Source organism: Anopheles stephensi, chromosome 2 (assembly GCF_013141755.1).
Source record: "Anopheles stephensi strain Indian chromosome 2, UCI_ANSTEP_V1.0, whole genome shotgun sequence".
NCBI lineage: Eukaryota > Metazoa > Arthropoda > Insecta > Diptera > Culicidae > Anopheles > Anopheles stephensi.
This window is the reverse complement of record NC_050202.1, coordinates 5,725,635-5,867,540: the sequence shown is the minus strand read 5'-3', so window position 1 is coordinate 5,867,540 and position 141,906 is coordinate 5,725,635. Positions and strand designations below refer to the sequence as shown.

The 141,906-nt window shown below is 45.7% G+C and overlaps 12 protein-coding genes across 38 annotated transcripts in view; 7 read left to right on the top strand and 5 right to left on the bottom strand.

Moving 5' to 3' along the window:
* Window positions 1–1,019, top strand: part of LOC118508239 — a 1,546-nt gene extending 527 nt beyond the window's left edge. The window contains exons 1-2 of the mRNA XM_036047852.1: window positions 1–155; window positions 232–1,019. The exon at window positions 1–155 is cut by the window's left edge and continues 527 nt beyond it. Coding sequence (XP_035903745.1) covers window positions 150–155; window positions 232–696 — 471 coding nt within the window. The 5' untranslated portion in view covers window positions 1–149 and the 3' untranslated portion in view covers window positions 697–1,019. The remainder of the gene's footprint in view (window positions 156–231) is intronic.
* Window positions 1,020–8,777: 7,758 nt separating this feature from the next.
* LOC118508238 (protein Teyrha-meyrha) lies at window positions 8,778–33,896 on the top strand. Of its 6 annotated transcripts, none has more exons than XR_004905770.1 (9): window positions 8,778–9,465; window positions 10,725–10,955; window positions 11,055–11,259; window positions 31,285–31,511; window positions 31,645–31,836; window positions 31,947–32,794; window positions 32,862–33,064; window positions 33,156–33,230; window positions 33,315–33,370. XR_004905770.1 is itself a non-coding variant. In XM_036047849.1 (9 exons), the coding sequence occupies exons 1-9, from the start codon at window positions 9,346–9,348 to the stop codon at window positions 33,384–33,386; spliced, it is 2,163 nt and encodes a 720-aa protein (XP_035903742.1). In that variant the 5' UTR covers window positions 8,780–9,345; the 3' UTR covers window positions 33,387–33,896. The 6 variants fall into 6 exon arrangements, 4 of the variants coding, with proteins under 4 accessions (XP_035903742.1, XP_035903741.1, XP_035903743.1 ...); XM_036047849.1 differs by having other exon boundaries at window positions 8,780–9,465; window positions 11,070–11,259; window positions 32,862–33,069; window positions 33,315–33,896; XR_004905771.1 differs by having other exon boundaries at window positions 8,781–9,465; window positions 31,983–32,794; window positions 33,315–33,896.
* Window positions 33,897–50,707: 16,811 nt separating this feature from the next.
* On the top strand, window positions 50,708–54,372 carry LOC118508234 (reticulon-4-interacting protein 1, mitochondrial-like). 4 transcript variants are annotated; one of them, XM_036047839.1, is made up of 8 exons: window positions 50,708–50,811; window positions 50,941–51,166; window positions 51,620–51,700; window positions 51,781–51,934; window positions 52,003–52,716; window positions 52,842–52,850; window positions 53,467–53,861; window positions 53,931–54,372. In XM_036047839.1, exons 2-8 carry the CDS (start codon window positions 51,119–51,121, stop codon window positions 54,015–54,017), a joined length of 1,488 nt encoding a protein of 495 aa, XP_035903732.1. In that variant the 5' UTR covers window positions 50,708–50,811; window positions 50,941–51,118; the 3' UTR covers window positions 54,018–54,372. The 4 variants fall into 4 exon arrangements, with proteins under 4 accessions (XP_035903732.1, XP_035903734.1, XP_035903733.1 ...); XM_036047841.1 differs by lacking the exon at window positions 51,620–51,700; XM_036047840.1 differs by lacking the exon at window positions 52,842–52,850.
* Window positions 54,373–54,381: 9 nt separating this feature from the next.
* LOC118508237 (eukaryotic translation initiation factor 2 subunit 1) lies at window positions 54,382–56,152 on the bottom strand. The gene is made up of 4 exons (XM_036047845.1): window positions 56,051–56,152; window positions 55,273–55,757; window positions 54,969–55,201; window positions 54,382–54,880 (listed from the first exon to the last, which is right to left on the bottom strand). Exons 2-4 carry the CDS (start codon window positions 55,734–55,736, stop codon window positions 54,552–54,554), a joined length of 1,026 nt encoding a protein of 341 aa, XP_035903738.1. The 5' UTR covers window positions 55,737–55,757; window positions 56,051–56,152; the 3' UTR covers window positions 54,382–54,551.
* Window positions 56,153–56,220: 68 nt separating this feature from the next.
* Window positions 56,221–58,006, bottom strand: LOC118508236 (putative serine/threonine-protein kinase haspin homolog). Of its 2 annotated transcripts, none has more exons than XM_036047843.1 (2): window positions 57,918–58,006; window positions 56,221–57,798 (listed from the first exon to the last, which is right to left on the bottom strand). In XM_036047843.1, exon 2 carries the CDS (start codon window positions 57,783–57,785, stop codon window positions 56,301–56,303), a length of 1,485 nt encoding a protein of 494 aa, XP_035903736.1. In that variant the 5' UTR covers window positions 57,786–57,798; window positions 57,918–58,006; the 3' UTR covers window positions 56,221–56,300. The 2 variants fall into 2 exon arrangements, with proteins under 2 accessions (XP_035903736.1, XP_035903737.1); XM_036047844.1 differs by having other exon boundaries at window positions 56,221–57,795; window positions 57,918–57,966.
* Window positions 58,007–58,341: 335 nt separating this feature from the next.
* LOC118508224 (histone-lysine N-methyltransferase 2D-like) lies at window positions 58,342–91,464 on the top strand. Of its 18 annotated transcripts, none has more exons than XM_036047826.1 (19): window positions 58,342–58,499; window positions 59,232–59,743; window positions 60,718–61,345; window positions 61,427–62,092; window positions 62,178–62,421; window positions 62,597–65,764; window positions 65,861–65,992; window positions 66,062–66,624; window positions 66,937–67,220; window positions 67,312–67,514; window positions 69,093–69,524; window positions 72,705–72,846; window positions 72,921–75,193; window positions 75,261–75,349; window positions 75,422–75,821; window positions 78,999–79,109; window positions 79,183–88,725; window positions 88,884–89,603; window positions 89,694–91,464. In XM_036047826.1, exons 2-19 carry the CDS (start codon window positions 59,632–59,634, stop codon window positions 89,967–89,969), a joined length of 19,986 nt encoding a protein of 6,661 aa, XP_035903719.1. In that variant the 5' UTR covers window positions 58,342–58,499; window positions 59,232–59,631; the 3' UTR covers window positions 89,970–91,464. The 18 variants fall into 18 exon arrangements, with proteins under 18 accessions (XP_035903719.1, XP_035903717.1, XP_035903721.1 ...); XM_036047824.1 differs by having other exon boundaries at window positions 66,047–66,624; XM_036047828.1 differs by having other exon boundaries at window positions 65,861–66,624; window positions 72,921–74,331; window positions 74,494–75,193.
* Window positions 91,121–93,224, bottom strand: LOC118508231 (histone H1-like). The gene has a single exon (XM_036047836.1). The coding sequence runs from the start codon at window positions 93,146–93,148 to the stop codon at window positions 92,402–92,404; it is 747 nt and encodes a 248-aa protein (XP_035903729.1). The 5' UTR covers window positions 93,149–93,224; the 3' UTR covers window positions 91,121–92,401.
* A 3,393-nt stretch (window positions 93,225–96,617) lies between these two features.
* LOC118508232 (histone H1-like) lies at window positions 96,618–97,518 on the bottom strand. Its single transcript, XM_036047837.1, has one exon. It carries the CDS (start codon window positions 97,449–97,451, stop codon window positions 96,705–96,707), a length of 747 nt encoding a protein of 248 aa, XP_035903730.1. The 5' UTR covers window positions 97,452–97,518; the 3' UTR covers window positions 96,618–96,704.
* A 5,814-nt stretch (window positions 97,519–103,332) lies between these two features.
* LOC118508230 (histone H1-like) lies at window positions 103,333–105,792 on the top strand. The gene has a single exon (XM_036047835.1). The coding sequence runs from the start codon at window positions 103,425–103,427 to the stop codon at window positions 104,169–104,171; it is 747 nt and encodes a 248-aa protein (XP_035903728.1). The 5' UTR covers window positions 103,333–103,424; the 3' UTR covers window positions 104,172–105,792.
* Window positions 105,793–107,526: 1,734 nt separating this feature from the next.
* LOC118508228 (histone H1-like) lies at window positions 107,527–109,845 on the top strand. Its single transcript, XM_036047834.1, has one exon. The coding sequence runs from the start codon at window positions 107,615–107,617 to the stop codon at window positions 108,359–108,361; it is 747 nt and encodes a 248-aa protein (XP_035903727.1). The 5' UTR covers window positions 107,527–107,614; the 3' UTR covers window positions 108,362–109,845.
* A 1,650-nt stretch (window positions 109,846–111,495) lies between these two features.
* On the top strand, window positions 111,496–112,414 carry LOC118508233 (histone H1B-like). Its single transcript, XM_036047838.1, has one exon. It carries the CDS (start codon window positions 111,585–111,587, stop codon window positions 112,329–112,331), a length of 747 nt encoding a protein of 248 aa, XP_035903731.1. The 5' UTR covers window positions 111,496–111,584; the 3' UTR covers window positions 112,332–112,414.
* Window positions 112,415–115,115: 2,701 nt separating this feature from the next.
* On the bottom strand, window positions 115,116–117,365 carry LOC118508227 (histone H1-like). Its single transcript, XM_036047833.1, has one exon. The coding sequence runs from the start codon at window positions 117,301–117,303 to the stop codon at window positions 116,557–116,559; it is 747 nt and encodes a 248-aa protein (XP_035903726.1). The 5' UTR covers window positions 117,304–117,365; the 3' UTR covers window positions 115,116–116,556.
* Between the last annotated feature and the right edge of the window lie 24,541 nt (window positions 117,366–141,906).

Below are 141,906 nucleotides of genomic sequence, written 5' to 3'. Positions count from 1 at the left end.
CGGTTGGATTGGGGCGTTCGAAATCAATTTCACTACAGTCACATAATTACGCTCCCACCAACATCGTGGCGGGAACGTTTTTGCCCTCTTATAAATACTCGCCACACTTGACTGTGTCGATCGTGTATACTTCCTCAGCCGAGCAAACAATGAAGGTAAGGCACAATGTTGTTTGGCGGAGCAACCGAAAGCATCCAACCAGGCGAGCAAATAAAACTGTATCAATTTCAGCTTGTTCTGGTCGTGTTATCTGCCGTGATGGTGATTAGCGCGGGCCTATCGCTTAAACCGAGCCCCCGGAGAGATATCGTACTGCCCCGCCATATGGAGCTACCCGATCCGGACAGCGATAAGGACACGCGAGTGTTTCGCAGTGGGGAAAAGCGTCTCGAGAAAAATACACCACCATCACCAGCACCACCGGTGGAAAGTAAGCCGGCCAAGTTACGCGTTAGCAACACCAAGCGGAAGAAGGTTAAGAAGCAGGTATCGACGGCGAAGGAAGACGAAAGAACGCGCGTCACGTCGAAAAGTGTGAGTGAGCGAAAATTGCACACGAAAATCGTGCACGTACCGGAACCGTTTGTTGTGCACGTTGAGAAGCCTTATCCGGTGTACATCGAGAAGCCTGTTATAGTGGAAAAACATGTGCCGATGCATCTTTACATTACCAAGAAGGAGACAAAGCATCGCTAGCGTATCGAACATGTGGCAGATGATAGCGTAAAACTTGCTCCAGTTATCACAATCGTAGAAGATAGCATCGTGGTAGGATCAGACAATAGTGTCTCCAGAAGATATCCCAATGGAGCCCCATAATGTCATGAACCGAGAATTGGTCCAGAGAGATGTCATGAATGTGCGTACCTGACAGCAAGAACATTCTACGATCTAAACTTTACGACTGCGATAATCGGAGGAGCATTCAGCAAATATCAGCTTCAAAAACTCCACATTTAGGGTAGTCATAGGATAACATATTTATTGTAAAGTATGTGAAATGTTTTAATAAAACTTAAAGTGGCAATATTCAGATAGAGCCTCAAAATTTCAATTCTTCATGTCAAAATCTAAAACCCATACTTCAAAATCTCAGGTCCAATCTTCAACTGCTCAAACCTACCCAGAAAGACTCTCTGCTATAAAGCACCAACAAAGCTGTGTAAATAAGCGATCCGCAACAACCGAGAGGTGTTAACAATTCGTAACATTAAACAGCTTCCCTTTCTGCGGATCAACAGCTCCTCTACCGCAGGTGCCTTCTTCATAACGATGTATCAAAAGCAAACAACTACTCTGAGGCGCAGCTCCCCACACCCGGAACGCCACTGTGTGAGAAATTAACAGATTCGGAGCAAACTCCAAACCGATTCGCCGTTGAGCCGTTCCCGGTTGAACCCACCGTACAAACAAGCTCACTGTCACTGTGCCTATGCAAACGACCGACCTCCCTCCCACGGGTGGTATCGGTGCGTACCGTCTTCGTTGTGTGCCGAAGAAGAAGCCTGATGCCACCGCGATGCGACGCTTGACCAGCGTGAAATATTTACCCACGGAATACGATAAATATTTATTAGAAAAGACACGTCGCCAAATATTCAAATCTGGGCTGTTTGCAGATTGTTTTCCCGCTAACGAACAAACGAATTTCCCTGCGATTATATCGCACCGGGGCAGGAAGACTGAAGCGCGACCATCCTTGATAAGGTTCGGTTCGGTCCTGTACAAAGCCAAGTCAAGTGTTAAATGCAATCCGTCAACAAGTTGACCGAGTTGAAGCGAGTGCGCGAGCACCGAACGCCCGATAATTGGCCACATTTAAAAGTCAAATCAGACACAGATTTTGCCCTTTCGAGATCGGGTGTTGTGCTGGAATACGCGTGCATTGCGTGACCACCCATGGTGGTGCACAAGAACACAAGACCACTTTGTTGCTGCGGATGTTGAGCATGGTTTTGTCACAAAAGGGAGATAATGGCACAATGTAGTTAGCAAATTGTGTACAAAGTACTATAATTGCAATATCAATGGTTTGAAGGTGGCTCAGTTGTTTTAGAAGAATAATATTAACCTATAGTGTATAAGTAGTATTTTCGATTTACCGATAGCTGGTCTCTCCCAGAGTTCACTCTTAATTTAGAGTAATTTGTAGTCGAATTTAAGCTGCCTTTCTTGTTGAAATATAAATTTAATTTCATTGTCAGCTTCATTTTGTATAATCTTTTAATAGATTATTCTATTTGCACATTCGCAGTTCATGATCTCGGCCTTTTTTGTTAATTTTAGATAACTACAAAACTCAACTGTGTAAACTCTACCTTTAAAAATCATATTTCATTACAGAAGTTCATTTAGGTTCATCATATTAAGGATACACTTAAGCAAAGTTACATGTGTTCACTTATCTTATTTTTATAGCATCATTATAGCCCATACCTTTGTAGAAGTAGCTCTTGCCAACCCGATAGTGCTATAAATTCATGATAACTCCAGAACAGCTGTATTGAGCTGAACTTTATTTTTCGACACACATTTTAAGCTAATTCAAATAAAACTATAACAATCACCTACAGTGTTTACGGTACTACTCGATTCGTTGAATGGTACCAGAATAGAAAGCCTACCTTGCCTGATTACTACTACCCCACAATAGCTAGAATCACAATGGCGTCCAAAGTTGCTTGCCTGCCTGGCTATGCTACGGCACCACTCCCAAAAGCAGAAAGACGCTGACAAATACTAAATTATTTGCTTGTTTTCCAACGAAACACTCAACTGCCCGAGCTAACGTACCCGTACGAGCGTACTCTCCGGAACGTACTTCACAACGGGAAAGGCAGTGATCAACGCCCCTGTTATCTCGCACCCGGGGAACCGGGAAGCTTAGAGAGATTCCAACCGAATGGCATGTGAATAGTGTGCAGGAAACATCGGTGGCCATAAATTTCCAAACATTTGCTCCTCGGCCCATTTCCAAACCGCGGCGAACGAAGGCCATCGATAACACCTAAAACTAAAATTGGACTGCCGTGCCGTAGCAGTGTTTTTTTTTTTCTAGTGGCACGGATTTCCACGCGCTTATGTACACCGTGTCTGAGGGCAAACAGCCGAGGCAACAGATGCCATTTTTGGGGCAACGTTGCCGTGATCGGAATTCTACCGACTCGTACATAACTGTTCCGATGAAACATATTGAGGGAAACATAAAAGGAACTCGAACTAGTAGCGATACCGTAGCGCAGACACACGGCACAAGGCGGGTCCGTATAGCTGACAATGGGGGTAGTGACTGTACTCCTAGTTCCAGTGTTCCGGTAGTAACACCAAACAGACTGAACAAGCTAAAGTCAGTGACGTCCGATCGTTAGTTCGAATGGACCAAATAAACCTAGGGAAAATGCGAACTACAGCAGGACAGAGGATAAAGAAAGACCTGGGCCGTATTTTATATGCATTAAACAATATTCGTACGAGAGAGATATTGTGAGTTTTTATTTTAAAAGCTAACAAATATAAGCTTCCTATAATCTTGTTGATCGATTTCAATAAAATTACATTCTCCCATACCGCCGACCAAGAATTTAAACATCCCAAAGCGAGCATTCGTTGGTTGCCTTTGTTGAAAAATAGAAATAGCAAAGAATCGCTATTCTCTCCCAGGGCTCCCCCCCACAATCCACCCGGTAACATTGTACCAGCAAAATAAAACCAACCTAATATGTCTCAAACTCAAACGGCACGAATGGCAAATGGCTATAGGATACGAGCGAGCATCACAGTACATAGCGTGCCGCTGTAACCGAACGGGCGCGCTCCCGAACAGACCAAAGCTTGATTTTCCACTTTTGGTCTGAAAAGGGAGTGGTTAACAAGGTTTCCACAGCGTTTTTCCACGACCACCGCCGGACGACAGGGAGTCGCTCGTACCGGGAGGTAGGGAAAGAAGCGAATAAAAAAACACTCACAGAAGGCAAAGAAAACCCCCCATTCCATAAAAGGTAACGATCTCGGGGCGTTCGTCTCGGTCATGGTAAAATCACTCGAGCATTCGAGCAGCGCTACTGGTATTATTAGCTGAACTCCGCCGGCTGCTCAACTCCGGTATTCCTACCGGAGGTGTTTTGTTTTTCTGTTTTGCTCGTTCTCGTGCAGCCAAGCTGCATGTACATAAATGGCCAGCAGAAGTAAGGAATACAACAACAAAAAGGACACCCGTCAGCTCCTGCTACCTTCCTCTCCAAGTCCCCCTTCGTCATGGGGAATTGCACTGAAATGGCGTCGATGGCACACACTTCGATGGCTTCGACAAGACCGAAAGCGAATGCCAACGGTCGAATAAAGATCAACCGGAGAGTCACCAGCAGTGTAGGGCCCACATTTAATTAGACAGTGTTCCGCCATTTCGAGCCAACTGTCTTAAAAAGGGCAATCAAGCGCGAGACGAAGTGGCGATTGATAGTGTAGCTCTCTTGCTTTTTTGCTTCGACAACATTGTGGTGTCAGACAGTTGGAGTGCTTGTTTTTTAATTAATGTACAATTTTCTTTGTTGGGACTGTTTTTTAAATATTTATTTTACTACACAAAATCAATCAATACTCAAATTAAACGTAAAATACTAAAGCACATGATTGACTAAGCTTTAAACGAATAGTTCTAACAAGAGCAGTATACTTAGCTATAAAATGAATTATAGCAAATCATTTATCGGAAAGAGTTACTAGGACACGTGCATAAACAGCCTAAAGTTGCTATAATGAATTATAGTAAAGTTCATTTTAACCTATTTCCTAGAACGGTCAGTTAGTAAACTACACGGATTTTATTCAATTTAGACTATTCATATAATCACATAAGTTTTGTAATAAGCAAATGGATTATGAAGATAAAGAATATGAAATTGGAGAACCTTCAAGCTTGTATCATAAACACAACTGCAAAGACATGAAATTTAAGTTGTAGTAATCCTATAATTGATACTAAAGTAAAATAAAAATAAAACAATAATAGTGAATGATTTATATTATAGCAATTTTAGTCAAATGAAACAGTTTATAAAATCAGATTTATCGTAAAAGTTTAGGTCGCTTGTATTCCAAATTCGTACCGTACACTACAAGCAGATCATTTACCTATAAACAGTTCTCTACCCTTCTTGTCTATTTACGATCATTAACTACGCAAACATTAAAACAGTCCCGCACTGCAGAATGTTACTCATGTCCCGCGCACTGCCAGCACTGCTCTAAACACATTCGTTTACAAATTAATCATCCTAATCTCTTTACGGTGCCACACATAATAAAATGACCATATCACGAGCGACTTAGCAGCCCGTGCTGGCCATGGCTAACCTCTCCTCGGTACCGGCTCAACGTCACTCAACTTCACGTGCGAGTGTATGTGGATCCTTCTCGTGTACATCTGCATCTAAACAAAATGCTCTTTACCAACTTTACTAATCCTCAAGAAGCAGCAGCCGGGCCCGGCCCCGAAAGAGAAAACTTCTAATTACAACAATTAACCAACAAACTGCCGACAGTGCCAGCCGCACCGTTTGCGAAGAAAACTCGATCCCTGTCTTTGATTTGCAAAGACGGAAATCTTATCTTTTCGGTAAATACTTTCGTCGGTGTCTTCCCCGTCGGCACATCAACAAGACGCCTCCAAATCGGACACAGGGACATAGCCTATCCAACACCGCAAAGCAGGCAGCGTCCGAGAAGCGGACGGCATGTGTGAGCAATAAATCACATTTACGCTTATCCTTCCCGTAGTTTATAGTACACTCACAGCTCAGCTCATTGTCTTCACCCGCCTACCGGGACACCACCGCGTATAAGCGTGTCGTCCAAAAAGTTACGAAAACTGTTCGAATCCTTGAATCCTAGCTAGCGAGAGTATCTGATTGCTGGCACGGTTAGGGGGTTAATTTTAAAAACCGATCTGAGCACTGCTCACCCTCACGACTAGCACACGTTCCGTTTAATCACTTTCATCATGAAGTGACCACAATTTATTGGCCCGACCGGTTAGGCGAAATGCCAATTATTTCTTGCCAGAGTCTTTCATCGGTGCGGAGTAGTAGAGTAGTAGGAGTGATTTTCCGATGTCATCGAAAAGACTTGCGGCAGTATAAAACACGATGGCCCTAGCTATAATTATAGCTCACTGAGGGGTTACTAAGGGTAAGATGATCAAGCCGTGGTTGGAGCTGTTTTATAAAACAAATATGTTGTGGTGATCGGTGAACTAATGATTGTGTGCATAAATTCTTCAACTACGGTAAGGTAATTAATAAAGCCATAAATAGTTAAGGCGAAGGCAACCTATCAAAGCTAGGTGACGGGAGCGATTCTTCAAGCTGCTGATTTACCGATGAAGAGTTTAAAGTGAATGTTGTCTTCACTGAACTAGATAAAAGATTTTTGCAGTTCTTAAGTAACTGATTAAGAGTTTTTTTTAAGGTTACTACTTAAGTTCTAAGTTCTAAGAAAAACATTTTTAAAGTGTCCTATTGGATATGACAGCAGCTGTATGTAAAATAAGAGCTCAATATTGTTGGAGTCTTATCAGAGTACAGCATAAGATTTATGTCATCTAAACGACTTCATTTGAATTGCCTAGTACCCGTTTGCACACTAGGCACCACATTACCCAGAGGTCCCCGGACATCCGCATCATCATCACCCAAAGATTCTTCCAACCAGCCGACTTTTTCCCTGTGCGCAACGAAAAACCTTTTCAAACGCCAACGCGCTTTCCCCAAAAAAAAGAAAGACCAATTTACTCGTGCCTGCTATAAACCTTTATCGCCCCCCACGGAAAGAAAGCACACTGACACCGACGAATCAGTAACTTCAGCCTCGGAAAGCATTTGGAGCTCCCCAGCAACAGCAAAAAAGCCGAGCGAACGTTCTTCAAATGTCTCCAAAATGAAGCCGGAAAATTGCCACCCACTTCGGAAAGGGTGGGGGACGGAACCCATCCCCCGAGCCGAGCGAAATTGTTGTTAGGCAAAACCAAATTGGAAACTTTATGTAACTCTTATCGTACGGTCCCAGGGTTAGACTGTACCACCACCGGTGTCCTATCGTTATCGCGCACCGAACGGAACGAAACGAATTTTCCGGACTGCGATCAAAGAAAAGCACCACACAAGGTTGGTGATGAAGAAACACACAGCTGCAAGGGAAACAGGGGGGAAAATTTGACTTCTCCAATGAACCTTCCACAGTTTCTCGGTAGGACCTCCACCGACCGTCCACAGAGTTGGGTGTATCTATCGAGTGGAGTGTTTCGCCCGTCCGGTGTGCCAGTATTGCTAAAGTGTTTTCGTCCCTCCCACATTTTCCCTCCACGGTTCCCTCGCCGGGAAAACACAACTAGAATAGAAAATAATTCACATACTACCGGTTTTGTGTTCAGCTCGGTAAGTTCAGTTTGTCAGTATGTACTCTCTCGGTACGGTTCACACACGGGCAACAAACAGCAACAGCAGAGGAAGAAGAAAAAAACCAACCCCGAACGGCACACTCCAAAGCGGGCAGCTGTTATGTACCTAGAAGTAGATAGGATAGGAAAACGAAAGCGCTACCAAATTTGACCATACCCCCAAAAAACGGAGTGAGAACACTATAGACAGCAACAGCAGCAGCAGCTGGGGAAAACCTCGGGAAAACGGGGCTTAAGGGTCAAAAAATGGCAGGCAGGTACATGGGCTAGCAGTTGGTTTTTGTTATATTTTTCTTGAAAGTCAGTGAAGTTAGTTCATATTTAGTAAGGGACTGGTTTGCTTCTTTTTAAATACATAACAAGCTAAGCAAGTAAATTAACCGAAAAAAGGGATTTTTTTACTCTACTCTACTCAAGAAGCTTTTTGAAAATTGTTTAAAGCAAATTATGTCATTATTAAAACATTAAAATGCTTCCCTAAAACCTTATATGCTTTTAAAAAATACAACTTAAACCCCGTTTTAAATAAAAAAAGCTTTAAAAAAGACCCCTTGTAAAGCAGCAATTTAAACATGAAAAGCGAGTCATCTTGAACTTTACAAAGCCACGCCCCCTTTGTACCGTGCGGGAGACAGTTGGGAAAGCTTTGCGCAACACTTTATCTCACACTTAGCAAAAACTGCTGGTCGTGACGTACGGATATAAACTGTAGAGTTAGAAAAATTCAAATTAATGTCGTATTTACAGGTAGAAAGGTGCATATGCTTTGATATTGTGAGGATTTTTTTTTTTGTTTAAATTACCTCCTCTTTGTAATTTACTAACGAAAGCTGCTATCATTTTAAATACTTAAATCTCTTTGTCCACAATTCAGTAGGATACTTGTTTTAAATCTTAAAGCTAAGCATTACTTTTATCCAATTTAAGTATCTCCAGCTTGTCTCATAGCAGTTAGCAATATTCATTTCATTTCCCCCAAGTCAGAGCTTGATTTGCAGCCTTTTTTTTTCTTCACTTCAGCAAACCAAGTGCCGAACCGGCCAGATGTGGCACCGAAATTGGTACCTGAAATTATGTCCAACTTTTATCTAGTCAAGTCGTTCTCGTTTCGGAATAAACTTGCAATGTTTTGGTTTGCGTCCTAGGTTCATGAGACAGCTACATTATTTTGCATGCGGCAGCAAAGGACCACTGACAGGGTTCATCTCGCCCAATCAGCTGCAGCCGACGAGTGCCGCATGCGCTACGTAAAAATGGTTCCAACCCAAACCGGACCACGGGGCCAATGCGCACGTCCCACTGCCCACCAGGCAACAGCATCTACGCGTGGCAAAGGCGCAGCTTCAGTTCACTTCAAGTATCTGCGGCGACAGGACGTGATCTTTCGCTTCGCTCCGTCCGTGCGTGACCTACGTGTAGCCGAGTGGCGAGTGTCGACAGCGAGTTTCGCGCGTGTGTCATCACCCAACAGCATCCGAATCCGAGTGCGTGAGCCTGTGTTCGGGAGAGTTTATTGTGAAGAAAACCGTAGTTTAACAGTGAAAACGTAGCTGTGCTGAACGTGTCAAAAGGCTGACGAAACTAGTTTGCCGAAACATAAAGGCCTGGCTGTCTGTGCATCCTCCGTTGGCATTGGAAAAGTGACCCAGAAACATCCGAAATTCAAAATCCCAACTAGTGCTAGTGGTTAGTGTGAGCTTGACAGCGAATCTGCTCAATAGTTTTTGATTTACCAACAAAAAAAAACCTGTGCCAATCCGTGTCTGAGTGTGTGCCGCGTGCCGTGTGTGTTTTGATAGGTGTATTGTATTGACACTGGCCGTCACACCGTGTAATTGGTAATAAATGTCTCGCGCCAGTTGCGCCTTTACAGCGAACCGCACCGTAATTGTATGATGGATAATCCGAGCTATGGATCCGCACACATGTCTTCGCCAGCGCTGGTCGTTTTCTCGCAAGCAACGAATGGATTAAGTGACGCCCTGCGCATTCAACGCCCTTTTCACTCGCAAGTATGTGCTGTTTGTGATTTGTTTTGTTTTTAAAGTGGCTAATAGTTTTTAATTAGTAAGTGGTTAATTCAACCAAGTGGCTAACAGCATTTAAATTCTCAAACTCCAAATGCAAGAGGATTATAGATATTCTTTAAATAGATTGCTTTCTACATTTTTTAACTTTAAAAAACGTGTTAAAGTAAAATTTTAAATTATTTTTGATAGGGAATATACAAGGAAAAAAATAATATGCTTTAAATTTCCCGACTAACACCATGCACGTAAAACTAATAAAAAGTAAACGAGATTGGTTACAATACAATAGACAGAAAATACATTTAAAATTAATTGGTTAGACCATGGTAAATCGCATCTCAGTGACGTAACCTGTAATAACTTTATTATTTTAAATACACATTTCTTCCTATAATACAACTTATCATTTGATAAACAAGAAATCTATATTGAATAAATTCAGTTAAATTTTATTTATGTTGGACAGCCTAGCCGTATTGTTAGTTAACATGAATTATAAATAATATATTTTTCTTGTGATATTAGATTAAACCATATAAATTCTAGCAAAAAATCAAATTATTTCTTGAATAATTAGCAAAAGGTCTTGATAGCTTTGTAACAGCTGGTAGTTAACGTTCTTGTTTAATTTTAAATATTTTTAAACCATTCCAGTCAGAGACGGAAAAATTATATTAATTACTTAACTTTACTAGTAATAAATTAATATTCTCGAATGTTGTATTCAAATAAACAAATTCAAAAGTTTGAAAACAATTGCACAGTTTATAAAGTAAAACTGTACTGCCATGTAAATAAACTGCCATGCACAGTGAGCAATTCATGAATTTGTGAGCAGGAGAAACGTATTCGAAAATACACTTGTATATTTATTTGATTAAAATTAATAATAACTTAAGCATATATTGCACAGTGTCTATTCATTAGTGTTTTCGTCAAAACTATCTGAAATAATTTTTTTAGTGATTTCTCGATCTCTGATAAATTTAAGATTTAAATTCTTTTAGTATTCATTTTATAGCATATTTATCATGACATGCTATAAAACATAGCTAAGCTACTAATTCATCCCACTTTGACAGTTTTATTCAAATCAAACGTCTTTTTTCAATTGTCCCTCACTCAAGCTTAACGTACAAGCTTCCAAACATAATTATTCATAAGCAATTCGTGCTGAATTTATGAAACCAACCAGTCGTAAACTACCAAACCCCACCGTACATATATATTTTTTTCCACAGCTGCCCGACGCCAAGGACCTGCACCATCTCTCACTGATGAGCGGCTACGGTGCACACCTCCTGCACGGCTTCCAGCCCCACTTTCTCCATCCGCTCAATCCGGCCGTTTCGACCGCGAGCGGCACCAGCCCGTTCAGTGGCGGCGGTGCATTCGTCAAACCGTTCCCGTCCAACCTGCCCCTCCCGTCGGCCTTTGCGCCACCGAAATGTTTGGGGTTCGGCATCGATCAAGTAAGTCCGCCAGCCGTCGGTTTTTTTTTTCGGGCACGATCACGTGTTCGCTTTGCACCAGGAACAGCCAGGAACAGTTCCCCCTCCTAATGATCTCAGAACATTTTCTCCAAGGGACTGCTGTTCGGTTCGTCCGGGTCGGGTTCCGAATCCTTCCGGACGGACTCGTCCAGCCCAGCCTGCACATCGCTGTCGCCGCCCGCCAAGGACGAATCGCTCGAGGGCCAAACGAGCGAGGATGGGGATCGCGAGCGGGACCGTATCTGCAGCCCGGAGCGAAGCCCCGAAACACCCGGCTTTAGGCGTAAGTACAAGCTAGCGAACATTCAACATCTCACCAGGAAATCGAGTGAAAGGACGAACAGCTTTTAACTCCTCTGCGGTGTTCCGTGAAGTTGTGAAAATTAATTTTTATTATCATCACCGAAGCGTGCCACCTTTCAACCGAAATTGGTTAGCACATTTTCCCGGAGGCCTCGGAATCCTACCACACACACACACACGCCGAAGCACTCGCATAAACATGTCGTAAGTGTAACTCGATCGGTTTTACTGCTTCCTTTTCGTGTGCGTGTGTGTGTGTGTGTGTGTGTGCGTGTGTGCTTCCTAATTCCTTTCGACCGCCAAAGGACCGCCATCGGTGGTTCGGCTCGAGATGATTTTTCCACTCAAATTACGAGCCGCACTTAGGCGTCCTTAAGCAATCCCTTGCCCTGTGGATTGTTTATGGGACGGTCTTAACATCGTGGAGGGTTTTGGAAGAGTTTAACCTTTCTTTGAACGTTGTAAACACTCAACGCATCTCTTCAAAGTGATGAGTTGGGGCTACTCATCGAATCAAGCGAGAGAGAAGAGTTGCAAATGTAAATATTTAGAGCTTGAGCTCCGGAAGCGTTTGTAGCGGATGTAAAAGATCTTCCTGACAGTTCAGTTTTTTGTGGATTGTTGTTCAATTAGAACATGCGATTAGCGATGAACAAAATTATATGTTATACGAATGACTTAGTACTGTCCTCTACTTTCCTAGCTTCCTCCTCACTGTAAATAATATTAGTAAACATTTAACAACAACATAATTCCACGTAAAACAATTTAATCATTTAATGGTTACAAATGCACCGATTAGCCTACCATGTCAAAGGTATCACCGCTCATAACAGCTCCCCTAATTGGCCCTGATTTCCTAACCCCCCAGCCGTACGACCCACGACCCGTTCGGTGTGACCCCTTGTTTTTCCCCCTTTTCTTAAGCTAAACCACTTAACCTCCACGTTCTGGGTGTGTTTGTTTGGATTCGCTTTGGAAAAACAATACCTCATAATAACCTTTTCATCGCTACAACGACACGATACGCATCGGTTACGCTGCCGGAAGGAGAACGAGAATTTTCCGAAGAATTTTCCACCTCTCCCACCCAAACCCCCTTTCTGGTCGCTCGGAGCTAATCGGATTGTTTAACGTGATCTTTCCATTTCGCTTTCGTTACATCGTTCGAAAGCGTGTTCATAATTAAGCGTCGCGAAAGACACACTCGAAACAAAACTACACCACTAAACCACGGTTCGACAACAGGCTTTTCCTTGTTGTCCGCGGTTGCCGTCGTCTGACGAGAGCCACTTATTTTTAGCCAATGGATCAAACCCTTAAGTGTGGTCCGCGTGGAAGAAGCAATGAGAGCGAGCGAATGGAACTTGCTTTGAGGTTATGGTAATCAAAACACACACACACGCATGGAATGCACCGTGTCGTGCACTTGAAAGGTGGCCACAACAGCACAACTTCAACCGTCTTGTAAACATTTCACTAAGCAGAAGAAAAAAAAACGGGAAAATTCCTTCGTTGCTTCGTTCCTTCGGGCGTCGCACAATATGGTACCATTTGTCTTAAACGGAACAATTAAATAATCGGCCAGTGATCTATTTGGGTGTAGTTTTATGGGTTTTCGGCTTCACGCTTGCCGCGCGGGAGGGATTGAATTATGGTGCACGTTGTTCCGCCGCGCGCCCAACTGTCAAACTGAGTTGGCCTCTTCCATGGAGTGATCGGACGGCTTACCACACTCACTCGCACGGCTCATTATGGGAAAAGCGTGCAAACATCGCCACGAAATGAGAAGCAAAAGAGCTCAAAAGGGGTAGTCAAGGGTGATCATAAATTTTCCAAACGAATTCCGTCCGAGTTCGGCCCTTTTTTCCGGGTTTTGCGGCGGTGAGGGAAAATCTTAAAAATCCATTAGGTGAGTTATGTTAATCCAAACAGCCATTTTTTTTTCGTTGCGGTTTAGTTGGCGGTGGTGAAGATCTAAGTGAAGAGACCATTTGTTACGAACCGAACAATCACCGTAAACGTGATGGCGCACACCGGTGAGGTAGAACATTTGTTGGCCACTTAGTCTGTGATGGTGTAGTTTTTCCGAGGAAAACACTCCTCTCCTATTGTTTATGTTGTTATTCGTTCAAATATTTCTGCAGATTTAGAACGCTTGGCTGAAACATAAATCTGTTTCAAATTAATCATTTTTTAATAAAACGGTTGGAACTGGAAGCTTTTGAAGAACGCTGAATTTGAGCGGAATAGTCCAAATAGCGCAAAATTACTCAGTCAGAAACTAGACGATCTTCAAGCTACTGGACACTGTTCAACTTTGCCAGCTGAGAAAGTACAAACAGGAGAAGTACATATAATCGAGATGAGGCTTCCCTTCTGGTCAAGAATAATTGATATTTCTGGACCCAGCAACACGCCCAAGCTGACTAAAATATTAAACTGGAGCTTGCTTTCTTTGAGAGAAACAAATTATCTCGAGCAAATTTGCCACCAAAACCTTTTGTTTCGGCTGCATTGGAGCGAATAGGTTCTAAAACCACACAGATAAGCATTCTTCGGAATATTGTGTCAAATATAGAAGATTTTGACCTGATTCCTTACCTGTATAGTCCAGAAGACGCGAGCTGATCTGTCGACTATCTCTAATACTATATATTTTAGCACCCATATTCGTTAAAAAAAACAATTATTTCCCTAAAATGGGCTAATGGAAATATTTATCAGATACCTCGTTTAAAAGTTGTCCTCAGTCTCTGAAAACAGTCAGAACGCAAAAATACACCCCGCATACATTCAGGGGTTAGCTTCCACAAAATACACTTTGCATACATTCAGGCGTTATTCTCATATAAAATCTGTTACACTCAAGAAAAACTATACTTTTTTAACATGTTTGCTTGTAGCTCTTTGTGTTTGTATTTTTGATCATTGATTATAATATAATGATTATAATTCTGCTTATAGCCTAAATCTGTTTTAGTTTTCTGCTTGGTCATTTTTTTCCTTCGATGCACATGACATTTTCAAGTTTGCGTATAAATATTTTAAATCAATAAAGCGTAATTAATTATTTTTGTAATTTTAATGCTTCAGTTTACTTCTCTTCTAAAAACAATAAAAAAGAATTAAAATTCGTACCAATAAGTGGTGTAGTTCACCACCACATCGATCTCATGCTACTCTTTCTCACTCATCCCAACTCGGCAACTTGGCCACTTCCACACATCGGCAATAAATTGCTAAACTCAACACAAACAGCTTACTGCCACTGCTTTGCCACAGCACGCGACGCAACTCCCTTGTCGGCCGACGACGACCGTGGCGATTCCTTTGCCAACCACATCCGACGGGATTGCAAATATCAATCGAATTTACGTTCCATCATTCCGTCTGCGTCGTCTTCGGCGCTCACTTCACTGCGTCACAAACGGGAAAGGAATTCTACAAATTGGTGTGAAAATCAGTGTCATCATCGCACATCGCACGGGCGCGATGTGTTTGGGGTGAAAATTTGACAAAATTACAAATTCATCCCACTGTGTCTGTGACTGCCAGAAGTTACCGTAACGAGATTACATCAGCAACAGAGTTGCGTTCTCACCCTTCGCCGAGTTCTTACTACCAGCCGGCAGTGTCGAGTCGAGTGCTTGAAATTAGATCGAAGTGCACGGGAGTACATTTCCTACCGGCAACCGCGCAACGATTTCCTGCAATCAAACACATTTTACTTCGCTCGTCACGTTTCAATAAACCGTACGCTCGTTGCTCCCGAAGGACAACACTCTGGTGACGAGGCGCACTGGGGGCCTGGGGTTTTGCCGAGCACACCAGACAGACACACAGACCTGGCTGGTCGTGGTCGGGGATTCGATCACTTACTCCACCGTTATCTCACCGGGTGATTATGATACGATTATGATAGCAATAAAATACAGCATCGCACAGCATCGTCAGCGTCGGCACCACGAGCACCGAGACATATTATCATAAACCGGTAATTTGCCTAGAGACCCTCTGGCTGGCTGCTGGGACCTTCGTGCGCGTGGAAGAATCTTGCTCTACTGTTCCATTCCAGAATGGTGGTCGGTCAGTGCGTCCCTGGCACGACAACCAGCATAATTGGTACTTGTTTTAATGGTAACAAATTAATTGCTGATTAAATTAGAATTGACGCGTTCCTGGATGCATCTCCACGGTTTGTGTGCAATTTAGGAAATGCACATCGTTAGTTCTGGTATGTTAGCTTTCCTAAATACGGTTCTAGAACGCCTGCCTGCAAATGAGACGTGAAAACTCACGCACCCGAGGCAAATTATTTTTCCTATCCATTAAATGAGTACCATTCATTTGCTTTACGATTTTATTTTCCCAACTTTGCAACTATTTCATGTTCAATATTTTGATATGAGTATGAAAACACCGATACGTCAACCATGGGCCTGGCATACGAAAAGCCAATTAAAATAAGCATCTTTTTCCTGCGTCCAACAATAAACACTAACCCCGGTTGCGGCTTGAAACAAAAGATCACAGGAAAAACGCGACAGTAACCCAGCACTGATCAATGCTCCAAAAACAAAACAACAACAGAAAAAAGGCCCTCATGAATTCCTTTCCCGAGCTCTAAACACAACCGCTTACCGGGGAAAATCGGGTAAACATAAACAGTTCGCTACCCTGGATCATAGGAAAACTCGCGTTAACGCCATATGGTTGCAGCTGGAAAATTGTTTCACCGTCTCGAAATGACAAAGGAAAACCTCCTTCGCCCTCTCTCTCCTCTCTCTCTCTCTCTCTTCGTTCCATGTTCGCACCGCACGGCAATGATCGCATCTTTGTCTTTGTCTTTGTCGAAGCATCTTAGTCTATGAATTTCTGTTATGATAAACTTACTTGTACTCGCAACGCGCGCAATTGGGATGCTAAGCATTAAATATGGAAGTCCGGTACTGGATGGTTCGGCTTCGTGTACTTCCAAACCAAATGGTTTCCAAATGGAGCCGAGCGAGTGGCCGAGGTTCATAAACCCTATTTTCGTTTTTCGCTAAGCAAGTTCATTTCCCATCATGAATTTTGACACCGATAAAGCGATCGGCACGGTTTTGATAAAATCAAATTAATTGCTGATTAATCGATGGTATTTAGCGAGGTGCTGTAAAGCGTGGTTGAAAACCAATGCTGTTTAAATGTTTAAAACAGTTTTAAAATATTGTAGAACTTATATTAAGGTAAAAAAGAAGCCTTTAAAAATATTTAAAACATTAAAAATTCAGTTTCATACCTAAATTTTGTCCCTAAGCCATTAAGCTTTGTTAGTTATTGAATAATGTTTGATTGTAAAGCTATCAGCTTGTAAGCCTGTAAGTGCCTTTTTTTAGATAAGAATTGTGATAAATATTTGCATTGCAGAAAAGAGACACAAGAAAGAAAAACAAAAAATTACTCATAAAAACCATTTTAGAAACTGATTTTTATTTAATTTAGTAAAGCAATGAACGAATTGCAACGACAAATGGATTTAATCCCATAACCTCCCAGAAACACGTTTTGTTCCTTTTGTATCAGTTCAGGCGCGAACCAATCGTTTCCACCTGGTAGCCATGATCGTTAACGCATGATTTCTCTATGAACGCGCTTGTTCTTGAGTTCAAATCTCAACTCTTCAACGACTCTTTTCATTCGCTGAATTCGATTATCACTATTCAATTCATAGGTATCGCAAGTAGCAGATAACTGCAGCCGTCAGATATAGCAGGTCAAAGCAGGCTCTACAACACAAACACTACTTCACCCAACAACAAACCGCTCTTATCTCTCACACAACCTCCTTTCGGGGAGACACATGTATTTGAATTACTCTTCGTGTTCTAGATGTGTTCTATCTAGCACCTTTTTAGACATCTGTGCAATTCATTCATCTCCTGCCTGCCACATTAGGTTTCTGCATCGAATGCATCAATCCAAACATCATCATCATCATAATCGTGTGCTATAAGAGCAGAATATCCTTTCCACGCCGAGAGAACCCCCGGGGTTCACTTTACCATACAAGCCAAAAACCTCGAAACCTCAGCGAAAGCGAGAACCGTTAAAGAGTCCTTCAACCATAATTCACTTCAACAAGCGGAGGGCCCTCTCGGGCATGTGCGCGCGGCTTACATGTGATGCCCAAAAGTGGCCTCGTAAAATCAAAGTCAATTTCGACTGTTAACAATTTCTGTCCAACCAAACAAAATGTATGCAACAGCAGAACAGAGAAGAACTACAACCCCCGGGGATGTGATGTGTGGTGCCGTGCGGGAAACTCTTGAAAGTCATCGTTATTTATTGAAAGCTGTAACCTCAAACGGTTCGCATGCCGTGCCGTGGGATAATGAGTGGCCCGGGTTGACTGGCTGGCTGGCAGCACGCACCACAGAGAAGAAGAAGTAGAAGAAAAAAACTCGTCCCAAAAGGACGAAACAATTCACGAGTGACATGATGCTCAATTCATTTGTTTGATCCCGGTGCTACCGTTTGTGTCCGTTTTGTGCGGCTGGACGCGTCGTGTGCTCCCTCTTCAAACGGGGATGAAACGAACCGCTCGGCCGTGCGTGTGTGTGTTGAATGCTCTTTTCCCGGTGGAAGGTGGGACACCACCTTTGCTCATCGCACCCAGTCCCTTTTCCAGTCCCTTTCGGCTCACCCGGTAAAATCCCGGCGTTACGATTCAAATGTATCGAGTGAGTTTTAACAATGTCCTAATTGACAAATTACAAGGGGTTGACACCGTTTGTTCGATCGACCATTTTGGAACCGACCCTGGCAGTTTGGGAAAACCCTTGTTTTTTCTTTCATATTTCCCCGCTTTACAAAACGCACTGCACGCACTGGGCGCACTTCACTTTTATGCGGTTTTCCAATTTCAATTAGCAGCATAACATCGGCATCATAAATAATAAAAATGCGCTTTTTGATGCCGGTAATGGCCGGGTGCCGTCCGCCGAAGAAGACCCTTGTGTCTGCGATTTTCCTCCATGAGTTCCGAGTTGCTTTACAGCTGAACGAATTGTTACACTTACACCGCATTGCATTTCCACCAGTGGAGCACAAACCCGGGGGAAAACAAACGGGACGAGTTTTATTTGATCTTCTGGCTTGCTATCCATCCAACCACCGTTCTACGGTGCCATTGTTCTGCGAGAGAATATTCAAATACCCTTTCCGGAAGATGATTTTTGATTAATGCAATTCGTTTGTTAGGCCGTTTCGAACGTGCTTTTAGAACCGCACGGAAAATCAGTGCCGACTGATCAAAGCACCCGAAACCGTCGATCCATCGCACCGGGAAGTTGCGTCCGACACGTCGTCCCTCTAATGGAACTGTAGCCACACAACCAGCCTGAAAGCCACGTTTTTTAATATTTTTATTTACTTTTACGATACCGGAATATGGTTTTCCGTTTTACAGACCCTTTTAACAATTTACTCGCCTGCATGCATGCATGCATGCAGATAGCGCTCGGTCGGCAAACTTCTGACCGTTTGGCCGGTTTTTATGATAACCTTGGATGGATGAGCCGGGCGCGCTGAAAGTCCAATCTCCAGCGCCACAGTGGCAAGAAACTGTTGATGCACAAAGTCTTACAATGTTGCGGCGACCGATGCTGGCGAGCCGTTATTATGATCACGAGCTTAAGCTTTCTTATTAGGCGGACAGCGGGGCAGTGCAGCACGATGATGAAGCAGATGAACTTTTATTCCCACAGGGCAAGCAGTATTGAGCAGTGACCGGTTGGTGGGAGAAAGTAAAACCGGAGTTTTATTATCTATCCGCACAATGTATTGGACTGCATTACACGTTGGGGACTTGTTTTTCGGGGGTTTATGCACCACGAAGATGGACATTCATTTCACACATTAACGGGTGCTTTACGGTCGTATAAAGGCACGATTTTTTTCATGTGAAATTGAGGACAAAGCTCAACAAATCTTGCACTATCGGACCCTAATGCCCGTATAACCATAGAACGATTCTCATCTAGAACTATCCTGAATGATAGCAAAGACTGTTTAGCCGTATGCAGGATCGCCGCGATAACTTGACCATTACAGTGGTGGTCATCAAAGTAGGGCTACTATTGAAATCAACAAAACTTGTAGTATTCTTCCGATTGGCGACAATTTTCTGTAACAATTTTGTCCTAAAAGAGGTATTAAAACCGTAACGATGTTTGAGGTATTTTAGTATAAAAACAGCAGAAAAGATTTTTCTAAGGTGAAATTTTAAACTACAATTAACAGGCATGTCTGAAACACTCGCTCAAGTATTGTAAGTTTCACAGTTTCACAACACTTGTTTAAAAATACTGCAAATTGTAAGGATGCAAGTTAATATTGTGGGTCATTGTCATTGTCCAAAAGTCATTGTCAGTAATCATCTAGTATCAGGTATGTTAAACTTTATCAAAATTTTAGCAAAAGCTTATAATTTTACCAAAGTATTATTTTAATATACTTTTTTTAATATGTCTCTTATCTTATTGCGTTCCGGTAGCAAATGAGCTTATACATATGACCACCACTGTATGTTGTAGTAGAGTTAAGTGCCACCCAACACTAACCTAAAATTGGCATATCAAAATTGAAAGCTTGTATGAGAAGATATTTTTTTCTAGATGTAAAAAATTCCATAACTTCCATAATTATCTTCTGCACTGTACTTTCAGAATTTAAATTAAAATTAAATACCGGCGTTGAATCAATCTGCTTCTCACACCATTCGCGCTCATTTCACACGCACATTTCCATAAGCAAACTGCGAGCCGTAAAGCTTATCCGCCAACCGTTCTCCGCTACCGAATCAATCCCGTTCGGCGCAAACCGAAGAAACCGATTATGATGTGCCCGAAACAGCCTTCGAAATTAATCCTTCGTACGCTCGATGAAGCGCTGAAAAGATGAAAGCGACAAGACCAATCGAGCGCCCGAAATTTCATCGCCGCGCGAGCCTGACTGAGAATGATTCTCAGCCGTCACACCACCGGTACCATGTTTGGAGGTGGAGGCCGTTTGTGATGTGTAAAGCGTAAAAAAAAACCCAGTAGTTAATCTCCGAATGACAGCCAGCGGACAGCCACAGTGTGTAATCGGGCGACCCTGTATCGGGTGTGCTTTTTTCGAACTGAGAAACTTCCAAACTCTGCCATCGAGCAGAGATGGAATTCTGGTGGTGGTTCTTCTTTGCCGCACCTTGTCAGTGTTGCGCGAAATCACACCACATTCTCCCGGCGCGTCTGATTAAAATCTTCAAATTTAATCAACTTCAAAACCCCCCCGTTGGCGGCCGCGCCGGCTTTTCAGCGAAGTGTGAAGTGCGGTTTCGAGTCAATCCGATCGGGAAGGGATCCATCTCAATCCATCCCATAAAGGCGAATTGTGGGTTACAGAAGGAAAAAAAAAGGCTTCACACTTGGCCACTTTCCATCATCCGTACCGATGGTCGATGGTGATGACGAAGGCGAAGGGAATAAATAATTTTATGCCTTGGTCGCTCTGGGATTGCAACTGGCGATGTGCATATTTTTTTAAATCCTTTTGCATAACTGCATTTATCCTACTCCAACATTATGAATCCGGCGGGAAGGTATTTAACGGTGGATGACTCCGAACAATTGGAGGTTTTAAAAAAGCCAACAGTGACATCTGCCCTTAATAATTAGGACAAACTCGGAACTCGTCCGCTCATCCCTGAATTGTCACTCTGACATTTGCCAGTGTTTTCCCTCTCTCTGTCTCTCTCTCTCGAACCAGCTTTATAATCTGCTACAAAAATTATTTTAATTTATCGAATCCATCAACCAGAACCGACCAGAGAAACCCCTAACAAGCCCGATAAGAACAACCTTCTCGGGAAGAAGGTGTGTGTGTGTTAATGCTTCGACCAACTCGGAAGCAGAGGGATGAAATCAGATCACTTCCTTTTTTAATTCCCACCTCACTCTCTCGGCTTTCACCGGCCCAAACGCACGGCTCGCTGACAAACAATATTCCTTTGACAGGCTTTCGTCCTCACCGGAGAACAAAAAAAAAGCAAGCACCAGCTTGGGCGATTTATTTGCCCGGGGTAATCCTTAAAACCAACAAAACGTGGCTACTGCTTCGCCAACCAAGAAGGGGACGCGGGACGCAACCGAGGCAGACAAGACAAGATAGCAATAAAAAAAAAGTCAACAACGACTTCTCGGTCTGTTTTTGTTCGCAATTTTCCGTGCTGGAGCGCGTAGCGGTTTTGTGCCTGAAAAAAAAATGGCCAAAAAGAACAGTAAGCAAACCCGCAAATAAAGGACATTGAGCGCGTGGTAAATGGTAGGAAGAGACTTCTCAACTTTTCAATAGAACGCGGGGAAAAGCAGAGAGAGAGAGAGAACTCCAGTTCCCAAAAAAGGTCGGCAAGCGTAGTACAAAAGTTCTGGAGGACTGTCATGATTGCGTGTCCTCCTTTGTGCGTACCTTTTATGCGTATTTATATGGAAGGAAGTTCCGAGGTGTTCCTGTGTCGGCACAAGCGTTCTTTTGCCAGGACAAGGCAATAGAAGTAGAAGAAGAAGTAGTAGTGGTAGGAACAGAACCTCGAACACTGAAGAGCTACATAAAGGCAATGCCAGAGGTGCCCATCATTTGTCGTGCTAACTCGGGGGAAAACAACCGTAACGGGGATAGCAGAAGCAGTCTGACACATCTGGACGCGGGCCAAACAATTTGTAATATTTTAGAAAAATAATATAATCTTGGTATTTATCATTGACTTGACGCGCTACTCGATCAACCCTCGTACCGGTGGGGTGGTTTTCGGCGAACGCAAACGTTCCAGTGACCAGGGGGTTCGTACGTTCCTGCCCTTTTTTTTGTGTGTGTGCGTGTGTGTTACGCGGGCTAAGCAGTGCTGTTAAGCCTGGTAGGTGTGGTAGTCTTCACCACGCACACTTAACGATGTGGTCCCGTTTCGGGCCGTTCGAGGTTTTTTTCGCTCCGGATTTTGCCGATTAAGGGTGTCAGTGCGCTGGGGTTTACATGGGGGTGCGTAAATGTATCATTGGCAGCTTATGGGTGTCAAAATGGGATGATTAAAACAGTATCAACGCGCATGTAAAACGCTTGTTAAATGTAGGATGAACAAATCAAAGCACATGCTAACAAATGTTCGCCCAAGGCCAACGTGATGCAGTGCTATTGAAGGCTACTAATGGTGCATTTATTTGTCTTTTACTTAAATATTTTTAGATTCTATTTATTTTTATTAGAATTCTATTAGTCTGATAGAATCGTTTTCTCGAAGAAATTTATTGAAAAAAAACTGTATCAATCCAATTAGTAACAGTTCGAATATACCTGCTTAAAATCATTGCTTATAGCAACTCGATAGTAACGCCTTGTAACGCTTTCAGTATCTGTTGCCAGCTCGTATTTGGTCTAGTTTTTTCTGGACCGGCAAAATTTTCTAAAAGTATTTTCTGAGTGGATTTGTTGTTCGGACCTGAGACTAATTATCCTAGAGCTCTTTTACACTGACGAGATATCGGCTGACAATCGAACTGTGCGCCATTTCCGACACAAACTGACAGCTAGCCCATCCTCAGGAATTGTAGAACGTACATGTCGGGTCTTCTTGACTTAATTTATTCCGTAGCTGGAAGTCAGTCCTGTGTTGGTAATTTAGGTGCAATATCCTTAGTTGCAATATTGAGGGCCTATTCGGAAGGAAGCTGACACCATTTTAACTGCAAAAAATCTCACAAGATTTTGAAAAATCCACTAGAGATAATAGCAAAGATTGATTCTGAGTTTGCACAAACCCTCGCTGTGTCCTCTTCTGGACTTCAAGACATAAAGGTGTGAAAAATCGATTTCCATTTTTCTTTCTGCTTTAACTAGAAGGCCTTCCAACAACAAAAAGTACTTCTAGCATCGAATATGAATTATCACACTAATTGCCACCGATTCGGAGTCGATTTCAGCTTCACTTCGAACCCAACTGAAGCAAAACACATGCGGCAAGTTCGACCGTCTTGCCCCGATTCCTCTTACCCGCGCTGAACAAAGCATCAAATTATCCAAACATTTTAGTGTCGCTGTCGACGGCCCACACACACACAACTGGGCAAACGGCATCGCTAGCTCGGGGACTTCCAACTGTGCAACCAGGAAAAATGATCGATTATGTCTGCGAAAACCAGGAGGCAGACCGGGCCGCGGGGGGCACGATTAGCACGATGGGAATAGATAATTTGCAAACTGCAAAGTCTGATTGCAGTTGTCGAGTTGCAGTTGCAGTCGATGCGACTGCTGCTGCTGCTGCTGCACCTTCTCTTCTACTGCTACTGATCTAGTCGGCCGGACTCGTCGTTTGCCAACGGGACTGACATGTGCTTGTTGTTGATGCTGATGATAATGATGATGGCAATGATGATGACGTAGCGGACATCCACTCGCCACTCACCGATATTTGCGCGGCGCAAAACAGCCGTGAGGTGCATTTGAATTGAATGCAATTTTTGTCGTCGACTGCATCGTCACGCGTTCCTACGGTCGGCACGGGTCGGACACAGAAGGGACCGCTTGGCCGAATATGGACACTGTGGAAGTACCTTCGCAAGGTACTTTATGAACCAGTAGTAGGAGCTACGGTGATTCCGAGCGTATAAATGGCTTCTAAATGCTAATTACACGCTATAGTGTTGCAGCCGGGTGCAGTTTATTTGATTGCGAAAAAAAATCTCCATCTAAGATGATTGGGAAGGTTGCATAAAAATGAGGTAAAAGGGCTCTCAAGATAGCTTGAACTTCAAGTGGACTTTTACGACTTTGAATTATCTCTCACCAAAGTCACACTATAACTTAAAAATAACAACGAACTTTAAAGGCAAACCCCGAATCAGTCCAATGGCCCTAAGTAAAAGGTGACAGCTATGATCGATGGCCAACGCTCTGAATGTCATCATCAGTTGATGCGTTTTGGAACATCCGCAACATTTCCCGTGCACGGTCATCCGGTTCGTACGAACCTCCAACTCGCCGGCGAGCGAAACGATTGCCCGGCCACCCCCAATAGCGCACACAACAATGAGTAATTTCCGCCGTGGACACACACACACACTTTAGCCACAACTGGCGAACTTGAATTTCCCTACACCAACAACGTGCTTCCCTAAAACCGATCAGCAGCGCCTGAATGTATGCACACCCGGTCGTGTGTGGAAAAACGCCACGCCACGCGGTTAAACAGAATCCCATCCCCATCGAAAAAAAGGGCGTGGAAATCACGTAGCAAAAATTTTATAACAATTTAAAATTCGTTCGTACGTGAACCAAATATTTTATCATTATTAGCGGTGTTGTCGTCGTTTCGGTTTCGGGGGACAGCAAAAACACTTTGCCATGTTTGGCTTTCCCGTGGGCTGAGGGGTGATGATGTTTCTATTAGCCGATCACCCGGTGGACACACCGCAGTCCAAGTGATGTCCGTCCGAACTCTTTTTTCCGATTTTTTTTTCTCCTCTGTTCGTTCGTGTGCAATCCAGTGGCTAGTTTAGTGCAAAACTCTCGTTATGATTCATGCTCGAGCGCTTTTTTCCTCGGTTTTGATGGTGCACGTTTCAACGCTGTGTCGACAACAGTGGCATGACGCCTTTTTTTGTTTGTTTGTTGGTCTCTTGTGCCATTCTCATTCGTATTGTGCCTTTACGATTGTGTCACCGGCGACCCTGAGACGAAGGATGTGGATTCTGATGTTGGAGTGGATGCGATCGGTGTGAACATAACTTGACCAACAGAACGATGATGCAGGCGACACAACAAAAAAACACACACACACAGCCAACATTATTGGACCAGATAACAAACGAGAAACATGAGTAAAAACCGACAAAAAAAAAGCTTAGCGGACATCACGCAAAAAGGGAAAACTCGATCCGAAAAAGCGCCCTACGAACGCCACCACCAAAACCGGCACACAATGTGAAATGAAAATGTCCACTACATGCGAGTGCGAAACAAGTGAGCATCGAACCCGGCCCGACGGTTGTTGAAACGTTTGACGGGTGTGCACTGCGTGCCCGTTTTTTCTTGCCTCCCTATGACGGATGCTGGCGGGGACAGATGCTGGCGAGAGGGGGAAAAATGTGTCCTCGCGTACATTCCGATTGTCGCAGTGCATCGGGACGGCACAATCATCGAAGTCACCTTTAAAGTCGGTATTGCCGATTGTCGGGTTTGCTTGGCTGGCGATCGATTGTGCAACGGAAAGGTAATTACAACCGCCGTGATCGTGTTCGAACCGTTTGCGTGATCATCGGTGCGAGCGCAAGACATTTGCTGTGAACCTGCGAAACCATATGTTAGTTATGATTCATTGCATTGATGAAGTTGTTAGCGTTTAGCTGCATTCCACCCGATAAAAACAGTGCTCAGTGCGTGACAAGCTTCAAGGCATCACCGTCATCGGCGATCGATTGAACGGAGCGACGTCTCTATTGTAAAGCTTGAAAACAAACCATAAAATGTATTATTAAAATTATAAAAAGAAGAACAATTGAATTTCTTCTTCTTCTTCTGTGGCACTACAACCTCGAGAGGTCTCGGCCTGCCATTTCTGGCTTTCTGTGTCTTAATTTTACCCGTAGAATAGTAGTCAGCCTTTCGTAAGGGGAGGCGGTCTGGATGGGATTTGAACCCCGGCCCTGCCGTGTGAAGACCGGCGCCGCTGTCGCCTCGGCCACCGGACCGCCCCCAATTGAATTTACGAGAAGAATAATCCACCAAGTCGCCATACAAATGGTATAAACCGAACTGGAAGCGAATTCATCGTGAATTATAGCAAATGAACCATAGGAATGAATTCTAGTTTTGGAGCAAAGCAACAAAGCGTTTTAATTTGAAAATGAACTAGTTTTGATTGTGTCGAATATTAAATATTCTTTACATTACTTTAACTTCATCACCAGTAAGAAAAAATTAAAATGAACACAGAATTGAAATGAATTATAGCAATTGAATCATTCGATAGACTTACAGAGACTTATCAATGAACATATTCTTCACTGAATCTTGCACATCTGAAATGAATTATAGTATATTGTTTCATGAATTATAGCAAAATTGATTATAGGCATGAGTTCGGGAGATAGATAAATGAATTGCATTCTTACTTCACTTATACTCAGAAATGCAATAAATTATAGCAAATGAATCATACCCAAACTAGGTTTAGGAAAATCAATAAACCTAAACATCTAACCAACTTCCAGTTGAAGATATCAAATCAAATCTCATAACCATGTTGACATTGCTCCACGAACCGGAAATAAGAAAACCGATCCAATTAACCCACACTAGAACGTGCCGACAGCTTAATACACGCTGACAGTCACGTCGGTCCTCATTTATGTCGCACAAACACAACGCGTGCGGTGCAATTCGAACCGTACCGTCCGCTCTGCTGTGTCTAATTCAATAATGAAGAAATCATTTCCACATTGCTGCAAAAAAAACAAAAGCCAAACGGTTTGACCTCATGAACCGTGGAGGACATCACGGTCTAGGGAGTCGTGATCCACGTTCTACTCGTTGTCTATCCGGAACGGGTGATTTGTGAGTCGTGTTCTGTCACCAGTCTCAGTTTTGTGGCCCGCACTTTCCCTCGGATTGATTTATGCGTACGGTGCTTAATTGGATCGCGCGACCCGATTGCCTGCAAGGACATAAAGTGTTTTCCTTTTTGGAAACTTTGATGCCTTACTACTATTATCGTTATTAGCTACGGGCCAGAAGGAACGGCCGCCAACTAACTGCCGCCAACAGGATACAGTTTTTAACCTTTCCGCGTGATGATGGAACTGAAATGAGGCGAAGGAGAGAGAAGAAAAAACAGCAGCAACGACAATCGATCGAGAGTGAACATTCGATTGATCGGTCCCGAACATCGGCGTGGTGGAATCGTTCTTCTGCCCTGCTCCACGGAGTTAATTGAGCCACGGAGCAACCTTCCCGTTAAGGGCTCACTTTAAAGTACAGCGTACGCGTAATTTACCATTCGGTTTAAAAGCGATTCGATAGGAATTCCTTCGAATCGTGGTACACCAGAGCGACAGGCGACAAAAACTGGCCCAAAAACTTTTCCACACACTCACACACACACGCAACGCTTTCCACACTATCATAATACGATAAATACGGAGCGTAAATAAATAAATTACTACCGGTAATAATCTCCGCTAATTTATTGGTGGCAATTATTCTTGACTTCTCCCCCCGGGAGGAGGGAGGTTTTTCTTTCACATTTTTTTTTTTTTTGCTTTCTGCAACCAACCCGCTGCCATTAATTTAGCAAATCTTCTCGTCGGCCCTTCGGGTGTTGACGGGTGGTGCAATTGGAAAAACCCCTCGCGACGCAACCACCGGTGTTCCGTGTGCACACAAAAGCTGCACAAAGCTCTACCGCAAACAGTTAAAGTCGATTTATTAACATAAGATGGAAAAAAAGGAGAAATAATACGTATGTGCTCTCTAATTACGAGAGGCCCGAGTCCCTCTTCTAGGCACCGTTCACCGTGTACGCTCGATTTTAAGCTCCTCCGTCCTTACCCGGTGCTCGGTTCGGTCCGGATTCGGAGTGTTACAGCTGTACGGGCCGGGCGCAAAACATGTCCTTCATCCTTCAGTCTGATCGGATAATTGAAGCAAAACGTTTCCCGTATGGTATGGGTGAGTTAGAGCTAGTGATTTTGATTTAGTGACAGCTGTTACCACATTTAGCGCAGAGGCAATTGGCGCTGGACGGAGAGGGCCTTTAGCCGACAGTAGTAGCTCATGGAAAAGATATTCTGATCCGTATTGACTGGCGTGTTTGGGGTTTTGCTCGGTTAGTTTTGAAAGTTGTTTTACACATGCAACTGCTTCAACAGTCGGGTAGTTTTGCTATTGGGTATGTACAATTTTCAAGTGCTATTAGTTGTGTTCAGCTGTGACATGCAGCTCTTATATTCTCCATTCGTAATACTAAACACTAATTAACAAATGAATATAACAATTAGCTAATCTTTAGAATCGCTTGGAAAAGTTCAAGAATTTTGAATAGGAATTACACATAAATAAGATAAAATATTTAGTTAAGCACACTAGAACAATCTTTATAGTAGCATCATTTTAAGATGTTCTTACTGTAAAAAAAACAGATACGTCTTATTTTCTCATGTTTTCTTCCTGATAAAATACTGTAATAGCTCATGCGAAGATATACAACAATCATATTTTAAAGCCTCAAGAACCACATGAAGAAATTAATTAAAATAAAGTTGTAACTTAAAGAGTTCAGTAGACAGAATAGTAATGTGCTATAATCTACCAATAAATTTCCTTTAATATAGAATTGTAGTACAATTTTGTAAAACTAAAGAGTTGTTTAGAAATATTATGTAAATTACTTCAAAAATGAATCTGCAACGGGAAGGAAATAATTAATACTAAACGGTTTGCTATTATGGCTCTTTTGACCAGTTTTTATAGCACAATAATTTAAGGATATTACTCTGGTTCCTTAAGTACCAAAATTTGGATCTAGTGTCCTCCAGTTCGTACCATGTAACACAATATTTATTATCTCACATTTTTTACACCTCGTAAACCATGTTCAGCCTCATGGATGTTGATGGCCATTCAAAATAACCACAATAATATTTCCTTCCCGGAAGGAGGCGCAAAAAAAAAGGCACACACAACCCTTTAATATTTGATAGTAGAAGCGAGTTGTAATGGGAAAGGGCTTTATTACTTTCACCCTGCTGCGTGAATACACACCCGGCAGTGTAGCAATCCTGCACGCACAATTTCCGAAAAGTCTTCAACGAACGTACGAACAGTTTTCGAGTGAACCGGTCATTTGGGGGTTCGGCCAATCGTGACGGTGACCCAAAGTCCTTAACCCAGCTTCAGTAAGATCGGCAAACAAACTCACAAATAACGCTCTTCACAAACTTCAAGGACGGACCGCTGTGCTGGGTGGAAAATCCCATTTAACGCTTAACGCATCACTTTTATTCAATTTCCCAACAACCTAACCCACCAACACCGACTCTCTGTGTTTGTGTGTGTGTGTGAGTGGCTGTCCACTGCTTTTTTACCACACCACGGGGACACTGAAATTGCGGAAGTTGGACGTTGATGCGCCAATGATCAGCATGATACAGTTTTTTTTTTATCATATCAGCCGTTGCTTTCCTCCCGGTCTTCAAAGTAAAAGCGCTGCATCTACTTACCCAAAGCCTTGAGGGATGAACATGGTGTTAAGGATTCTACGGTGGCAACAACCAAAAAAAACACATCACCCAAGCGGAAGTAGAACGAGAGACAAGCGAGCAAAAAAAAAAAACAATCCCTAATCCGAATAAAACGACACCGTCTCAAGATGGTGCACTTTCGGTTGCTTAACATCCGAGGCAAGCTTGACGCTTGACTTCCATTTTAATATCCTTTCGCGCTGAAGTGGGAAAATTGGGTGACAATTTCTTTTACTTTCCCTTGGCGAACGGGCACCGACGGCGAAAAAAAAAACCCCTACTTAAGCCAACAACAAAAAAAACCCGAGCGGACAAGATGTTTAAATTCAATCACAGCGCTTGGCGAAGGGTGAATAAGGTTACTAGGTGTTCCGCCGTAACATGTTGCGTTTGGCCGGAAGAACTTAAAAATGAACAATAAAGCTGCTTTCGAATAGGAATTTCATTAAGTGGATTGAGATTTTGTTTTTAGCACTTTGATCTTTGCCTTTCCGCAAATCTAAGTTTTTTTATAGCAAAATTATAGCTATATTCATTTTTTTGACTAAATCCCTCAAAATGGACCTTCCCCATCCCAAAGCATCCACCACCGTTCGGTGCGATTACTGCAACTGACCATCGATTTCAATTAAAAGTTAATCATCTCTTTTTAATTTGCTCGCTTCCGATGGCCACCACCACCAAAGTGTCCGAACAGTTCCTTTTTTTCTGCGCTATCTCTGCCAATAAACCTTGCTCGGTTGACCTCGGTTCATCTTTTCGGGTGAAAATTAGTTACGCGTCCCACCCAAATCGAGCGGAGTTGGAGTGGGAAAATCAAAAAATCATAAACACTCGGTCCGCGCGTTTGCCCAATTGCGCCCAATTTACTGCCGAACCTAACCGCAAAACGCCGCCCGGCACAGGAAGTCGGCGGCAAAGGCTTGTGACACAGTGGGACGTAGCTTTTTGTGGTTAATTTTTCCATGTTGCACTGTTTCTGTCACCAATGCTAATGAGAAATTGGATTTGTTTGTGCAAAATGCTAACTGGCCAATGTCCGGTCCAGTCCGGGTCAGTTGAATGTTTGGTGTCGTGCTGATAGAGCGACGGTGCTGCTGAGTACCGGGGCAACAATAATTTAAATTCTGGTACTCTCCGTGCGCCACAAGACCACAAATTACTAGTTTCGGAAACAACAAGTATCTCATCACGTTTTTTAGGGTGTTTTCTTGTACGGCCATGGAGTGTACCAACATGTCACATATGAAAAGCCACTGTAACCACTATGTTATCCCTGAAAATGAAGGACGAATTTTTGGACACCTTTTGCTGAACTCGATTCCGGTAACACTCCAACCGACAAGACCGAGATGACACGTCCAACTTAATCTGGCAAACTGAAATCTCATCCCACTCGATGGACATCGGTTCCTGCCGCGGGGAAAGGGAGAGTGCAAAGCAAGAATAAACTCTTGCCCACGGCCCACGGTAGCCTGACAGCTGCTGGAGAGAGATTTCCATTTTCTGCAACATTGCACACTATTACCTCGCACTTGCCAGGGCTTTGGGAGGATTTTACGGAAAGCTGGAATTGCAGTCAAATTCCATTACGGATGCAGTAAAATTGTAACCGATTGCATTACCTTCACATTTCTGCAGTATGTTTATCCTTCGCCGACGATCCTCACACTCTCCAACCCCTCTTCCAGGAATCGGTCCACCGAAGAAATCGTTCGTCGGCACACCACCACCAAACGCGTGCCCCATCTGTGGCGTTCAGCTCTCACCAAGTGACCTGGAGACCCACTTTTCGGCGGAACTGTCGCGGCTTACGAAGATGACAACACACGCCGAACGGCTGGAGCTGCGGCGGACGCTCAGCGTCGATCTGCACACGGTGCAAAACAATCTGCAGGGCCGGACAAGCCGTTGGGAGGTACGTGACGCGCCCCGAAAGCCCCGACGAAAAGCAATAACCCGATCCGCCAATGCGCCAATCCGTCTGGGGCAGAGATGAGTTTTTAAATTGCATTTACCCTAGAATTGATATCAATTTTCCTGTACTGTAGACGTTCAAAAATATTCGCAACAAACGGCAGGATCGGTTGCGCGGTAAGCTACGGAAGCGGAAGTTTGACGGGGAGGACGGATTTGGGCTGCAGCTGACAAACATCAACTGCCAATCGTGCCCGGTGTGCCACGGCCGGTTACAGCGAACGCAGGAAGAGATAGCGCAGCACATCGAGGAATGCGTCCGCAAGGTTTGTTTGCATCAAGTTAACTTCAATGTGTGTCCCTGTCCTTTCTGGACGTGACGAAGTCCATGAGTTCCTTGAGTTGAAAAGCCCATTCCTAACCACGTCTCACCTAGACTTTTACCACTCTCTATCCTATTCTCAAGCAACAGCATCAGCATCAGCATCAGCAATCGCAACAGCAGCAGCAGCAGCAGCAACAGACTCCGCCATCCTTACACGCATCACACCCCCTTCATCCTCAACATCCACACCATCATCACCTTCAGCAGCAGCAGCAGCAGCAGCAAACGTCCCAACAGCAAGCGTCACAACCCGCCAATCAACAGCCCACCCCGCAAGACGAAGACGAAACGGTCGACGTGGAAAGCTACGGCGATGAGACATCGAACGGTGCGATCAACATGTCCTCGAACGTGATCCATCACACCAGTGCGGCCAGTATGCTCCATCATCCGGGCAATGCCACCAACAACAACAACAACAACATCATCAAGCCAGACAACCAGGCAATGACGAAGCTGCCGATGGAGGAGAGTGCGATCAGTTCGCTTTCGTCGATCGTACCCCACTGGGACCGGAAGTCTCGTCTCTCGATCCCACTTAACTGTAAGCCTACGATTGGAGATGAAACGCGACCCTGGACAACGGTGGTAAAGCCGCGACTCTTGGGTCCTTTCGAAGGTGGTCCAGGTGCCGGCTCACAGCAACCGTCCAGTGGTCCACCATCGGCTACCGATCACTCGATCACGCGAGTTACTCCAACCAGCAGCGATCAGCGCATTGACGTCGACTATGATCAGGAGCACGACCATAGCCAGGACATGGTGACCGACAACGACGAGGAGGTGATCGTCGACAACACGGACGACGAGGATTGCATGAAGCGACCCCGCCCGACACAGCTGACCCAGCTCAATGGACACGGTCCACCGGGGGCTAACGGACTCGGAGACAAGAACAGGTAAGCACGAGCTTCAGCTGCTTGAGAAATGCTTTTCAAACCAATACCGATGTCACTCCCAAAATAGCACCGAGGAAGCAACGTCCTCCGTCGAGATCGATTCGGCGACCGATTCGATGCCATCGCGTACTGCCGGCACTACCCCCAACTCGGACTCGTACGTCAGCACGTCGGAGTCGGCCGAACCGTCCTCCAAGGCACAGGTCCTCGAAGAGCTTAAAGCCCGGATACGGGAACTGGAGGGTTCGCCGCACTACAAGTGTTTCATATGTAAGGTTAGCTTTGGACGACCTGTCTCCCGGCGCGCGTGTGTGTTGTCCCCATGCTCTGACATCCTTCCTCTCTCTCTCTCTTTTATCAGGAAAAATGTAAAACATTAATCATATCGAAAATCTGTGGCCACTATCTCTGCGAGGAGTGTTGGATAACGGAATCGGTAGGTGGAGCCTTTGTTCGCCAAAAACCCCTCAGACATCTGTATTAATGTTTTTTCTTGTCCTTTCTTATGTCTCGCTCACAGGAATCGTCCAAATCTTGTCCCCGGTGCAAGATCATTACAGCGAATTCTGATTTTAGAAAAATTCATGCTTAAAACATGGCGCTAAGTAGACCTTTTTTTATTTATTAGATAACGTACTAGTGTATTTATTGCTATATTATTATTATGATGATCGCATCGGCTAAACACCCGAATGTCCATTGTTTTTGTCCGTCGTCGTCGTCGTCGTCATCAAATCCAAACCGAACCAAAAGCCATACACAGCAAACAGAGAGAGAGGGGAGAATATCCATCGAACGAACGAAGAACTGCAAGGAATAGGACCTTCGCGCTTATTAAAGTCATCCGATTCACTTCGCTGTGTCGTGACGGAGACCGCTGGTTCTATTTTCGAAGCATGTGCAATAGATGTTTTACCCATTCACAATCTCCCTTTCCCTGAACGCTTCAATCGAAAACGCCTCATGGCTCATGGCTTTCCTCCAAACGGGCAACTGTGAATTATCTGCCGAACGTGTCGACGTTATCCCCGTTTTAATCGAATCGTTGTTATAGAAAAGAAAAACAATAAAAAGAAACCCTCATCTGCTTTCCCATTTAAAATATTGTTTTTTCCTCTGTTTTTCGTTCTTGTTGTTAAGCGAATGTTTTCGAATCCGAAGAATAACATGGTAAGTTTCTTCTTCTTCTTCCTTGGCACTACAACCTCGTGGGTTTCGGCCTGCCATTTTTGGCATTCTGTGACTTGATTTCATCCGTAGTAAAGTAGAGCGTACGGGGAGGTGGTCTGGATGGGATTTGAACCCCGGTCCTAAGTCCCGGACATGGTAAGCTTAAGTTAAAAAAAATGCCCACTCAAAGAATGATGACAACATATTAAAATTATGGCAAAGCTAAAGAAAGCTCGAAGAGTCAAACCTCTTTCTAATCAGAGTGTGAGTTGTTGGCCATCAAGATCTATTTCATTAAACTCATAGACAGATTCAACATTGAACTCGCGAGTACTCAATTGCTCAGGACTCAGATCTTGATCAGTGTCTGCGGACTGTGTATCTTAATCGATCGAGCTTCAAGCTCGATTTCAAGAAGTCCAGGAAGCTGCGATCTTTGGAGTATGGGATAAGGAAGTCGTACCTAAGCCATCTCTCTCATTCTTCTTGGCCTAACGTACTCTTCAGGTCATGCCTGTCATTACTGGTTTACTAGGCTAAATTACACCACGTAGTACGATAGTCAGCCCTCTCTACGGTGGAACGGTCCGTTTGGGATTTGAACCCCAGTCCTGCCGTATGAAGACCGGCGGCGTTGTCGCTTCTACCACTGGACCGCCTCAGAAACTATATGAAGGTGAAAAAAGATGCCAACTCCATTATTACCATTACTGCCCTTCAGTTGGCAGAAAATGTTCTTCTTCTTAGTCTGTGTGTTTCACAGCAACACCAACCACACCAGACAAGAGCTGGTGAGAGACTAGCATCTCAAGCCATAAGACCCACTGCAAACTCCACACTCCACGCATTAGTAACGGCTTTACCTTTAATCCGGCTTAAGCTGTCACCAAATCAGCAAAAACCAGTAGCCAGCACGTATCAATAAACTCGCAACGATTTTACAACGTTTCGTTTCACACTCCGGCTAATCCGGCCGTTGGCTTTCGTATCGGGCAAGCGTCCATCAACGACCAACCGTCCATCAAAAACGTTCGTTCGCCGACAGTCAAGGTCCATTCAAGGAATTATTTTGTCCTCAGGAATGGCGATTTCGATCGAACAGAATCCCTCGCCAACACATCCCAACCACCGTTTTCTGTGTGATATGTCCATTCACCGATTCATGTTTAGTCGCTTGGCGATGCGAAAACATTTTCATCATCTTCATCTTCTCAGGGTCTCCGGGGCCCGTTCGGTAGCATTCCTTCCTTCCGACCGGCTTATGAATGAATTTGTAAAGCAAATTATAGAATCAATAAAAATATTACCTCAATATGATCTTCAACACAGGGTTAGCGCGCCCCGGACGGTCATCTTTCATCGCTAGTCGTCTGTCCATCGCTTCCGCCGGACTACGATGCTGAAAAAAGACAATCGCCCCCAGAACAACACAACCTTTTAGAGCCTCCGATCTGGCGGGGAACGATCAGGCTCGAAAAAGATGATTTTACAATCCTCTTCCAATTCGGCCGCACCCGCCGTTACGCCATGGGCCCAGGTGTGTCTGCACATCGAACGGGGTCGGATTCCATTGAACCTTTCGGTGGGGTTCATTTAGCAGAAGCTGTTAAAGCTGATACAGTGCCGGTCACGTTTCCTCTACACCTCTTTACTAAATCATAATCGGAAAACAGCGAGAAAACAACTCTTCTGATTTTTGCTTTCCTTGAGGATAAATCAAAAACTAGGGAATAGATAAGAGAAAATACTCTGGCACAATCCACCTAGCGTACAATGCTCGTGAATTCGCCTGACATTTCCAAAGTGATACACATACAAAAAAAACATGTGTTGGGTTACTTAGATGCGATTTGTTTACTTTCATATTTCATCGTCGAACGTTTTTGACGTTTGGCAACTCTTCAACAGAGCTACAGCTACAGAGCAAGCTTCCAGTTAAAAACCACCCATTTATCGAGTATTCGCTATATTGCGCTTGATAGAAATTTGTTTTTTGTTGTAAAATCATTCTCTACATTTTTTCAATCAGGTATCGATACGTGCCTGTCATAAACCTTATTTCCATTAATCCCATGGAAGGTTCACAAGGAGTAGAATTCATGAGAAGAAGTATCAAACCGACATCGACTCAAAGTTTTGGTGGTAGTTTGCCCAGTTCTGTATGTAAATTGTCCTCTTGGGCAGAGTCGAGCAAGTGCGACAGAGTTCTGAAACAGATGGAACATTGCAAGTTCATCTCGGGAACCCTTTAAATTTGCCACCTATGAGCCTACGTCCTGGAACCCTGGTCCTGTCGTGTGAAGACCGGCGCCACTGTCGGCTCGGCCACCGGACCGCCCCTCTAGTCCTATCTAGTCGGGCTACAAAATTTCATCTGTATCTTAAATCGAGCAGCGTTTTAAATGACTAGCTAACTTCATACAGGAAAGAGCATTATTTTTAAACTAAATTTTACCTAATGTTTATATACAAATGAAGCAAGGGGATTTGGCAAACAACTCCAAACTATAATTTGTGAAAGAATCCTTGAGGTGCAACCTTTTTTCCATCACGCACTGTACCGCTACAGCAAAGGCTACCAACAGCCTCGTCCCGGCAGGGCATCCATTTCACACGCGTTCTCAAAAACCATCCTCATACACACACACACACACACACACGCACACACACACACACACACACACATACACAATCGATGTGCAGAGCTTGAACACGGCCTCATATTTGCTACCGCGGCCTATGCTAGAGCTTTGTTTTTATTGTGCCCCCTGTCGGCTGATGGTGGCAACCCTCGCACGGCAAACGCACTTTGAACAACATCTTAATCCATTTCACATCTCAAATATTTGCTTCTTGTCTGCCTGGCTACCGCCCGTGGCCCTCGTGAAGGGATCTCCGGCACCGGTCGGGATCTTCTGTTCTCGCCGATCGTTCGCCGGTCGATAAATAAATCCATCAAGAACTATTAACTAAAAAGCTCATAAAAAGGTGTTAATTTTTTAATGAATTCCTATTCAGTGGTTTCGTGGACACACACGCGCGGGAGACACATTCGGGAACGGAAGAGAAGAGGAACAGTAGGGACAAACCTCAGAGGGATAGTGCTAGCCGACAAACGGGGAACCAGACTTCAGGTATCGGATTCAATTTCCGCTCTCGGAGAAGCAGTTTTCAAGGGGGGGGGGGGGGGGGGAGGTTCCGGTGTGTCCCTTTTATAGTTGCCACTAATTGCTTTACCAACTTTGAAGTTGCAACGTTTTTCGGGGACTCCAACTTTGGGCAAATATTAGCATAACTATACTGTCCCACACTCCGGTTTGCTTGGACGGTTGGGACGGTTCTAAGCGTGTCGGATTTACGGTACACACTTAATTATTCCATCAGTCAAGTCTCAAGCCTGCAAAGCATCACTCTCGATTTAACTAATTTAAATCGGTTCCACTCGGTTTAGAACAGTAAGCCGGCATGTCAACGATCAAATCTAATTTTACCCCCCCCCCCCCATTCATCCCGACAAAAAGGGGTGACGACAACCCCAACTGGTGATCTTCTTCCGTAGCTGGAGGTTGGGAAGCGAACCATCACGACGAACGACACACGATATCGCATCAAAGGACCGCCGGAACTTCCCACCCCGAGTGAAGGTGAAAATGTATTTACGTTACTCCATTTCGCCTCGCTAGCAGCCCTTCACGATCGTGGCCCTCCTTCCGCAAGCAATCTTCCCAAACGTGACCGGGCCCAATAAAAGTCCAAAAACCGAGACCAAAACGGCCAAACACTGTTTACAAGTTGCCGATCCTATGGGGTATGGAAGATAGCGGACGCGATCGCAGGAAATGGATCGCCGATGTTGCTGTGATCGCTAAAAAGAATAATAAATACCGTCGGAGGGCAAACCCATTTCCTTGTTCCGGTTTTTGGGAACCGCTCTCGGTGGCTTTTGTAGTTGTCGGGCTCGTTGTTAAAAGGTTTCCGGAACCTCAGTCGGAAATCTTTATTGCACCCGAAAATGTAGCTACGCTGTAAACCTTTAAAGCTTTTAAGACTAAAAAGGAGCTAACGGAGCAAGCGGAAAGCGCTCAGAATTGGGATGGAAACAAAAAGGAAAGCTGTGAAAAATCAAACAGCGATTGTGGGATGTGCGAAAAAAAAAACGGACAAGTCTTATAAATCACTCACCGGGAGAATCACTGTCCGGCACTCCCCGGGGGACAGCAGTCGGAGCAATCGATCGATTAAAATATCTTCCCTTCCAATTAGGGGCCGACCTTCCCGATTGTCCGATAATTGTGCATAATGGAGCAAAATGAAGTGATTTATAAGTGAATGTTTTCGCGCCCGTTTTCACCCTTGTGCGGAGTTGCTAGTCCGCAGACGGACGGCCTCACTCTCTAGGCGCTGCATGCTGTAGTAAATAAATTCTTCCTTCTATTGCGTAGCTCTTTCTAGTTGCTAGATCTTTCCTTGGCTTTATCACCTCCACTAACGCACACGAACGCTGGTGAGCGTTGGTAAGCAGAACCGAGCGGCCATAAATAACCGCGCGAATAAAATATTCATCGGCTCTAATTTAGGAGTAATTTATTGATTATTCAAAATGATTCTCATTGATTCTTTGCCGTGGTATCGGAAATTCCATCCAATGCGAGGCAGCGAAACGAATTAGCTAACCGGTGGCATACAAAAAAAAGAGGGAAGGATGAGGACCACTGTTCGATCCTTGTATGGCTAATACCCGATTACGATGGCGAGTGTAGAACATGCTTACGATAATAAACAACGCACCAAGAAAGGGGATTATGTGTACAACTTCACATTGAATTTCCGGGGCAATAAAAATGCAATTTAACTCTGAACAGTTACCCGTAAGAAGCGCAACGAATTCGAATTAATTATGTCAATAATCATGGAGCAATAGTGACGTTTTAGAACAAATAAAAATGGTTGTAATTTTAGAAGATGTTGCCTCATTGGGTACTCAAGGAAGTTCTGAGAATACAGGACAAGATAATAATGAGAGCCGATTCTGAGGTTCATGATTTGTCTACTTTTTAACATTTTCGTGGTGAAAGCCAACAGACTCATTGTAGGTTGTTTAAGATGATTTCGTAAAGTAAGGAATAACAGCAAGAATAGTTGATTTTGGAATGCTCATCGAAATATCCCACTCAAGAGAAAGTTCTCAGATGACATCAGAATGGCAGCACATGATTTCACAAAGTAAGGATTAGAGCGTTCAGGAAAGCGAAAAATGTGACATGAACACATTGTCCGATATCAACTGACACATCCTGCCGTTGCCTTTAATATTGTTGTTCTTGAGAGTCCCATCTATAGTAGCTCTACCAGTCTCTTTAATCTCTGTAATCGATGTTCAGTTTTATGATATCAACCGGTTCACTTGGAACTTCTCCGAAGGTCTCCGATCAAACCAACTCGTCAACTTAGAACATTTATAGCTACTGACGCCTATTTGTGTACATCTAAATCTCCAACTATGTTCCACCATGTAACGGTGCCAACTAAATGTAAATCAACATTCCTACAGTATGGTCAGTACGCGTTTTGTGGCACCATGTTTTTCCACGCTTCCATTCGCATAAATCATTTAATCTTGTTTTCGATGTCAATTCGCCACGGTTCAAGTGGCGTAACGACAGACGACGGTTGTTGCAACGACAACGGCAAAGACAAAAAAATAACCTTCCAACCATCAACTGACATGACACATTTCATTCCTGTTTGGCGAAAAAGAAAGATAAAGAGAGAGAGAGAGAGAGAGAGAGAGAGAGAGAGAGAGAGACCCGAATGGTACAGTTTGTCATTCGTCCTGGTGTGTCCTACCCTGAGACAATGGGTGGTAATTTGGCTAAAAGCATTTCATTAACCCCGCCAGAAACATCCTCAGCGACCCAGAGCAACTGACAGGATCCAACGCTTGCAATCGGTCGGTGTCGTGTCCTGTCCCGGGGAAAAAGAAATCACGGCCACTTTTCGGGTGTCAGTGTCGGGGCTGTGCGTGGATTCTTTTACCGATCGTAATTGCCCGATTAATCACCATTACACCTTCAATAAGTCGTGAGATTTAATAAGTCAACTATAGCGCTATTGTTTTTAGGTTTCACCTCAAGCACCCGACAAGGCCCGTGTCTTAAGCACACGCCTTGCCACGGTCAGCTTTCCAGTTCGAGTCGGTCGTGGAAGCGAAAGGAGGAACAACAGAAATTATCTGTGAATATTATTATTGTTTCAATGCAGATGGTAAAGATGGGCAGGACAGCGGGTAAGATGTGTCAACTAAGGGACAATATTAAACGTAATTTTTAAAAGAAAATTAAATTTAATGTAAATGAATAAAAAATAAGATAAATCAATAATAAAATTAATGAATCACTAAATAAGGGTTAAGGTGAGAAACGAAAATACGAAACAAATAATTCATGAACAAGTAAATAAATAAACAAACTCAAAACAATTAATTATTATAAAATAAATAAATAAAAATATGAAAGATACTCTCACTTTAAAGTTAAATACTCATATAACCCACTATCCAAACGTTAGTCGGCTTTCTTACAGCATCACAGCCGCATCGTCTCCCAAGCAAACAGGGACAAGCCGCCAAAAACCCCTTTTAAGGACAATCGCGATTCCGGGCGCGATTCTGCACTCGACAACCGCCAGTGCACCGGTGGTGACGCGTAAATTCTCTCCCTCCCCTATCACTCCCGACACACTCCCACCATTTCACCAAGGTATTGAAAAACAATAAAAGGGAAGAAATTTTAATATTCAATTTATTCATTGCTTTTATTGTGCCAAATCACGAACTCGCGTTCACCCGCACGAAGCCGCCCGGAGATACCCATGCCCTTTGTTGGGGAGTCTTAGGTTCGTCCCCCCCAGGATCGAGTGCACGAGTGAATGCAGAGTGCAGTACGTGGGGTGGATTTTCGCTTTCTCTTGCGGGAGCGATTGCAAAAGGGTGCGAAAAATTTGCCACCCCGTTACACACCCGGGCATCGTATCGATTACGGGATTTGCCCTTGTTTTGTTTGCCACCATGTGTGTGTGTGTGTGTGTGTGTGAGTTGGATTTGAAATGGCTAAAGACAATTGTTGGGAAATTTTGCTTCGTGATAACTTATTGGCAGTGTGCTGCGAAGCTACTTAAATACGATTAGTTGCACGTAGCGAAGAGTTACTACAGAAAGAATAGCATTTTAACAGAATTTATTTGAATTTAATGCTGATGTATATTTTTGTTTATTTTTTATTTACTGCGAACAAAGAGTATCAACAACTCATTCTTGATGTTTAATGTCCAGTTTGCCCAAAAGCTAAGTTAGTAGTTAAAGCTAAGGGAGTAGTTTGACTCTCCATTTAACAATAATGATTTAACGGCTTTTATTAATTTTGGAATATTTTTTTATCAGTAACTCTTGCGCTTTTATTATAAATTAAAAAAATAAAAAATTAATAAAAATTAAAAATTAAATTAGAAAGGCTACATATTCCATAGTTGTTGTACAGGCCTGCATACTGCATATTATATATTGTCCCAGTATAATGCTCAAACTATTGTTTTGTTAAAATTCTCGAAAATGAACATAACATTGAGTATTAAGCCCTGTAGGACATTCTGATTAAACTTGGAGTATTAAAATGATAGTATCACAATAGTTGTTCCTAAGAGCTTCTTATAAGCTGCTGCTATCTCGTTGGATCTTCTTCTTCTTTCTTGGCCTCTTTGGTCATGCCTGCCATTTCTGGCTTACTAGATTTATGTTACCACATAGTTGGTTAGTCAGTCCTAACTATTAGGGGAACGGCCCAGATGAGATTTGAACTCAGGTCCTGTCGTGTGATCGGGCCGATCGTTGGATCTAGATTTTTTATAACCTAATGAATCAGATTAAATATAAAGCCTAATGTTCGTAGACCGGTTTAAAGGGCATTGTTGACTTAAAGTTGGAAGGAAACAGTTTTATTCAAACCACTAACAGCTTGTTTGACATTCAAATCCTTACCCACATTCACTGATTTCTTTAACCCACTAAAATGCACAGATGTTCCTACTTGGACTTAAGTTTTCATTTGAATAGTCCTGTGCCAAACATGTTGTTGCCTCCAGAGAAAATTTTATATTAAAAAATTTAGGCTACAGTCTGAATAGATGCCCTCAAACCCCCTCCCTGTCTTATCCCCAAAAAAGAACAAAACAATTTCACTCAAAACTAAAACATCGTCTACCCCAAAGGAAACAACCGCCAGCCAGCTTTTTGGGTGGATTCGTAAAGAAACATACTGATACACACACACACTTGCCAATGCGACGCAATGTCTACCGCCAACGGAAGCAATCCCCCCCCCCTTTTCCCTCCCACTAAAACCTCCCACAAACTTCCTGCCCCTTTTTGAACACACAAACATCACCACCCATGGTGGAACCAGTGGCTGCGGTACATATGTTTTCCAACACTTTACGTGTCTTGCGCAGGGAGAAAACAAAAGCAGCAGTGAAGCAGTGTGCCTCTTCGTGTGCCAAACAACCATTTTTTTCCCGATCTTCCATTCCCGGAGTTGCAAATACCCGGAACCGTTTAAACAGTCTTACCACCCTTTCTCCCCTTGTGCCGTCCATGCCGAGGATTCCGAGCGCCTGCGAGACAGGGGAAAATATTTTGCCAATGCAATATTTATACACGTTTATATATATTGTCGAATGAATGAATCCATTCAATGCAAATTATATTGTTACTGCAAAGATGACCCCATCCGGGTAAGGGCGGGGGGGGAGGGGGGGGTTTGAGATGCACCGCTTTGCATCTCGTTGCAGGTAGCAATGCAGCACCGTGTGCTCCACTGCGACACGAACTCCACAGAATTGATGCTCAATGTTTCCCGTCCTGGGGGGGAGGGGAACAGTAGCTAAAGAGGGTGGAAAGGGGGGGGGGGAGTTAATCACAACGGTAAACAACATACATCTCGGAAACAAACGGACAACTGGCCAGTTCATGACTTCGATTCCGCGAGCTCATCTGTCGCCGGGATACATTAGAAATGATATTGGCTCGCGTGCTGCGCGCCGACACACGGAAGCTTCAGGGCGGATAAAAGACGGTCAGAAGAAAAACGCACGAAAAACCAGGTGTTTTTTTCACTTATTCTTTTTTTTTTCTTTGAATTGTTTAAATACTTTCAAATATATTGCTTAATTTTGCGACGCTTTCATTCCTGCATTTTTAAACATTTTTTTGTCTGCTCGCTTGCTTGCTTCTTAGGCCACGCTTTGCCACACCCGGATACACGCTTGACACAGTTGAGACAAGCGCTTAATTAATTTCCACCTTCCTTTCCGCTTTGAAACTGAGCCGCTGTTTTCCTTCTTGGAAAGCAACAAAAAAAAACAGGAGCTGATACCGATATCCGGTCGAGGGTGGGTGAGAAGGACACTAAACGGGCGAACCAGAGCAACAGCAAACAAAAAAATCACACGAATCTGCGCGCAGTTCTTCTCGCGCCCTGGATCGCCCGGAATGCTTATCCGTGGTGCTTATTAAATATCACCTTCTTCGGGTGTTTTTTTTCTGTTTCTTCACACCAGTTTTTCCCCAATTTTGCTTATTTTCCGGAGGGGAGGGGCGGTTAGCGTAGCAGTTAGCGAAAGGAAACCGCACACCGACAGCGACAACGGCGATTTAAACTTGTCACATAATTTAATTAACGAACAGTTGAAGCAACTTGAAATTTTTTACGTTTTTTTTAGTTGTTTCTTCTTCTTTTGTTGCGTGTCTGTTACTTTTGAAGGTAGACGAAACGAACAAAAAAACAAGCACCATATAAAAGCCGTTGATTGTAGGAGGCGATTACAAAACGGAAAGTAATTAAACCGATAAGATGAGAGCGCAGTGTGAAGAGCCACTTGAGTAGTTTTATGCCTGTTTTCTCTGTTTTTTTTTTTTGTTTCTTCTCTTATTTTTGAACAAGAAATTGGAAAACAAGAATGGGAAAATGTGTTTGGAACTATGAGACAAGATTAGTAAAAGTAGTACACAATTATATCAAACTAAAAGGAACAAATTTATTTTAGTAAATAAATCGCAATGCAAGGTAAGAAAAGAAATAATAAATGGGGGTAAAAATGTGTGACAAAAAGAGAGGAAATTGTAACTTCGAAGACTTGTAAAAATATATAAATATGATTGGTCCAAATGAGTAAATGGTAGCAAAAAGCTTAACATACTATTTCTAAAAGCGAAAGAAAAAACCATAAGAACAAAGTATGGTAATATTAGTGAAAAAAAGACAAAAGAAATGAAAATAAAAGAAGAAAAATATGGTAAATACTTGAAATTGTGTTTTTCCTAAAATAATTGTAAATGTAAGGGTAAAAACAAATAAGTAAAATCTTTAAAAAAAGCATAAAAGAGATGATAATTGATTGAAAAAAAAGATAAATAAAGGTACAACTTTGTGAACTTTTATTTATCACATAAGTACACAAAAAATGAAACAGTATTAAACAAAAAATGAAATACAAATAACGAATCGAAACATCATTTTTTCCCAAAACACACATGAAAAGGAGAAAAGTTGAAAAAATCAGGAAGAAAAATCAATCTTTAAGTAAAAAGGAAAAAAAGGAAAAAATTAAATAAGATAAAACCCTAAATAAATACAAAAGAGAAGTGAAAAATGTTTCCAACGCATTGATCTTTAGCTATCAGAAATGGAGAATATGCTCATTTAGCAGGCCTAATAAGCGCAATTGCCCTTACAAAGCTCGGTCCGTGTGTACGTGTGTTTAAGCTAAAGATCAGTTAATTAAATCTTTCTCACGCAGCGTTTACGTTGCAGTTCTAGACACCGAAAACACCAGCGAAATAGACAAGAAAATCATCCACCAAACGATAAGCGATAAGCTCTCTGGGCAGGCATCTGAAGCGAGCTACTTTGCTGCTAAAACACTTCATGCGTTGAATGAATGGTGGAAAAGGGAGTTTATAGAAAAAATGGCTCAGATAAAAAGAATTCATGCATCACGGATTATACCGGGCACGGTACGGTTCGTTTGACTGAGCCCAGCCGGCGAACCAGACACCTCGACGGCACCAAAGTCGCAGGACTCGAGCGCGTTTTTTTCCGCGTCCGATGGTGACCCTTATAATTGGATTAAGTCAACGCGAGACAGTCGCGATTTGAAACAGCATCTAATTGTGTGTTTCAAATGCGAGCAGAAATCGGAATTGAATGATGGTTGAAGAGTGATGCTCTTGCTGCTCTAGCTATTCTTCGATGTGAGGAAATTAAAAACATTACTAATATGATGTGCGTGATGCAAGAAGCTCATTTCGACCACAGCGAGTCCTTGCCTTTTCATTATTATGATGCAAATTCGAGACAACCGCTTTGCTTGCCGAAACCGATACATTAATCAGCCCTTCGATTTAATATTGCGAAACTCTCGGTCGAGTCGCCGGCAAACGACCAACTCCGCCCAGTGGCGTGCGCTTGGCTAATATTAATTTTAATATTCTTGTCGATTTGCAAAAATGGCAGTTTTGCAACATTCCAACGACTCGACGGGGGACACACACGCATTTCGGGAAATGAAAAACGACCCATGCCGCCCTTCAGAACGCGCATGGGAAAAACACCGACCGATTGCGTACCACCGGACCACGATAAGCATCTTTCCACCCGACGATGCGACGACCTAATCCACCGACCCGCGGTACCGAGCAAATAGGCAATGGGGGAATTTTTATTGATGTTTTTGCTTCCTTTTCTGCGGTGTACATGGAGACTGTGTTTACAGTCCAGTCCTTTTTTTTTTTTTTGAGTAGCGTTTGCTTTTCGCTTCGGAAGACGCTCCGCCATATACAGTATCATGCACGGGTGGAAAACACTCGGGAAAGCAAACACACACATGGGCGGAATTCCTCCTTCAACCACCAGAAGATGAAACGCCTAGCCTCGGGTTTTGTGCTAACATGCCGACTAATTGGCTTCATCGTCGACCGGCAGAAATGCTCAGGTGAATAGGAATTGGCCTCATTTTGAGTATCCTCTTCATCCCTGCAGTAAGGATAGTAGTCTTTATTTTAGCTCAAACAGACGTTACATAGCGTTCTGTACCTTATCGTCACCGAGGAGGATATGAAGGTTGTGAGGAATCCTTGGAGCCATGTTAAGCGTTCAGGAAAGTCGTGAGAGACTTCAGAAGATATAGTAAGGACAAGACCCAAGCTTGATCTGTATAGGCTGGTTTAAGTATGAGACAGACAAGATAGCCTTCTTCGGCAAGATAACGCCCAATCTGTTCCAAAAAGCAGGTCACTCGACGGGTACTCTGGCTAGCAGATCATCATGCAGGAGAGCTCAAGTCGCCCAAGGACGATCCAGATCACACAACGGGACCGGGAATCGAATCCCATCCGAACCGTTCCCTTGTAGTGAGAGCTAACTATTCAACTATTCTGGTATTAATAAGTCTCGCTAGTCGTTAGCTGGTCGGGATGAGATAGCAGATAATTGGACTAAAAATAAGAAGCAGAAGGAGCCGTGCAAGGATTGCTGCCGCCTAGTCGTCTAAAAGGCTTTGTACTGAAAGGTTAAGGACTCCAAGAGCTACATCTTCTTAGCTACAGCGTCGGAAGAGGCTTCGAGGTGAATCGTTTGTCCTCCTAACCTAACCAGCTATATTGAAGGGAGATGATGCCTTGGTCTCCTGATACAAGTTTCGGCCTCATGCGCAAAGAACCTCCGATTGAATCTCATATGGGATAACTCTCATCCGAAGGACAACCTTGAAGCTCACTAGCAAGCCGCTCACTTTATCGAAACGCCGCAATGTGTAAGGAGGCGTTACAGAACCACAATTGTGAAGCTCCGGGAAAGATAAAACTAAAACACATCGTAACTCACCAACCACCCCACAACGGTGCGGTTCCGTGATTGAAAAATAATTCACCTACGTCCGAAACAATGTCAATTCAGATAAGCCGTAACACACAGTAGAGAGAGCCAACGAGAATAAAAAATCGCAACAGAATTATGCAAAAAAATTGGTCTTTCACAGCTCAGTTAACACTTCGCGCCCGCTAAAAACTTATGCTAATATTTGCCAGGAATCAACCATCAAACTCCCATGCGCTGCTGCTGCTGCTGTGGTCTGCTCCGGTCGGTGGGCAACTTCATTTTTACGATATTAAATCCCGCCCGCAGTGAGACGGTGTATGAAAAAATATTACACATTAATTAACAATTTTTGGTAGACTTGCTATGCATCAACCACAGACACACACACGCACCCATTCGTCAGTGTTGGTCAATGTTGCCTGCCGCGACTTTAGGTTCGATACAAGAGCTCTCGTACCGATTCCCGAGCCCGCCGGACCGTTTGCTGTCCGCGTGTCTGTCCGGGGCAGAGTATTGATTTAATGTAAATAAAGATGTCAAACTGTGGTAATAAGATTGATGACGAAATGATAGCCGACGAGCCGGGGAGGGGAGGTTTTTGTGCAAGCGACGTGCGAGCAGCTTGTTGTGTCCAGCTTGGTTCGGTTCGGTTGTTTGCTGGTGTGGTGCAGGGATTACAAGCGGTTCCAAAATAATCCTATCATTGTGTAACGTTGTCTAACATTCGATGCACTCGATAGGATCTTTCGTGTGAAAATCGTCACAACAAGAGCTCTTTTAGATAAATGCCCCAACAGCTATGCACGAGACGAAATATAACGACTAACTACTAATACGCCTTTTTTGTCATTTACTGTATATGACAGCTGGTGACGGAAACACAGTTGACACAGACGCTTACACTGGACACTGTTTTACGGTTTTGACCAGACGCGCTGTGGACATTACTCATCGAATTCGGTCCGTTCCGATTGTCTAGCAGGTGCGTTTATTAGCCACTGCCACCACTGTCCTGCTAAAAACGGACCAATGTCGCGGCTATCCTGCTGCTACTACCGGCCATCTATAATGTATGCATAGTTGATTAGGATAAATATATATTTACAAATTTTCACTTGCCATCGAGACTTGCCGTTCCGTGGATTGAGTGTTTGCCCCGTCAGCCAACCACCAGGCACAACCGATGTCACAGCTGGCCGTCGACGGCTCCACCCGTCGCCTTCAGGTTTCAGTTTGGCAAGTCTCGACTTAGACGTGGCCAGCCCGGGTGCAACCCCGGACTGTGGGCATTTGTCATACTTAACATTGCATTAGACGTTGCACACTTTCGAGGCTTTGCGCCTCCGAGTGTGTTGACGGGGGTTGTTCTCTCTCTCTCTCTCTATTTAGGTCGGTTCAGACACAGTATCAAACATGTCTAAGGTTTGAAAAATTAGCTTCTGCCAGGACTTCTTGGTGCCTCCGTTCCCAATTTCGAGGACGTTGGGCAGCACAATCATGCCATGAGTCAGCAGCGCGGCCGGGCTCATAAACAATCGAACGCCACTAATATTCTCCGGCGACAGGTTTTCCCGCACAAAACCCGGCCACTCTAATGACTCGTTCGATGGGCGACACGGTACACTAATTAATGATGCAAAATGGAGACTTTCGGGCCGGGTTTTTCTTACCCCCGTAACACACACAAAGACAATGAAGGCGTGACGTGCGTGCGCCCAAGATCATCAATATCCCGAGGACGCGGTAACACGACGCACCACGATGAAGTGATGTGTATTAAGAGCTGGTTAGTTGAGCCTTTTTTGGGTCGAAATAAAATCGGATTGATGGAGTATATCGGTAGGTGTCGTTTAGGTAGGCTTTAAAAATCGCGCCCTAGACGACGAGCGTCTACTGGTGCCTTACTAAATGATAAAATAATCAATATTTGAAACAGTAATTTGACGGATGCTTTTTATTCGCCATTGTCAACATCGACGGAATAAATAAAGAGTGTTGCGATGGCAACAGAACAGAGTCCAGCGGAAAATGATCTCCAGAGCATCAAGAAAACTTTGTGCCCCGCTTTACACAGTGCAAGCAAATCATCAAGGTTTGCTTTTCCCGATTCCGCTTTGCTCCGTTCGTTCGGGCAAGAAAGCCCTGCTTAGCTCCGCCCACTTTTTGCTACGCGCACAAAGAGTGCACTATGAAACAGTGGGGACAAATTAAATTACTTTAACAACAACAAAAAAGAAGCTACAAAACAAACCTCCAAAAAGCTTTGCTTTTGCTCCGTAAAGCGTTTGTTTGCCGTTCCGTTAGGCTAATATGGCTAAAATCACCTAATAAAGAACAGTGTTTGCTTATTTACCGTGGTTCGCATGGAACTGATTACTGTTTGTTCAGCCTTTTATCCATGTTCTTCACGTTCAACCCAAAACACGGCACCCATCCCGCCCCATCCAACCGACCTTGATACAAACGACACAATTAAGCTATAAATTATACCATTCCCGTACAGCACACCAGCTTTGCTACAAAACAACTGACCACACGCTTATACACCGATGTTGCCACTGCAGTTTGCAAATTTTGTGTTGTGTTTTCGTGTATTTTTTTGTTTCTTTGCTTTGTATCAATCCCATACATACACACACAGCACAGCAAGTCAGCATGACCGGGGACACACCGGGGATCGATTTCGTCTGGCAAAGAAATAATTTATTCACACTCTCCGCACTATAGTGGTCTGAATATGTACCTCACGCGGCGGTTTTGTCGGTGTCAATAAATTTATAATTAATAACGCTTACCGGCGCCTCACATAAAGCTTCCCACACACTACGCCCACAGCACTCAGCCGCTTGCACTTGGCATGCAGTCGACTTGTAACGGGGAAATGTAAAATACTCACAGCAAACAACAACAAAAATACAAAAACGAACCGACGAATAAAAATCATTATGTTGTGCATAATCGTTCATCATCCGTGTCGGTGAAAGCTGTCGTGTAGCGACTTTTTCATTGCAGTTCGTCAACAATAATGAAGCAGGCGGGAGCAAACTATTTGTATATTTAACGCGGTGGCCACCGATAAGCGATTCTACATTATGTGGCATTACATTTTACTGTTGATGGAAATGCTTCGGAAAGAGTAAAAAAAAAGCTGTGTCCATTTTCTTTAAAACATTGCTCTCCTTTGATGATCCATCAAAATACGACATTAGAGAACTATTTAGCAAGCCAAAGAAGCTCTTTTGTGAACTTAAATTTTTTAAAAGCTATATTTTAAAGAGGTCTGTCGCCAAGTAAGCAAAACGTACGTAGGTAAATTTAGCAAAGAGCGTTATGAGCTCTCAACCAGCGTTTTGTGAGCGTTATAAGTCGATCCCTAATTTGTTTGGAGGGGCATCTCTAATCCAAGTATAGGACACTGGTTCTGTTGAGAATCCTAGATTAGACCTAGATGACAAGTGGTCTGCACTGAAATTAAAGCATTCTTCTTCTTTGGCTCCACAACCTGACAAATTGGTTTCCTCCAGAGTGATTTCGTTGAATTCGTTTATCCGTAGCTGGAAAATCAGTCCTGCAAACGTGGAATATCAACCAGTATGGAGAACGGAATTTGCAGTAAATATTTTACATTACATTTCGATGAATCTACTTCTTTGCATTTTCATCTATAATATATTTTTATTATCTGAATCTAGTCATTTTGCATTTTATGAAGTGGGGATCAAATAAAGTTTTTTTTTTTAATTTACTCGTAAATTACTCGTACGATACGACAACGATTGAAGCTCGGAATACGACTATCGATTTATTTTGCTGTCAAAAGTGTCATGTCCTGCAGACGTCCCTTTGTCCAATGGTTTGTTTTGATTAGTTCGCTTTGTTCGTACGTTCTTCAATCACTCACAAAAGCACAACCCAGCAAACGTAAGGGTCTAGAAAATAGTGAAAGTGTAGACTTACACCACCCAAAACCACCCACCTTTTCGTGTTTAATGTATCCATTTGTGCAATCCATATCCTTGCATCTAATCATTTCAATGCACTTTTTGCCAGCAATGGAAGCGTAAGGAAATGAACGGCCACTGCGACAGAATTCCATGGGCTGCATGGGATTAACCATCGTGGGAGAAAAAAACACAGCATCACACGGCCTGAACGGATACCGTGATAGCATACCGTGTTTGCGGGACACGCCGAGTGCAATAACCGAGAGAAAAACCCACCCGCCCAAATGGATGCAGCCAAACAGCGAGTAGGCGAAGTAGTTGGCGCAGTAAAGGTAAATGGAAGGCAGACGGTGCCCCCTTTTTCCACCCCAATATGTTTCGCTGTGGGCTGTGTAATGGATGTTTGGTGTCCATGCGTTACTATGACTAACCCCCTGTTTAACGCTTACAGCTTGCATTGTTGTCTACTAATCAGTGTGGCCGGCTTTTCCTCCCGAAAAGCACGGTAGATCTCTCTTATGTAATCGGTGTGTGTGTGTTATCGATGTGTGTTCACGATCATCTTTGGTGTGTTTATCTTTTTTTTTTTAAACTGCTTGCACGGACCGGTAAATACTGGCTACTAGATCTTCATGTAAATATGCTCATGAGCGTCCTCCCGAAAACTAACCGTTCGCAAACCATAACCATCATCCTCGCTAAAACGTAATCAAACCGACTGAGCGTGTTAGTTTAGAACCTGCTGTATCCTAAAACACCCCGTTTTGCTATTTCGTTGATCAAAGAATAACATAACCATGGCAACCGAAAGCGGTCTGCGCGTGGTGCGCCAATACTCCGACGAGGGACGTACCCTAGCATTGCGAGTAAGGACAAGGCATCCCGGAACCCGGCAGAGAAACGTCCCCGTGCTAATAAATGCTTCCGCCGCCCTTTTCGATTCTAGACCTTCAACGAGGCAAACAGTGAGGCGGGAACAGTGCTCCGAAATGCTTGGACGAGCTTCATAGAGTTGGTACAGCGGCTAAAATCGTCGGCCAGGGAAGTGCTGGACCCATCGGTATTGTACGAAGAGCTTCGTATCTTTTTCCGCGATGAAAGTAAGCATCCTGTTGGGGCGAGAATGTCCTTCTTAAAGATAATCGTTTTGTTCTAACTTCCCTTCCAGTTGCCCGCAACAATGCTTTCGCAATACTGATCGGTCTCGGATTCGGCACGACCGGTGGTTTCATGCTAGGAATGTGGCTTGCCCGACCTCACCTCCCAACGCCGATCATGAAATCGATCGCTTCCACCTCGTTCCGCGACCCCGACAATGTGGTCGTCTGTCAAACGGCCGTGCCCCAGTTTCAATCGTCCTCGGACATCCTGGTGCGCGTCCGAGCCGCCTCCCTGAATCGAATCGATCGTCGCATCGCGTTCGGTTACGGGCGAACACTGCGCAGGATGATTCGAACGTACAACAGTACTTACGATCCGGAGCTTCCCCTGGTGCTCGGACGATCGTGCGCCGGCATCGTGGAAGCGGTCGGTACCGGTTCCAAAAGTGGGCTGGAAATTGGTGACGAAGTGTGGCTAGCGACACACTGGTACGAGCCGGGTGTAGCGTCGGAGTTTGTCGTTGTACCGGAAACGCGCGTATCGCGCAAACCGTTCCTGATTGGGTTCGAGGGTGCCGCCAGCCTGCCGTACAGTGGCTCGATCGCACTGAACCTGCTCGATTCTCACAACCTAAACGAACACACCTGCAAGGGACGTAGAATTCTGGTGCAGGACGCCTGCTCACCGGTCGGGTGCGTTATTACTCAACTCGTGCATAAGTGGGGCGCACTCGTAGCTGCCACTTGCCATACACGGTCCGTTCCTGTGATCAATAACCTCGGTAAGTATGCGCAGTGTGGGTGTGTGTGAGGGGGATGTGCGAGTTTGTCTTTTCTTGTTATCATTTCCACTGTAGTGTAGAGAAGCTAATGTGTTTTTGTTTCAATTTCGATTACGCTCTGCAAGAGGAAAGAGGTAAATGGCCATTTTTTACTAGATTTTCCATACGTGTTGTGTGCTTTCCATGGCATCTTCCGGAGTACAGTTTGGCTGATACAGTGTCGGACATAATAATATAAGCTCGGAAGGCGTATATACTCAATATATGTGCATCAATCAGGAGGATTAGGTTTGAATCACGTCATTCTGCTGAAAAATAGCCAATATCGGCAATACTAATCTGGCCATCAGGTTGTCCAAATAGCCTTTCTTTTCTACAAAAGGAAGGTCTGCAGAATGTAATCCTGCAAACATTTACAAAGAAACATGTAGCTGCCTCATTCAAACGTTTATCTATGCTGAAGCAGAAATAGTGTCATTTTTTATGGTTCTGCAATGGTTCTGTACTCTCTCAACGAGTGCTTAGTTTTGATTAAAATTCTTGAAAAGGCTTCGCAATCAAAAAGACGAATGATCTTATTGTTATGTCCAACACTGCAAACGATAGGAAAGATCAAGTAATGCTCGTTGCCATGGAGAACAACCGACACGCAAAGATACATTTCTAGCTACGCCTTCCTTTTCTGTTCCTCCCGTTAAATTTACCTCTGTACCGCATGGCCTCCCGTTTTCCGCCCAATTTTCCCACCAGGTGCCGCGGACATCATCACCTTCGCCAACGAACACTTTCGCTCGAACTTTATCGATGTTAACGTGGATAAATCGAACTTTATCAACGAGCTAACGTCGAGGGAAAAGTTTCACTTCATCTTTCTCACCACCCGGCTGGGGTATGATTACAAATTTCTGGAAAAGTTCCTCACCAAAGACGGTGTGATAGTGGATGCGGTCGAACCGGAACAGCGCACGGATGATTACGGTGTGGTGGGGCGGTTCTTTCTCGGCTCGTACGTACGGTGCAGGAAAGCGTTTGCAGTGCTGTTTCGAACGAACGTTGATTGGGGTGGGCCACACCTTTGCCATCTGGTGCTGGAACGTTTGGCCGGCTTTGTGAATGACGAGACGCTTAAAACTGTCGTCGATCGGGTAATTCAAAAGCAACCGAACACCGAACACTCGCTCGATTGGTGGCTTAATGACATTTGAAATTTGCAGGTTTATACACCGAGCGAGGTGGAACGAGCGCTAGAACACATCTGCAGCGAAAAAAGCATCGGCAGCACCATTATCACCTTCCGGTAGGAAAGCCCCGTCTCCATTGGCTACAACCTATACCACCTTATGCACCAACGATCACTGCCGAAGACGACTTACTTGGGTGTTACTATTGGATACGATACGTTTGAGGCATGGGTGCGAGTCTTGGCTAGCTAGGATAGCGTTTTTAAACTGTTTTCATCGACGACGATCGATCGACCGACCGAACGTAGATAGAGTTTTTGTTTTGTTACTTTTTGCATCGTTTTGTAAACACGCCTATTGGCCGGCCGGCATGAAATAATGGGACACAACAATGGTTTACGCCCGACTTGCTCCGATTCGGCAATTCGATCGGGAGCGAAATAAAGAAAAAACAGAAGTAATAAGCATCAGCAAATACACCGTGTTCGGAGCTTTAGAACGTTATTATACCGTTTAATACAAATCATCCACAGGTTTGTTTTATAGTAAAGGAGGAAACTTAGCATAACCGGAGCTGGCTCCGAAGTTTTTCCGGCGCGGCTCCTTGCGTGCTGCTGCGCCCCAGCAGCAGTCCTCATTCTTACTGTATTATTATTATTCCTCCTGTTTGTCGTCTTCCTCCTCGTCACCGCTGCCCTCGAACTGGATATCCTTCTCGTCCTTATCAACACCATCGTCCTCCATCTTATACTTGATTCCGACCTCATTTTCGTCCTCCTCATCCCCGGACACCTCGGCATTCTCCGCCTCGGCCCGCTCCATCTTCCGGGCCAGATCGGCTTCATCGGTGGCCGTCACCACCTTCGGTGCCATCTGCACCTTAAACACACCGCCCAGCCCCTCGATCGTTTCCTTGATCTTTTCAATCGCCAGCTCGAGCGCCTTCAGTCCGTCCGCTTTTTCCGGTGTCGATGTGGTCATTACTGTGTGTTTTGAACGGGAGAGAGAGAGAGAGCGAAAGCAAATCCTTAGCTGGTGCTATCTCCAGGAGGACGGACGAGAGACACTTACCGTACAGTGGGGGAGCAATGAGGTTAATTTTAATCGGCAGCTCTTCCGTAGACATTTCAAGCCCGGCCCGTAGTGCCGTTTTTACCGCATCGATACCTTCGTACCCATAGCAAGCGCACTCGATATCGGCCCGAATTTTAACTGCCTGCGACACCAGTTTGCGCTGAATATTGCTGAGCAGCGATTCTTTCACTTCCGGCTCCAGGCCACACTCGTCCAGCAGCGTTGGATCACTAAAATGGCAACGAAACACGACTCTCGTCAGTGAACATTCGCTCCGAACGATAGCTACGGTCACACTTACACAGCACACTGCTTGAACACGTCGAAGGCGGTCACTTTGAAGTTGTGCTTCTCTTCGAAATACCACGCCGTCTTCTCGTACAACTCTTCCAGCTTCTGGTTGTCGAATCCCATAATGTCGGCCACATGGCGCAGGATCGAGTTGACCGCTTTCGCTTTGGAAAACCGTTCCGTACACTTCTCCACATCCTCGGGCGACACACGCCGCTTGGACAGATCGATGTACCCTTTGTTTTTATCGACACGAATCACCACCACCGGTTCCGTTTTGCCAACGCGGATCAGTTTGTTGATGGAACGGATACGACGACGGGACAGCTCGGACAACAGTATCATGCCCTCGATGTTGTTGTACTCGAGCAGGTAAACGTACGCACCCATCTCGGCGATGGACCGCACGTTCACCATCACCACATCCTCCACCTCGGGGTATTTTTGTTTGTAAAACCGGCACGATAACGTCATGTTTGCCGCTGCTTTCGAGTCCTGCAATAACAAAAAAAATGAGTTGCATTAACGTTAGTGCCGTTTAGCGGGAGAAAAAAAAATGTTCCACCAAAGCGCCTTTCAAGCCGGAAGGCATGCCGGTCAGAGCACAACGTTCGGGTGTAATGGTATTGGTAGGCAGCTGTCTGCCAACAGCCCAACCACCTACGGTTTGCGCCGTTTGGGTGCGAATAAAAGGAAACGCTTTGCACTTGCTGCTTGGTAGCTGTTTCGTATCGCTTAGGCAAAGTTTCAGACACGCGCCACACACATTTTTAATTGAAAATACTCACTTTTTACCACGAAAAACTGTCTTAAAAGCGCTGATGCAATTTCACATGTGGCAAACGCCTTGGATGACAGTGACAGAAGGAGAGAAAACAACACTTTTCGAACATGATCTTCGAAAACATGGATGTCTGCATGTTTATGTTTTTCGAACAACGCAACGCTGGTCACCCGATGTTTGTTTGAATGATTCAGTGGCTTTATTCGCTCTTTTGAAAATAATTACGGAGCCAGCGTGTAAAACGAGAACGATACCTAGTTTTCCTTATTACTTTCGTCCAGTCGGCGCACAAAATAGTGGCACACGATTTCATGCACACTGTTAAACCGCAGAAGTACTTGGCTTAGTTCCTTCATCGTTTTCATTGCAGCTTTATGCGCCTTGCTAGTCCGATCCCGGAAGTTCCGCAAGGATGTTAGTTTGTCTAGCAAGTAGTGCAACCAATAGACATTCGTTTTCGGCGCATGTAAGTTCCACTGGTTCTGTAGGGCGGATTTCATGTTTCGATAGATGTCGAACTGGTAGTCGCCTTCCGCGGTGAACAGCTCCTCATCGGTGGACAGGTCGTTGAACAGGCACAGTCCACCGTGCACAATGCGGGACAGCGTGTAATCGATGATGGTTGCTTTAAGCCCGTGGGTTTGGATTATAATTTCTTCCCCCAAGAGATAGTACGTCCGCTCCAGTTCCTTGGTGGGCTCGATCAAGACGTTGCCCGTATGCAGATCTCGGTGCTCGAAATCGTATCGTTTTTCCGCCACGGCTAGCATTAACACAATCTGTGCATATATCGCGAAGGCTTGCTGTGCGTTCCTGAAGCGAAATCCATCCAGATCGCTGCCTCCAAATGCTGTTTCGAAGGCAATGTAAAGCTGCTCGTCCGGAAATTCCGACGGGCAATCGTTTTCCGAACCATGCTTTTCGTCGTATTCCTCCCACAGTTTAACGAGCCGTTCCGGATACTTGCCAACCAAACAACTAACGCTTCGCAGCTCGACAAACCCATCGGTGCTAAATTGCACATTGTGTTGCCTCAAGCTGCTCAGCTCTGCAGAAATGATTACTTCCGATAGAATTTCGTCGTACGTCTTCTGCTTTTCCCCGTTGATCATTAGGCCACCCTCGATGGGAATCAGCTTGAGCACCGACTGTACACCACTGGGTTTAGTGCAGAGATACACCTCCCCGTACACCCCCTCGCCGATCTTACGCTCCACAATCGCATCCAAATTGGCAAGCGCTTGTTCGAAACTGATTGGTTCCTGTTGTCCACAGCGTGCTAGGATTTCATTCTTGGGACTCTGCGGGACCAGGTAGCGACGATCGGCCACCATTCTCCATGTGAGTGGTGCAACGAACTGGTGAACCGAAACATCGTGCGCTTCCGAAGAACGGAGCTCATCGCTCGATGCCGTTTCGGCCATCGATTGTGACGCTTGGTAATTGTTCATGTACATCGTTATTCGACGTTCTCCAGCGATTGAACAGGACCCATCTCGGCGACATATAGAGGATCTTAGTAACGACATCGATTTACGCCACTTCCCAGGCTTAAACGGAACTTTCTCCACGGTAGCATCATTTTCAGCAACCTTTCCTGGAGGTGGTCTGATCGAAGGTTTGTTCTTTCTGTGCGCTACCGGTAACTTGGTTTCTTCCACTATCGTGAGAGATTGGTCGTTGGAATTTACTGAAGTAAGTGCCGATTTTTGGGACCTTGCCCTCGATCTCCTCTCCATCTTGCGCGTGCTTCTACGACATAAAAAGATAAAATCAATACAACCACCCAAACGAGATAACGCCTTATGAATACCAGACCATTGTCGCGAGGAAACAGCTTGAAATCCGTTCCAACGAACAAACATACTTACAATTATATGAAGAAATCCGATACAAAGCGTAGAGCAAATGTTGCAATCCAACGTAAACAAAACTTTCATGAAAAGTCCGTTAATTTTCGATACTGTCAAACAGTCAAAAGAAGCGACGTTTTTCTTCGATGTTTTCGTTATTTCTTTCCCATACAAAGTATGTGAGAAATATAATGAGCAATCCGCTATTTGTCATAAGCGCATCCTAGATAATTTATTGGTTCTTATTTAAATGTTTTTAAATAAACAAAACTCACCGTCCCATCCGCTTTTCCTCAGATAAATAATTCCAAAGTTTTTAAACCGACATTGTAACAGCCAAAACATCGCAGGTTTTGGAATCGATTGCTTGAAATTATTTCCCCCAGTTCGTATTTGCTAGACGACTGTCAGAAATGCCAGTCGCGCGCACACTAGCGCCACCGTTGTGCGGTATCGTGAAACAGAAAAGCTGCAAAAAGTGTAATCAGCTCGTGTTGTCATCAAGCATTTTTCCAGCCCGATTTTCGCGTGGAAAAAGCTTAATGATAGTCCCAAATTATGTAGCAAAAACGACCGCGAACGGAGGCTACCCGCAAAACAGTACGTTTCGGTTGGTGGAGTGTGAATACGGGCGTGGCCGCTGGGGTCCTAAACGGTGCGAAGGCGGCGTCCAAAAATCGACCCGTTGGCTTTCCCAACAATGGCGACCGCGAGCGATGACGAGCAAGGGCCTGCAGCATCAGAAGCCCACTCCGAACCCGTGATGGTCGGTTGGCACGGTGCAATAGTTGTGTAGTGTCGTTGAGCAACGTTTCCTGAAAAGTGTGGAAAACGACATAGAAAGGAAATGGTGAACAGTGGATTGAAACGCGATTGAGGTTCACATCCGATGGATGCTACCACGGCAATTAGCTGCACCCCTTCTTCACTCCTCAACAAACGCCAAAGAAAACGGATCCGTCAGGTGGCGGTGGCGGTAGCGGTGTGATGAAGAGTGCTGGTCGCTAGTTGATGGACGGAATGTTTTCAAATAGACTACTTCACGAGCGTTTTAGTGACATTTGTGCCTCGAAATTGTTCACGGGATCAGGAAGCTTGCTGGTGGAAATTAAAACCTTTCCTAACCCGTTCCGTTCCATCCCAAGTCTTATCTTGCTCACGCATCAACCCTTTTCCGTGCGATGATTCCTGTATGGGAGAGGACGGTGGTTCCCAGAGCTTGTCAAATGCCGATGCCGTACGTGGTTGCTTTTTTGTTTCCTATCGCAATACAGTAGGCATCGGCGCAGCATAAAACCGATCCCACACTAAACCCTTCATTTCATTTTTCAGCCGGGCTTATGTTAGGAATTGTGTTAGTGTCGTATAATCCCGCAGCTGCCTAGAATTTAACGCATGTATTCATGGAAAAGAAGGCGGAAAAAGTAACACAACAACGGGCAGGCAGCCGCAGAACCGGGCGGTGGTGAAGAAAGTGAATGTGTACAGTACAGCAAAAAAAAAGTGTTGCAACATAAGAACACACACGCGCATACAAACTTGTGTAAAATGTTTTATTTTTCTGTGTGATTTTTTGTTATTCTTGCATTAAGCAATAAAGTGAAATAGTTTTATTGTCGGGACAGTGCACAACACGGTGTTGTTCTGCGGGGTTATGTTAGGACGAACCGCTGCCCCCTTCTTATATTAGCGAACGGTCCCGTCAGTAAGACTGGAAGCTGGAAGCGCAAGTATGGATCCGGAGCAAATTCTACTCGACGGTAATGATTTCGAGGATGGTTCGGATTACGGTGATTACGAGTTCATACAGGATCAGGATGCGTTGTCACTAAATGCTCCGCTTGGTAAGTTGAAATTGTTCATCGTTCTTTTATGCATGTTAGTAAAATAGGAAATGGTGGCGAAATAATGGTTCCAAGGGAGTTTTGCTAGGTTGAAGGAATTTTACACGGTGAGCGTGTATTATCTAGTAGCTAGTTTCGAAGTACCTAGTTGTGATGGTTACGGTTGTCTAGCAGGTGATAGTTTCCGAATTGTTTCGCAAAATGCTACGCAAAGCGCGTCTTTAAACGGATCTGTTTTTTCCCCCTAGACTCAAATTTTCTCAATTTTTTTCGGTTTTACTCTCTAACCTTCTTTGCATATATTTTATTATTTTGAATTTGGTCTCAAAAATTTATTTTTACATTTGTTATTTGTTTCTCGATATTATGTCAATAATTGTATGAAGATTTTTTATGTCATTCATTTCTAACCCCCATTTATGATAATTTATGCGCCTTTCGTTAATTCTTACCTTTATAATTTCTTAATTTACACGCTTTTTTGCCCTAATTTTTACAGACCACCAGTAGAGCCCAGAACACTACCTAGAGGTACGCTATTACTCGCTATATCTGCAAACGTAATGTTTTTCTTTTAGTATGTAGAACATAGTGCATACCTATCATATGACGCATACGCACATTCACATATAAGCAAACGAGAACAAAACACAAACCCAAGCAACAGGAAATACCAACACTCTGTTTGCCCACCGTTGCCACAATTTTCCGTATGCCTTCAGTAATTTTATCTCTATCGCATTTCTGCATCATATAGCTAAAACTACTTCTAGTGTAGGCCTGACATTCCGCCAGGCAATATTGCGTTCCGGCGCTATTGAATGAATCTGATAGAGTAATCGGTGTGTGTGTGTGTGTTCGTGTGTCTTTTTCAAAAACTCCATACACTATCTCGCCTTCTTCCGTCACACATGTATGTTATCGTCATCATTTTGACTTCCGTACGATCGAAACGATCCACACCGACGCTGCAGAATCGATTCTGGACCCCTCGTCAACCGCCCCGATCTCGTGCCGATCGTCTCCGAACGAAGAGTCCCTGGCGATAGCGCAGAATCTGGATGAACAGCCTGTTGGTGACAGTGGCAACAGCAGCAACGACAAAGGACCAATCCGCACCACCTCACAGCCGAAGCTTCAGCATCAAAAGTTAACGATCAAAACGATTATCCTTAGCGCGGGTTCGTCGTCTGCATCGTCGGTGGCTGGTGGATCATCCGGAACGTCTTTAGCTACGCTCAACAGTGGGACAGCATCGTCTTCCTCGTCCAACGCGTCATCACCCGCCTCCTCGTCCCCGTCGTCCGTGTCGTCACCAGCACCGTCGAACATTGGTGCTGGCCCCCCACCTACGACGGTACGGTTTGGTCTTGGTGGTGGCAAACCCTCGGCAGCGGCATTACGCCGCGGACCCGGACGTCCTAAAAAAGATTTCATTCCCCTGCTGAAGATGTCGTCCGGTGGCAACGCAAACTCCAGCGGTGCCGGTGCATCCGGGTTCGGCAGCACGTCGACGATGATCAAGCTGAGTGGAGCTACGATCGCGGCAGCCGCATCGCTCGGTAGCACATCGCCTTCATCCGAGAGCAAAGTTGTGAAAAGGTAACGTAATATACAGGGCCGTCCCGTTTTCCGGTGTTAGTCGTGTGTGTATAACCTTCGGAATCTGTACCTCCTAACTAGTCCAAGAACCCCGTTTCCACTGCTTTCTAGATATAAGAGTACTAATGTTGTTCGTGGTGGTATCCCTAAAAGGAAAGTGGAGCTAGCTGCTATTGCGATGCTGGATACCACCGTCGCCACCACCACCACCACCACTGCCACTGCTTCCATCAGCAGCAGCAGCAGTACCACCGCTGGCATCCGAAGTCCATCGGGAAGTACCGCAATAGTACCGCTCGCTTCGCCGAGCTCTGGCGGAGGATTCGGTTCACTACTATCCTCACCGAACGATGAAGGTCTTGCGGCAGGAGGAGCGACGGGCGGTGGCGGTGCCAGCACTGCCAACAGCTCCGTAGCATCAACGCCGACCGGTGAGATGGAAACCGATCCGGCGGCGGCCCTATTAATGCCCGCTCCCGACGAAATGCCCTACTTTCCGGAAAAGTATCCCGGCAAACTGTGCATCCTGTGCAATCTGGGCGAACGCAGCCAGCTCGGACAGGGCGAAATGTTGCGCATCGAGATGACGCTGGCGGCGGATCAGATTGCGTCCGCACTGTCACAGGAGGAGAAGGCACAGACTGGACCGGGCGATAGCTTCGGTGATAAAAGCCCACGGACGGCTAGTTTGCTAGGACCACCGCATTTGGGCAGCAGCAAGCGACAGAAAGGCTCAAACAAGTGCAAGTAAGTACTGCTTAATCCGTGTCCGTTTTGCTCTTCCTCCTTAGAGGTGATCTTAATTGCATTTTCCGTCCTGTTTTTTTGTTAGAAATCCAATACCAAACGCTGAGTATACGGACGAGCTGGAAAAGATTGGCCACCTAGAGGTGATGGACAGCTCGATAAATGATGGAGGATATTTTTACATTCATCGTAGCTGTGCGCTCTGGTCGTACGGGGTCGGTCGTGACCCAGTTAGCGGTACGTTGAGCAACCTGGAGGTCGTGGTGGTGCAGAGTCTTAGCAGAAGGTGTCACTTTTGCACACACTTCGGTGCCAGTTTGTCGTGTAAGGTAAGAGAGAGGATAACATTTTCCAGCAGAAGTGGAAGTGCCTAACTAACTAACGTTGTTCATCAGAACAAAGCAATTGTCACTTCCGATTGACCAAACTTCAGAATGTCGTCAGAAAAAGTTTGTCACCATTTTAATCCACATTGTTTGTTCTTCTTGCTGCTTGCTCTTTAAGATGTCTTGCCCCAAATGGTACCACTTTCCGTGTGTAGCTGCCTCCGGCGGATTCCAGGTCATACAGACGTACAGCATCTTCTGCAAGGAACATCTGGGACAAGTGCCTTTAGTGTGTACGGAGGACATCAACTGCCGCCAGTGTTCGGCGCTCGGTGATGTCGGCAATCTGCTCATGTGTTCAATCTGTGGCGATCACTACCACGGCACGTGCGTTGGTTTGGCACAGCTGCCCGGCGTCCGTACCGGGTGGCAGTGCAACTCCTGCAAAAAGTGCCAAATTTGTCGTGTACCTGACTCGTCCGAGGGTCGCTCGGTGGCTTGTGAGCTGTGCGATAAAATTTACCATGCCAACTGCCTTCGACCGATCATGACATCTATTCCGAAGCTCGGCTGGAAGTGCCGTTGTTGCCGCGTGTGTTCGGACTGTGGCGCTAGGACGCCGGGTGCGGGGGCGTCCTCACGATGGCATTCGCACTACACGGTGTGTGATTCGTGCTACCAGCAGCGTAACAAAGGCTTTTCATGTCCAATATGCCATCGGGCGTATCGGGCAGCGGCCCATCGGGAAATGGTGAAATGTAGCGTGTGTTTCAAGTTCGTGCACAGTACGTGCGATCCGGACGCGGACCTGTCGGCGTACAATGCGAGGAAGGAAGCCAACCCAGACTACGAATATCTGTGCAGTCCTTGCAAAACGGTGATCCATAGTGGCCGATTAGCGGCAGCCCTGCGTCGAAGCAGTCAAGTGGACGAGGACAGTATGTCACTGTCGCAGGAAAGTCTAAACGACGACGCAATGGATGTTGATGGGGCCGACGGGGCGCGTGATGCGATACGGGAGCGGCTCGAACGAACCGTCGGCTCAATGGACGTTGGGCTCGGCAAAGGCAAACCATACGTAGCGAGCAAAATAGCAAAGAAACGGCTTGGGCTATCGCTTAGCGGTGGTCTCGCTGGGAGCCGCCCGAAAGGGCTTGGGAAAGGATTTCAGAAAAAGTCGCGCCTGGCGGACATTACGCGTAAGCGCAGCTCGAAAGCGAAAATGCGTGGCATCTTCGGTGTGCCTGGGTTGGGATTGCAACGCCCCACCGCGGATCTGGCGCTGCCTGTGAAAGCGAACGAAGAGGAACCCGGTGGCGAAAATCGGTTAGTACTGTGCTCGGCAAAGGATAAGTTTGTGCTAACGCAGGACATTTGTGTGATGTGTGGTGCGATCGGCACGGATCAGGAGGGTTGCCTGATTTCCTGCACACAGTGTGGCCAGTGTTACCATCCGTACTGTACGAATGTGAAGGTGACGAAGGTGATTCTGCAAAAAGGTTGGCGCTGTTTGGATTGTACGATCTGTGAGGGATGTGGACAGCGGCATGACGAGGCACGGCTTATACTGTGCGACGATTGTGACATTTCGTACCATATCTACTGCATGGATCCACCGCTGGAGCATGTGCCGCAGGGTACGTGGAAGTGTAAGTGGTGTGCAATGTGCCTTAAATGCGGCGCCAACAGTCCCGGGTTTAACTGTGCCTGGATGAACAGCTACACCGAGTGTGGTCCGTGCGCTAGTCAGATGCAATGCCCGTCGTGTTTCGAAGGTTACTCCGAGGGTGAGCTGATCATCCAGTGCCATCAGTGCGAACGGTGGCTGCATTGTGGCTGTGATCAGATCAAGAACGAGGCCGACGCGGAACGGTGTGCCGAGGAGGGTTACACGTGCATGGCCTGTCGTCCGACAGATCAACCTCCGCCGCATCTGGTTCCGAAGCGGAAATCGTCCACAACTGCACCCTTGCTGGCGGCGAATGCGGCACCAAATTCGAAAGCAAACGCCAAAACCGAGGAGAAAGTTATTCCGCTAGCTCTGGAGGGTAACCACTATTTGGATGGCGTGTGTTTAAGCGAACATGGCCATAATCAGATAAAGGCGCTACAGGCCGAGTTTGGCAAGCGGGGCAAACGAAAACCGAAACTACCGCTCGAACCGCAAGCCACCGAAAAGGATGCCGGCATACTGGCGGCGATCGAATCGGTTGTCGCGGGCAGCAGTCACGACAATTCGCTCGAAGAAATGCGGCTCGAGCCGCTCGATCCGAAAGAGGAAGCGGAAATCTACAAAGACGGTATGGTGTGGAACGATCCCACGCCACCGGAAGGGTTCGCACTGTTCACCACGGAAAATGGGACCGTAGTGCTGCGCAAGAAACGGCAGCGCAATCTGCAAAAACTAGGCATCGGTGGTTTCTTTGTGCGTAACCGGGGCATACGAACGAAGGATGGTAAGGACGAGGAGGAACTAGTGGATGGGATGGCGGAGGATGGCGGCACCACGCCGGATGGGTTGCCGGGAGCTGGAGTAGCGGGTGGAGGAATAACCAAACCAAAGAAGAAGCCAATCCGACGCAAACCGAAGAGCAAGCTGATCGAAATCTACCCCAGTATTCTGCAGGATGCGTTCTTCGGTCGGACGCTGCTCAACTCGAACATGCCCCTGTTTGAGGCGCCGGCAAGCGATGATGACGTGCGGAGCGACGTTTCAGACGATAAAACGGTGAAGCTATCGGAAGAAGAGTTGAAGCTATTCGAGGCTGTGAAGAGCAAGGAAGAAGAAACTGCCAGTCAAACTACTAAAGACCATTCCGAGCAGCTGGGCGTGACAGGGAAGAGTCCTGCCAGTGTGACCTCGGTGCCGCAAAGCCTGGGAGCAGCTGCTCCGGCGTCACTATCACAACCGCAGGTAGCCGTTAGTACTAACACAAGTGTAGCAACATCGTCATCCTCATCGGCAGTGGTAATGTCTTCCAACGGATCGAACCCAGCCACGGTCAGCAACTTTACCGCCAAGGATACTCCGAACGGTGTGCACGCAGGATCATCCACCACGGTCACCAAGATGGAGGAAGACGACAACAGCGACACGGAAGCGTTGAACGATGTGCTCGGATTGCCGAACGATTTAATCGAGGAAGATTTCGTTAGCCAGATCGAGGATGAGCTGATCAAACATTCAGCCGCATTCGACGAGCTGACGACCGATACGTTGGCAAAGTCGTCCAAAGATGAGCTGGTAGATATGCTGAGCCCACACTTTGATCTCACCAACATCGACCAGATGGACAGTAAGGTGGTGGAGGAAATCTTCAAAACTGTCCTCACAGACGAATCACAGGTAAGCGAGCAATAGTGCTTTTTTGTACGATTTGTATTCCACAAATTCGAAGGAGAGAGAGAGAGAGAGATTTATAATGTCTCCTTGCTTTCTCAGGAATCTCAGGAATCCATGCTGGCCAGCTCTATGACCCCCTATACGTCCAACACGTCGACACCCTCCCACAGTACCGATGTGACGAAAAAGGCCGTCAACACCAGATACATTGCAGCGGGCGGACAGACGATGGTAAATGCTGGTCAACCGCAACATGCTATGCAAGAGCAGCTCCAATCTCAACAGACTCCTCAACTGCAGGTTCCGCAACAGCGACCACTGCAGCAGCAGGTAGTGCTATCGCAAACGATACAGGCTCCAAACCAGCAGGGCCTCCTCTCCGAGCAGCAGCAGCAGCAACAGCAGCTTTCCCTCGGTGGCATAATGGGTGGTGTTCAACCGACGCCTCAGGCGGCACAGCAGATGGCCAATCCCATGACCGTTATGTCTCAGTCGCACATATCGCAAACTGGAATTGGACAGTCAGCATCCATGGGTGGAGGACAGATGATGCTACAGCAGCAGCAGCAGCAGCAGCAACAGCAACAATCTCAACTTCAACAAGGAAGTGGTGGTGTGATGGCGACAGGCATGATGCAAGGACCAAACTTAGGTCCTGCAGGCACTCAACAACAGCAACAACCGCAAGCCATGTCCAATGCTTTCTCCATAATGTCAGTTCAGCAACAGCAGCAGCAGCAGCAGCAGCAACCTCAACAACAGCTGCCACTACCCGTCGGGACAGTGGGCGATGCGAATGCAGCAAATCAGCAGCAGCAGCAACTTGCTCGAGGGTATTTTTCTAATGACTTCCATCCGCACAGGTAGGAATGGAGAGAGTCTATGTGTTGATACGAGCACGATACGAGGAGCTAGTGGCGACCTCTGTTTCCTATTGCGTCTGCACCAACGTTTGTTTAGTTTTTCGTTTTATTTTCCCCGAAAAGCGAGCATTTGCACGGCTTCATTTTTTCCCGCATCATACGCACACCGTACGCAGATTGAACATTTCTCTATCCATAAGTAACAACCATTCACACCTCCATTCCTAGCCTGAATTTGAGTAGCTATAATGTATCTGTAGTGCAGCAGTTCATTTACTTATTCTCTGCTGTTCAATGGTTCGTCCCACACAGTACGATGCTTGGTGGATATCAGGACCCGAATCAAAATCCTACGTCCGGCACAATGGTGGTGCCACAAACACAAATGCAACAGACGACTGGTCAGTGGTCGAATCAAGCGATGCAATCGGTGCAACCCGGCGGTGCAACACCGATGGACACCACACCGGTCGGAACGACGTCAGCCCTCCAGCAGCCGGTTGGCATGGGTGCGGGAGCTGAAACGATCGGACAGTTGGACGAGACGAATGTGAAAAGTGCTCAGAAGCTGTCGGAAAAAATGCGCAAGGACGAAAGTGAGTTGTTTAATCACCACCGCGGGAGTCATGGATAATAATTGTTGCTAAATTTTCCTTTTTGTGTGTGTATTTTACCCCTCTATTACAGTGCTTGGAGATATGGCAACAATTTCCTCGGTGTTATACTGCAACATGCGCCATCCCGAGCTGAAAACGGAATTCCCTAACTGGAATGATCGATGGAAGCAAATCAGCAAACGGTGGCGTTTGTTATCGAACGAGGAGAAGCAACCGTTTCTGCAGCAAGCCCGCGACAACCGTTCCGCTAGCAAGATGAAGAAAACGCAACAGGTATTTACCTTACACGTGAGAGAAACTTTTTTTCCTTCTTACTTTCTATTCAGTTTGATTATTTGTATAGTAAATGATTTTTATTTTTACAAACTACTACATACTATCAAATCAAACAACAATGTCTGATTATAGGGTGTTCATAATAGTTCGTGGCATTTGAAGAGCATTAAGTGAAGCGAATAGGTAACGCAAGATGCCACAAATTAAGATCCAATGCCCCCAGGAACCGTAATCGCAAAAGCAATTGATTAGAGAGTTTATTTAGAGAGTCCCACCCCATTTGACCTTAGGGCAGTGGTGGGCGCCTCTTGTTTAGCTGTAAAGTTCGTATATCCAGTCGAGAAAATTATGCACCGCAAGCCACACTATTATTATCTATGTTCCGTTTTGCCATCAGTTTTCTTGTTTGACACAAAGGTTGTACGAAGCTAGGCCATTGTTTTCGGTGTGCTAGCAGAAAAAGAAGCCTTCAACAACAGTATCACCCTTAAATCGCCTAAACCATTCATTACGCTCATCCTTTCTACACCCCGTTTCATTCTATAGTATAGGCTGTTACGTGTTGTGTGACTAACATGCGATTTGCGAACCTGTGTTACCATCAGACCAGCGCCCTAGAAGCTAGATATAGTTGTTGTGTCATGTCTCGCTCATTAGTTTCGCGCATCATTCACCCTAGAGGGTAGCTCCTGTTTACGGATTTCACTACTTCCTTGCTGATTCGAACACTCTTCGTTATGGTCCACGACTTACCTCAGCACACAATCTCTCTCACATTGTTGCGTTCCATATCGCATTCCTGGAATTTCTTCCCAAGCGAAGCGTCTCGAAGTTTGTGCGGAGAAGAATTTGCTGCACCTTCTGTGATGTGTCCACTACGTGTCAGATCGAACCATGCGTTCAGTTTAAATTCATAGTTTCATTGAAACACAGTCGACTAGATTGCTTCAAATATAGGCCCCCATCAAACACCGTACAGTTGTGTTCGAAACAATAGCAGCACAGCACGTTTTGTGTTAGTTATTTTAGAAGTAGGCAGAGCACTTCAAAACGTAAATTCAATTCGTTTGGGCTAAAGCCTGAATAGATGCCCCCCCACTCACGGGCACTCATTTTTGCAACTGAGTTACCCAAAAAGGTATCTTTTTCAGACCTTTTACTATAATTATTTATTTATTTATTATTTACAATTATTATAAATAATTATTACAACGATTTCTCACATTTTTGCTTAACTTTTACCTAAATTTAAGGTAACTCAGTAGCGAAAAGTGAGTGCCGTGAGTGGGGGACTTTAGCCGATTCGAGAAGCTCGAGTCTTTTACCGTCACTGCTATTGTTTTGAACATACCTGTACATTTTACACCATCACTTCCACTACTCTGTCCCTCTCTCTCTCTCTCTAAAGCACTATGTACTTTTGTTTCCTTTGTTGTTTGTTTGTTTGTTTGTTTAATTGTTCGTTCGTTCGTTCCGTTCTGTTCTGTACGGTCGTACGTTTTGTATGTTTCGTTTTTCTTTTTTTCTTCTTTTTTTTCTCATTTTCTGTTTGCTCAAATCCAATCAAAACATAAGAGAAATATGGTTATGGTTCATATATCTGCAACACTTCCCCATCCCGAATCGATTCAGGTACCACAATTATCACCCAAAGATGGCAATAGCAATAGTTCTGGTACGATGAACATTGTTGGCCCATCGTCCGCATCTTCTCCCTCTTGTTCCTCATCATCGAACATATCGGGATCGCTAACCACGGAAACGGGTTCAATGTTAATCGGTTCGGACCAAACGGTGGCGGCTGGCGGTTTGGTTCAGCAGCATCAAATCAACATCCATCATCATCATCATCCGCAGCAGCAGCAGCAGCAGCAGCAGCATCAGCAGCAACTACAGCAGCAATCTCAGGGTGGTCAGCAACAGCAACAACCAGCAGCATCCCTCGGACAGCAGCAGCAGCTGCTGCTACACGGCAACAACACGGCGCTACAGTCCCAACTACTTGAGGTGCAAGGAAATTCTTTGGATGATGGCAATAATAGCTTAGACGAGCTCGGTGCCGCTGCTTCCAATAATACTCATGTTTTTAGTGCCATACGCGATTGTAATACCACACCTCCTTCCTCTTCTAACGATACTAACACGAATGCATCATTAGATTCAGTTCACGGTGACGGTAGTAAAGCTCCACTCATAGCTAACAAATCCCACACTAGCGAACCAACACCAACATTCAAAAACACAACAACAAACACCAACATTAACACCACACCACAGTCCACTCACAGTTCATTGGCGGGAAACGTAGCTAGCTCCACCAATGGTGGTGAAGTGACCAGTGCTGCCGCTCACCGCCACTCCCAGCATCCTTTGCACTCGATCAGCGATAATGCAACGTCGAATTTGATCGTGCGCCCGTCCAGCACTAACCCAACGGAACAGACAGCCCCATCCGAGGCACCAAGCGGCTCGGTACCGTCAGCGGTCAACAGTTTCGGTGGTGCTGTGGCAGCAACCACAGCAGCAGCGTCGGCAGTTGGCGGTTCCAAGGCGAATTTGGTGGTAGCAGCCAACATTGCGAACACGTTTATCAATCTCTCCAGCCTAACGGCTATGGGACAAACGCAGCAACAACCACAACACTTGCCGGCCCATCAGCAAGCTGCTTCACAAAGACAATCCTTTCCGACGGCCAACTCTACCGAGCAAGGCACGGGCGCCGTTAATGTTCTCGTTAACCCGGGGATGCCGCCAACCCACGTGATGAAAACGCTGGCCATCGGTAACAGCCGCACAAACATTTTTGTACCGAACGTAATCGCTGCGCCAGGCACAATGGCCGCTTCCAACTTTACCGTTCACCATCACCACCATCAGTTTGGGCTGCGCAATGGTCCCGCGCCAAATGTGACCGTAAATCCGAACGGGAATTTCAACGTCAACTCGGGTGCTATTTTGCGTCCCGGGTACGCGCACATACGACCCGCGTTTTTACCACAAACATTTAACATTGTTGCTAGCGGTGGCAGCGGTGCCACTCCTGGATCCGTCCAATCGCCGATACTGGCCGCATCGCTGCAGACGATTAACAAAATAGCTGCCCAACAGCAACACCAGCAACACGCTGCCGCCGGAGGACCCACCCAGCCACGCTCGGCCAACAAACTGATCAACGTGTGTCAGGATGGCTCCCAGCAGATACTCATTTCTACCGGCGGTGCGCAGATGCAGGTCACCCAGCAGCACCATCAAAATCAAAGCCCGGGAAGACAAACGGTTTGCAGTCCGCAGCGTCCACGAACGCCCGGTTTCGTTTCTGGTGCGCCGGTTACGGTGATGAACTTGAATGATCAACAGATACGTGTGTTAACACCGGGCGAAATCATGCGCACCCTACCATCGCTCGATGGCAACAGTTCCGCCGGGTACGAAATAATCGCTACCGGCAACAGCAGAAGCATTACCACTGCTCAATCTTCTCAGTACGCAGTGCTTTCTGCTGCTCCGGCGGTTACCGACTCCGGTCGCAATGGTTCCGCTGCTGTCGACACGAATCACCGCTCCACCAGTGTTTCGCTTTCGGGAACCGGAACCATCGTGGCTGAACCTTCTTCCAACAGCAATAGCACCGTTGAAGCGATCGCAGCAAAGGAGAACAGCGGCAACGTCACCGTCAACTCCGTACTCCGTAGCGATCATGTCTCTAGCGCTACAGCACCGTCGTGCTTGTCAGACTGTAGGGCCAATAACACGAACGTCATCAATCCCACCAATGTAACAACCACTACCAACACCATCACCACCACCACCACCACCACCACCACTACAACCACCACCAATAATAATTCTTCCTGTATGTTGCAAACTGCAAATAGTACTGTGACAGCTATTGTTTCTACCTCCTCCATCACTACTACTACCACCACCATCACAAGTACTACCACAACTAGTAATGCTAGTATCCATTCTGCTCCTACTAATACTACTACTACTACTACCACTACTACCGCACCCGAAACGGTGAGAATTTTAAACGATAGCAAACGTAAACTACTGTTTTTCTCTGGTACTTTTACTTAATTTATTTTTGTTGATTGATTTTGCTACTAATTGTTAGACGTACCTACCGCAACCGGTACGGAATTGTGCTGATCGGCTCTTCTTGAGCACACTCTTATCTTTCTCTTGATTGATGTATTTATTCTATGGAAATGACAGTTTTTTGTATTTTGTTTTTTGCAATATTGGCATAAGTAGTGATGTTTTGTATCATTTATCATTTCCAATGCATTGTAGTCATATATATTCCCTTGCTTATTCCATTTTTTTAGGCATAACTGATGTGTAAATGTTTTATCGTTCTTTTATGCTGCTTTCACATTAATTACATTTGCTTCAAATATGTATGATTTACCCCCTTCCACTGTTCCATTGAAGTGTATAAGGCTATTTTAATATCTGCATGCATATCTGTTTCTACAGTTCTAATGAATGTCCTACTGCTCTCAAGTTCATGTTTCACGATTTGTTAAAATTGTACGCTTTTCTTCCGCTTTCTCATTAAATAAGTTCACTTTTCATTCTTGGCGTGTAGTTCTTAGTTCCGCTCTCGGTGTTTGGTTCCTCTATCGCAAAGCTTCTTGACTGTTTCTTTCTGTTTTGTTTTCCTTTTCCCCCGAACCCCTTTTGTTTAATGTAATGGAATGTTTGCTCGTATGGGTTTAGTTTGCACAACTTTGCACTCTACTGGATGGAATTGAAGTTAAAATCTGCTGTTATTAGTCCCAATCTCTAGATGGTTTTAGTATTGTTTTTTTTTTTCTCTTGCGAATAAAACTAAATTTCAAACATGAGTATTTCAAGTCCGTTCATGCAAAGGCTCTCTTCTTAATCTTGTCAAGATTTCGTGTGTGAAAAGCGAACGCTTTTGCTGAACTTGAACCGATAATAGATATAAAGCTGTACACATTTCTATTACTCTAATGTACTGTATAATTGATGGCATTGTTTTTTATTATGATTTATCGGCTGATGATGCTCTCTTATGGATGGTTTTTAATTAGAGCTAGTTACTATCTTTGCTTCCTTCAAGTACAATACGTGGCACTAAAAAAGTGTATGCTATGCGAAAAGGTGGTGCAATCAAAGCTAATCTCTGTACATTTGTACCTTTTCTGTGTATCTCAGGATCAGGATAAGATAAATGCACAGCAAAAAAGTATGCGTGAAGCGGAACAGGAGCGGCAATGGAAGCAGCTGCAGCAGCAACGAGCCCGAGAGCAGCAATCGCAACAGCATTTGCTTTTGCCTGAGCAAAGGATGCAAGGAGGTACGTGTATGCACCGCATCAGACCAGATGATTGGCTTTGTTTTTGCTTACAATGCATTATTTGATACTTGCAGACCCTACGATGCAGCTGCAAGTGGCGACGGACGTTGGCACTGTCGGCGTTGGACCGATGGCAAGTCCATCGCCCAATTCGCGCGGACCGTTCGTTTCGCCGGTTAGCAAAAATCGCATGGCTCCGGCAGTCGGAAGCATGGGCATGCAGGCACCGTCCAGTCCGGTGGCGGGTAACTTCCAACATCCTATGGGTATGCCGGCCAGGGGTTTACCCGTACAAATGCAGCAACAGCGACAAATTCAGGGTCAGGTAGGCGGTCCGACGGTGCGAATGCCTTTGAGCCCTTTTTCACCACAATCGCAGCAGCCACAGTCGCCACATGACATGATGCCGGAATCTCCCGCAAGCCAGCATTCCGGCATGGATCCATTCGTGCGGCCACCATCGGAAGGAATGTCGGATACGTACGCAGTGCATCATTCGCCCCAAACGCCTCGTCCGTTGGGACATCAAAGTCCGGTTGCGTCCGGTACGAACCGAAGTCCCGCATACTCTGGCCCTCAACTGGCTCAGAATTCAGCCAATGCTCCACAGGGTATGCGTATTAATACGATAGATTCTGGCTATCCTGGAGGTGCACCGGGCACGCCCAGACCTCAATTTTCCACTGGAACATCAAGGCCAACGGTGTACGCGCGTCCCAGCGAGCTGTTCAATCTTATGCAAAACTCTCCGTTTGCTTCACCGCGCTCGGAAGGGTTTGCGCAATCACCGCAGGAAGGTAATCGGCAGCTACGTGATTTGTTGCAACGGCAACAGCTTCCGGCCCCGAACAATCCGGTCAGTGGACCAGGTGCTGTCGGTGGGAACTTAATGCAGCAGACCGGTGCGCAACAATCGCCACAAGGATCAGTTCAATCTCCAGGAGGATTTATGGATGATCAACAACACCAGCTGCAGCAGCAGCAGCAACAACAGCAGCAACAGCAGCAACAGCAGCAAAACCAACAACAGCAACAAGCACAACAGTCATCTCAGATGCAACATCAACAATCACAGCTGCAACAGCAACAGCAGCCAGGAATAGTACAAACCCAGGGAACGGTGATGCCTTCGAGCCCTACGGACATGGGCACATTCAGACAACCGTTGCCACCGAACATGATGGCACGTCCGCGCATGCCAGGAACAATGATACGCCCATCGGGCAACATTGTCCTGGGAGCGAATAATCAAATACTAGTACGTCAACAGATTGTGCGCACCGCCGGCACTAATCAAATGGTAATAACACAGCAAGGTATGTTACAGCAGCAGCAGCAGCAGAACCAGCAATCCGGTCAAATATTGCGTCAACGCATGCAACTTGTTGGTCAGGCTGGATCCAATGCACCTGATGGAACACAATTTGTAGCACCGAATGGCCAGCTAATTAATGCCCAACAACAGCTGCAGCAGCAACAGCAACAGCAGCAGCAACAAATGTTGAATCAACAACAACAACAACAGTCTCAAGTGCTAACCTCTTCCCAAACTGATCAGCAAAATATTGCCCTGCTAGCGCAAAGGCTGGCGGGCGAAGGTGAAGCTCACGTGCCTTCGCAAAACATTGCCCGTGGTTCGCAAACGCCACAACAGCAGCAGCAGCAGCAGCAGCAAAGTCAGCAACAACCCCCGGCTACAAGCGGCGGTCCTCAACCGGAAGGAGCGTCGGAAATTCCCGACAGCGTAAGTGCCGAGCTGGAAAAGCTCGAGCAGGAAGACAATACCGGCATGGGGGAGGTGGAAGGTGTTGGTGATCTGCTGGGCGAGCTGGACGATGATGATGCGGAGCTGTTGGATTCGCTGACCGCCGAAATGGGCGATCACTTCAACATTCTTGAGTATGCCGATCCCGAGCTCGATACAACCGATGGCGAAAAGTCCAACCTGCTCGATAGCCTCGAGCTGGACGACGAGGCAAAGGATGGCGATGCGAAGGCAAGACAGAAACAGGGTGAAAATGTTGATGCCACGTTTGAGAAGAGTGAAGACCCAAACAAACAGACCGTCGGACCAACGGGACAAAGAGTTGCGCAGCAGCAGCAGCAGGACCTTGCAAACATGGGAGCCGGTGGGCAAAACGCTATGCAGAACAGCCAGAACTTTACCCCTGCACAGGGCCAGATGCTGCAGCAGCAACAGTTTGGACAGCAGCAAATGCTTGCTGGTGGCGGTGGTGGTGGCCCTCAGCAGAAGCTGTCTGCGGTGGCGGGTAACCAAATGAAAACGGTGCGACCGAACGTGATGGGGCAACCCTCGATGCAACAAATGCAGCAGCAGCAGCAACAGGTTAAAAACACAGATTGTTTTAGATCAAAAGAATAGGAATTAATCTTCTTTTCTTTCTTTTCTTCAGTCACAACAAGGTGTCGTTGTCGGACAAAATACGATGGTTGCAGGCCCTCGGATGATGACAGCTGATGGAACAGGCACTATGAAAACTGGGTATGTTCAAATAAAGCCGATTTCGTCACCCTTTCCGACGCACACTAGCTTACCGATTCTCTTGCGCCACAGCTTCATGAATCAGCAGCAGCGATTGCAACAGTTAAAACAGCTCGGATCGAATGGTGGTGGTGGTGGTGGCGGGTTGGTGCAGAACATCATACCGACCGGCCAACCAAGGATGCAAATACAGCAAATGGCGGGTGGTAACAGGATCATACAAACGTCCGCCAACCTGCCAATGCAGCCGCAGCAACCGCAACATCAGCAACAGCAGATCAACACAGGAATGGCAATGCAGCATCAGCAACAGCTGCAGGTGCAAGGTGTGCAGCAGCAGCAACAGCAGCAGACTGTGCCTGCTGCTGCTGTAGGTCAACCACCGCCTCCACCATATCCGGAACCGCCTCCACCGTACCCTGGCAATCAATCCGGGCAAAACGTACCGATCGGTGGCAATCATCCAATGCAGGTAAGTGGCCGCCACATATCGAGGGATGGTTCCATGCAGTACTTCAGCAGTACGCTAATTGTTCGACAACGAAATGAGCAAAGTGAGAGAGGATACTCTCTTTGCCCTACTATGCGAATGCGCACAAGCATTGAGCGATTTGGGGATTTAGAAGGGGTTTTAGAATAATGACTGTGCCTCTTTTTTCTTCATCATTCTGTTTTTGTAAATGGTCTGTTTGAATTTGCCATGTTGCAGAGTTTTGCAATACTTTAACATCTTAGCCGGGTCGCATTTAATGACATACCCCGAAACCCGCACACACCCCCATGTTGCGTGTTGGGGCTGTGCTGTGTTCAGCAAATTAGGTGAACAAACGTTCGGAAACGCTTTTCGATCACAAACCATTTATCTTTTCTTTTTTCCTCCGAATGCCAGCATCAACCTTACGCGAAATATTACACACACTACTGTGTACCAAATACTTCTTCTTCTTCTTCTTCGCGACGATCGCTATTGCTTAAGGTGAGAGATCCCACCGGAGGAAGAAACACCTAAACACCGGCTGCCGGGCAAATGCGCACACACACACACACACACAATTTATGCTGCTAACTACCACCACCGTACTAATTTACTCGACTCGCTCGCTCGCTCTCTCTATCTCTCTGTCTCTCTCTCTCTCTCTCTCTCTATCCTGCACTATCACTTCCTTTGCCAGCAAAAAATGTTCCGTGATCGCCACTTTTCAGCACCGGGATCTCTGTTTCACTCCAGTTCACACACACACACACATACGTGATCACACCCGCCTAGTTCGCTCGTTCGCTATTTTAATTTTTTCTAAATTCAGTAAATTACCTTTTTTTTAAGAAGCAACCCATCTTTAAACGGTGCGAGGTGGTCTGGAAGTTGGATGATTTTTTTTTTAATTCGAGAAGCCCCCCCCCCCCCTGGACAAAATTTGTTACGCACTATAGGATTTACGCCTAAAAGTATGCAATCCGCAGCACACGTTGCGAAAGCTTCACAGTGTGCTTTCAGTGTGGTCAAAAATGGTTGAATAAAATCGGATGAAATATTGCTCATTATTCGATTAAAACCTTCTCCCTCTATCCTGGCCATTTATTTTGGCTTACAGGAGCTACGTACTAATTTTTGGTCACGCTAGGGGTGGCCAACCCGGCTTATATCATACACGGTGCTCCCGGATTGGATACTTGTTAACGGGCATAGAAAAGAAGGAAAAATAATAATATCAACATTTCAAATCACTTCTTACAATGTATATTATCATGCTCTACTCGCTGTCCAGTAACGGTATTAAAGGGGTTATTAGACGACGGATTTTTCATCGGTGATTTTCTGTCAAAACGCGTTTGACAGATAAATGCCGGTCTGAAAAAATGAATTCGACATGCTCAATTCAGATTTCGATCGCGCTGGTTTTTTTTTTTTGTCAAAGTGAGGATTGTTTACATTTTGGAAGCGTTGTTTTACCTCGCAATTTTTATTGAATATTGTTGTCCAGTTTAGTTCATGTGATTTAAAATGAATATTGAAGACAATATTTTGCTAATACTAGGAGCGTTATTTGCTACACAAAGCGAAAGAAATTCGCGGTCGAAATGGGTAAAAACCAAATACATGAAAAGAAATTCCTTATCGCATACCAATATGATGTAAGAGCTGAGGCTGGAGCCGACGGATTGGCTAAATTACGTCAGAATGGATGAGGAATCATATAAGTGGCTTTTGGAGAAGGTCACACCGCTGATCGTGAAGGAAGACACGATTATGGGACCAGCTGTGTCACCACATGAGCGGCTCAGTGCTACACTGAGATTTATCATTAGCGGCAGCTCCTACCAGTGCCTTCGTTTTCAAACAGCAATTTCGCTTTTCGTTCGGCCCGCAATTCTTCGTGACCAGCGGAACAGCGCGCGGTGACCGAAGAGAATAGAACAAGCACGAAAACAACGCCAGACTGTATTGTTCTGTATATTTTCTTGAAACATTTGAACAATAATGCTTAGAAAGTGATGTGGGACCAGTTTGAACCGAAAAATCTCTAACCGAATGTTCGTCTGACCAAAGCGCTGTCGGTTACGAAAAAGTATCCCTATCATAATGGCATCGTCAGTCGGTGCCCGGCATGGTACGATACGTGTTAATGATAAATATTTCATTTCAGAATAACGTACAATTCAAATGTAAAATAATTCGGATGCTGGCAATAAAAATGTGTGCAGCATGTTGTGTTATTACACGGACAGAGGGTTTTTTCTGTCAAACGCCCTATGTGGCAGAAAATCACCAGCCAAAAAATCCGTCGTCTAATAACCCCATAAGGAACAATGCACAATGTTTATATGAAACGAGTTATGACCCTACAAAAATCCCACTGTGCAATAAAAATGACAGGCTGCACACAAAATATTCTAGGGGGGGGGGGGTCTTCTCGAGTCTTTTACCTTATTTTTTTTTTCGTGTTTTTCAAGAAAAATATATTTTCCTTACGCTTCATAAAAGTATTCCTCAAAATAGAAGCTCTGATGCTTCAGTTTCAATTTGCAGAACCCTTTTTTTATTTTGCTTTGCTAACTTATTGAGTTTTAAAACGGTCAAAACTGCAAACAATTTGAAATTGCTAATGTTTCATGTTTGACCGTTAATAAACTTTGATATGTGCAGTGTATTATTTACTCTTACTTATCATTTCTGTATCTTCCATCCGTGGTTCACTAATTCGAATTGGAATGCGCATTGGAATTATGTTGATTTTTGCTAGTGGCCAGCGCTTCGGAACTCTTCCGCATTACGGTTTTACTTGCCACTGAGTAGTTCGCGCTCAGGTGATCCCCCATGTGATGAAGTGCCTTCTAGTGGTGGAGATTCCATTCCATGGTGGCAATTTAGCAAACAAACTGATTTGTTTTGAATACGTAGTAAAAACCCGTAGTTGAGCTAGAAACGGTTCAATCTTCACGCTATATTGGAGTTAAGTTTTTTATAGATGCTATTTAGATGTGTGTACACCTGAAACCGTGTTTTCAAACCGTGTCTTGCAGCATATTTGTAGCGTGTAATGTATTTACCACTGCGAAGACGAGCTCCCTCTCTCTCTCTCTCTCTCTTTAATAGCAATATATTGTTCATTAATCATGTTTTGTGCTGCTTGTCATTTCCCATGCACAGGAGCAGCGTCTTTTGCTGGAAGATATGGTCGAACAAGAGAAGCGGGAGCAGGCCAACCAAATGCAACATGCCGGTGAGCTGCCATCAAATCAAGGAATGATGAACGATCAGGTAAAATGAGATTGGAAAAAATGTCCTACTGTCCAGAGGAAATTATTGGGTGTATGGCTTATATTTTTTGCAGGATTATGATCGATTGCTAAACAATCAGCAAGGCGTTGGCCGTCCACTGCAGCAGCAGCAGCAGCAGCAGCAATCGGGTATGATTGCTGCTCAGCAAAACCAACCTCAGCAGCTCGCCCAGTCAACCCCGGTTATGCACCAACAGCAGCTGCAAATGCAGTCGCCAACCAGTGGTCAGTTTATGATGCAACAGCAGCCACAACGAATGACTACCCAATGGCGTCCGCTAACAACAGCGCAGCCAACGCCGAACGTCGGTGTCAACGGGATGGGACAGCAACAAACACAACTGGCGGGCGGTGGTCTTATTAATCAGATACCAAAAAATACGACCGTCGCAATGACAACCGTTCCTTCGCCATCAGCTGCCATAACGACCGCCGGCACGCCACAAACCGATCCATCGGGCAATAAATCGATTCCACTGTTTCAAGCGAACTTGCAACCACCGCCACCGCAACCACCGGAAACGATCAGCACCGAGCAGGACCGCCTGTTGCAGATAAATTACGAAAATTGGCTAAACCAGCAGAATACCGTGCTGTCCAACCAGCTAAAATACTACGAAACGGAAATAGTGAAACTGCGCAAGGTGAAGAAACAGCTCAACACCAAACAGCGCCACCTGCGCAAACAGGGCAACGAGCTGACGGAGAATGATGCGAAGGAGCTGCAGAAAATCACTGCGGATCACACCATCATACAAAAGCAGCTGGAGAACGCTCGCCGCCAGCAAAGGCAGCATTCGGTGATACTGCAGGAGTACAAATCGAAGCATCAGTCAAGCAAACCGGCCACGTCCGGTTCGACCACACCGGTTGGGGTTGCGCCGGGCAGCTCGCCCGCACAGTCGCTCATAGCACCACCGTCCCCGCTAATGTCACCTTCGCCTAGCTCCCAGCAAGGGCCACTCTATCATCCTCCGGTACAGTCACCGTTGAGCAACCCTATCCTGCAGCCCAACCAAAGCCCACTGCACTCGCCCAGCCCGCTGCTTTCTCACAGCCCGGGCCCGGCAAGCGTAAACTCGTCCGTACTGCAAAGCCCTGGCGGCAATCATACGAACTCGAACAGTGCCATGTCACCGTACAGCACGATGCAACCTTCACCCCGCATCGGAACGCCACACTCGCAGATTGACGAAAATCCATTCAGTCCCGGTCCGGGTGGTCCTTCGCCGTCGCCCTCGTTGCCGGGGCGGCTTACGTCGCCGGCACCCCGTATGACCTCACCGCAGCACCGTATGGCCGGGCAGCAGATGGTGGTTGGTGGTGCAGGCCGCATGATACCCAGCCCTGGCAATCAATTCAACCAGCAGGGTATGATGATGCAAAACGCAATGATGAACACACAAATGCCACAGCAACAGCAACAACAGCAGATGCAGCAGCAGCAGCAGCAACAACAGCAAATGCAGCAAACACGTTTTGTAAGACCGCAAACCATACCAAACGATCCGAGTGTGCGGATGCGTGTTGCGAATAGTATTCAAATACAGCAGCAGCAGCAGCAACAACAACAGCTGCAACAACAGCAAATGATGGTGCAAAACCCCAGCATTCGTCAAGTACAACCAGGCGCCGTTGGAACGGCTGGCTATAATTCTCCATTGGGTAGCCCACAGCCGATCATGTCACCGGGTGGAAGCAACAGCATGAATCAACAACAGCAACAACCGATGCAACAACAACAAACACAACAACCGATGGATCCACGCACAATGCAGTTCCTGCAGCAGCAACAACGTATGCAGCAAATCCAACAGCAACGTCAACAGATGCTGCAACAACAGCAGCAACAGCAACAACAGCAGCAGCAGCAACAGTCACCGCAACATGGTGGTTCGTCAGCTGGTGCAATGATGCATCAACAACAACCGAACCAACAACAGATGCAACTAATCCAGCAACAACAGCAGCAGCAACTACAGATGCAACAAATGCAGCAGCAGCAACAGCAACAACAACAGCAGCAGCAGCAGATGAATTATGCAAAGCAAAGTCCGATTCATCAACAGCCACCTTCACCGCTGTTGAGCCACGGTGGTGGTAATACACCCACCTCCTCACCAATGCCGCAAAGCCCGATGATGTACTACAGCCAACAGCAACCACAGCAACAGCAACAGCAACAGCAACCGCAACAACCACAGCAACAAATGCAGCAACAACTAATGCGCCAGCAATCCATGGTGAATTGTGAAAGCTATCCCAATGCAGGAGTAGGAGGAGGAGGTGGTGGAGGAGTAGGAGGAGGCGGTGGAGGAGGTGGTATGAACCACGCTTCGAATCCTATCCCTCTTCCGTTCGGAAAGTTCGGCTACATCAAGCTCGGTCTGCGTGGTGGCTCGCCAATGTGGGGTAATGCCCGGGGGAATAAGCGTGCCAATCCTGTCGCACAGTTTCAGCAGCAACAGCTACAGAAGCAGCAACAGTTGCAAAAGCAGCAGCAGCAGCAGCAACAGCAACAGTCTGCCAGTGGAAGCGCTGGAACATCTGGGACACGAGCCCCACAACAGCAAACCACAATAGGTGCGTCCGAGGTGAGAAAGCAACCGGTCAACGCGCCCGGTGCCTTTATTCAGCACCGGAACCGTATCACTATCGTACAAAAACCAAACCAAGGAAGTGTCGCAACGTTGAATGCTGTCACGCTGAAACCGGTCGGCACGGATGTGGCGGTAAATAGTGCCAACACCAGCAGTCCCACTGTGGATGAGATCGTCATCATTGACAGCAGTCCGGACGAGAAGCAGCAACGATTGCTCGACTACGACGACGATAACGATAAGGCGTTGGTCGGTACGGAAGTGTCGCTCAACTCTGTTGCGCAGCACGGTGTCGATGGGGACGAAGCAATGATGGAACCGTTCGGAACCGGGCCGCCATCGTCGGGGTACGAAATCGTTGGAAGTCCGCTCGATTCACAGATAGCCGCTGGTGAATACAATCTCTTCTCGGACGATGTGGTTGAGTGTGTGGATAGTGAGGATGTGGTAGCTGGTGGTAGCAAGAAGGACGCCCGAACGGTGGCGGTGGAGTTGTTGATGGACGCGGTCGACAGCAGCTCCAAGGATAAACCGTTGCTGGGAAGCTCGGAAATCGAGATTGTCGAAAGCTTGGACGAGAGCAGCATCGGCACGACGGCGGAAGATTTCGAAGCGATGATCGACAGTCGGCCAAAGGAAGGTACACCGCCGGCCGTTGCTGTGGCGGATGTTCAAGGCGCGCTCAAGACCGATACCACCGGCACGAGAAAAGAGGACAAGGTTGTGGAAAAAACCGCTACCACGCCCAAGAAAGAAGTGACGGTGGTCACAGTGCAGCAGCAGCAGCAGCAGCAAAACGCAAAACCAATACCTTACCCGACTGCACGCATTGCCATCCAGCAATCGTTGATGCAGAACGTCACATCCACCCGTCCGATTGTTGCAGCCGCACACCAACGGCTGGTAAAGGATGCAACCGAATCGACAGCAAAACTGTCCATCGGCAACACCACCATCTCGGTGCCGATACTGAAAAGCTTCCCGATGTCGGGGACACCTTCCAAGGCGGGTGGCACGGAGCAGAACGTTGTCAGCAAGGCGGGCACGCTTGCAACACACTCGAAGAAGATACTCAACACGTCGGGCGGGCTGTCGATTAGCAACATTTCCAAAAATCCATCCGGCGGTACGGTGATTGCTGTGGCGGGACAAAAAATTAACACCACCAGCATTGTAACGCTTTCCTCGCTGAACCTCAACCAATCGTCCTCGTTCATAACGAAAACGTTTGCACGGCCCGGCGGCGCGTTAACGATACAGCAGCAAAAGCAGCTTCCCGTTGGTTCGCAGATCAAAATTCAGCCAAGCCAGGCAGCAGGAGGGCTTCCACAGCAGCAACAGGCTGCCACAACCACCGGTACCAGCTCGGCCACTACTACAGCTGGAGCAGGCATGACATTCGGTGTAGCACAAGCCACTTCACAGCAGCAAATCGAGGGCATCGTTGTAAAGACAGCCGCCAAACCTAAAGCATCGGCTGGCTCACCGAGTCTTAGCTACGCCAAGCTATCCGCCCTTACCGTAACGCAAGATGCATCGCTGCCGACTAAAATCTTCGAAGACGATTCCATCTCTCCCGACAGTTCGATCAGCCAGGAAGATACGGACCAGCTACCGCTCGATGCGAAAGCCGAACTTCCAGCTACAAACCTGGAAGAGACAACCGTGCAAAAGCAATCGAATGCTGCTGCCGAGTCAGTAGGACAGCAAAGTCAGGACAATGCGTCAACCGCGGAAGCGAACCAAAGCTCGGATCCGACTAGCGGCAAGGCCAAACAGAACATCATACCGATGCATGTGATAGCTCGATCGCGCGAAAACTCACGCAGCCCCATTTTGACGGCAGCTACGGGGCAACGAATAGTTTCCTCGATGCCCCAGCTCTCACCACTGTCGCAACCCAACGAGCTAACGCTGAACGCGATGAACGTATCGCAACAGGTCCGCTCGATCATGTCCTCGATAAGCGTATCGAGTGCGGCGAATGTAACCGTCAGCAGTGCCGCCGGAACACCGAGCGTTGTACTGTCCGTCGCACCGTCCGTCCTGACGACGACATCCGCCAGCGGTGCTACGTCGAACGCACCGACAATCGCTTCCAGCAACATATCCACCATCACGTTCGATACAATCCTGCCATCGAAGGGCGACAACATGAGCAAAACGGAAACTATCGCCAGCATACTGAAAACGGTGTCGGGCAAAACGATACTGCCGGCGGCGGCGATCGCAAACAATTCGAATCTGATAAAAACGGCCGAACAGAGCAGCGGTGGCCCGTCGCTACCGTCGACAACCATCACGCAAATACCGAGCGCCAAGCTGATCCCGCAGCAGGTACAGTTGAGTCGGCTGCCGCAAACGATCGGCAGTGGGAACAGTAACTTCCTGGTCGTGAAACAGCTGCGACCACCGAACAAGCAGCCGGGTCAGAATCACACCCAGAAGCAGCTGGTGGTGCTTACGCAGCAGTCACAGGGCGGGCAACAGATTAAGCTACAATCGCACCAAGCGCAACAGCTGGCGGCCGGCAACAGTGTCATCATACAGAGTCAGCCTGGTGGCGCGGGGGGCGGTAGTTTTGTGAAGATATCGGCCACCCCTACCATTGTGTCTATGGGTGAGCCAACGAGCAAGTCCATCACGACAACAACAACGGTCGATACCAGCAGTACCAGCGGAATTGCCACTATACTCAGCAATGCAAACCAGCAGCAGCAGCAGCAGCAGCAGCAACAGAAAACACTGACTACATCACAGCAGCAACAGCAGATACAAAGTTCCGCAGGGCAGCAGATAATGTGCACCGGCCAAGGCCAGACGCGCATAGTGAACCTAGGCACTGTGGTGGCCACCGATCATACCAAATCGATCGTAATGAGCACATCACGTGCTGCCACCATAACCAGTATTAACGTAACTTCAACTACGGCGACGCCAGTGGCCAGCATACTAAGCGCCACACTGTCGCAGCCGCTCATAAAAAGCAGCAGCCAGATGCCATCATCCATCACCACACTGCTACAGAATCAGCTGCAAAGTGCCGCTTCGTTCCGTCGCTCGAAATCCACCGACGAAGCTCCGGCCCATGCGCACGGTCGAGAAACTGCGGCGCAGATATTGGGCAAGCGGCTGAGCCTGGAGGCTACCAATGTCGTCAAAAGCGAACCCATCGACAGCGCGTCGGATGATGCCAGCGTTAGCTCCACATCGAAACCGGAAACATCTGGCAGTGGCAACACCACCAGCAGCAGCAGCAGCACCAGCAACAGTGCTGGATGTAAATTCTCCACCATGCCATCCTCCGCTGGGTCCGGGTCCGCCAAATCGGAAGATTCACAGAACGTGCTCCTAAAGCAACTGCTGCAAAATAGTGGAGGTTCATCCAATGCGTCCGTATCATCGCCGGCTCCATCGCCGCTAGGGCGCGCCGTACCGAGTCTCATAACTAGCCAGCGAGCACCGAGCTTGGGTGTCGTCAGTTCACTGGAAGCACAGCTCGCGCGGCCAGTAATTCCACCTTCGGCGAACCCGCCAGCGATACAGATCATCAGCACGCAGGCCATCCCGGCGATCGCTGCAACGATCACCTCAATCTCTTCGTCCGCCGCATCCTCCACGACTTCTGCAACAGTGACGAATGCCTTGTCGACGAATGCTTCCATCACTATGTCCACCGGTACAGCCACACTGACAACGGCCACCAGCAGCGGGGCCAGTGTCAGCAGCAACAGCTCCACGGCAGAAGCGACGAAAACGAAACTGATCTCACGCGAAACTTCCTTCGTATCGAAACCGCCTGCCGGGGGGATATCGTCTAGCCATCCGACACCGAACCTAGCCGCTAACATGCTTGCGGCGAGCATTAAGAAGGAGGAAATGATGCAGGCAGCAGCGGCGGCGGCGGCAGCGGGTGGTGGGTTCGCTGCAGGCGGCGGTGCCGTACCGGGGACAGTTGCGCTTGGGACGTTAAAAATCGAATCCGGATCAATCACCGTGACTCCGATACAAACGTCACAGCCCGGCACTGTGACGGCGGTGGCCCAGCAAATGCAGACGCCAGCAAAATCTTCTGCCTCACAGCAACAACCAATTAATTCGCAGCCGGTTCAACAACTGCAAGGCAATCAACTGCCGACCAAAGTTCCAGTGGTGAGTTCTGCCTCGAATGTGGCTGATGCAAACATTACCATCATTAAGCGCGAACCTGTGACAACGCAGACTACTTCCACCGTTGCACCGGCACTGCAGACGGGTATCAGTGTGACTGTCACGGCTAAGAATGTCAGCGCAGAGGAACAGAAACGATTCGCGCCGAGTCCGGTCCAGCAAGGCGGAGAAACAACCATCGTGCGAACACCAACACCAACACCCACTTCCAGCTCGACGCAGCAAACCGCGAAGCCGTCGGCCGTCCCATCGAGATCAGATACACCGGTGGAAGTGAAGAAGGAGTTGGAATTATCGTTAGGCAATAGCTCTATATCAGTGGCGTCTACCTCCACCTCCACTACGGCTAGCACAACCACCAGTTCGGTTGTTGCGTCGCTTACAAGCTCAACGATGGGGCCACCGTCTGCGCCAACCGCAACGTCCCAAACAACACCACCAATAAAATCGCCTCTGCCCACCACCACCACCAGTAGCGCGGAGTTGGTTGCGCCGGCAAGTGTCTCACCGTCGCTAGCTAGAACCATCGAAAGCGGACCCTCGCCGGTGTTGGGCAGCGGCGCAATTAAGGAGGAACCCATCGATAGCATTTCGGCCGAACAGGCAGCTAAAAAGGCAGCCGAGCTAGCGCTCGAACTCAAGAAGAAAAAGCGCCGCGAGTATCAGAAGAATCGCCGCCAAATGCAGATCCAATCGAACAAAGACAACCAGCACAGTCAGGCGAAGAAGAAGCCGAAAAAATCCGTCAAGATCGAGGAAGACTACGACACGTGCATCGACAACTTGATGGGACAGCTGCGGCAGCTACCACCGATGCAGATACTGGAACCGCAGCTGCCCCGCAACTATGGCGTCTGCTCAGTGTTCGGTACCGGCGATCTGTCCAAGTTTACCAACCTCAAGGGTTATTCGATAGCGTGCGGTGATCTGGCGGGTTGCTACGGCGATGCGCACATCCCATCCGTTGCCGACTTTTACAACACGAAACCGTTCGGCGTAAAGGATCCACCGCCGGAACCTACGCCCGTTTCGATCCATCGTGGGTTCTACGATCAGGAGTTTGCGCCGATCAAGTTCGAGATGGAGGAGCGGCAGCGGTACGAGTTTGTGCGCGATCGGGAGCTAGATTCGCCCGACACGATCATCAGCACGTCGAGCCCGGAGTGCGTACGCTGGGATTCGCCGATCACCTTTCCGGGCTTGCGCCTGATCAAGGAGGAACCGAGCGAGGACGATCAGACGACCGTGTACAGGCAGATGTCACCCGTGATTCCCATACTGGCGCCGGTTCCTATACGGCTGCGCAAGGGCATCACGCTGTCCGCCGACGCGGTACGTGCCAATGGGACCGCGAATATCGCCGACAGCAACAAGGAGAATGAAGGGTTCCGGGAAACTCTGGGCCTCAAGTCACGCTTCGGACCGCCGACACCGCTCAAGGACACGAGCAATGTGACGGTCACGCTGACGCTAGCCTCCTCAGCGGTGGACGACATTTTCGGTGTATTGCGCGATCTAGCCAACATGCTGGAGATTCCGCCACCGACCACGTACCAGATAGTGGAGCGCACGCTATCGCCAACCAGTCAAAAGCTTGGCCTGTACCGTACGAAAGGTCGAGACGGTAAGGAGGGTGCGCCGATCGACATCCAGACCATCCTGAATGGGTCGGCCCGTTTCTGCCGGCACTGCGATGTGGTGATACTGAGCAACATAATCATCGCAAAGGCGTCCGAGTTTCCGCTGCTCGCTGCCGGCAGTGGTGACGGTGGGGCGCAAGCTTTGGAATCCGAGGAGCTGTACTTCTGCGACGAACAGTGCTACCGGCAGTTCCGGTGCTGTCCAACCAACATCCTGGACGAGAGTGGACGAAGCATTGCAGCTTCACCGTCCGGCGGTGAGAGTGTCGTCACGCTCAACCACAAACCAGACGCGAACGTATCGAACACTGAAACCACAGCCGTTCCGGAGGGCGGCGGAGGGGTCGTGGAAATCAAGCAGGAAGTGTTGGATGATGTAGAGATGGAGGAAGGCATGAAAGAGTCGCCGCTCGGCAGCGGAGATCGTAAGAAGAAGCATCCGGACGACGGTGTGGCCAAAGACGTACAGTCGGGTGCACCGCCGCCCAAACAAATGAAGGGCGTCCGGTACAAGGTGTACACGCCGAACTGTTTCGGCGTGCAGCGTTTCAAGAAGCCGAGCGAGAAGGAAATCACCGAAACACTGTTCCGCATGAGCATCACGGTGACGCCCGCGCCCAAGATGCCGGACGACACCCGGCGCTGCATCTTCTGCCACACGGTCGGCGACGGCGTAGCGGACGGACCTTCGCGGCTGCTCAACTACGACGTGGACAAGTGGGTCCACCTCAACTGTGCGCTCTGGTCGGACGGGGTGTACGAAACGGTGAACGGCGCGCTGATGAACCTGGAAAATGCTCTCCAGCAAAGCCTGACGTCGGTGTGCGCGTTCTGCAACAATCTGGGCGCCACGGTCAAGTGCTTCAAGACGCGCTGCGCCAACGTGTACCATCTGAGCTGTGCGATGAAGGATAGCTGCGTGTTCTACAAAAACAAGTCCACCATGTGCCAGACGCACGCGCCAAAGACGGAGAAGGATTCGGAGCTTACCACGCTCAGCGTCCAGCGGCGGGTGTATGTCGAGCGGGATGAAAGCCGGCAGGTGGCGTCCGTCATGCATCACTCGGAATCGAACAACTTGCTGCGCGTGGGTAGCTTGATCTTCCTGAACGTGGGCCAGCTACTGCCGCACCAGCTGCAGAGCTTCCACACGCCGAACTACATCTATCCGATCGGCTACAAAATAGTAAGTATTGCAATGACTTCTTTCGTGGCGAGTATTTTGGGAGGGTGGTTGTAGATTGGGAGGGACCATCACACAGGAGTTTACTGACTGCGCAAGCATGTGTTTAGTTAAATCCTAAAATCGCTACTAACGAAATCATTTTCCCCATTATCCCATAGATTCGCTTCTACTGGTCAATGCGCCGTCCGAATAAGCGCTGCCGGTACATATGCTCGATCGCCGACGTTTGCGGACGTCCCGAGTTTCGCGTGCTGGTGCAGGAATCGGCCGAGGAAGATATAGAGCTGCGAGACGCAACACCGAAAGCCGTCTGGCAGCGTATCCTCGAACCGATGGCACAGCTTCGAAAGAACTGCCATATTGTGCAGCTCTTCCCAAGGTACATCTCGGGCGAAGATTTGTTCGGTCTAACCGAGCCGGCCGTCGTGCGCATACTGGAAAGTTTGCCCGGCATCGAAACGCTCACCGACTACCGCTTCAAGTATGGTCGCAATCCACTGCTGGAGCTGCCGCTCGCGATCAACCCGTCCGGTGCGGCACGTACCGAGCCGAAGCTAAAGCACTCGCTGTCGTGGAAGAAACCGCACACACAGCGCACCGGGTCGGTCAGCCAGCGGCCAACGTTCGTGCCGACCAGCTCGCCGGCGGGCGAGGTCGCCTGTCCGTACAGCAAGCAGTTCGTGCACTCGAAGAGCTCCCAGTACAAGAAGATGAAGCAGGAATGGCGCAACAATGTGTTTCTGGCGCGTTCCAAGATCCAGGGGCTTGGATTGTACGCGGCACGCGATCTGGAGAAACACACCATGGTGATAGAGTACATCGGGGAGGTGATACGAACCGAGGTGTCGGAGTTGCGCGAAAAGCAGTACGAAGCAAGGGTAAGCATAGGACGCTGCTAGGGGGGGGGGAGCTCTAAGAGCAAACAACAGGTTTCTTCATATCGTTTGTTTTTTTCCCCTGTTTTTCAGAATCGCGGAATCTACATGTTCCGGCTGGACGAAGAGCGCGTGGTCGATGCAACGCTCAGCGGTGGTCTGGCGCGATACATCAATCACTCCTGCAACCCGAACTGCGTGACGGAAATCGTCGAAGTTGATCGCGAGCTGCGCATCATCATCTTCGCGAAAAGGCGCATCAACCGCGGGGAAGAGCTGTCCTACGATTACAAGTTCGACATCGAGGACGATGCGCACAAGATATCGTGCATGTGCGGTGCGCCGAACTGCAAGAAATGGATGAACTAAATGTACATCCGGCCGGCACTAGACATTGTGTGGACGAGAGCGAGTGAGAGAGAGAAAGAGAGAGAGGCGGAGAGAGAGAGAGAGCGAGAGAGAAAGAAAAGCAAGCGTAGGCGGCGGCCGCGTTGTGCGCAAGCAGTGTTTACACGTGCAGCGTCTGCATTTTTACACCATGTTACCTCGTCATCATTGCAGTTGTATGTAATTTATGTGTGCGGGTTGAGAAGAGAAGGTTTTGGGGCGAGCAATCCCCTAGCGCCGTTTGATTCCGATGGCAGAGGAGGCTCTTTCCGCCTTTTGCTCGAGCTCCGATTCTGTTTATTTGAGTATTAGCGTTTGTTAGGATTGTGAATTTAGACAAAACTTTAGCTTGCTATGATTTTCCCCATTTTTTTTTTTGACATTATTTAGAGCGAAACCACAAACAAAAATGATAGACAAGTTCTGCAGCAAAACCGAGTAGGCCACAGCGGCAGCAGCAGCAGCAATATTATAAACACAGAACTGTGTGTGCGTGTGTGAGTGTGCAAGTGAGAACGTGTGCGTGTGTTGTGTATGTATGGATGCGTGTGTTTGTACCTTTGAATATTTCTTTGTTAAAACAACAGTACGAGCGTCATCGTGTTTAGGAGAAGAGCGAGAGAGAGAGAGAGACATAGCTTTTAGAAAAAGCGATTGGTGAAACCTAGTGTTGTAATGTTGGTATAGTAGTGTGGGAATGCTGCGGAGAAAGTTTACGATTACGATAAGTGAATAGAACAATAAGGTGATAGTGTTAGTAATGAAAGGCAGCAAAGGGAGCGCAGTTATTTTAATGACCATGTTACAGCATCACGCACGTTAACGGATACACTCTTGACCCTTTCTTCCCCTTGCTTCGACGAAGGCAGGCGAAAACATTAGGATCAAAGGTAATATATATACACTCACAAACAAAACGTAGATATATACATAGATAAGAATCGTGCATGTGGCTGCGCAGAAAGTATATATATATTATATATACCTACATATATGAATATATAAATATATATTTTCGGACGATTATTTTAGCAGCATATTTTGCTATATACAAGAAAAAAAACCAATGTCGAACAAAAGGAGCAAAGGAGGGTGCAATGTGTGCAGCACAGAACAGCAGAGAGCGAGAGAGATTAAGTAACAAAATACCTTTAATAAGGCTTCAGTTATAAATCGTACGTCGGGCGAGCAACCATTTCAGAAATGTGTAGTAGGGACATTCAAAAGCTGGCACAAACATTGTGGAGCCTTGCTCAACCGGCAGGTGACTTTGAGGCTCGCGGATCCCTTTAATTTCATCTCCTTTTTCTACATACACACACACACACACACACATTACTACACATGTTACTAGGCGGATAAGCAATAGGATGGGCTCTTGATAGGAGTAGGAACAAATAGGTAACCAACAGAACGATGCTGATGGTGAAATGTGTACTAAAATTATGCAAATTAATATAATGATCACAAAAACACACACACACACGAAGCAGTAATATTCCTGTCGGTGTGATGTTTACAAATAGCTTTTCTAATTTGATGACTAAAAGAATGTAGAGGATGGCATTGCAGCCGAATGGGTCCCTTCTGCAAAAGTCTCTTAACCCACCCGCTTACTTTAGTTGCGGTGTGCGCCTTCGTATCCCAATCCAATGTGAAAGGCTTTTCCGGTGAATGCAACAATTCGAAGCTATCACACCCATTCTGTCCTAATCGGCGGCTTGAATAAGTGGCCAGTCCACCGAGAAACCTGGGTGCACAGTATCGGAGTATACACCGAACCGCACAAGTTTCTCCTCAGGCTGGAGTATAGTCGGGTTGACAACCAGAGCCTTTGATAAGGGTGAACTTAACAAACTTACCAGAAAGCACCGAAGAACTTTGAAGGTGCGGTCACCTATCGGTACGTCTTCTTGAGCTTTGGCACAAGGGCAAACTCGACAGGGACTGTCCTCTATCTGGTTTTTGGCTTCCTAGACTTTTTTTTTAACCCGCAGCTGGATAGTTGGTATAGCGGAATCGATACTTGGTCCCCGGTCACCGGATCGGCTCGAGAGTAATACATCAACATTACGCGTGCGTAAATCAGTATTTGTTAGCAGGGCCGTAATCCTGTCGTATGTTTGTGCTACACGTTAGTGCCGCATAGAATAGGATTTTGCGTGCATTTCATCCACCTTCACCTGGGACGTGACACTGTTACACTAAGGACCAAGATTCAAGCCAAGCTTTTTAACGAAAACATGGCTGCAATGAGGAACTTCATGATTGTATAATCTAAAGAACAGGGAATGTAGATAACCAATATCTTTTCTGAATCGTTTGGTAGTCCTGAAAAGGACTGTTGAATGAACGATGGAACTGCAGGACTAGAGAGCGCCCGGAACAGCGTCACGATGTAGTAGTGTAGCCCTTTACTTCTTGGCTGCGGCTTTCTTCGGGGCGGCTGCCTTCTTCGGTGCGGCGGCTTTCTTCGGGGCAGCGGCCTTCTTGGCGGGAGCTGCTGCCTTCTTTGGCTTCGGTGCCTTCGGCTTGGCGGCTGCGGCCTTGGTTGGCTTCGTAGCCTTCTGCTTGGGTGCTGCTGCTGGCTTCTTGGCGGCCTTCTTCGCACCGTCGGCGGCCTTGGGCTTCTTGGCAGCGGCCGTCTTTGGCTTCTTGGCTACGGCACCCTCTGCCTTCTTGGTGGTCTTCTTGGCGGCTGCCTTCTTCTCACCGGCCGGCTTCTTGGCCGCGGTCTTCTTCTTCTTGTCCCCGGCGGACGCAGACTTCTTCGGTGCCGCTGCCTTCTTCTTCTTCTCTACCACGGGCTTCTTGGCGGCGGCCGACAGCTTGAACGAGCCCGACGCTCCGGTACCCTTGGTCTGGACCAGCTTGCCGCTGGCGACGCCACTCTTCAGCGCCTTCTTGAAGAAGGTGGTCAGCTTCGTCACGTCGGCCTTGTAGTTGGCCGCCACGTACTTCTTGATCGCCTGCAGCGACGATCCGTTGCGCTCGTTCAGTGCCTTCACAGCGGCCAGCACCATCTCGTTCACCGGAGGATGGGCCGCCGGCTGCTTCGGCTTCTTGGGGCCTGCCGCCTTGGGCTTCTTCGGCGACTTGGCCACGGTTGCTGGGGCAGCTGCTGCTGCAGTCGGTACTTCGGGTGCTGCGGTATCGGCCATCGTCTTACGATTCGCGCTTCTTTGGCTATGCTGTCACTCACACACTGACACACTCGTGTTTACCTTTGCGTTTATGCTGTATGTTGATGCTCGGTTATGCTACAGGCTCCCTCGAATGTTGCGTCTCGAAAGAACACGACCACGCGAGCTTACGTCAAATTTTGATGTGGCTGTCAAGGAGGGATGCAAAAATACTGTTCCGCTTTTTAGCTAATTTATCAACTTATTTGCTCTGTACGCTGCTCAATGACGATTGCATCGCATAGATAAAATGTTAAACTACCATAAACAATATACATTGGGTCACGGATATTTCTATGAAGGTTGAATATCACGACGCAAGTGTGGAAGCACATGACGCTGACGATAGACGATGATGTTTAAAACGCTATAGTTTTTGAGAAATAAATGCAAGCCGGAGTGTTTTATGTTTAAACGGTAGTTTAACATGTTTTGTTACAGTGTAAAGCCAAAGAACGATGATTACAAGCAGAAAAGTACATACAAATCGTAAATCAAAAGGTCACTCTCCGGCGACAAATCGAGCCGAAGCGGAATGACATTAGGATGTTCGGGTTGGTGTTGTGTTATGAAGTAATGGTATTTTTGGAAGAATTTATGGATTGAGACGCATTATATGTGTGTCATTATGTTTGAAACAGGTTTTTAAAGAAGTTTCAGTAATATAATTTCATATATAGTCATACAATTCATCATACAAGCCAGGGGAAGATTGTTGTACGTGGCGTTTGACAGCTGTACGTCAGAGGTGCAGACCATGGCTTAGGGCTCGAGAAAAACGCTGTAGGTCGATCGAATGTTTGTTCATACGATATTTACTTTAATAGTTGTTTTGTTACTCAAGTAAATCATAAGATTATTTCTGTTAAAAATAATCCTTAAAAAGTACGTTTCCATAATCTAAAACGAAAGTGTTTGATATGTTGAATGTTCGCACCTTGAATCTCTCTATGCGTTTTCGTCTTCGTATCAGTTGAAAGAGGAGTATTGTTTTCATATGTATAATATATTTTGATGCTGCGATATTCACTTTAATAGTTTTCTTGTTACTCAAGTAAATCATTAGCTTGTTTCAATTAAAAATAATCCTCAAAAAGTATCTTTCAATAGTCTAAAACGAAAATACGTTGAAATGATACGTTGAGTGTTCGCACCTTGAATCTCTCTATGCATTCCCGTCTTCGTATCAGCTGAAAGAGGAATATTGTTTTCATATGTATGATATTTTTTGATAAGGCTTTCAACAGAAAATGTGTCATGGAACGAAGACGTTTTGTACGATAAAATAAGGAATCATAATCATATCATTAAGGAAATCTCTAAGCGATATGCTTCATTGATTGTCCTTTTCCATGATACACAGAGAGTTTTATTCTTTAAAATTACCGGCAGGATGTCGATTGGTTTTCTTTGAAATGATCCCATGAATTGAATTTAAATGCACTGGTTTATAGCTAAATTTATAAAATAGCTTTTCAGTATTTAAAGAAAAACCCTCGAATGAGCTAAAAAACATTCAACAAGAACATTACAAAACAAGTCCCATCGGAAGCAATCATCAGTGCATAGGACACAGCTTTTCCACTGGTAAGTTTAAAAAAAGCTCCTAGTTCTCATCGAATCCGGCAGAGCGCGCTGGTTGAATTAATTGATTGATATTTGTGAGACGAAGGATGAAATATTTCATAATGCTATCTGCAGTAATTCATGCTTCTCGGTTTACGATACATCCCTTTTGATTGAGATAATCATGCAATGTCTGAAAAACGACTGTTTTTATGTATGTATTTCTTTGTTTAAGAAACTTATTTATTTATGAATCTACTATGCTCCTCTACCACTCATTCTTGATAGATAGTGACAGAGCTTTTCTTGATAGTGATAGAGCCTGCTTCGGAAGCAGAATACCAGTATCCAGCGTCGATTTCAAGATGGTAGATGGGATTTCTGTTACCTTCATACAATCGTAACTTCGGATAGTTCAGGGAAATCGTGCCTACTACGGGCTCCTGAGATCCAGACAACTCCTACAACGCACGAAATACACCTTATATCGCACAATCAATCGTCCGGTCGTCCTCTACCTATACGAGTCTTGAACTATACAGACAGAAGACGCCAACGCCAATGGCATATTGTAGCGGCGAATGCTTAGGACTATCTTTGCCGGTGTGTGCGAGCAGGGCGTGTGGAGAACTAGAATTAATCACGAGCTAACTGAGCTGTTACTTATCCGGCGCTGCAACCGCTTTGCGGTCTTGGCCTGCTGCAACAATCCTCGATACCGCTCACGGTTCAGCGCCTTAGTCTGTCAATCAATTATCCCGACCTATCTGGCTGATGCATAAGCCCCATCACTCCATATCAGCTTGAAACTACCACGCCTCCTCTGTCCGTGTGGCCGGCCTAGAAGGACTTTACGGACAGGGTCGTCAGGTGTCATTTTCATGACGTGGCCAGTCCACCGGAGCCAGGCGAGTCTAATTCGCTGCACGATGGTGAGATAATCGTACAGTACGTACGGCCCGTAATTGTAGCGGCTTCTCCATTGTGCTTCCACACTTACGGAGCCAAAAATTCTTCAGAGCATCTTCCTCTCGAACTAAGAGGAACTGCATCTTCCTCGTGGGCAAGGTTTCGCTGTAGGTTACCCTTACAAAAATACCCTTATCATAGCATGTTGTATGATACCTCATATTGGTTACATGCTGAGAACTGTAGTGTACAGGTAGTTATGCTCGATTATAGGTAAAATACGATCATGCCAGTGGAATGAGCCAGGCTTTGCCAAACAAGTAATTCTTTTACCCGTGCAAGAACATAGTGTTCGTAAGTCAAGCTTGTTACCCTGTAGCGGTGTGCAGTGAGGTCATCGTTTGCTAAGGATTCTGGTCACAGACCTAATCCTGATATCCGATGTAAACAAATTATGCCTATGCCACGGTATGCCAAAATCTGGAATGTGTTGTAGACGGTTCCCAATGGTTCTCCATCAGAATCTCTAAGATCGATGACTCAGTACTTGGAGTTCTTAGATGATTCATGAACGGTACTATTTGACGGCTTCCCAAGCCCAGCAAGCCTGGCTAGCAACATTTCAAAACCATCATTGAACTCTGGGTGTACTTGGGGAGTCTGGGTATCCCGGGTATCTGATACAGTTCTATCTTGAGTTCTAGACTTGCCAATCTAGGTAAATTAATCTCAAGATGACCTCCTCCTTCTGGGTAATATGATGTCAAGGAGGCCAGATAGCTCAAGCTTACCCGAACCAAAGTGGGAGAAGAATGCTTTCATTCCTCAGAATTCTACATAGAATAGTTGCGCAATCTGCAATACGACCTGAGAGATAGATCATGACATATGATCGAGACTTGTGACTCGATTCATCTGCCTTATTATATAGGTAGAAGGAAATTGAAAACCAATATCTTTTCTGAATCGTTTGGTAGTCCTGAAAAGGACTGTTGCATGAACGATGGAACTGCAGGACTAGAGAGCGCCCGGAACAGCGTCACGATGTAGAAGTAGCCCTTTACTTCTTGGCTGCGGCTTTCTTCGGGGCGGCTGCCTTCTTCGGTGCGACGGCTTTCTTCGGGGCAGCGGCCTTCTTGGCGGGAGCTGCTGCCTTCTTTGGCTTCGGTGCCTTCGGCTTGGCGGCTGCGGCCTTGGTTGGCTTCGTAGCCTTCTGCTTGGGTGCTGCTGCTGGCTTCTTGGCGGCCTTCTTCGCACCGTCGGCGGCCTTGGGCTTCTTGGCAGCGGCCGTCTTTGGCTTCTTGGCTACGGCACCCTCTGCCTTCTTGGTGGTCTTCTTGGCGGCTGCCTTCTTCTCACCGGCCGGCTTCTTGGCCGCGGTCTTCTTCTTCTTGTCCCCGGCGGACGCAGACTTCTTCGGTGCCGCTGCCTTCTTCTTCTTCTCTACCACGGGCTTCTTGGCGGCGGCCGACAGCTTGAACGAGCCCGACGCTCCGGTACCCTTGGTCTGGACCAGCTTGCCGCTGGCGACGCCACTCTTCAGCGCCTTCTTGAAGAAGGTGGCCAGCTTCGTCACGTCGGCCTTGTAGTTGGCCGCCACGTACTTCTTGATCGCCTGCAGCGACGATCCGTTGCGCTCGTTCAGTGCCTTCACAGCGGCCAGCACCATCTCGTTCACCGGAGGATGGGCCGCCGGCTGCTTCGGCTTCTTGGGGCCTGCCGCCTTGGGCTTCTTCGGCGACTTGGCCACGGTTGCTGGGGCAGCTGCTGCTGCAGTCGGTACTTCGGTTGCTGCGGTATCGGCCATCGTCTTACTTTCGCGCTTCTTTGGCTATGCTGTCACACACACACTGACACACTCGTGTTTACCTTTGCGATTATGCTGTTTCGCTGTAGGTTACCCTTACAAAAATACCCTTATCATAGCATGTTGTATGATACCTCATATTGGTTACATGCTGAGAACTGTAGTGTACAGGTAGTTATGCTCGATTATAGGTAAAATACGATCATGCCAGTGGAATGAGCCAGGCTTTGCCAAACAAGTAATTCTTTTACCCGTGCAAGAACATAGTGTTCGTAAGTCAAGCTTGTTACCCTGTAGCGGTGTGCAGTGAGGTCATCGTTTGCTAAGGATTCTGGTCACAGACCTAATCCTGATATCCGATGTAAACAAATTATGCCTATGCCACGGTATGCCAAAATCTGGAATGTGTTGTAGACGGTTCCCAATGGTTCTCCATCAGAATCTCTAAGATCGATGACTCAGTACTTGGAGTTCTTAGATGATTCATGAACGGTACTATTTGACGGCTTCCCAAGCCCAGCAAGCCTGGCTAGCAACATTTCAAAACCATCATTGAACTCTGGGTGTACTTGGGGAGTCTGGGTATCCCGGGTATCTGATACTTCTGATCTGTTATGCTACAGGCTCCCTCGAATGTTGCGTCTCGAAAGAACACGACCACGCGAGCTTACGTCAAATTTTGATGTGGCTGTCAAGGAGGGATGCAAAAATACTGTTCCGCTTTTTAGCTAATTTATCTACTTATTTGCTCTGTACGCTGCTCAATGACGATTGCATCGCATAGATAAAATGTTAAACTACCATAAACAATATACATTGGGTCACGGATATTTCTATGAAGGTTGAATATCACGACGCAAGTGTGGAAGCACATGACGCTGACGATAGACGATGATGTTTAAAACGCTATAGTTTTTGAGAAATAAATGCAAGCCGGAGTGTTTTATGTTTAAACGGTAGTTTAACATGTTTTGTTACAGTGTAAAGCCAAAGAACGATGATTACAAGCAGAAAAGTACATACAAATCGTAAATCAAAAGGTCACTCTCCGGCGACAAATCGAGCCGAAGCGGAATGACATTAGGATGTTCGGGTTGGTGTTGTGTTATGAAGTAATGGTATTTTTGGAAGAATTTATGGATTGAGACGCATTATATGTGTGTCATTATGTTTGAAACAGGTTTTTAAAGAAGTTTCAGTAATATAATTTCATATATAGTCATACAATTCATCATACAAGCCAGGGGAAGATTGTTGTACGTGGCGTTTGACAGCTGTACGTCAGAGGTGCAGACCATGGCTTAGGGCTCGAGAAAAACGCTGTAGGTCGATCGAATGTTTGTTCATACGATATTTACTTTAATAGTTGTTTTGTTACTCAAGTAAATCATAAGATTATTTCTGTTAAAAATAATCCTTAAAAAGTACGTTTCCATAATCTAAAACGAAAGTGTTTGATATGTTGAATGTTCGCACCTTGAATCTCTCTATGCGTTTTCGTCTTCGTATCAGTTGAAAGAGGAGTATTGTTTTCATATGTATAATATATTTTGATGCTGCGATATTCACTTTAATAGTTTTCTTGTTACTCAAGTAAATCATTAGCTTGTTTCAATTAAAAATAATCCTCAAAAAGTATCTTTCAATAGTCTAAAACGAAAATACGTTGAAATGATACGTTGAGTGTTCGCACCTTGAATCTCTCTATGCATTCCCGTCTTCGTATCAGCTGAAAGAGGAATATTGTTTTCATATGTATGATATTTTTTGATAAGGCTTTCAACAGAAAATGTGTCATGGAACGAAGACGTTTTGTACGATAAAATAAGGAATCATAATCATATCATTAAGGAAATCTCTAAGCGATATGCTTCATTGATTGTCCTTTTCCATGATACACAGAGAGTTTTATTCTTTAAAATTACCGGCAGGATGTCGATTGGTTTTCTTTGAAATGATCCCATGAATTGAATTTAAATGCACTGGTTTATAGCTAAATTTATAAAATAGCTTTTCAGTATTTAAAGAAAAACCCTCGAATGAGCTAAAAAACATTCAACAAGAACATTACAAAACAAGTCCCATCGGAAGCAATCATCAGTGCATAGGACACAGCTTTTCCACTGGTAAGTTTAAAAAAAGCTCCTAGTTCTCATCGAATCCGGCAGAGCGCGCTGGTTGAATTAATTGATTGATATTTGTGAGACGAAGGATGAAATATTTCATAATGCTATCTGCAGTAATTCATGCTTCTCGGTTTACGATACATCCCTTTTGATTGAGATAATCATGCAATGTCTGAAAAACGACTGTTTTTATGTATGTATTTCTTTGTTTATGAAACTTATTTATTTATGAATCTACTATGCTCCTCTACCACTCATTCTTGATAGATAGTGACAGAGCTTTTCTTGATAGTGATAGAGCCTGCTTCGGAAGCAGAATACCAGTATCCAGCGTCGATTTCAAGATGGTAGATGGGATTTCTGTTACCTTCATACAATCGTAACTTCGGATAGTTCAGGGAAATCGTGCCTACTACGGGCTCCTGAGATCCAGACAACTCCTACAACGCACGAAATACACCTTATATCGCACAATCAATCGTCCGGTCGTCCTCTACCTATACGAGTCTTGGGCTATACAGACAGAAGACGCCAACGCCAATGGCATATTGCAGCGGCGAATGCTTAGGACTATCTTTGCCGGCGTGTGCGAGCAGGGCGTGTGGAGAACTAGAATTAATCACGAGCTAACTGAGCTGTTACTTATCCGGCGCTACAACCGCTTCGCGTTCTTGGCCTGCTGCAACAATCCTCGATACCGCTCACGGTTCAGCGCCTTAGTCTGTCAATCAATTATCCCGACCTATCTGGCTGATGCATTAACCCCATCACTCCACATCAGTTTGAAACTACCACGCCTCCTCTGTCCGTGTGGCCGGCCTAGAAGGACTTTACGGACAGGGTCGTCAGGTGTCATTTTCATGACGTGGCCAGTCCACCGGAGCCAGGCGGGTCTAATTCGCTGCACGATGGTGAGATAATCGTACAGTACGTACGGCCCGTAATTGTAGCGGCTTCTCCATTGTCCTTCCACACATACGGGGCCAAAAATTCTTCTGAGCATCTTCCTCTCGAACTAAGAGGAACTGGAACTCTTCCTCGTGGGTGGGTTACCCTTACAAAATAGATAGCATGTTGTATGATACCTCATATTCGGTCTACAAACAGATCGTCCTACCCACAGCAACGTACGGCATTCCTGTATGGCGTACCTGTGCAAGGACAAACCTGCTGAAGATACAAACCAGTTGCAATAGAATCCTTCGACTCATTCTGGACGCTCCCAGCTGGACACGGCTTGAGGAGCTCTACGATGCAGCGAACACAGCACCATTCGACGTAATAACAGACAAAATCATCAACCGGTTGCAGACTTCAGCAGCGGTTTCCACACACCAGCAGGTGAAAAACCTGATATTTAGAGAATAAGCTAGTTTTAAGATAGTAGTTTGATTTAGTTCCTAAGTTGTTGATTAGTTTGTAAGTTTAAACTAACAATTAGCCTAAGTGCATAATACATCTAATAATTTACAAAAATAACTGCCTCCTGGCATACAAAACGACAAGAGCGCTGAAAAACATTTCAGTTGATTCTCGCGAAAATATGTAAATGATGTTAATTCTAAGACATCAATCAATAAATTCTTTTATTTAAAAAAAAACATACCTTCTTCTGAACCAGACTTATACGATGTAGATGAGTATTCAACGCAAAATGATTCGACATAACTCGAGACATCTTGCGTATGAATGCCCGGTCTGCAGAGAGCCCACCGAACCAAGGCCACAGGAACACTTGTGGAGAGATCGAGAAAAGGAAACGCCCGAGATCGTCCGCCTCCCACATGCTCTGCCAGCGAGTCAGGAAAACTTGCTGTGGCAAACGAAGCAACTCTCGGGCGAAGATTAGCCAGTCGTTAAAGGCGCCTTGTTGGGCAATACACCTCCTGCAATTTGAAAATGCCATCCTCGAACTGAAAATGCCCGGAACCATCATCGGGTGAAGATCACTTGGCATGGTCTTCATTTCCTCGTGCAAGGAAGAATCTGTTCTTAAAAGGGAACTGTATTAATGCCGGTTAACATGTTGAACTGTGTTAACAGTTAAACATGTTGAACTGTGTTTAATGCCGGTGGAGCTCAGGATGCACTTGTAGGGCAACAAAATCTTCGTAGATCTTCAAGATTTTGTTCTTAGAACCGGTCTCTAAAAGCACTTTATAAAAAACAAATTTTAACAAATTTTAACATCATTATACGAGTTCATTAAATTATGTAAAAAAACAACCAAGAAAAAACAACCAAATCCTTATCGCTACCAAATTTGAAATTAAATGAATTACTGCAGAAAGCATTATGAAATATTTCATCCCTTGGTAGGCACAAATAAAATCGATGAATGTAACATTCAACCAGCGCGCTCTGCCGGATTGCACCGGAACTAAGGGAGCTTTTTTTGAACGTACCAGTGGAAAAGCTTATTCTTATGCATTCATGATCGATTCCGATGGGGCATGTTTTGTAATGTTCTTGTTGAGTTTTTTTTAGCTTAATCCAGGATTTTTCTTAAAATATTGAAATTTCTCATTTGCAAGTAATTTTGGCTATGAAACAGAGCATTGAAGTTCTACTCATGGGATCATTTGAAAGATCCTCAATCAACATCCTGCTGGTAATTTTAACTATGTATCATGGAAAAGGACAACCAATGAAGCATATCGCTAAGATATTCCCTTTATGATATGATTATGATTCCTCATTTTATCATACAAAACGTCTTAGTTCCATGACACCTTTTCTGTTGGTAGCCTGCTCAAAATATATTATACATATGAAAACAATACTTGACAATACGGCGTCATGCCGTAATACTGAAATTATAAATAAAAAAATGAAAACAATACTCCTCTCTCAGCTGATACGAAGACGGGAACGCATAGAGAGATTCAAGGTGCGAACACTCAACGTATCAAACATTTTCGTTTTAGACTATTGCAAGATACTTTTTGAGGATTATTTTTAATTGAAACAAGCTTATGATTTACTTGTGCAACAAGAAAACTATTAAAGTAAATATCGTATGAACAAACATTCGATCGACCTACAGCGTTTTTCTCGAGCCCTAAGCCATGGTCTGCACCTCTGACGTACAGCTGTCAAACGCCACGTACAACAATCTTCCCCTGGCTTGTATGATGAATTGTATGACAATATATGAAATTATATTACTGAAACTTCTTTAAAAACCTATTTCAAACATAATGACACACATATTATGCGCCTCAATCCATAAATTCTTCCAAAAATACCATTATATCTCCACACAACACCAACCCGAACATCCTAATGTCATTCCGCTTCGGCTCGATTTGTCGCCGGAGAGTGACCTTTTGATTTACGATTTGTATGTACTTTTCTGCTTGTATTCATCGTTCTTCGGCTTTACACTGTAACAAAACATGTTAAACTAATGTTTAAACATAAAACACTCCGGCTTGCATTTATTTCCCAAAAACTATACCGTTTTAAACATCATCGTCTGTCGTCAGCGTCATGTGCTTCCACACTTGCGTCGTGATATTCATCCTTCATAGAAATATCCGTGTCCCAATGTATATTGTTTATGGTAGTTTAACATTTTATCTATGCGATGCAATCGTCATTGAGCAGCGTACAGAGCAAATAAGTTGATAAATTAGCTAAAAAGCGGAACAGTATTTTTGCATCCCTCCTTGACAGCCACATCAAAATTTGACGTAAGCTCGCGTGGTCGTGTTCTTTCGAGACGCAACATTCGAGTGAGCCCGTAGCATAACCGAGCATCAACATACAGCATAAACGCAAAGGTAAACACGAGTGTGTCAGTGTGTGAGTGACAGCATAGCCAAAGAAGCGCGAAAGTAAGACGATGGCCGATACCGCAGCAACCGAAGTACCGACTGCAGCAGCAGCTGCCCCAGCAACCGTGGCCAAGTCGCCGAAGAAGCCCAAGGCGGCAGGCCCCAAGAAGCCGAAGCAGCCGGCGGCCCATCCTCCGGTGAACGAGATGGTGCTGGCCGCTGTGAAGGCACTGAACGAGCGCAACGGATCGTCGCTGCAGGCGATCAAGAAGTACGTGGCGGCCAACTACAAGGCCGACGTGACGAAGCTGGCCACCTTCTTCAAGAAGGCGCTGAAGAGTGGTGTCGCCAGCGGCAAGCTGGTCCAGACCAAGGGCACCGGAGCGTCGGGCTCGTTCAAGCTGTCGGCCGCCGCCAAGAAGCCCGTGGTAGAGAAGAAGAAGAAGGCAGCGGCACCGAAGAAGTCTGCGTCCGCCGGGGAAAAGAAGAAGAAGACCGCGGCCAAGAAACCGGCCGGTGAGAAGAAGGCAGCCGCCAAGAAGACCACCAAGAAGGCAGAGGGTGCCGTAGCCAAGAAGCCAAAGACGGCCGCTGCCAAGAAGCCCAAGGCCGCCGACGGTGCGAAGAAGGCCGCCAAGAAGCCAGCAGCAGCACCCAAGCAGAAGGCTACGAAGCCAACCAAGGCCGCAGCCGCCAAGCCGAAGGCACCGAAGCCAAAGAAGGCCGCAGCTCCCGCTAAGAAGGCCGCTGTCCCGAAGAAAGCCGCCGCACCGAAGAAGGCAGCCGCCCCGAAGAAAGCCGCGGCCAAGAAGTAAAGGGCTACTACTACATCGTGACGCTGTTCCGGGCGCTCTAGTCCTGCAGTTCCATCGTTCATGCAACAGTCCTTTTCAGGACTACCAAACGATTCAGAAAAGATATTGGTTTTCAATTTCCTTCTACCTATATAATAAGGCAGATGAATCGAGTCACAAGTCTCGATCATATGTCATGATCTATCTCTCAGGTCGTATTGCAGATTGCGCAACTATTCTATGTAGAATTCTGAGGAATGAAAGCATTCTTCACCCATTTTGGTTCGGATTAGCTTGAGCTATCTGGCCTCCTTGACATCATATTTGCCCAGAGGGAGAAGCTCATCTTGAGATTAATTTACCTGGATTGGCAGGTCTAGAACTCAAGATAGAACTGTATCAGATACCCGGGATACCCAGACTCCCCAAGTACACCCAGAGTTCAATGATGGTTTTGAAATGTTGCTAGCCAGACTTACTGGGCTTGCGAAGCCGTCAATGAGTACCGTTCATGAGTCTTCTAGAACTCCAAGTACTGAGTCATCGATCTTAGAGATTCTGATGAAGAACCATTGGGAAACGTCTACAAGACATTCCAGATACGATTTGGCATACCGGTGGCATAGGCATAATTTGTTTACATCGGATATCAGGATTAGGTCTGTGACCAGAATCCTTAGCAAACGATGACCTCACTGCACACCGCTACAGGGTAACAAGCTTGACTTACGCACACTATGTTCTTGCACGGGTAAAAGAATTACTTGTTTGGAAAAGCCTGACTCATTCCACTGTTATGATCGTATTTTACCTGTAATCGAGCATAACTACCTGTACACTACAGGTCTCAGCATGTAACGAATATGAGGTATCATACAACATGCTATCTATTTTGTAAGGGTAACCCACCCACGAGGAAGAGTTCCAGTTCCTCTTAGTTCGAGAGGAAGATGCTCAGAAGAATTTTTGGCCCCGTATATGTGGAAGGACAATGGAGAAGCCGCTACAATGACGGGCCGTACGTCCTGTACGATTATCTCACCATCGTGCAGCGAATTAGACTCGCCTGGCTCCGGTGGACTGGCCACGTCATGAAAATGACACCTGACGACCCTGTCCGTAAAGTCCTTCTAGGCCGGCCACACGGACAGAGGAGGCGTGGTAGTTTCAAGCTGATATGGAGTGATGGGGCTTATGCATAAGCCAAATAGGTCGGGATAATTGATTGACAGACTAAGGCGCTGAACCGTGAGCGGTATCGAGGATTGTTGCAGCAGACCAAGAACGCGAAGCGGTTGTAGCGCCGGATAAGTAACAGCTCAGTTAGCTCGTGATTAATTCTAGTTCTCCACACGCCCTGCTCGTGCGCCCTCCACACGCCCTCCACATGGCGTATTTCGTGCGTTGTAGGAGTCGTCTTGATCTTAGGAGCCCGTAGTAGGCACGATTTCCCTGAACTATCCGAAGTTACGATTGTATAAAGTCAACAGAAATCCATCTTGAAATCGACGCCGGATACTGGTATTTTACTTCCGAAGCAGGCTCTATCACTATCAAGAAAAGCTCTATCACTATCTATCAAGAATGAGTGGTAGAGGAGCATAGTAGATTCATAAATAAATTAGTTTCATAAACAAAGGAATACTTTATGTATGTATGTATGTATGTAACAGTCATCTTTGAAATATTGCATGATAACCTCAATCAAAAGGGATGTATCGTAAACCGAGAAGCATGAATTACTGCAGATAGCATTATGAAATATTTCATCCTTCGTCTCACAAATATCAATCAATTAATTCAACCAGCGCGCTCTGCCGGATTCGATGAGAACTAGGAGCTTTTTTTAAACTTACCAGTGGAAAAGCTGTGTCCTATGCACTGATGATTGCTTCCGATGGGACTTGTTTTGTAATGTTCTTGTTGAATGTTTTTTAGCTCATTCGAGGGTTTTTCTTTAAATACTGAAAAGCTATTTTATAAATTTAGCTATAAACCAGTGCATTTAAATTCAATTCATGGGATCATTTCAAAGAAAACCAATCGACATCCTGCCGGTAATTTTAAAGAATAAAACTCTCTGTGTATCATGGAAAAGGACAATCAATGAAGCATATCGCTTAGAGATTTCCTTAATGATATGATTATGATTCCTTATTTTATCGTACAAAACGTCTTCGTTCCATGACACATTTTCTGTTGAAAACCTTATCAAAAAATATCATACATATGAAAACAATACTCCTCTTTCAGCTGATACGAAGACGGGAATGCATAGAGAGATTCAAGGTGCGAACACTCAACGTATCATTTCAACGTATTTTCGTTTTAGACTATTGAAAGATACTTTTTGAGGATTATTTTTAATTGAAACAAGCTAATGATTTACTTGAGTAACAAGAAAACTATTAAAGTGAATATCGCGGCATCAAAATATATTATACATATGAAAACAATACTCCTCTTTCAACTGATACGAAGACGAAAACGCATAGAGAGATTCAAGGTGCGAACATTCAACATATCAAACACTTTCGTTTTAGATTATGGAAACGTACTTTTTAAGGATTATTTTTAACAGAAATAATCTTATGATTTACTTGAGTAACAAAACAACTATTAAAGTAAATATCGTATGAACAAACATTCGATCGACCTACAGCGTTTTTCTCGAGCCCTAAGCCATGGTCTGCACCTCTGACGTACAGCTGTCAAACGCCACGTACAACAATCTTCCCCTGGCTTGTATGATGAATTGTATGACTATATATGAAATTATATTACTGAAACTTCTTTAAAAACCTGTTTCAAACATAATGACACACATATAATGCGTCTCAATCCATAAATTCTTCCAAAAATACCATTACTTCATAACACAACACCAACCCGAACATCCTAATGTCATTCCGCTTCGGCTCGATTTGTCGCCGGAGAGTGACCTTTTGATTTACGATTTGTATGTACTTTTCTGCTTGTAATCATCGTTCTTTGGCTTTACACTGTAACAAAACATGTTAAACTACCGTTTAAACATAAAACACTCCGGCTTGCATTTATTTCTCAAAAACTATAGCGTTTTAAACATCATCGTCTATCGTCAGCGTCATGTGCTTCCACACTTGCGTCGTGATATTCAACCTTCATAGAAATATCCGTGACCCAATGTATATTGTTTATGGTAGTTTAACATTTTATCTATGCGATGCAATCGTCATTGAGCAGCGTACAGAGCAAATAAGTAGATAAATTAGCTAAAAAGCGGAACAGTATTTTTGCATCCCTCCTTGACAGCCACATCAAAATTTGACGTAAGCTCGCGTGGTCGTGTTCTTTCGAGACGCAACATTCGAGGCAGCCTGTAGCATAACCGAGCATCAACATACAGCATAAACGCAAAGGTAAACACGAGTGTGTCAGTGTGTGAGTGACAGCATAGCCAAAGAAGCGCGAATCGTAAGACGATGGCCGATACCGCAGCACCCGAAGTACCGACTGCAGCAGCAGCTGCCCCAGCAACCGTGGCCAAGTCGCCGAAGAAGCCCAAGGCGGCAGGCCCCAAGAAGCCGAAGCAGCCGGCGGCCCATCCTCCGGTGAACGAGATGGTGCTGGCCGCTGTGAAGGCACTGAACGAGCGCAACGGATCGTCGCTGCAGGCGATCAAGAAGTACGTGGCGGCCAACTACAAGGCCGACGTGACGAAGCTGGCCACCTTCTTCAAGAAGGCGCTGAAGAGTGGCGTCGCCAGCGGCAAGCTGGTCCAGACGAAGGGCACCGGAGCGTCGGGCTCGTTCAAGCTGTCGGCCGCCGCCAAGAAGCCCGTGGTAGAGAAGAAGAAGAAGGCAGCGGCACCGAAGAAGTCTGCGTCCGCCGGGGAAAAGAAGAAGAAGACCGCGGCCAAGAAACCGGCCGGTGAGAAGAAGGCAGCCGCCAAGAAGACCACCAAGAAGGCAGAGGGTGCCGTAGCCAAGAAGCCAAAGACGGCCGCTGCCAAGAAGCCCAAGGCCGCCGACGGTGCGAAGAAGGCCGCCAAGAAGCCAGCAGCAGCACCCAAGCAGAAGGCTACGAAGCCAACCAAGGCCGCAGCCGCCAAGCCGAAGGCACCGAAGCCAAAGAAGGCCGCAGCTCCCGCTAAGAAGGCCGCTGTCCCGAAGAAAGCCGCCGCACCGAAGAAGGCAGCCGCCCCGAAGAAAGCCGCGGCCAAGAAGTAAAGGGCTACTACTACATCGTGACGCTGTTCCGGGCGCTCTAGTCCTGCAGTTCCATCGTTCATGCAACAGTCCTTTTCAGGACTACCAAACGATTCAGAAAAGATATTGGTTTTCAATTTCCTTCTACCTATATAATAAGGCAGATGAATCGAGTCACAAGTCTCGATCATATGTCATGATCTATCTCTCAGGTCGTATTGCAGATTGCGCAACTATTCTATGTAGAATTCTGAGGAATGAAAGCATTCTTCACCCATTTTGGTTCGGATTAGCTTGAGCTATCTGGCCTCCTTGACATCATATTTGCCCAGAGGGAGAAGCTCATCTTGAGATTAATTTACCTGGATTGGCAGGTCTAGAACTCAAGATAGAACTGTATCAGATACCCGGGATACCCAGACTCCCCAAGTACACCCAGAGTTCAATGATGGTTTTGAAATGTTGCTAGCCAGACTTACTGGGCTTGCGAAGCCGTCAATGAGTACCGTTCATGAGTCTTCTAGAACTCCAAGTACTGAGTCATCGATCTTAGAGATTCTGATGAAGAACCATTGGGAAACGTCTACAAGACATTCCAGATACGATTTGGCATACCGGTGGCATAGGCATAATTTGTTTACATCGGATATCAGGATTAGGTCTGTGACCAGAATCCTTAGCAAACGATGACCTCACTGCACACCGCTACAGGGTAACAAGCTTGACTTACGAACACTATGTTCTTGCACGGGTAAAAGAATTACTTGTTTGGCAAAGCCTGGCTCATTCCACTGGCATGATCGTATTTTACCTATAATCGAGCATAACTACCTGTACACTACAGGTCTCAGCATGTAACGAATATGAGGTATCATACAACATGCTATCTATTTTGTAAGGGTAACCCACCCACGAGGAAGAGTTCCAGTTCCTCTTAGTTCGAGAGGAAGATGCTCAGAAGAATTTTTGGCCCCGTATATGTGGAAGGACAATGGAGAAGCCGCTACAATGACGGGCCGTACGTCCTGTACGATTATCTCACCATCGTGCAGCGAATTAGACTCGCCTGGCTCCGGTGGACTGGCCACGTCATGAAAATGACACCTGACGACCCTGTCCGTAAAGTCCTTCTAGGCCGGCCACACGGACAGAGGAGGCGTGGTAGTTTCAAGCTGATATGGAGTGATGGGGCTTATGCATAAGCCAAATAGGTCGGGATAATTGATTGACAGACTAAGGCGCTGAACCGTGAGCGGTATCGAGGATTGTTGCAGCAGACCAAGAACGCGAAGCGGTTGTAGCGCCGGATAAGTAACAGCTCAGTTAGCTCGTGATTAATTCTAGTTCTCCACACGCCCTGCTCGTGCGCCCTCCACACGCCCTCCACATGGCGTATTTCGTGCGTTGTAGGAGTCGTCTTGATCTTAGGAGCCCGTAGTAGGCACGATTTCCCTGAACTATCCGAAGTTACGATTGTATAAAGTCAACAGAAATCCATCTTGAAATCGACGCCGGATACTGGTATTTTACTTCCGAAGCAGGCTCTATCACTATCAAGAAAAGCTCTATCACTGTCCATCAAGAATGAGTGGTAGAGGAGCATAGTAGATTCATAAATAAATTAGTTTCATAAACAAAGGAATACTTTATGTATGTATGTATGTATGTAACAGTCATTTTTGAAATATTGCATGATAACCTCAATCAAAAGGGATGTATCGTAAACCGAGAAGCATGAATTACTGCAGATAGCATTATGAAATATTTCATCCTTCGTCTCACAAATATCAATCAATTAATTCAACCAGCGCGCTCTGCCGGATTCGATGAGAACTAGGAGCTTTTTTTAAACTTACCAGTGGAAAAGCTGTGTCCTATGCACTGATGATTGCTTCCGATGGGACTTGTTTTGTAATGTTCTTGTTGAATGTTTTTTAGCTCATTCGAGGATTTTTCTTTAAATACTGAAAAGCTATTTTATAAATTTAGCTATAATCCAGTGCATTTAAATTCAATTCATGGGATCATTTCAAAGAAAACCAATCGACATCCTGCCGGTAATTTTAATGAAATAAAACTCTCTGTGTATCATGGAAAAGGACAATCAATGAAGCATATCGCTTAGAGATTTCCTTAATGATATGATTATGATTCCTTATTTCATCGTACAAAACGTCTTCGTTCCATGACACATTTTCTGTTGAAAACCTTATCAAAAAATATCATACGTATGAAAACAATACTCCTCTTTCAGCTGATACGAAGACGGGAAAGCATAGAGATTCAAGGTGCGAACACTCAACATATCAAACATTTTCGTTTTAGATTATGGAAACGTACTTTTTAAGGATTATTTTTAACAGAAACAAGCTAATGATTTACTTGAGTAACAAGACAACTATTAAAGAAAATATCGTAGGAAAAACATTCGATCAACCTACAGCGTTTTTCTCAAGCCCTAAGCCATGGTCTGCACCTCTGACGTACAGCTGTCAAACGCCACGTACAACAATCTTCCCCTGGCTTGTATGATGAATTGTATGACAATATATGAAATTATATTACTGAAACTTCTTTAAAAACCTATTTCAAACATAATGACACATATATAATGCGCCACAATGCACAAATTCTTCCAAAAATACCATTATATCTCCACACAACACCAACCCGAACATCCTAATGTCATTCCGCTTCGGCTCGATTTGTCGTCGGAGAGTGACCTTTTGATTTACGATTTGTATGTACTTTTCTGCTTGTATTCATCGTTCTTTGGCTTTACACTGTAACAAAACATGTTAAACTACCGTTTAAACATAAAACACACTGACTTACATTTATTTCCCAAAAACTATAGCGTTTTAAACATCATCGTCTATCGTCAGCGTCATGTGCTTCCGCACTTGCGTCGTGATATTCATCCTTCATAGAAATATCCGTGACCCAATGTATATTGTTTATGGTAGTTTAACATTTTATCTATGCGATGCAATCGTCATTGAGCAGCGTACAGAGCAAATAAGTAGATAAATTAGCTAAAAAGCGGAACAGTATTTTTGCATCGCTCCTTGACAGCCACATCAAAATTTGACGTAAGCTCGCGCGGTCGTGTTCTTTCGAGACGCAACATTCGAGTGAGCCCGTAGCATAACCGAGCATCAACATACAGCATAAACGCCAAGGTAAACACGAGTGTGTCAGTGTGTGAGTGACAGCATAGCCAAAGAAGCGCGAAAGTAAGACGATGGCCGATACCGCAGCAACCGAAGTACCGACTGCAGCAGCAGCTGCCCCAGCAACCGTGGCCAAGTCGCCGAAGAAGCCCAAGGCGGCAGGCCCCAAGAAGCCGAAGCAGCCGGCGGCCCATCCTCCGGTGAACGAGATGGTGCTGGCCGCTGTGAAGGCACTGAACGAGCGCAACGGATCGTCGCTGCAGGCGATCAAGAAGTACGTGGCGGCCAACTACAAGGCCGACGTGACGAAGCTGGCCACCTTCTTCAAGAAGGCGCTGAAGAGTGGCGTCGCCAGCGGCAAGCTGGTCCAGACGAAGGGTACCGGAGCGTCGGGCTCGTTCAAGCTGTCGGCCGCCGCCAAGAAGCCCGTGGTAGAGAAGAAGAAGAAGGCAGCGGCACCGAAGAAGTCTGCGTCCGCCGGGGACAAGAAGAAGAAGACCGCGGCCAAGAAGCCGGCTGGTGAGAAGAAGGCAGCCGCCAAGAAGACCACCAAGAAGGCAGAGGGTGCCGTAGCCAAGAAGCCAAAGACGGCCGCTGCCAAGAAGCCCAAGGCCGCCGACGGTGCGAAGAAGGCCGCCAAGAAGCCAGCAGCAGCACCCAAGCAGAAGGCTATGAAGCCAACCAAGGCCGCAGCCGCCAAGCCGAAGGCACCGAAGCCAAAGAAGGCAGCAGCTCCCGCCAAGAAGGCCGCTGCCCCGAAGAAAGCCGCCGCACCGAAGAAGGCAGCCGCCCCGAAGAAAGCCGCAGCCAAGAAGTAAAGGGCTACTACTACATCGTGACGCTGTTCCGGGCGCTCTCTAGTCCTGCAGTTCCATCGTTCATGCAACAGTCCTTTTCAGGACTACCAAACGATTCAGAAAAGATATTGGTTTTCAACTACCTTCTACCCATATAATAAGGCAGATGAATCGAGTCACAAGTCTCGATCATATGTCATGATCTATCTCTCAGGTCGTATTGCAGATTGCGCAACTATTCTATGTAGAATTCTGAGGAATGAAAGCATTCTTCTCCCACTTTGGTTCGGGTTAGCTTGAGCTATCTGGCCTCCTTGACATATTTGCCCAGAGGGAGAAGCTCATCTTGAGATTAATTTACCTGGATTGGCAGGTCTAGAACTCAAGATAGAACTGTATCAGATACCCAGACTCCACAAGTACACCCAGAGGTCAATGAAGCTAACAGATCTTAACATTTACAATAGCATTTGGTCTACCGGGAATATCCCGGCGGACTGGAAAGGCAGTTTAACAGTTCCGATTCCTAAACCCAAAAAACCCATTTATGAAATAGATAGTTACCGTCCAATCTCGCTCCTTAACTGTATAGTTAAGGTGTTGGAAAGGATGGTAAACCGTAGATTAACACAGGAACTACAAGACCGTAATCTCCTTAGCAATAACCAGCATGCGTTCCAGTCGGGTAGAGGTACGGAAACGTACTTTACTGGCCGATCTAATAGATAAAGCCACCAGTAGAGACCACCACATAGACCTAGCAATCATAGACCTTGACAAAGCCTTTGATCGAACCTGGCGTCATGCCATCCTTACACAACTGTCTCGTTGGGGCTTTGGTGGACTTTTAACCAAGTTCATTGATATCTTCCTTACGGACAGGACTTTTAGAGTACAAAAAGGAACCGAACTATGCAACTCCTACACACAAGAGAATGGTGTTCCGCAAAGGGGCCATTCTCTCTCCAACCCTTTTCCTCATCAGTATGGAATCCCTTTTTTGCTCCCTTCCCACAGAAATCCAAGCATTCCTCTATGCAGACGATATTATCCTGGCCTCTTCATCTCATACTGCTTGCAAATCTCGTAAACTCCTACAAACAGGGGTTGACAAGGTTCGACAGTGGTCGAGATGGACGGGCTACGAAATATCACACACAAAGTCCAAAATCCTCCATATCTGCAAACACTGCTCTTGCAGTCAACGACGACCAATAACCTTTAATAGGACACCAATACCCAACACAAAGATAGCCGACGTACTCGGCGTAACCTTCGACAGTAGGCTTTCTTTTCTTCCACATTCCAACAGGGTCAAGAAGCAAACAACCGGCTGAACTTGTTCCGGATGCTTGGAACCGGCAAAGCTCGGGCCTCCCGCTCATCAACGCCTGGCTCCTAGCCAAACTACTCTACGGCATCGAGATTGTTTCCCGCGAGCGAGCAGCCTTCGAGAAGAGAGTAGCACCCGTCTACCATACAGCCATCCGCTACGCCACTGGTGCTTTTGTCACCAGCCCGATTGTTTCCCTCCTCTGCGAAAGCGGTTTTCTTCCATTTCAGCATATCATCACCAACAGACTCGTGGCAGCTGCAGCTCGGATCCTTGAGAAAGGAAGGAGATTACCAGAGCTAACTCCGACCTGCAACAACTCACCAACCACCACCTTCCTCCGATCATCCAATCCAGCCGCCGGGGAACACGTCCCTGGTACCATAGCACTCCTGCCATAGACTGGGAACTAAAACACACTCTCCGGGGAACCGGAAAAAGCAACCACATCGCCAATACCACCTTTACGCACCTGATCCGGACCAAATACCAGCACCATCACCACATCTACACAGACGGCTCCGTCAATCGGGAGTCAGCCGGCTGTTGGATCCATTCCAGCCTCGAAAATTGCGCCATCAAGCTCCCTAACCACACCTCCATCTTTTCAGCCGAAGCAATAGCCATCCGTCTTGCCGCCGATGAAGGACTTAGGACCGACATTCCGAACGTCATCTTCACCGACAGCGCTAGTGTTCTGGCAGCCCTTCAACACGGTTCCTCAAAAGACCCACACATTCAGCTCCTAGATGACATCCTTCCATCTCCTGAAATAGTCCTCTGTTGGATTCCGGGTCATTCCGGAATCGACGGAAACGAGAAAGCCGACCGTCTTGCCAACCAAGGTCGGCTCCGTCCGGCCGAACCGCACAGCTCTCTTTCGCGCCGTGACGCCATCCGCTTTACTAACGCAATAGTCGCTCAACACTGGAACACTACCTGGCTCAACCTAGACCTCTCCACAAAACTCCGCTCCATCAAGCACAACACCGCACCCTGGGACGATCCCGTTTCCAGCCACATCCAACGAGTCCTTTCCCAGCTTCGCATTGGTCACACACGCCTGACCCACTCCTACCTTCTCGACAGATCCAGCCCTTCATTTTGCAGCTCTTGTGGCGTCGACATTACCGTCCGCCACATTCTTACCGATTGCCATGGATACACTACACACCGAACCACCTGCCAACTAGATACCGACCTAGCCATCATACTGTCTCCCGACAAGCAACAGCAGAACCGCCTCATCCGATTTTTACACATCAGCAACCTGTACCGCGAACTATAAATTTATAGCACAATAGTTTCCATATTACATAAAGAATAATAGTTAAGCAATAGTTAAGCCATAGTTTTTACCACACATATGTAACAATAGACAGGAAAGAGGCGAATGAAGTCTCAAAGACCCAAAGCCTCTATAAATAAACGAAAAAAAATGACGATAGACGATGATGTTTAAAACGCTATAGTTTTTGAGAAATAAATGCAAGCCGGAGTGTTTTATGTTTAAACGGTAGTTTAACATGTTTTGTTACAGTGTAAAGCCAAATAACGATGATTACAAGCAGAAAAGTACATACAAATCGTAAATCAAAAGGAGAACTAGAATTAATCACGAGCTAACTGAGCTGTTACTTATCCGGCGCTACAACCGCTTCGCGTTCTTGGCCTGTTGCAACAATCCTCGATACCGCTCACGGTTCAGCGCCTTAGTCTGTCAATCAATTATCCCGACCTATCTGGCTGATGCATTAACCCCATCACTCCACATCAGTTTGAAACTACCACGCCTCCTCTGTCCGTGTGGCCGGCCTAGAAGGACTTTACGGACAGGGTCGTCAGGTGTCATTTTCATGACGTGGCCAGTCCACCGGAGCCAGGCGGGTCTAATTCGCTGCACGATGGTGAGATAATCGTACAGTACGTACGGCCCGTCATTGTAGCGGCTTCTCCGTTGTCCTTCCACACATACGGGGCCAAAAATTCTTCTGAGCATCTTCCTCTCGAACTAAGAGGAACTGCATCTTCCTCGTGGGTAAGGTTTCGCTGTAGGTTACCCTTACAAAATAGATAGCATGTTGTATGATACCACATATTCGTTACATGCTGAGACCTGTAGTGTACAGGTAGTTATGCTCGATTACAGGTAAAATACGATCATGCCAGTGGTATGAGTCAGGCTTTTCCAAACAAGTAATTCTTTTACCCGTGCAAGAACATAGTGTGCGTAAGTCAAGCTTGTTACCCTGTAGCGGTGTGCAGTGAGGTCATCGTTTGCTAAGGATTCTGGTCATAGACCGAATCCTGATATCCGATGTAAACAAATTATGCCTATGCCACGGTATGCCAAAGTCTGGAATGTCTTGTAGACGGTTCCCAATGGTTCTCCATCAGAATCTCTAAGATCGATGACTCAGTACTTGGAGTTCTTAGATGACTCGTGAACGGTACGCATTGACGGCTTCCCAAGCCCAGCAAGCCTGGCTAGCAACATTTCAAAACCATCATTGAACTCTGGGTGTACTTGGGGAGTCTGGGTATCCCGGGTATCTGATACAGTTCTATCTTGAGTTCTAGACCTGCCAATCTAGGTAAATTAATCTCAAGATGAGCTTCTCCCTCTGGGCAAATATGATGTCAAGGAGGCCAAAATGGGTGAAGAATGCTTTCATTCCTCAGAATTCTACATAGAATAGTTGCGCAATCTGCAATACGACCTGAGAGATAGATCATGACATATGATCGAGACTTGTGACTCGATTCATCTGCCTTATTATATAGGTAGAAGGAAATTGAAAACCAATATCTTTTCTGAATCGTTTGGTAGTCCTGAAAAGGACTGTTGCATGAACGATGGAACTGCAGGACTAGAGAGCGCCCGGAACAGCGTCACGATGTAGTAGTAGCCCTTTACTTCTTGGCCGCGGCTTTCTTCGGGGCGGCTGCCTTCTTCGGTGCGGCGGCTTTCTTCGGGACAGCGGCCTTCTTAGCGGGAGCTGCGGCCTTCTTTGGCTTCGGTGCCTTCGGCTTGGCGGCTGCGGCCTTCGTTGGCTTCGTAGCCTTCTGCTTGGGTGCTGCTGCTGGCTTCTTGGCGGCCTTCTTCGCACCGTCGGCGGCCTTGGGCTTCTTGGCAGCGGCCGTCTTTGGCTTCTTGGCTACGGCACCCTCTGCCTTCTTGGTGGTCTTCTTGGCGGCTGCCTTCTTCTCACCGGCCGGTTTCTTGGCCGCGGTCTTCTTCTTCTTTTCCCCGGCGGACGCAGACTTCTTCGGTGCCGCTGCCTTCTTCTTCTTCTCTACCACGGGCTTCTTGGCGGCGGCCGACAGCTTGAACGAGCCCGACGCTCCGGTGCCCTTCGTCTGGACCAGCTTGCCGCTGGCGACGCCACTCTTCAGCGCCTTCTTGAAGAAGGTGGCCAGCTTCGTCACGTCGGCCTTGTAGTTGGCCGCCACGTACTTCTTGATCGCCTGCAGCGACGATCCGTTGCGCTCGTTCAGTGCCTTCACAGCGGCCAGCACCATCTCGTTCACCGGAGGATGGGCCGCCGGCTGCTTCGGCTTCTTGGGGCCTGCCGCCTTGGGCTTCTTCGGCGACTTGGCCACGGTTGCTGGGGCAGCTGCTGCTGCAGTCGGTACTTCGGTTGCTGCGGTATCGGCCATCGTCTTACTTTCGCGCTTCTTTGGATATGCTGTCACTCACACACTGACACACTCGTGTTTACCTTTGCGTTTATGCTGTATGTTGATGCTCGGTTATGCTACGGGCTCACTCGAATGTTGCGTCTCGAAAGAACACGACCACGCGAGCTTACGTCAAATTTTGATGTGGCTGTCAAGGAGGGATGCAAAAATACTGTTCCGCTTTTTAGCTAATTTATCAACTTATTTGCTCTGTACGCTGCTCAATGACGATTGCATCGCATAGATAAAATGTTAAACTACCATAAACAATATACATTGGGTCACGGATATTTCTATGAAGGATGAATATCACGACGCAAGTGTGGAAGCACATGACGCTGACTATAGACGATGATGTTTAAAACGCTATAGTTTTTGAGAAATAAATGCAAGCCGGAGTGTTTTATGTTTAAACGGTAGTTTAACATGTTTTGTTACAGTGTAAAGCCAAAGAACGATGATTACAAGCAGAAAAGTACATACAAATCGTAAATCAAAAGGTCACTCTCCGACGACAAATCGAGCCGAAGCGGAATGACATTAGGATGTTCGGGTTGGTGTTGTGTGGAAAAGTAATGGTAATTTTGGAAGAATTTATGGATTGAGGCGCATAATATGTATGTCATTATGTTTGAAATAGATTTTTAAAGAAGTTTCAGTAATATAATTTCATATATTGTCATACAATTCATCATACAAGCCAGGGGAAGATTGTTGTACGTGGCGTTTTACAGCTGTACGTCAGAGGTGCAGACCATGGCTTGAGGCTTGAGAAAAGCGAGGTTCATCGATCGATTTTTTTTGATAAGATTTATTTGTTTTCCGATTGACAGAGCTTAGTTATAAATCAGAAGTCAACATCAAACATGTTCATATATTATAAAAAAAGTGCGTTCCTTAATGAACAAAGTGCGGTCTGAATAGTATCAATCGGGCTTACCGAGAATGAATGAAATGGGCCCAGATGGTTGCACTACATTCAGGGCTTCTAAAAAATCCTAGTATTGTTGAAAGTATAACGAGAAAGATATTTTCTATGCACTGTAAGACTATTAGAGCTATTACACAAATTTGTCCACCAGGATCTTCAATTTCATTTCGCTTTTCCTCGTCTGTCGTTTGTTTCTTGATGTCGTGCCTAACGCGTCGTCTGTTAAAATGCATTACACATTATCGATTAGCATAAATCTGAATAATTGCGGCAAACTCTTTTTAAAGTGTTATCACCTACCGAAACTAAAAATGATATCACAATTACATAAAAATTAAAATTTATAGATCGTGAGAAAAAAAAAACAAGAAAATTCCAAGCATTGTAAAGGATATACCGTGGTGCCGTGTCAGTGCGTGATCGATTCCAAAGGATTTCACGTCGCTTTTGTACTGGTAAGTTTGAAATAAGCACGCGTGGTTCCTATAAAATCCAACAGAGGGCGTTTTCGTGGTGAAATGAAGTGGTGAAGTGTTCACTTGTGATGAATTCGGGACACCTCGAAGGACGAATTACCGGGTAGCAATGGACGACGGTAATAATTTTCAGTTTTAATCTCATAGTTTAACCACTTTTGTCTCGTTAGCCTGTCTTGCCCGAGCAGTGGCAAGATATCATTTTCGTGGTGCATTCTTCGCAAGTAAATCACCTGGCTGAGGCTTTTTATAGAGTTTTTTTAGTTAGCTGTTCAACGAGATTTGATAGAAAACTTCACGCTAGTAAAGAACTTTGCTGACTGATTTTTACCCAGATAATTGAAAGCGATTAGCGAAAGAAAAAAAAACACAGAGAACGCTCGCAACCCATTTGGTTAGTCCATTGATCGGTGCAAAACACCATCAAAGCGTTTGGCCGATTTTCGACGCATCCGTTCCGTTCTAATAATTTCATTGCATTCGATTGTAAATTAATTACATCGACCGGTAATTGCCAATGTTTGTATCAATTTATTTTTCCACCGTACGATCGAGATGTGATTAAACCAGATGCAAATTTTGGCGTATCGATCGAAACCCGCTGTTCAGGCCACCCGGCCAATAGTTCACTGGACAGACCCAACCCGAAAACGAACTTCCTTTCCCGATGGGTGGCAGCGCAGCGGACCCACCCCGTTAGCGGAGGTTGAACGTGTAGCGTAATCTCTCAAACAGGCGAAACAAGCGAAGTTTCAGGTTCAGAATGGTGATGATGATGTTGACGGTGGTGGTGGTGGTCGGTGGTCATGAACATCAGCAGTAGCAGTCTGAGTCGAGCCATCGAGAATAACGAATAATTAAAATGAAGAGCGAATCTGCCGGATTGCGGTCAATTCCTTGTATCACTTCAACCAACCAACCATCCGTCCGATCGTACCGCACCTCACCACAGACCTCTCGCGGATCTGCCAGGGCGAAAACCATATTCGAAAACTCATAGTTAGTAATTATGTTTTGGGATAAGCTCTTGAAATATTTATGTTTTCCGCCTCGATACGGGTGGATGGTCCGGTGTGGCGTACCCTTTTGTGCAGCCGTGGCAATTGTGTCGGGCACTGTGGTCCATGGGCGAGACGAAGAGAGAGAGCGGGAGTGAGAGAGAGAGAGAGAGGAATGGGGAAGGTTGGCATCCCGGCAGACCTGGCAGAAGATGAGCGCGTATGTCAACTCGTGTGTTTTGGAGGTTTTTGTTTGATTCTATTGCTGAACGATGCGGGGCACGCCGAGGACAGCCCTGTGAACGTCGCGCTAGGGGTTGCATTTTTGCCATCCGCTTCCGCATACCATCGGACATGGTCCATCCATTTCTTTCACCGATTCAGTCGGTGTTGATTCGGTGGTGATTCGGTAACGGTTCGGTTGTGCTGTCAAACTAGGGCCGAGTGCGGGGGATATATTATGTTCGATGGTTTAGTTAATTTACAGTCGGGAACACAATCGAGTAACTATCCTACTGCTTTGGGCCGAGGAGGCGAATGTGGCCCCCTTTCGTGCCCCACTCAAATCTCTGCTCATTTACGTGCGCTGTGGTTTTGGATTGATTTGCATAATTTAAACTTTTAACGGGGAACGCTGGGGTTGCTTTTGTGAAAGGTTTTGGGAATTTTATTGTTCCACTTTAGTTCCTTTTTTAATAAAATTTTAAGTGAGTTTGGCACAGGGTAGGAAAAAGAAACTGAAGTGTGTGAAGAATCGGTGATATCTATAAAATAAATTGTACATAAGAAAGGGTACTGTACCTATTAACTCCTAGCTGATGAGATGCTTCAGATGTCGGGGTATAATATGTCCAAACGGCTCCAACGGCAAGCAAGAATTCCATTTTGTTTTGTAGCTGCCATGTGTATGACACCGGACAATCCTGCCCTTAAAGTTTGATCTGTCCACCAAAATTGATCTGGGCTATTGGATTGGCTGTATCGAGTGTGAGCTGTATCGAGCAGCAGCCCTTCTGCAGAATGTCAAGATCGTGAAGAGTTCTGTTTTTTTTTTCATTTATATAGAATAGCCTGACCGTGGTGGTGGATTATTCAATCACTCGGTGAAACGTATCAAATGGATAGTGGAATATTGCAATCTCGTTATGAAATGTTGCAATCATACAATGGAATACTGGATTCCGAATTGGGAGAAAATTCGATCCTCCTCACCTATGTAGTAGGTTTGAGAATGTTTACTTCCTTTCTTTTCGAATCTTATCGCCTCATTTCCGATGCGCTTTTGCTGCCAACTTTACTACCTTCATGGTTGAATATCAATCTTTGATCTTATGCTGATAATGCTGATGAAACGAGTTGGTGGTTACCGATGCAAAGGTTTTTTCCTTTTACTTGTTCGTTGTTTTTTTTGTTGTTGTCTTTGGGATATTGGCTATATTTTTGATTAAAAACAGCCTATTGAACTACCTTCTGAAAAGGGCAAAATAGGGGAGATCTCCTCCGTTAATGTTTGCTCTCTACCACTTTTTTAGTGTATGTTTCGCTCTAGGACCCTATAGGCGTAAATCCTGCTGGAAAAAGCTAATCGAAACTTGTTCGTATCGTTATAGATAGCAATTGGTTGGGGGGGGGGGGGTTGGTGGTTGGTCTAAAACAGATTCGTTGCATTACACATTTTGCTACCTGGTTTAATAACCATTAAGGTAAAGGCAAAGAATATTTATTACCCTACATAAAAAAGGATGTTGAAAATGGAGATGCTGTTACAAAAAAACAAAAACGGAAAGCCTCAACTGCTCAACTGCTCTACACGGAGCGACGGGTAAATCATATTGTCATCGACCGGTTTGACAGCTGCTGCACGACCAGTTCATCACAGATCAACGCATCGTTGATGATGTCCCGTCAATGATGCCATCGATAAGCGGCATCGCGTTGCAGTGGGGGTGCCCCAAAAAGCTGCAACAAACCATGCGTTCCATGTGGTGAATGCATCGGACGAGAAATAAAAATTAAATCACATGCACGTGAGCCAGCATCGGGCAATAATGCCAGAGGCCAATTTTTTTTTGTTTCCTTTTTTGTATGGCCATGCGTGAGTGTGTGTGTGTGTGTGCGTGTGTGTGTGTGTGTGTGTGTGTCACAAAGAGAAGGTTTTAAGCCGTTGTTGTGATTCAATTTTAAATCTTTTCATTTGTTTTTGAGCCAAAAAATGAAATTGCTGTTTTGCTGTAGTAAAAGCTTCAAAGGTTAAAGATGGTTCAGTGTGTCCTCAGTGCCAAATGCTTTAAACATCCACTAGTAGTGGTAGCAGTAGAAGTAGTAGTAGTCATGCTGTATGAGCTGAAACATAAATCATACCCACAAAAACCCCAGAACGCATCATAAAACATTATGAGCTCGGTGCTTCTTAAGGTACTGATTCTGGTGCACTGCGCTCAACAGCTTTACCGGTTTGCCAGGTTTCGGAGCCTCTCTTTCTCTCCCTGAACTCATTTCTGTCTGGTCTGGCGGGCAGATAGACTACCATCGAAATCAACTCTGACAGTTAATTTGGCTGGCCAGATACAGTTCGGTATTCGATTGTGTGGCATTCGGGATGGTACGAAAGAGATTCTGAGAGAGCTGCTATAAGAGTTGTGTAAGTTTGCTATAATATTATGGTATAACATACTTTCCACTAAGGTTAATTTTAGTAAAATTTTGAACATAGCTAGTACATGGAGTTTATTTTCATCTGACTACATCTCGAAGCCCTAAAATCCCTGCCACGTACGCGCTACAGTACATCGATAAACGGAAGCTCTTGGGGGAATTCGAGGTATCTTCACAATCGCGCCGGCAAAACCCGGCCCCCCTACCCGTAAGTGCTCTTTGACGTTAAACGAGTGTGGGAATAGAGATACTCTACCTACCCCTATATCGGAATTATTTCGCATTTCTTTGGTGCAACCTGCTATCGGGAATGCTGCCCCGTGCTGCTACTCATCGCATCGCACGTGGAGGAACAATCGTTCATCGTCGTGGCATGAAGGCAACCGGTTGTGGTATGCTTGCCCAATTCTTCCTTTTGCATCAAACTGAACCGGGGATGAGAAGATCAGTGGCAAATTCCCAACGGTGTGCTGGTAGCCTTTCCCGTGCTAGCATGACTCGACGCCAAGACGGTTTCGGAGAGAAGTTTTCGGACTACTCATTGAACGCCTCTTACGCTCGTTATGATGATGAATGAATTCCTCTTCACGGTATGGGTCCCTTAGGAAGGTTTGCGAGGCAGCGGCCTAAGAAAGCATTTCTCAGGAAAAATTGGTTTGAGGAACAGTTTTGTTGAAGGGAATCACTATCGCTATACGTAAGCAATAACGTTACAATAAGCTGCCGCATTCGTCCAATGTTCGGGGTTCGGAGAAGTTTTCGGTTTTTACTTTAAACTAATTAATTACAACTGTACCTGAGATTAGATGCTTCAAAAACAACATTCGCAAAACATTACACGCTCTATTTGTCTGTGAAATTGAAACGAGCCATGCGATGGGAAGAAACTTTCCTGTCAACATCCAATACGTCCGGCGGTGCCGACCAACGAGCTCTTCCGGGAAAGGGTCAGCTACGGGCGAGCGAGAAATTTCGTTAAAGCAATATCGCTCACACTATCCGCCAGCCATCGCCTAGTGGCGAATGGGAGTAATAATAATAAAATAAATTATACATAAAAAAAAAGATTGTACCGAAAGCAAACGGAACGCTCAAACCGGACACGACCGACATGGCCAGTGGTGATCCGGGAGCTGGAAGTCTATGAGTGTGGCAGAAAATTTGTTTCGCCTGTGGTCGGATCGGATAGTGAGTGAGCGTTTGCAGACAAAGTTTGCTCATCATTCTAATCGAAAGTTGGTCCATTTTTCGCTTCCCCAGAGTGTCCAGCCCGGCCAGTATGGACACTGATCCTGCTCGTGTTTGCTTGTTTCTTGTGGCGAAACTTACACCGACCGATCAACATGAGGGATGTGCGATGCCTGTGCGCTGGAAGCATGTGAGGTGGATTTTTAGAAAACTTTTTATTGACACGGTGTAAATAGATAAAATTAAGCTCACTGCACAAAGTTGCAGAGATACCGGACTGGAGTGCTTTAGAATATTCACTTGGACGGAATGCTTGCTTGTTTTGCCATAAAAGGGGATCTCCGGGAGGGGATAAGGGGATTACTAAGTGAGGGAGGGTGATATAGAGTCTGTCAGAGTAATAGGACCTACATAAATCTATGAGGCATAAGTTCAGTCTATAATTGACAGAAATCTTTCAGAAGTTTTATGGAATGACAATGCAGTACTGTGCCATCACTCATCTGCAGATCCAGCATGAGAAAGGCGCCAAACAATCCAGTATTCGATGTCTCGATAGGCTGTAGACATAGACAGGGGTTAGAATAGTGGATGGGTAGAACTAGGACCATAGAACTCAACAGTAAGCTATTTAAGTCATACATACATACGAACATCTGACATACATACAAAACTCTAACGTACTGGAAATTACTATGAGACAAGAACCATCAGTAGTTTGTTTTTGTGAGAAGACAATAGAGTGTAGAAGTCCCTTCTGAAGCTGTGAGAGAGAGAGCCAATTGAGAGAGAATCGAGATTGAAAAAAAAGCAAATTTAGAGAAGAATGAGAGAGAATAGAGAAATAAATGAGTGAGATTTGGGGAAAAAATAAGAGGGTATCGACCGAGAAATGAAAGAGAATCGAGTCAGAAATGAGTGAGAAATCAGGGATAATCTATAGAGAAATGAGAGAGGAAAATAAGAGAAATCCTAGCAGAGAAATGGGAGAAAAATGAAAGAAAAATGAGTGAGAATTGAAAGAAAAATGACAGAGCAATGAGAGAGAATCGAGAGAGAAATGAAGGAGGAATGAGAAAGAAATGGGAGCAAATCGAGTGAGAAATGAAAGAAAATTGAGAGAGAAATGAAGGAGAAGTGAAAGAGAAATGAGAGAGAAATGAGAGCAAATTAAGAAAGATTTCCCTCTAAATTTTCTTCCATTTCTCTCTCAATTTTCTCTTATTTCTCTCTTAATTCCCTCTCATTTCACACTCAATCATCTCTGATTTCTCTCTGGTTTTTCTCTCATCTCTCTCTCGATTCTTGCTCATTTATCTCTCGATTCTCTCTCATATCTCTTTCAATTTTCTCTCAGTTCTCTATGGAGTCTCTCCTGATTCGCTCAGTTTTCTCTCGATTCTCTCATTTTTATTTATCGACTCTTTCGCATTCCTTGCTCAATTTTCTTTTATCTCTCTTTCAGCTTTCTTTCATTTCTCTCTCAATTCTCTCTCATTTCTCTCTCATTTTTTCTCAATTCTTTATCATTTCGTTCTCAAGCCACTCTCATTTTTCATGGTTCTCTCTCATTTGTGACTCGATTTCTTCTCATTTCTTTCTTGTTTCTCTCTCATTTCTCTCTCTTTTCTCTCTCATTTCTCCTTCAATACTCTCGTTCCTCGCGTAATTTTCTCTCTTTTTATCTAGCTTGTTTCTCATCGCTCTTCGCCATCGATGACCGATTGATTGTGTAAAACCTGAAATGGATTGGTAGACGAAGGAGCTCGGACTTCCGAAGCAGGCCGAGTTTGTGAAACATTTATCCTAGCCTATTGAATACTTCAGCGCCTACTAACCAGGGACGTCAAATCGTGCATCACTTTAGAAATACAAACAGAAAGTACTTCGGCTCATTTCTCGCCATTAAATTGTGCACAAAAGCATGGAGAATACATCATCAGAAGAGACTACATGCGAGAGAGCGAACAAAAAATGTGAGTTAGCACCTAGGAACGATGGCCCGGCGGATGCTAGTGACCAGCGTCCAACTGAACGTAACGAATCGTAGCTCCGCTTCCGGTGCGATGTCCGGACACGGCTCAGAGTGCCGCCGATTTCCCTCGGGAGCGTCGCGAATCAACAACCCTTGCCTGCTTCCCTGTGATGTGTTGATATGGTCCCAAACCCCTGTCCCGACGGGACCCCTGTCGTCCATTTCGGGGGCCGGGATAAAGGTGGATTGGTATTGAATTGCAAATTTTTTGCACCCCTCGTACCTTCCCACTCCAATCTCCAATCCGCGCATCCTTTGCAGTTCTCTTGTTACATTTATTTACCGGCGCAGGATCGCGCGCTTGGAAAATGCGCATTTTTTAGGTGAGCGCTAGTGGGTTGATACATCGGAGACACCGTACAGACTTCCGGCTTTTCTTCGGCCTGCGAGCTGAATTTATTACCCGTCCACCGTTCGTACTGTTGACCGTGGCTCACCACGCGGACATCGGGAGATTCCCGTTCCCGCGTTCGGGGACTGCATAAATCTTGCAGCAAACCGTTTTTCGATTCGACAACAGCGGTCCCCAGGTCAATGTTTTCGGATTGTTTAGATGAGTCCGAGTGGTTTGCTGATGCAATCGCTATCTGATAGCTTGCTGCAGGTAGGTGTAAGCTGGCCGAAGACCGTGTATGTTCATCGTTAGGGAGTTGGTTGGAGGTTTTTTTTGCAGCTAGAGGATTCATTGATTTAATTAAAGTTCATGAAAAATAGAATCGTTCTCGTTGATAGAGTGTGCTCAGTAGGACTGGGTGACTGGGTGATCGGATTTTGGTGTGGTTGAGTGAGAGGCGACACCATGGTTTCTCGTTCGACAAACTTTATCCTGATGATTAGTTTTGAAAATGTTGTCCTCTACAGGGAAATGTTACGAAGTTGTTAGCAGAAAATCAATAACAAGACTTTTGATAGATATCAGCTAACCCGGCAGCTTAATGTATTTAGTAGCTGCAAGCCAACAATCATTGACGAGGGAGTTATCCAAAACCACGCACCAACTGTCCATCGCCAACACGAATCAATCACATCACTCAATCAATTGCGAACCACAATTGCGGACAGGTTTTGCCGAGCAATTCAAATCGTAACAGTCGTTTTTGTTTTCAATTACGCAAAAATATTGTTCGCGGAAACAAATGCCCGCATGCCGCTGACAGATCGTGAAATTGAAAACACTGAATGATGCATGTGTTATAACGCTTTATTTTTTCGGCGGAAACTGTCTTCCCGGAAGCGACCGCTTCGGGAAGATGCAGCTTCCTTCCAGCTTTTCAACGGGGTAGGGTCGGCTTCTTGCTTGTCCAATCGGCCACGAGCCCCGTTGCAATGCAACATTGAGTTTATGTGCATTACGTGATCGAAATAAATTGTCACCGGGGGGTTTTTTTTTTTGTTGGTTTGACAAGGGTGGGGATGGAGAATCCTTTTCTTTTGGCTGCTCTGTACATATTTCAACATTTATGCATTTCGATGTGTGGTTGATGTGGGAGGAACGAAATAGACACAGTGAAAGCGCGGAATGGACGTCCACCACGCTCGAAAATGCAAATCGGGTTGCCTCGTGACTCGAGTAAAACAAACCGGCACCAGGGTTCAGACTCGCTCGTAAACGATACTTTACAATAACGTATTCGCCGGTGATGGTGGATGCTTTTTCCGCAATGGCCGCACCTGCACAGTAGTACTCCGGTCACGAAAACGATTTTCACAACCGCGCGTTTTACGTTTGTGTTGTGTACCTGTGTGTCCAGGCTCCGATACTCTCGATCGTGACCGCGGCAGTAGCCCCCTTGGTTTATGGCACAACCCAGGTAACAGAGGAGGAAACAGAGCGGATAAATCCAGGAAAATGGGAAACTCATTTGCGAGGGCACTGGCGTAAGAAACTGAAGGGACTACAACTCTCTTTACTATGCACAGTGATGACGATGATGATGATGATGAGCGCTCTGCTCCCCGAAAAAAGGAACCCACCCAAAAACCGAATGCATCAATTATTGACCGTGTGGCGAACGCAGCTTCCATGATGTGCGAAATTATCTAGAAACGCATAAAAATTACGAGAAAACAATAAAAGCCTTCCCGCAGCCGAAGCACGGGGCGGTGCTCGTAAAACGGGGTTTTGCTACGAGATGCCCGATGGGTCCCTCACGTGCGTGCAGAAAAATAACAACAACCAGAAAAAGAGAACCAAGAAAGGAAAGGAAATTTCATGCTTACAACCGAAACCACGCGAAGAAAAGTCATTTTTACAGTGGATGATAAATTTTATTGACAAAACCGCACCGACACCGGACCGCAAGAAGAGCCGGCGCCCCCGGTTGATGCTACTACCACTAGCAACCGGCTACCACCTAATACTATCTTGCTTTGTTCGTTATCTCGTTGTCCGCTTTCCACTATGGGACCCGTGTTGCACTATGGTACATATGGCGGACATTAGAATTTGCAGAGGAAGCTTATTTATAGAAACTCTGTTAGTAGATGGGTTTAAATGTTAAAGGTTTGGCTTAATTTTGATTTAGGAAAGCATAAAACGGTATCACATCCGTTTTTTAGGCATTTCTAGGATTTGCTAAGGTTTATGAAAGACATCATCGCAAACAGCTAGAACACAGGGTGGTCAAGTCAAATTTGACAGTTACAGTTCTGTTTATAATGCTTAGTTGACTTTTGTGGCCTCCTAACTCTCCAGATCTGAACTCCTCTTGGATTGTTTTTGTTAGAGGATCAGTTGAAAGCCAATACCAATAGATCGTCCAGCAATGCCAAGTCCAAGGGAGACGATTGTCAGGACTTGCCTTAGGCTCCGGAGTCAGATTGAGGCAGTTATTGATGCCGAGAGAGGCTATTTCGAATTGACTATAAATCGCTCTTGCGCTCGACTTGGGGCGGTCCGGTGGCCGAGGAGACAGTGGCGCCAGTCTTCACACGGCAGGGCCGGAGTTCAAATCCCATCCAGACCGCCTCCCCGTACGTAGGGCTGACTACTTTGCTACGGGCAACATTAAGACACCGAAAGCCAGCAATGGCAGACCGAGACCTCTCGAGGTTGTAGTGCCAAGGAAGAAGAATAAATTGCTCCATGTGAAATATTAAGGAGAGGAGATTATTATGATTATTATGATTATGTATGGCTTGTGATTTTTAAGAAAATAATTATGAAAATGCACTATTCAGAAAACTAAAAGACATATTTATAGTTTCTTTGAATGTATCAAATGTCATCTAGAGATTACTAAAAAGCTTTTTGTACTTTAAAAAATTCAACTGATATTGTAATCAACAATAGCTTTATGGAATTGGCTTGCAGTAGAAGTGCTCCAAAACTAGCTTACGGTCAAGCACCGTTGTCTGAAAATCCAATAAAATATTACCCACAACAATTAGGTACAGTGGCACCATCCGATAGAATAACAATATACTAAGAGCATTATCATAAAATCTGTTGAAAATCATTAAATTTAAACTACAATTCAATAGACCATCAATGGACTCTGTCTGGACCACTGTGCAGTGTATCGACATACATTTTGCAAGCGAAGGAAAGGAAACACGCCAGACCGGCCAGACTCACATTACACCCGTTTGCCCACTAGCTAACGGGTGCACCGTATCCTCCAAAAATGAAACGAACAAGGGATGATCCATAAGATCGGGATGGCCGGAGGATATGATTCAATTTCTTGTGCCGTGAGTGCCCGGAGCTTTTGTTCGTGGTTTGTGTTGTGTATTGAAGCTCTTCATAAATAGTGCATCATGCAGGCGGATGGCTGGAGTGGTTTGGGTGTCACACTCGGGCTCGATATTCGGGGTTAATATTATTAGTTTTATGGTGGTTTTAAAATTTCAAGAAACCGTGTGGAGAAAGAGTCTTTTGCAGCTTAAGCATCTATCTTTTCTTTAAATTTTATTTTGCAATATAGAAAATGTTGACCATCCTAATGGTAAGGGGTTGCGCCCAATTCTAAACTACTGCCATGCCCGGCTCGAACCTGAGTCTGAGTCGTGCACTTGACCGAAGAGAAGCAGCTATTTACGACGGTACGGTGTATTCCGGGCGTAGTAGCATCATTATTTTTGTGCTCACTGTTTGCTTACAATCCTTAACAAGGCCACAAAGCGTATCCGAAAGAGCAATCGGTGGAGGTCGTCCGGTGGTATGTTTAAAGGATGCCAGTGAATCCTTTAAGACGCTCCGGAATCGCACTCCACCATTGGCAATATCGGCATGTCTCTTAATCCATACCGAGAGCACTATTGCTGCTGTTGAAATTGGCCCCAAAAACACGCACACACACACAGAGATATGGTACAGTGGCATTTTCTCACCACCGAAGACACCACACTATCTGCCATCTGGCCTGTGAGCGCAGTGGATTGTCTTCTGATTTCGGAAGATATTTACATGTGCACTTTGTCTTTTGCCAAGGGTTGCCCAGAGCTGCTAACGTGCAGTGTACCTTCTTCTTGGAAACTGGGTGCGAATCCAACACGTTGGGCACGGTGTTGGAAAATGCAAGAAATGCTGATCCCGTGGCATGAAACAAAAAAGCTGGAGGATTGTCCCTATCGAATCCATTTATTCTGCTCGGTGCAGTTTACCGTTGCTGTGTTTTCTTCACTAGAAAAACTGGCTTCCATCGGTGTGTATTGAATTGTTTTTCTTCACTTTTGTATGATATTTGGTACAAAAAATATGCAAATTGCATGTATTTTATTGTATTTGGTATATTTTGCCTCCGTATCTGTTTTCGATTGCTTAGAGACATATTGCATCGAATAAGAGGGAGCTATTTCCGTCACAATCGGAAGATTGATTTTGCAGGAATTGCAAAAAAAGTTTAATGATATTTGCAGCGCAGAAGTGGTTTTTGTGTTCTCATTGTCTTTTTTATATTGCACCTTTTTTATATTGCCTTACTACACTTCAAACAAGATTTGGGATGTTTAAGTGTATAAGGTCAAACACCTGAACATGTCACTGCTGGGGTCAATGGAATTGGGTATTAGATGTTAAGACATTTTATGCTATTCTTTTTGTTAGAATATTACATTTTTAATATATTTTCTTGTTCACAGTTTTCGCGACTCGGATAGAAATTCAAAATAGAAAATAATTGCAGATAAAAATTTAACCACTTTGTAATAACGCTTCGTAACGCTTAGTCGTGACTCGAAGTGTCAACGAATATATACTAGCTAATCGAAAATAAGCGTTACTTCGCGTTACTTCTGAATTGTTATTTATTTCGAAATCAAATTTAAGTACCAGGTAGTCCAAACAAAATATAATTATCCGTTCGAAACAAAAACCCCGAGCGTTACCAAGCGTTACAATCGAGCATAAATGAATAAAGGAGTCTTTAACTCAACACTTATTCTTGATGTGATGAACTTCTGGAGTGCTTTCCTTTTTTTAAAGAAACAGTTAAAATGGAATGTAATCAAGGAGCGATAAGAAATACCGATATAATATATTCCGTATAATATTCCCGTTCCTAAAATATCCATTTTTAAGGCATCCAGCATGCAAAACTATCTTCACACCACTCATAACCCTGGTGGCCCTTTCTCGCGCGGAGAACATCGCACAAAGTGCACTTCTTTCCTCTTTGGTATGCATTTTTAACGGCACGTCTAAAGCATTCCAGCCACCCAAACGGGGAGAGTGATCGAGCTGCCGAGTACGCTGCTGTAAGATTGATTCTCAATTTTGACACAGTTTTATGACTGTGCGCATTTTTAACATTTTACGGCATTCAACAGCGCCGCGTGGTCCGGTTTGCTGCACTCCGCTGGCTTCAAATTCATTCTAGCGTCAACGTTGAAACACAAAACGATGTTCTGGAAACGTTGGCTAACGTGAATTGGTGGCACTCGAGCCGGTTTCGGTGGCTAAGGATGTAAGAGCACGGAAAAATGTATGCATACATGAGAGAATAGCGTGTCTACACCCGCACCCCGGGGCCAGTACATGAATGGGATGGTAAACGTGGAACCAGAAGTAGTAAATCTTGATATTGACATCGAGTCCGGTGGCCGGTAACGCTCTGATGAGTTTGGCGAGTTGGTGGAAACTTCCAGCCACACGGTGCAGACTGACTTTGTCCCCTGGCACGTGCTGTTCGTGCTGTCCCAGTCACGAACGGCCATCGTTGGCACACTGCTGCTGCTGCTGCGATGCGTGGTGTAAGTTGTGATCCATTGTACGCTGCTTCGCTGCCCGTTTCGCATCATTCCCTGGTGCGCTGAAGGGCTCGGTCCGTGTGTAAGCTGATGATGAGTTGGAAAGCGGTGAAAAGCGTAAAGACAAAGTAGAACGGCGGACGACCACCTTTCGCAGGCCCGACCAGATAAGGGCGGGAAATTTGTTAAGTTTATGAGTGTCACCCCCTGCCGAACTGCCAGCCCCCCTCACCCGCGAATGCGACAGTAGCTTTGGCATGCTCTTTTTAATACTTCCAATTTACTGCACACTCACTTTTTACGGCGCTTTTCCGGATTTTTCATTCATGGCGCCATGCGCGAAAAGTTATGCGTTGTTTTTCTTTTTTTTGGGAGGGGGGGGGGGGTGGGGTTTGGGGGGATTTGTTTCCATTCTTTTTCGTTCCTATTATGATGCTTCATCCTAACGATCCTTTTGTCGTTTGGTTGTTTTCCTTGCTGCGCTCCGCTCATGGAAATGATCGTTTTTCACGGAATAAAAAAAAAAAAGGAACGAGATCGCACATTACGTCAGTCCTGTCAATGAAATGTCCAGGTGTTTTGTCCCCTTTTTTCTGGCTTTCGTGGAAAACTGTGGGGAAAGGATAGCTGCAATGGAAAAAAGTGTGAGCGGTGTGTTGTGTTTCGCTTTCGCCTTTTACTCGATGTTACACAGTTAGCAAACAAACGTATAATATGATTATTATCAGACGACCGTCAACTGGTGGCCGTGCCTGCTTTGACCCGCTTGGAAAATGGTGCCAAAAACTAAATATTAATATAGAACGCATCAGCAAAAACCGCCTCACGTTCTACTAACTAACCACCGACCGTCACCGTACTCGATGGGTTGATTGCTTGTTTGGTGTAAATAAAGGCAATAAACGGTCGTTATTTGTGTGTACGATTCGTAGAAAAGGGGTTGAAAGGAAACGGCTGTTTTTTTTTTCGCCCCCGACTTCAACATTCGCATAATTGCTTTAACAGCTAAACAGTCGTTAGGGTTGTTTGAAAGAGTTACAGAAAGAGAGATAATATGCCGTGAGAGTTGTGTGTAACATATGAGCCCTTTTTCGCACAGTTTAGCGAGAGCAATTTACGATGGAAAAATGCATACACAATTGGCATGCGGGTGAGAACATCGTTGGCAGAGGATTAACTACAAACTATTGCGTTGATTATGCAAATGTTTAATTATGATCACGCGCACCGGGGACATTTATGCGGTTTAAATTCATGGTAAGACTGATTTTTGCGTACTTTATATGATGATGATGAATAATGATGATGAAGTGTGGCACTGTAGGGGCGGTTTGGAACAAAACATTTTTTTGTAAGATCCAAGAAGAGTCGATAAATTTGTGTAACAAGAGCCTTTGTTTTTGTTTAGAATAATAGAGTGAGTTTTATCTCAACGAAATTTCATTTAATAAAGACTAATTAGTCATCTACCCAACAATGAGTAGACTGAGGCAAGTATTTTTGTGAGGTACTGGGCGCCTCCATCGACGAGTGTACTAAACATGTGCTAACCCAACCTGATCTACACGAAGCGCAACTTATCCTTCTTCTTCTTCTTTTTCGTTGGCACTACCAACTTTGAAAGTTCTCGGCCTGTCAATTTCTGGCTTTCTATGACTTGATTTTACCCGTAGAAAAGTAATCAGCCCTGCCTATGGGAAGGCGGTCTGGATGGGTTTTGAGCCCCATCCGTCCTGCCAAGTGAAGACTTATGTTTCGTTTATGCAAAAGAGAAATTTACAGCCACTTTCCATCAAACTATTTTGCTGCATTTTTACGCCGATTGTTTGACCACCACCATCCCATAGTTTGCAGGTGGTTTTTGACGCAAAACAATCCCAATGACAATTTACGAATTAAACGCTGATAAATTTATATTACTTCGTGAGAGCGTGCAAACGCTAACAGAAACATGCTTTTTATAATTAATACGAAAAAAAATGAAACTTTATGCCCGATTGATGCCTCCCATCATCATTATGACGGGCGTTCGTGTGAGAAATGTGAAAAAACAAAGCAATTATAAATAAATACAATAATGCAGCCCGTACAATAAATTTCCCTTGGTTGTGCCATTCGGAAAAAAATAATGTGAGAATAATCGGTACGGTCGCTCAGGTTTCTATCAAAAAGGACATTTCGGCTTTATGATGATGTCTATGAAATGTGTGTTTGTGGATTTTCACCGAATTTTACACAATTTTCCACAACTTTTATCGTTAGCGGAGCGTCAGATAGACATGATCATTGAAATGTCAAAAAGTGAAAGCCCAGCGCTTGTATTTTTTGTTGCCTTACCCGGAAAAAACCTTGCTCTCTCACTCGCTTTTCATCTCAACCGATAAGCACCGTATGTTCGTCCCACACAGTAAGGAAATGTATCCTTTCGAAGGAAAAAGTTTGAGGTCGGTCCGCACCGGGAACGCCGAGGGAAAAAAAGTCACTAATTGTGTCCTGTCACAGATATTCATTAGGTTCGGCCATAGACCCTCGACCCCCCGCCTCAAACCGAGGGAGTTATAAAGTTGACCGTCTTCTGCCACTCGCCCACAACGGGAAACAAGTGTTCGTTAGCGGTTCGGGGGATTGACTGGCCATCGCTCTTTTTTTGTTGTTGTTTGGCTTGATCTTCTCTTTCCGTCCGTCCCTTCGCTGGATCGTCCAGGGAGATGGGAAAGTTTTTCACCGGACGACCGGGTCACTTAGCTGGTGGTAGCAGGATGCAGCAGCGGGCAAGGGATAACTTTCAGCTCAATTTTATACCACCGACCGATCTTTGCCCAATCATCATTCGGGCCTTGCTTTACGACTTTCATGATGTGGCGCTTTTCCTTGCGAACTTTAAAATAAAGCAAAAATCCCCTTCTCAACATAAGGAAATGTGCTCTTATCGAGATGGATCAGAGCGGTGAAGAGCTAAAGTAAAGTTTTTCTATCGACTCAACCAACTCAAAGCTCGTTAAAGATGTTGGTCTTCATTATTGCCGTGTGCCGTCCGGTGCAAGCGGGGTGCAGGGCACACACAATCGTATCGTACCGGTATCTCGAAGATAATGGTTCGTTGAATGGCTGACGCTCTTAAATATGCAACGATATTCCGGCGCCTTGATGAAGTTACTGAGTGCCAGAAAGCGAGGGAGGAGAAAACCCCGGGAGGAAAAAGAAGCTGTGTAAGTGTGTTAGTTTTCCTTATCTTCATCGGCTGGATGGGGTAAACACTAGCTCGCCCACAGACACACAAGGAAGTTCTTTGGCCGTGTACGCATCGCTTTTCCGACCTCGCTGCTCTGACTCTCGTACGCCCGGGAAATGCCGGCAAAAATGCAAATATCCTACCCTCCTGTTACGCACCGCACAACAACACATGCTTCATATTTATGTAAACACCGATAGTAAATCGACCAAAATTCCCTCACAGCCACGCTGGATAAACGCTGTGGAGGATTGCATACTTCCGGGCGCTTGGAAACGGGCAGCGGGCCGGTGGAAGGTTTATTTTCCGATCCATTGGATTCAATTCCTTGTTGGTCTTCCCATGCCCTGTGGGAAGGGTTACTTTTGTTCGGGTAGGTCACACTTGTAGCCGAACCCCGGCCGGGTAGACTGGCTTTCTTGGGTCGTTTAGGGTCGAGCGTTGTTTGAAGGGTGCTTCTCGTAGACCAATCGTTCAAACTCTCACTCGCTCCCTGGTACGAGTCAGAAGCTATAGGTAGGAAGAACGGAACTGCTTGCTACGAGTGTCTTCCAATGCACCACGTTGTTGTAGGGTAAATATTTAAAATTCTCACATGAAAGAATGCGCTCGAAGGAAAATGTTTTCATTTTTGCACCGAGCGAGGGATGCGAGGTGAGCAAGAGCGGGACAACAAGTGCACAAACGAAGTGTTTGCCTCACTGCCGTACCCGAACCAGTCGAAGGCAGTCGAGTCGAGTCGAGCTGTTGTTCCAACAACGGACCGTTGTCGGACAATGTAAAACTTTTGGAACCGTACCGTATCGAAAACAGATCCCGCATTACATTGGCTTACAAGGTAATGGTTTGTTTTCTGTTGGGTTTTCGGTACATTTTTATATTTCCAACAGAAAAGGGCTTTCGATTGGTTGCAATTTATAATGATCCAATAACCACAACAAGGTTCGGGCAGTTGTGAATTTTGCTTCCAGATGACTTGTTGATAGGGCCACTTTTTCTGCTGGGGAAAACAAAGAACCTAGGTGAGCTTTCCTTGCGTCAGTGGTTTTGTGAATAAGCTGGATTGAAATAAGCTGTTCAGTTTGTTTATTTCTTGTTGATTATGTTGGCAGTCTGAAGTGTTTTTAGAAGTGTGTTCAATGTAATTCACCCTAATTCATAAATTTCCCAAAAAATCTTTCACAAAAAACAACCTTTTGCAAATGCTATCTACCCCATACAGCAGCGTGTCATCGTTGGCGTGATTTCTCCACCCAATAATCCCAACTGACGAGCTGACATACTAATGGCACATCTTTCATCTGCCCGATGACGCAAAAATCGGGACTTAAATGACATTAAACTCACATCCATTCAGTTCGCTCTTCTACCACAATTTTGCCTATCACCTTTGGTCTCGTTTTTTGCAACACTCCATTCCGATTCCAGATCCATTCCCATGCGGCACAGCTAGTATGAAAAAAATCATCTGCGATGTGTTTTCGGTCTCATTTAAAATTGAAACTCGACTCACTTGGCCGGAAATAATTGTTTCGGGCTGGACAATTTGACGTGTTAATTCTTTTCCTTCCGATTGCTGTGCGCTGGCGGTGCACTGCAGCTTTGGGACAGAAAAAGAGCGAACTTCGGAGCGAATCCTGTTATCGGGCACGGCGACCGGTTCGGCATCAATCCGGTTTACAGGCCAGTGCACGTTCGTAGTGCGAGGCAGGGGATTTGATAATTAAATGAGGCTCAAACAAAGGCAAGGGTGAAAATAAGTGGGATTGGAAAGTTAAGCCTCGATGCGTTGGCCTGCCGCTGGTTCGGCGACGAATTATGCGGTTACACTCGATAGCGAGGGTACCAGGAGGAGGTGACGTGATGGACGGAACAGGAATTAGGGGAGTGAAAAAGATTCGTTACAGCAAATGAAAAAGAAAATTGCGTCTCATTATCTAAAGTAATCAATCTCTGCTTTCATTCAATTTATGCTCGGATTTGGCCGGCGGGCCCTCTTCCAGGCAGCAGTTTTTCCGGGGCTGTAATGCTGTATGTGCGTGTGTGTCTCCCTTTACAGGGTGTTGTGATTTTTTGGGCCCAAGCGTACGGGGATGAGATGCCTTTATTTATGTTATTTTTTCCCGCTGCTCGTACGAGCCACGAGAGACACTCCTTCGCATCGGTGAATCATTTGAGTCTCCGGGCGATAAATGGATGCGTGAATGTCTGTGTGTATGTGCGCTGCAAGGCTCACCGAGGAACTCATTTTCCGATGGCTGGCAGGATTTTGTACACGATAAAAACATAAAGCCCACGGCTCCCATCCCATGCCATCATCCGAGAGCCTGTGAGTAACTACGGCAAATAATGTGTCCTGTCTTGTTTGCTGCTACATTTCCTCAAAAAGAAGGAGAAAAAAAAACACACACACAGCCGAAAACTACACCCACTCGCAAAATGGGCGAGCAATTTTACGTGCTACGATTTGGTGAACCATATTTTCAATTTCCAAAATAATAAGGAAAACAGTTTGGTTTGGCAAAATTATCGTCCGTTTTATTTGGTCTCGATATCGGGTTTACCGCTCGGAGGCGCAAACATCGTGTCTGGCTGTGTGGCACGTGCTTTCGGGAGGTACATATTTCGTTTGATTTTTTCTTCCTCTACTGGAAGTGTAAGGAGAAGTTTGTTTTTCATTTGTAAATGTGCCTACCGTTGGTGAAGGAGTGTTGCGGTGTAAGATGTTTTTCGATTCGTAATACACCACGTAGGACGGGTAGTAATAAACTGCACGGAAGTATATCCGAAGTACGGATGAGAAGTGTGCAACTGGGTACGTTGCATATAAATAATTTTGTACTTGAAAGGTTTGATACGGTTCACAAGAGGAAACCTGTTGGAAAAACTGCAGAAAAAGCTTAAAACAGAGAATGAATTAATTAAGAGCATTTTTTAAAGTTTTGGGTTAAAAAGCCAATAAAGTGAGACAGTAAAATAATCAAAAATTATTGTAAACAATGTAGAAAAAGACTTGTGGCGGTCCGGTAGCAGAGGCGATAACGGCGCTGGTTTTCAAACGGCAGGACCGGGGTTCATACTCCATCCAAACAACCTCCCCGTACGCAGGGCCGACTGTCTAATACAAACTGTTCAGCTATTTTTCTGCTATTACAAATAACAAATTCATCCAATTTTCTAAAGGCTTTTAATTATTCAGCTTTGCTAAAAGTAATATAAATAGAAGTAAACAAAAGAGTAAAAAGTGTATGAAAAATAATTGTGGTTGATTTTCCCAAGCTGTAAGTAGCAGAGCAATTGAACAAATGCTTAAAAATTATAACGAATATTGCGCCATAACACGCATAAATATTGGAGAAAGCTTATTAAAAAATGATATCGAAGAACAGAAAAAGTCAGACGAAATAAAATATTCATAAACATAGCAAGAAATAACATCATAACACAACGTATAAGCCGAAGCCGCCTTTGCCGTCAGTTAGAAAAGAAAGCGTTACGAAGCGTTACAAGGAGTTAAAATGAATTTTAAACATTTCGATTGTCCATAGTAATGAAATGTTCTGGGTTCTAGGTAATTTATCGATGAGGTTAATGGGGGGCGGTCCGATGGCAGAGGCGACAACGGTGCCGGTTTTCACAGGACAGGACCGAGATTCAAATCCCATCCGGACCGCCCTCCCCTTATATAGAGCTGACTACTTTGCTAGGGGTAACATCCAGCCAGCAATGGCTGGCCGAGACCTCACGAGGTTGTAGTGCCACCGAAGAAGAAGAAAATGCAACAAGCTTTATTTATTTGACAGCACTGACAGTACGACAGGAATTGACAGGAGTTGATTGTATCTGAGTAAAGTTCTGAGTGCTTCTTTGAATACTTCTCGCAGGATGTTTGTATGAGTTGATTTTAAGATTTTATATTCTAATGCTAATGCATGAACCCGGAATGACTTAACATGCTTCAATATTTATCAAAAACTAATAAATTGAACCCTAAAAAACCCGTGTTTGAAGAACGCAAGCCGACAGTCAATTTTACCATTCAGAAAATAACGATTTCCACTTTCGCGCCCGTTTCATACACCTCTAACACGGAAGAGCAATGAAATAAAATCGTACAACGTCAATATTGATTTGCTTTCGTGGTTTATGTCGCTACCCTCTTTTTTTCTAGCGATTTTCGCTAGCACTATCGGACCGTACATTATACGACTTTATGGTGCATTCGGAGCATCCACTTATTCGCCGTTTTTTTTGTTGTTGATTTGGTGAACGAGAACGGCAAAGAAATTACATTCCGTGGGTTGCGTGGACGTGTACGATCGGATTGAATTGCGAGAACGCGCGCGCGCGCGCGAGAGAGAGAGAGAAAGAGGGACTCGGTTCGGGCAGACCAGCTGGAGGAAAGTTTGAAAGCCATGCTACAAAGAGCAATTAAGAGTTAATTGAATAATTTGCATCCCTTGTGCACCATCGAAATGCTGTTCGTTAGCGCCCATCCGAACGCTGCACATCTGAATGCACCACCCGTTGAAGCATTATAGTCCATTTCCGCAGTTTCCTTTGACGCTTGTGCACCCAACCTCCAGATTGCCGAACGTCAGTCATGGCCATCGGTCGGTTGGAAAAGTGCCCTCTACCCAACACGGGATGGAATGTATTTGCTATTACTAGAATTTAAAAGTACCAATTAATTGTAATTGTTTCAGCTCGGTACCGTGTGCTGATGGATGAAAGTTCTCGAACTCACTCGAATTGCACAGTGTGTCGGTGTGTGTGTGTGTGTGTGTGTGTGTGTGTGTGTGTGTGTGTGTGTGTTTGTGATTTCTATGCATTTCAATTCTGCATCCTGGGCCTTTCCCGAAAAGTGATGGTGCTGCTGATCGTTCTCGTCTGTTTTATTTTCACTCTCCCGTTTCGGTTTGGCTTACAATAGATAAATGACCGGATGAGGTTTTTTTGTTGTTGGGAAAAATGTCTTTGTTGCTGAACTTTCGCCAATTGCACACTGGCCACAGGTACGCTGGTCGTGTGGTGGTGCAAAAGACAATTAGGGGCCAAGATATGCTTAGCTCGGCCGGGAGATGATAGATACATAAGGGGTTGGGTGTGTGTGTGGTGTGGGCAGCGTAATCGCTTCGCTACGTTTGCTTCAACCGCACGGTGCAAAGTTGGGATGAAAATTATAAAGTTTTGCCACATCTCTCTTTGAGTTTGTGATTGGCTTGATGAAATATTTTTAAAATAATTACCTGGCCAAGAAAAGATGTTTGGTAGTCGCAGTATTCATGGGCGATGTAATGATAATGGTTTGGAAGTTGCTTAGATGATTCACCAAGAATGTTTGTCCGGATCTCGAATGAGTCACGAACTCTTCCTCCTATGCTAAGCGTTACTTGCGTTACTAACTGTCAAAAGCGCTTGTCACATCGTCTTATTAACTAAGTATGAAAGAAGCGATTCAAGGTTTGATTCAAATTATCATCTCCAGAAAACAAAGGTATTTAAACAAAAGTTAATTATAGCTTTCTGTGAAAAACGTTTGTTAGCAAAACCTTTTTCTTTTGCCGAACCGAGAAAAAAAACTGGCTCTGTTTGATAAAACAGTCAACTAAACCGTTCTAAAATTGGCCACCAAACATATCGAACAAGGCTCGTTAATCGTTCGCGCCAGATAACGATGCAAGAAGCACATCTCTTTCTTCCAATACTGGATGGATGGTGAACAGTTTCCCAGGGGCTGTATCCACATTCCGAGAAGGTGGTCGAACACCAACAACATGTACCATGTAAGAAGCACAGTGACGAATCTCGCTTCGCTTGATTTACTCGTTCTTTCTCGGTGTCGCCCAGACACCCTCTCCCTCGCTCTCTCTCTCTCTCTCTCTCTCTCTTGTTCGGGTAACAATGTTTCTTTCGGTCTTTGTAGCGTTGTGGGATAGGCACAGGATTTCCATGAGTGATGTTGTTACGCCTAAGTCAATCTACTGTCAGCGACACGGCCAACCATCATATCCTTTCCCAACCGTTGCGGAAGGATACACACAATTTTATCTTTTCCACCCCATTCCGTCCATTGCGGGCGCCCAGCTCCCGGGGGGCCATTTCCGTTAAAACATCTCCCGGCCGGCCCGAGGACGAAGGTTTCGGTTGTACGTGAAGCTGTTATGGAAACCTTTTGAACACATTCGCCTTTGCCGAATGAAGCGGGGGATGAAAAAAAAACGTTCCCAACGCGGCATTGGGCGAGGAAATGGAAAACTTCATCGAAAACCGAAACCATCTTACGCAAATATCGACAAACGTCATTTGGTAACGTCACGCCGGGCGAATGATTGGGTTGTTTTCGATGTGTCGTCGCCCTTCGACGGGTTTGGCTTATTGTGTTGGCTCTGCACAAACATAATCTATCGGCACGCGTGCTTGCTCGCAGGCTGCTCACCGGCTCGCACGGGCCCGGACACCGCGGATGGCGTCGCGATGACACGGACTTGCGGTGCTGTAAAAATATTGTGCTAAATGTTTATCGATCGAATCGGGTTTGCTTTCGCGCAGGGTACTTCCTACCTGAGCCCTGGGTCGGTTGCCGATCATTCATCTTCTGTGTTGCCGGCTTGCAGATGCAAAGCATCTCATGCGCTTACGCGCCTGTCAGGAAGAAAAGGCTCGATGAGATGTCGCCCGAAGCGTCGTTATTAATGGTTGGTTGTGGTGCGACCCGCGTGGTACGCCCTTGGACGGACGCCTTAGGCAAGATTACCTTGTCAGATGCGGATGTACGGTACGCTCGCTGCTGGAGCTATACCGCACACTTGTTAAGGCAGCTACGATATGGGGTTTTGGTGCGCTGTGGTAGGATTTGAAAGCGGGTTGGCCGGTGT

What these genes read in the sequence shown, in the direction of transcription:
- LOC118508233 (XM_036047838.1), top strand. Translation starts at nt 111,585, where the DNA reads ATGGCCGATACCGCAGCAACCGAAGTACCGACTGCAGCAGCAGCTGCC.
- LOC118508237 (XM_036047845.1), bottom strand. Translation starts at nt 55,736, where the DNA reads ATGACGTTATCGTGCCGGTTTTACAAACAAAAATACCCCGAGGTGGAG. An exon ending in GTGTTCAAGCAGTGTGCTGT is followed by an intron (nt 55,202 to 55,272) that starts GTAAGTGTGACC and finishes TTGCCATTTTAG; the next exon opens with TGATCCAACGCTGCTGGACG. An exon ending in CATTGCTCCCCCACTGTACG is followed by an intron (nt 54,881 to 54,968) that starts GTAAGTGTCTCT and finishes CAAAACACACAG; the next exon opens with TAATGACCACATCGACACCG.
- LOC118508228 (XM_036047834.1), top strand. Translation starts at nt 107,615, where the DNA reads ATGGCCGATACCGCAGCACCCGAAGTACCGACTGCAGCAGCAGCTGCC.
- LOC118508231 (XM_036047836.1), bottom strand. Translation starts at nt 93,148, where the DNA reads ATGGCCGATACCGCAGCACCCGAAGTACCGACTGCAGCAGCAGCTGCC.
- LOC118508224 (XM_036047815.1), top strand. Translation starts at nt 59,632, where the DNA reads ATGGATCCGGAGCAAATTCTACTCGACGGTAATGATTTCGAGGATGGT. An exon ending in AATGACTTCCATCCGCACAG is followed by an intron (nt 66,625 to 66,936) that starts GTAGGAATGGAG and finishes CGTCCCACACAG; the next exon opens with TACGATGCTTGGTGGATATC. An exon ending in ATCCGATCGGCTACAAAATA is followed by an intron (nt 88,726 to 88,883) that starts GTAAGTATTGCA and finishes ATTATCCCATAG; the next exon opens with ATTCGCTTCTACTGGTCAAT.
- LOC118508232 (XM_036047837.1), bottom strand. Translation starts at nt 97,451, where the DNA reads ATGGCCGATACCGCAGCAACCGAAGTACCGACTGCAGCAGCAGCTGCC.
- LOC118508238 (XM_036047848.1), top strand. Translation starts at nt 9,346, where the DNA reads ATGATGGATAATCCGAGCTATGGATCCGCACACATGTCTTCGCCAGCG. An exon ending in GGACTCGGAGACAAGAACAG is followed by an intron (nt 32,795 to 32,861) that starts GTAAGCACGAGC and finishes CTCCCAAAATAG; the next exon opens with CACCGAGGAAGCAACGTCCT. An exon ending in AGTGTTGGATAACGGAATCG is followed by an intron (nt 33,231 to 33,314) that starts GTAGGTGGAGCC and finishes TCTCGCTCACAG; the next exon opens with GAATCGTCCAAATCTTGTCC.
- LOC118508234 (XM_036047839.1), top strand. Translation starts at nt 51,119, where the DNA reads ATGGATGCAGCCAAACAGCGAGTAGGCGAAGTAGTTGGCGCAGTAAAG. An exon ending in AAGTAGTTGGCGCAGTAAAG is followed by an intron (nt 51,167 to 51,619) that starts GTAAATGGAAGG and finishes CGTTGATCAAAG; the next exon opens with AATAACATAACCATGGCAAC. An exon ending in GACGTACCCTAGCATTGCGA is followed by an intron (nt 51,701 to 51,780) that starts GTAAGGACAAGG and finishes TTTCGATTCTAG; the next exon opens with ACCTTCAACGAGGCAAACAG.
- LOC118508230 (XM_036047835.1), top strand. Translation starts at nt 103,425, where the DNA reads ATGGCCGATACCGCAGCAACCGAAGTACCGACTGCAGCAGCAGCTGCC.
- LOC118508236 (XM_036047843.1), bottom strand. Translation starts at nt 57,785, where the DNA reads ATGGAGAGGAGATCGAGGGCAAGGTCCCAAAAATCGGCACTTACTTCA.
- LOC118508227 (XM_036047833.1), bottom strand. Translation starts at nt 117,303, where the DNA reads ATGGCCGATACCGCAGCAACCGAAGTACCGACTGCAGCAGCAGCTGCC.